This window comes from Leuciscus leuciscus (assembly GCF_965113295.1).
Source record: "Leuciscus leuciscus genome assembly, chromosome: 3".
Lineage (NCBI taxonomy): Eukaryota > Metazoa > Chordata > Actinopteri > Cypriniformes > Leuciscidae > Leuciscus > Leuciscus leuciscus.
The window spans coordinates 40,843,536-40,963,152 of NC_138727.1; the positions used below are offsets into that span (position 1 = coordinate 40,843,536).

The window sequence follows — 119,617 nt, forward strand, 5'->3', positions numbered from 1 at the left end:
TATAACCTAGAAATGCCCGCCCTACATGCTAGGCTGTTCTCAGTCTGATTATGTTATATTAACACGTCTACCCAACTCAGTTCGCTTAGACTGTTGATATGTTTGCAACGCCCTGTGGGCCTATGCAGTTTCAAGGTTGATATATTGCCTTAACTGTATATACGTGTAAGCACCTATCTTTCATAATACCGAGTCGTCCCGCCCCGTTCTGCCGCTTATGCGACTATTCCACTTATACATGAGCCCCGGACTTATACATGAGCCCCGGCAAACTGCCCTTGGGACATTAGAGTTTGGAATCTTAGCACGCACTGCGTTTTACATGAGGTTCCCGTAGCGTAAGCTAAACTTACGCAACACGAGAGTACTCTCGTAAGAGAACGACACTCGGTTACTAACGTAACCTCGGTTCTCTCTAGAGAGGGAACGAGTGTTGCGTAACCTGCCGTGCTTGTGCTGCGTTATGGTTTCGCTTCCAGTCGACTGAAATCATAGTGCAACCTGGGCGATGGGTATTTATAGGCCTAGGCCACACCCATATTGGCGGGCCATGACGTAGCCCGGGGAAAGCTTCCCATTGGTGCTGAAGTCATGGCAGACGCACTGATAGGTTGCAGCAGTTGCCGCAGAGCAGCCAATAGGCCCGCGAGCTGCCTCGCCTAGGTCTGCTTGCTGCAGCAAATGCGTTTTAAATTATCAAAAATTAAGGATAATTTTTTGCTTCAATATTCTTGAGAAAAGGAGTTTTCCCGTAGCGTAAGCTAAACTTACGCAACACTCGTTCCCTCTCTAGAGAGAACCGAGGTTACGTTAGTAACTGAGTGTCGTTATCAATTTCTGCCAACATGACTATTTCTTACTGTTTATTATTCATATTACATGTTCTCTGTATTTTTTATTTTCTCAGACATCTAGAGCCAACCGACAATGCCTTATCTCTTGTTTTATGTTGCATTAGCGGTAAAGTAATTTGATTTTATTGTTACGCTTTAAACTATAAGAAGAAGAATGACAATAAACATAAATATTCATGTAATTTCTAAGCTAAATTTCTAGCACATAGCTAGAATCGAGTATGTCCAGGATTATATCAAAATAGACACAGCAGCTGCGATTCTTTTTTTATTCCTGAGGTTTCAGTAAAGTCAGCATAACAAGAAAGATTCCTCTGGATTCAGCCAGTTGAAGGGGGTATGTAGAATAAGGTACAAAAAAGAAAGAAAAAAACGAATAAAATGGAGATTCTGGAATTTGAGCAGAAGATTTGCATCTGGTTCAGATTAAATGCAGAGACCAATTTTTCAGTTTGTGATTTCTGACTTTAGGGATTCATTTCAGGCTTTTTCTTCTCCTAACGAGCCATAGACAAATGTAGTGGATTGTTCTCATGAAGAATTCATTTATTGGACAGGTTTTGTTAACAAATTTATTATAATGAACTCATTAAATACATTTTGTAATGTTGCCCTGTCCATCATTTCTATGAATAATTTACAAAGCAACAAAAACAAGATTATTTAAATGCAGCGTGAAGACATTTAGCAGTTCTCTGAATCTTAAAAGCCCCAGACACTGTAAAATGAACTTTTCTCTGTGTTTGACATTCAGTATTTGTGAACAATTAGACCCCTAAAGGCCAATTCACACCACACAGATAAACGCCAACAAACACATTTGTTGGGTTTTGTCCCCGTCTGCGTCAGGTCAGGGTTTGTTTTCACCTGACCGCACGTTCAATTAGTGTTTTGACATGTGTCGAAATCCAATGGCCAACGTTTGTGGGATGTTAATTGGCCTTTAAATGCCAGATCCAGTTGTGCTATGGGACCAGTTTACTTGATAATCAATAATCTTTTAACTATCTCTTGAAATATTATTGCACCCTCCAAGTTTAGACAAACAAAATGCACTTGTGGTTGTATTGCGGGGGGTTGTATTGCGGGGGGTATCAAGTCACAATAACATGCTGAATTCTATCCTTGGAATTACAAGAGAAATGGAAATTAAAGTTACATCTGGTCTGGTGAGGGTTTCCATATCATTCCATTTTGATTTTCTCAGTCTCTCTTAGTCGTCTCTCCAGCATCTTGATTTTGTTTTCGATGTGCGTATCTGGCTTTGCAGATGTTGCACCTATTCCTAACAGGACACAAACACACGCCAGGCCTGCTAATCTCATCGCTGTGGTTTCTGCAGAGGCTCCAGTATGACTGAGAATCAATCCAAACATGCCAATGGCAAAGATGACCTTCAGCAGCCACAGAGCCTGCCTCACAGCACCGACAACCAAGCGCAGGATGAAGGATATTATCATATAGGCCACAACAGCCAGAAGGGCCCACTGAGTGACAAAAATCACTCCCTCCGGAGTAACTTTTTGGAAAGGTAGCTTGGCTAGATAGACACATGGAAAAATGTACATGTTAGTATGTGCTTTGGTTCAAATACATTTTAAGTAAAGATTTTTTTTGTAAAATTTTGTCAATTCCTGATGATTCCAAGATTTCCGTAACATACAGGATGACCGTGTTAAGAGCTGATGCCACTGCATCACTTCACACTGCTTTGTAGAAACTGGTACCCATAAATAAAATACAATAGTGTAAATGTTTTTCCAGAAAAAGAACAACTCCACAGAACAGCACAAAGTCATCCAAAAAGCATCATGTAGTAATATCATATACAGGTAGCCCTGGAAAAGTATTTAGACACTACTCTTAGAATTGTATGAATTTCACTGCAGATATGGTTTGATAATTTGCTAATGCAAAGCAAATGACACAAGTTCTGCTTTTCTCAGAACTAACCTCACTTTTCTTAACCACTTTGAACTGGTGTCAAAGTCATTTCACTGATATTTCAGATCACTTCAAGTTCACACAGCTGGTTTATCAAAGTAACCCCAGGTTCTCTTACGAGAGGTCTCTCGTACTGCGTAAGATATCTTACGCTAGGGGAAAATCCTTTTTCCGCGAGATATTGAAGCCAAAAATTATCCTTAATTTTGTAATAATGCAAAACGCGTTGCGGCAGCATGCAGACATAGGCAAGGCAGCTCGCGCGCCTATTGGCTGCTCTGCGGCAACTGCAGCAGCCTATCGAGCGAGGCCTGGCGTGACGCCAGACCCAATCAGGGCACTTCGCGCCCGCTGCGTCACGTCCCGCCGAAATGGGCGTGGTCTAGGCCTATAAATACCGCTCGCAGGCAGCTATTATCTGATTTTTCATCCTTCAAGCGAAGCACACGCATCGCTGGAGCTGGAGAAGAAGCCGCACCGTCTGAAAGAGAGCACCTTCAGCGGGACGAGTCACTGAAGTCGCTGGCCGCGCCGCCTTCCTTGCCTTCCTGCTGCGCTATCCGGCGTTATATCCTTTCTCTGCTACTGAGTTTATGTATGTGTGTGTTAACTCTCATTGCACTAAAAGAGCTAAGACGCCCCTTTTCCTGATCACGCAGCTCTCGCTCTCGCGCTCGCTGACGGCGACTTCCCTCACTGCGAGCTAGTTACTGCCTATGGTGACTCTGAGGACTCACCTGGCATCCTTCTCCGAGACTGCTCCTCCGCCCCCCCCCCCCCCCCAACCCGCAAAGCTTGCCGGTTCGCCCGCTTGCCTTGCCTGCTTGGGGGACGATACCTGTTCTCCCTCTGTTCGAGCCGCGCAAACCGCGCCGCTCACAGGGGAGGCTGGAAGCGGACGGTTGGGGTTAGTTTTCTTTACGTTATAAGAAAGCTACCCTGCCTCTGCGCCCCATTCATGCGTCACTCACCGGCGAAAGGAGAAAGGAGTGTTTTTAGTCCCTCCGAGGATGGACTGACCTTCAATTTCTCATACATTTCCCAGTTCCCTGATCATGCGACTGGAAATATCAATATTGCAGCAAACGAGCTTGTTTTAATACAAGCGCGCCTGCAAGCAAACGCCGAAGAAAACATGTTGACGCTCTTATATGCTCGTGCATCCGAAAGCCTTTGTGTTCCCCCCTCTGGCTCAGTGGCAGAATCATAGGTTTTCCTCACGAGAGACCGGTGTTCGAATCCCGGTCTAGCGACAGTTAAAATTATGCCGCCAATGCTTCGCTCTGTCAGTTCCCTGAAAAGCGACTGCAGATGTGCATTTTGCAGCCAACGAGCACGTTGTACAACCCGCTCGCCTGCACCCAAACACCGTTTCTATGGTTTCCGTGCGTCACTGGCGAAAGGAGAAAAGAGAGTGTTTCTGGTCCCGCTGCGGACGGACCGACCTCCTCTTTCTCGTACATTTCTCATTCCCCTCTGAAGTTCGGGCGACTGGAAATGTCAGTATTGCAGTGAGCAAGCCTGTTGTAATACACGCATGCCTGCAAACAAACGCCAGCACGTTGACGCTCTCTGATAATACTCACGCTAACTGAGTTACAATGTGTCTCCCCCTGTGGCCCAGTGGCAGACTCTCAGGTTTTTGCGCGCGAGAGACCCGCGTTCGATCCCGGGTCTACCGGCAGATAAAATAATGCCGTCAATGCTCGCTCTGTCAGTTCCCTGAAAAGGCGACTGCAGATGTGTATTTTGCAGCCAACGAGCGCGCTGTACAACCCGCTCGCCTGCACCCAAACACCGTTTCTATGGTGTTCCGTGCGTCACTGGCGTAAGAAAAAAAAGGGAGTTTTCTAGTCCCGCTGCGGACGGACCGACCTCCTTTTTCCTATACATTTCCCATTCCCCTCTGAAATTCAGGCGACTGGAAATGTCAATATTGCAGTGAACGAGCCTGTTGTAATGCACGCAGGCCTGCAATAAATGCCAGCATGTTGACGCTCTCTGTTTCTATGGCAACTTCTCGCTCGTTCAGTTCCAGTAAATGTGACTGTTCCAGTGTATTCTGCAGTAAACAAGTCGGCGACGCAGCACGCTTGCCTGCACACAAACGCCGCTTTTACAGCTACCCAGATAAATCCCATAAGTGTGAATTTTCTGGTGTCCCGGCCACGGCCGATGGTGTTTTATGTGTAGAAAGAATGCCCACTGACCAGGGCCCATCTCTACACACAAGCTCAGCCCGTCACACAGGGCTCGCGCACATGAATCGACTCAGATCGATTGCGCTTCAAACATGGTGAATGTGCCCACTACCCAGTGCCCACTAACACCATGTTATGCATGTCTCACGGTTTCTGTAAAAACGAAACCAACGTGCATTCGCTTCACTCAAGCGAACGATGCTTTCGGTGTGATAAATGTGCCCGCTGTCTCGCACCCACATCCACACATAGACATGACAGTTCCTATGGGAACCGCCCAGCCCTCCCCCTCGCGGTTGACCACCGCAGAGGAGTCGAGCGCAGGCAATCTGCCCGCTGTTATCAGCGCGCCCCATGCCTCAAATGTCACGAGCGCGACGCTTGTGTTACAGCACGCCAAAGCTTCTCCATCGCTGAGCGAGCGGAGCGCGCTTCGTATTCAACCCCTAGCTATTCATGCAGACGCATGGGCAAAGCTGCCCGGGGTTTCGAAGTGGGTGCTGGACATTATAAAAAGAGGCTATTCGCTACAGTTTCGCCGACGCCCTCGCCGCTACGCGGCGCGCGTCGAGACCACGGTAAAAGCAGAAGTAGCACATTTACTTCGAGCCGAAGTGGCGAAACTATTGAACAAAGGGGCCATAGAGCCTCTCTCTCAAGTTCAGAGCGAAGGAGGGCTATACAGCAGATACTTCCTGGTACCGAAAAAAGACGGGGGTCTCAGACCCATACTAGATCTGAGGCAACTGAACAGAGTGCTTGTGAAGCGACAGTTCAGGATGCTCACGACCAGACAAATCCTCGTGCAGATTCGCCAAGGAGATTGGTTTGTGTCAATAGATCTGAAAGACGCGTATTTTCAAATACAGATAGCGTCACGTCACAGGCGATATTTGAGATTCGCCTTCGAGGTCCAGGCATATCAGTACACAGTCCTGCCGTTCGGTTTGTCCCTGGCACCCCGTACGTTTACGAAGTGCATGGATGCGGCACTCGCACCCCTCAGAATGAGAGGCATGCGAGTACTGAACTATTTGAACTATTTGGACGATTGGCTGATTCTAGCGCAATCTCGCTCAGTGCTCATAGAACACACAACCGTTTTACTCGATCACCTCGAGAATTTGGGTCTCAGTGTCAATTGGGCGAAGAGCTCTCTGTCACCCAGTCAGAAGATATCTTTCCTGGGCACAGAATTGGACTCGCTGTCCATGATAGCGCGACTATCACCACAGCGCGCGGTAGACATTCAACGCACAGCGAACTCGTTCCGCTGCGGCGCGTCTGTCCCGCTCAAGAAATTTTCAGAAGATTCTGGGTCTCATGGCCTCAGCATCATCAGTGCTCCAGCTGGGCCTGCTCCGCATGCGCCTGCTGCAGTTTTGGCTGAAAGCGCGAGTCCCACGCCGAGCGTGGGCATCCAGTTTGCTTCGACTCAGGGTCAATCAGAAGTGCGTCACAGCTCTGAAACCTTGGAGAGCGAACGACTGGTACCAGTCAGGTGTAAGCCTGGGGACTTCCTCGAGGGTGAAAGTGGTGTCCACGGACGCGTCCACCTCGGGATGGGGAGCGCTGCTCGAGGGCAGACCGTTCTTCGGCCAGTGGTCGGAACGGGAGAAGCTTCTGCACATAAACTGCCTCGAAATGCTGGCAGTAAACAACGCGCTGACGCGTTTTTGTCCCCAAATAAAAGGACGCCACGTCCTGGTCCGTTCGGACAACATGTCTGTGGTGTCCTACATAAATCGCCAGGGCGGCCTCAGGGCCAAGAACCTGTACAGGCTAGCAGAACGCCTCCTGGTATGGGCTCAGCGCAACCTGCGCTCGCTCAGAGCAGCGCACGTGCCAGGGCTCCTGAATATAGGACCAGACAGACTGTCCAGGAACAATGTTCCGGCAGGCGAATGGTCTCTACACCCACAGACAGTCCAACTGCTGTGGAAGAAATTCGGCAGAGCGGAAGTAGACCTGTTTGCGTCTCAAGAAAACGCTCACTGTCCGGAATTTTTCTCCAAGAGCAGGGACGCGCTGGCCCATGTGTGGCCCCGCCGCCCACTCTATGCTTTCCCCCCCCCGTCTCTCTCCTGCCTCAGGTGATAGAGCGGATCAGGGAAGAAGGATGCTCAGTATTGCTGGTAGCACCGTTCTGGGAAAACCAACCTTGGTTCCCAGTCATGATGCAGTTAGCAAGTACTGCCCCGTGGCCAGTACCAGTGAGGAGAGACCTCCTCTCACAGGCCCACGGCTCGATCTGGCATCCTCACCCGGAATTATGGTCCCTTCATGTCTGGGCCATCAACGGGTACATGTTGGACTCCCTAAAGGAGTATTAAACACGATCACGCAGGCTAGAGCTCCGTCTACGAGACGGCTCTACTCCTCGAAATGGTCAGTGTTTTCGGGCTGGTGCACAGCCCGTGGCGTGTCACCCACAGACTGTGGAGTGACGGAGGTGTTTTCCTTCCTACAAGAGCTGTTGGACAAGGGCAGGGCCCCCTCCACGCTCAAAGTTTATGTGGCGGCTATAGCAGCGTTCTCAGGAACAACGCTTGGTCAGTCAATAGGAAGGAACGATTTAGTCATCTGCTTCCTTAGAGGGGCTAAAAGACTGAATCCTCCCAGACCTCCCGCAGTCCCCGTATGGGACCTTTCTACGGTTCTGGAAGCCATGAAAGGTGCGCCATTCGAGCCTTTACAGTCAATTGATTTGAAACATCTGTCTTTCAAGTGTCTCTGTGAGCGCGACGTGCATGGAGTTTGGGCCTAATGACTCGAAAGTTATACTCAAACCTAAGCATGGTTATGTTCCAAAATCCCTCAACACACCGTTTAGGGCGCAGGTTATCTCCCTGTCAGCCCTACCGGTCCCTGATGAGGAAAGAGACGCGGGCCTCCTTTGCCCAGTCAGGGCATTACGAGCTTATGTGTCTCGCTCGTCTGTTTTCAGACAGACGGAGCAGCTCTTTGTTTCGTTTAGCGGGCGTTCTAAGGGACTAGTCGCGTCGAAACAGAGCCTATCCAGATGGATAGTTGATGCTATAGCGCTGGCATACGCCTCCAAGGGCATGCAGTGCCCGTTGGGTGTCAGAGCGCACTCCACGAGAGGCATGGCCTCTTCGTGGGCCTGGTCGAGTGGGATTGCCTTGCAAGATATTTGTACGGCGGCAGGCTGGGCCTCCCCGTCTACATTTATAAGGTTCTACAACCTAGAGGTTCCCGCCCTGCAGGCCAGGCTGCTGTCGGTCTAAGTTAACCAGTATTATCTGACCTGATGCTATCAGCTCAGAATGCTGCGTCTACTGAGCACAGCTCGATGATCGACAGTGAAAAGCAGCAGCACGAGATGTGCCTGGGCAAACTGTGTAAGACCCACATTTCCCCATCAGTTCAGGCCATACCCCGCCCTGTCTGTATGATGAAATTCGCGTCTAATCGACGCTGCCATATGTGGAAGAGTGCGGCTTCGCCCCTCCCTCTTACCGGACTCCCTGTGAGTTCCCTGAGTGATTGTGCACTATATGAACCCCGGGTTTTCGCCCTTGGGTCTTTGGTGTCAGATCTCAGCATGCACGGCGTTTTGCATTGGGTCCCCTAGCGTAAGATATCTTACGCAGTACGAGAGACCTCTCGTAAGAGAACTTACTCGGTTACTAACGTAACCTCGGTTCTCTCTAGAAGAGGGAACGAGTACTGCGTATCTTGCCGTGCATGCACACGCTCTGGTTGCTTCGATGATGAAAAACCAGATAATAGCTGCCTGCGAGCGGTATTTATAGGCCTAGACCACGCCCATTTCGGCGGGACGTGACGCAGCGGGCGCGAAGTGCCCTGATTGGGTCTGGCGTCACGCCAGGCCTTGCTCGATAGGCTGCTGCAGTTGCCGCAGAGCAGCCAATAGGCGCGCGAGCTGCCTCGCCTATGTCTGCATGCTGCCGCAACGCGTTTTGCATTATTACAAAATTAAGGATAATTTTTGGCTTCAATATCTCGCGGAAAAAGGATTTTCCCCTAGCGTAAGATATCTTACGCAGTACTCGTTCCCTCTTCTAGAGAGAACCGAGGTTACGTTAGTAACCGAGTACGTTTTCATCACATCACCTAACCTATATGAAACATCAGGTCTGGTTTGACCACCAGAAGGTTTCCAAATATTACATTGATTTATTTGCTTTTAAAAACTAATACACATATTTTTGTCAAATCCTTCGCTTTCCCCCCCAAATAAAATAAGAATAAATAAATAAATGCATACTTGGTTTCTCATATAGCCAGCATTATTCATTTTACATGCTGTTTATGAACTAGATAGATAGAGATATAGATACCAAAAAGCATTTACAATATGGAAAATTCTGTTATAAAAGACGGATTTTCCACAATATCAGCTCACCTTGAGACACAGATTGACTCTGTTTTCGCCGACTGTAGAGACTAGGCAACTGTGTGCTTCCTCCGACAAACTTGTGATGATGGACCGCACATTTTGCAGGGGACCTGATTGCTTGTCCCATTCGAAAGAGTGACACAATATCAACTGATATGAAACTGAAAGTATAAGTGTTGTAAAATATAAACACCGACCCATTTTAAAAAGGTCACGTTAACTAGTCTACTCTTAGACACCGCTGGCGCAGAATTATTATACGTGAGGAAAATGTTCTTCTCAAACGACGTGTTAAAGAAACAACTGGAAAACAACTGAACTGGCAACACAGTGTCCTACACAGAAAGACTCAAGACGCTGAATTCAGGCGTCTCCGCTTGGGGATTAGTAAATTAAGTTTTGGATGGGCTTTTTCCATATTAGAGTCAGATAAATAGTCTTACAAAAGATGCCAGCTCTATCCATCAATAATAAACTTCAAGTTTACTAAACTAATCCATGAAGCGTTAATTTTCCTCGAGCAAATGCCTGCTTCCTTTTTCCTTTCTGGAAGGAGGAGCAACCCTGCCGCCTACCGATGACTAAAGAGACTGTACGGTTTACATCATCCAGAAAAAAACGACACATAAATTTATCCAATATGAGAATTGTGAAAGACTATTCTTAACTACGATTATAACTCTCACAACCATGTTTAGCCTTTGGGGGAATTTTGAAAATGCCAAAGAAATTATGTATAAATGTACTAACTGAGCAGTGTACGCACGTACACCTTAAAATTGTGAAAAACAAAGAATAGTGTGCACACTATAAGCCAACATCATGACACACATTGGTACTGTCATAGATTTATTTATTATTATTATTTATTAGTAGTTTATTTATTTTTCCTACAAGTACAATACAGCAGATTGAGAGAAAAATACAAATTCACAAAAAATATTAATTAAAAAGGTTTCTGATAAAAGACAGTTTTTTTCTTCTATTATTGTTATTATTAGAACCTTTTTTATTTGTGTGAATGTTCTGCCTTAAACAGCAGATAGACGCATTGTGAAAAAAGGCTCAAAAAGAGCCATGATCATTGTGTCATTTTGAGCATAATCCATGGCTGTCTGACCCCACACATCTCTCTCCTGGAGAAATGGAGAGAAAGAGTAAATCCAAACATTTATCTAGTGTCAGTGTGTTTAATATTAAATTCGTTTTTTTAAATAAACATTTACCATTAACCACCTCATCCTTCTCTAATATTGTCCAATAAGAAAGTAGTTCATACCAGTGGTTTGGCTCCATATTCCAGTAGTCTGACGATCATAGATTTATCTCCCAGATAAACCGCCTCATGCATTACAGTGCGTTCATTATAGTCTTTAGCGTCCATGTCAACTCCTGATAGAAACCAAGCACGCAGCAGAGGGTAATCTCTGTTCTGTACCGCTCTGTTGAGTGAGAGGTTAAACAAAAATAAGCTCATTGAAATTTAGTAAGAAACATGCATTGTGCTGTAAAATGTTGTGTGACATTTATGTGTGAGATACTACATGGTAAATGCTTACTGGATCATTTCCATGGCAATTCTCACAGTCTGTAGTCTAACAGTGACTCCTCCTAAGCTCAGGAGTTTAACAGCATGACACTGCCTAAAAGAAACACCAATACAGCTACAGTGACATGTTTTGAGCTAAGCATGTACAAATGATTAATTTATGCCCCCAATGTTAGTTTGAATTACATTGAGTGAGAATTCAGCCTGAGATAATATAGGATAAATGAGCTGCTGTCAGTAAAGTGCTGCAGGGATGACATGTTTTTGTAGGCCTAGTTCCCTCAACATAAACCCAATAGGATTTTTCTGGTATTGCAGAAAAAAAGCTATGAGAGACTAACAAAAGTCAAGGTTCTTACACGTTTTGCACATCATGATAATGATGAACAAATAACGACACACATGAACACAACTTTTATGAAACTTGAAGTCTAAATACAATCGCCAAAAGTAAAAAGCTAAAGGCAATAAACGAACTACAACACGAACGCATGACTTCAACGTCACCATCATTAAAGATCTGACAACTTTTTCAGTTTTTATTTTAAAAATATTTTCCTAAAATTATATTATATTGCTAAATAATTTGTGTTTTGGCCGACAAGAATACATCACCCCTACAGCAGTCTATAAAGCCAGACAGAGCGAACTCTAAATGGTGATAGATGAAATAAAAGTTGACGTTTTACTAGTCAAAAATGCAGTTCTAGAGTCTACAACCCATTTCGATCACATGTGTACTGTATGTACCTGTTTTTAATGGCCAAGTACATTGGGCAGTTTCCAAAGCGGTCCTTGTGATAAGGAGACATCCCCTTTGACAGCAAGAAATTAATCATCTCTAAATTCCCCAACTCACATGCTGTATGAAGGGGTGTGAATTCGTCATAGGTTTCACAACTGGCATCCATCTTAAGAGGTTTAAAAAATAAATAAATCACTTTGGGTATGAAATAGGTTGGAATTCAAAATATTTGCTGTCCACATTTTTAGTTTAGGAAATGTGAAGTTTAGTAACCTTCTCTAGGAGGACACTTAGTGAGATGAAATCGTTGTTTTCCACAGCTTGGCAAGCAAAAGAAGGAATGATTCTGTCAACGAGCGATTTCCTTATCTGAGAGACAGCAAGGTATAAACTCAAGCCTATAAATATATATTAATAAGTTGCATGTAAAGCCTAACTACATGCTATTACTGAAAAGGTGAAATTGTTCTAAATTTGTTAAAAAATCAAGTCAGGCTGGAATCAAAGCTATAATGTTATATTATAGGTGTCTGCACAGATATTCCTTTCAATAACAGGGGCCGTATTCACAAAAAAATCTTACGGCTAAAATTTGCTCCTACTGAGGAAATTTAGGAGCAACTCTTTAAAAATAGAGCCGTGTTGCTCTTAATTTTATAGGAATCAAAAATTGTCATCTAAGAGTAATTCACTTATTTAATTCATTTATTTAACATTAAAAGTAGCTCCTTAACCTAGAACAGCTTAAAAGTCCCCCTGAAGAGAAACTCAGAAAAGATCCAAAGCATGCCTGCTGTTTTCAATGAGCGTTGCAACTGAGTAAATATATTGGAATATTACACTGACATCGACCTTTTAAAAAGGAATCACATGTATCGCAAAGGTGTTTTCATAGTTTTAAACGGTCAGTCCAGTTTGACTTTCTTTGTCTTATCTTTTGTGCTTCTGTATTTACATCCTGATGATGTTCTATACAGGTACAAAAAAGCGTATATATATATATATATATAAATGGTGATTGCATTTTATATAGTTACATATTTCTATCTTTATTTCTCCTTCCTGCTGTCTGTCAGCTACACTGATGTGTGCAATTTTAAAAAATCACATCATCCATAGCAATGAGGTCAACTCCGCCTCAATCTTATATTAGGAGTTCCTTGGTAAAACTTGCTTTTAAGAGTTTTGTGAATAGGTTTTAAGCTAAAACTCCTAGCCAGGAACTCGTAGGAGGACTCTTAGTGGTACAATACAATTCTTTGTTAATACGGCCCCATATCTGTATAGTCATTGCTAAGTTTCCAAACTATGAAGTAATTGGATACTGTATGCAAGTGAGTCTGTTCATGCCTCTACACTTTTGCCATGTAGCCAATGAAGTTTCAGCACTTTGCCCAGTCTTTGCAAGAACTTTTTGTCTCGGACCACCACTCCATCAATGATGATGGGCCTAAAGATTTGGTCATCCCCCTTAGCTGGTCTCTGCATCACATAAACTATGAGAGGGACGGAAAGGAAGGTGAATTGTTACTTTTAAAATAAAAATAAATAAAAAAATAAAGTTCTAGAAACACGGTCATGCTCACAGGAAACAAAATCAATAATTTCCTTTTTTAATTTTTTTGATCACATCCCTAATTTGTCTTTGATTGGGCAAAACAAGCAAATGTTCCAAAGAGCCAAAGAGTTCCAAAGGGCTCCAAAGAGCATTCTTATGTCACCTACTCGAATCATTACACTCACTATTATTAGATTTGATGGACTACAAATCATGTGACGGTAGAAGTTACAGTACTTGTAAGTTGATGTTCCAATATAAGATACCTTAACGTTACCACCTAACAGCACAACAACATGCTAAGGCAGTGGTCTCAAACTCAGTTCCCGGAGGGCCACTGCCCTGCAGAGTTTAGCTCCAAACCTAATTAAATACACCTGGCCAGGGTTGCTAGAAACTGCTTTTGAGCTGGTAGACGGTGGGCCAAGTCCGTCTATCTCGTTCAGTTTTTGATTTGATAGTTACCCAGCAGCTTTGTGGATCTCTTTTTTTTTTTCTTTTTTTTTTTTTTGCTGTATGAATAATTCACAAAAAGATTACCGATTGTTTCCAATGGCAATTGTTGCACATTAAAGTATAAAAATAGATTTAATTTCGCTAGCTGATCACAAACGTTGGCCAGAGTGAGATCCAGTCAAAGCTTGTGTTGTTACCTTTTTGAATTGATTTGGCCAATCACGTTATTCGTTGAACCGGCGTCATTCTGAAGCCATGAGTCTAAAACCCAACCTGGAGAGACCGGTGTATCTCGGCGAGACAACGTCAAGGTAAGATTTGTTTTACAATGATTTTACACCCCTATATCTTAATGCTTTTCATATAAGTTGTATTTAAAGACTGCAAGGCAAGCTATACTTCGCCGTGAATATATGCGTTGTCGTTGATGAGAACAGTAGCCATGAAAAATTGTTGGTAGTGGTGCAGTAAAGCTATAGGTCTAGGTATATGCAAGCTATACTTAGCCGTGAATATATGCGGTGTCGTTGATGTAACGTTAAGCAATCTGTAACCAACCTAAGCATAACTGTCAATCCTCCCGTTTCCCCCGTGATTCTCCCTATTTAGGCTAATTTCCCGCTGTCTTCCCGTTTAAATATTTTCCCGTAATTAATAATAATAATAATAATCTTTTTATTTATTTTTATATATAGCGCCTTTAAAAGTTGCCCCTCAAAGCGCTTTACAAAGATGTACAGAAAAGATCAGGGCCCGTATTCATAAAGAATCTTAATGCAAAGAGTAGCTCCTCCTAGTGACAAAATTCTAAGAAAATTCGTAGAAATGTGGGCGTTTACTCTTAAAATTAAAGAAAAAAATCCATTAGTTCCAGGATTGAAATAGTAAAAATGAATATTTTACCCAGATATTTATATTTATTCCAAGCACTTCCAGTGGAGGTCACTCAAATGCAATTTACAAACTGGGATAGAATAATATCCAGATTTATTTTGGGAAAGTAAGAGGCCTCGGGTGAAGTATGGAACTCTTCAGTTACCCAAAGAGGAAGGAGGGATGGCATTACCAAAGTTAAGAGACTATTATTATGCGGCACAATTGAAATATGTATTTGGTTGGTGTAATCCAAATTATGAAGGTAAATGGAAAGCGATTGAAATGGGGACAATGAAACAGCCAATTCAAAACTTCCTTGGAGATAAAGACACATATGAACAAAACAAAAGCTGCCTAGATGTAATAACTAAACATACATTTAGTGTATGGTATAGAATACTTAAGAGATATAAACTCCAAAAACAGGCAGCAAAATGAAAATGGATAGCATACGATAATAAATTTATGCCGGCTAAATTAGACTACAATTATAAATACTGGATAACTAGGGGAGTCACAGCATGGTGTGTTTTGGAGAACAATGGGAAGTTGGAGAGTTTCCAAAGTCTGACACGGAAATACCTATTTGACAAACAGGATTTTTTTCGTTATCTTCAAATGAGAGACTATTATAGAAGAGAGATTCAGGTGGATCCCTCCATAGAAGAGAGCGGTGTTGTTCAAATAATGGCAAAAGCTAACAAAGACAGTAGTATTAGGATAATGTCTGCATTATATAAAGAATTAATAAAAAACGATAAACATACAACTCAAAAAGTAAAATTAAAATGGGGAAAAGAATTTAACATAGAAATTGAAGATATGGATTGGCTAGATATGTGGAAATTACATCATACATGGAGGGAGTTTGCCTGGAAAAATCTGATAAGATTTTTTATCACACCCAAATTAAAAAGTAAACAATTACAGAGGCAACAGATATGTTGGAGAGAATGTGGGGAGACAGACGCTGACCATTCACACATTTTCTGGAAATGTCCGAAACTTGTAATGTCATGTGCCAAGTCTTGGGATATACAATTCCTTTGAAACCCGAGGTTTTATATTTGTGTAATTTTTGTGATGGTACTATACATAAATGTGATGAATATTTGGTCAAAATAATGTTGATAGCAGCAAAAAAATCTATCACAAGGAAATGGGGGAAAGCTACGGTGCCATCAAAGGAGCAATGGATAACTACAATTGAGGACTTATTCCTAATGGAGAAAATGACATACAGACTGAGACTACAAGAACCACAATTGGAAAGGAAATGGGAAAAATGGTCACTGTACAAGCAAAGTAATTAACAATGATGTAAAACCCAGTCATGTTAATATTGTTATTGTTCTGGTTAAAAAGTTCAATAAAATATAAGTAAAAAAAAAAATTAAAGAAAAAATCCTAGTAAAGAAAAAAGTAATTCAGAAAGCATCTTAACCCTTAAAAGAGGTCTTAAGGTCAAAATTGTTAGGAGCATGGACGAGGACTTTTAAGAGGCTTAAGAGTTTCTTTAGCAGAGGAGAAAATGGCAGAAAGACGAAGAGGGAGAAGAAATGTGTTGCAGACAATGGATAACAGTGAGTTAATAAGATGCTATAGATTAGATCGTGCAGGGATCATGTTTGTGACTGATCTTATTAGAGACATGCTAACATCTCCGACACAGCACAGAAATGCCATAGCGCCAGAAATGAAAGTAATCACTACATTACGATATTTGGCAACTGGGAAAATTCCATGTTTGATACATTAAAACCAACTTTCAAACCACCACTTAAATAGACATGCCAGCAATCAGTGTAATTGGAAAGAGTGGAACAATTTTTATCATTCTAAGCCAATCAAATACCTTATAGGAAATTAACAGCATGGTAAAAAAAAAAAGGATGTATATACACATAGCCTATATAATGTGTGTGTGTGTGTGTGTGTGTGTGAGAACGGTCAAATAGGAAAAATTACGCATGTAATTTCAAAGTGAAGGCTTAGAATAGACCCTATACTTAAAATCACTTTTTTTTTTTTCTTCTTGGACAACCAACCAATCACAGTCTTCAAAAGATTGTGTCATACATAGCAACGGGGTCAACCCCGCCTCCTCACTAAGATGAAAGTTTTTGGCTTTTCCTTACTCAGAGTTGCTCTCAGATCGGTCCCGAATCGCTTTTAAGCTAAGACTCCTACGTAAAAGTTTTTAAGCTAAATTAAGAGTTTTCTTAGAGGATTCTTAGAATCTTTATGAATACGGGCCCAGGGGCCGTATTCACAAAGAATTTTAAGGCTAAAAGTAGCTCCTAACTGGCGAATTTAGGAGCAACTCCTAAAAATAATGGGCATGTCACTCGTAACTTTAGGACTCCTAATTTTTTTGACTTAAGAGTAATTCACGAAGCATTTTAGCCCTAGAAGTAGCACCTAAGCCTGGGACAGCTTAAAAGAAGTCGAGAGGACTCCTAACTCACTAAGACCTATTCACAAACCGCTTTTTGTGGCATTTCACGTTGCGATGTTTTGAAATGCGTATGCGGCGGCTACAGGAGCTTCCAATCGCGAGGGAACAATTTTGCATTGTAGGCATCAATAACGCCACCAACAACAACCAAAACTAGGCTACTCATTGCATGTAAACTAATTGTAACGTTTCATTGTGAATCAAATTAAAATGTTCTCTTTGCAAACGTAGGCAGAGACATATAGTGACAGATTAATTCAATAATGTTGCAAAGATATTGCATCAATTCAAATGTTTCATTAGGCTACTAGGCTATTTGTTTTGCCTTACTCTTTATTCATTTAGGCTATTTATTCAGTTATTCATCATCTTCCGTCCTTCGCACTACTTGTGTAGTGCACGCATTCTCAGACCTGTCACCTGTCACTCATCATCGTAGGGGAGGTGTTTGGAATCATTCCCGCGTTACAATCATGGTCACTCACTTCAGTCAAGCGTGCGGGAAGGAAGTCGACCGGAAGTTGAAGCCGGCCGCGTGCCACCATCTTGTAGCAGAACTTCACCTGCTGTTAGCATCCCATTGACTCCCATTCATTTTGGCGTCACTTTGACAGCGAATAACTTCACATCTGAGGCGTTTAAAGACTCCATTTGTCCTTTATTTATTTCTAAAGAAACACGACAATGTATAAAATGCTCCATTACCTTGTAGCATATGTTATGGCCCCGTAGAAGCAGTTTTTGTAAAAGTAGGCTAACGATTGCGTCATAACCACGCGACTCTCTGTCGCACCGTAGAGAGATTACCGTATGGACAGGAGGAGAAGCTCGCGGGCAATCGGGGAGACGTGGAGGCACAATGACAAAATAATTAATCAGAATACCTAGCAAAAGTTTATCCTGCTCCTACCTCGTGGACACCTCCTACTCACGCTCTCCGTCTCTGCGAGATTCGGAAGGGAATGTTTCAGATTTCTTATGCCACAGCTACTAGAAGACAGACGGGTTGCTCACGTCACATCTACGTTGTCAAGCTTGGTTTGAGTCTGCGCGTCAGGAACGGAAGTCCTAAAAAAAATCGCTATAAATGGGCTTCACTTGTCTCAATTGAGTTCCAATGAGATGGCTCTGTCCACTTCTTACTGTCTATGGCCGCACAAGCCCTGAAAAGTGAAGCCAAAACGTCTCAATCGCCCCCCGGTGACTGGTCCTAGTATAGGTCATAAGCCCCGACTCCCCGTGTTATTCAACGGGACGTGAGACCAACTAAACAATTAAATTACACTTCAAATATCTTTTTTCCAAAGGTGGTTTCTTTCATTTGCTGTCGTTTTTATCACGCTGATGTAAGTTCAAGTTGGTTTTTAGTTAGTTACGTGATGCGGTGGTGTAACGTCATGATTGACAGCTGTGATTGACAGGTTCTCTGAGCGAAGTAGTCACTGAAGCACCAACGGACATTTTTTTCGGGATCTTCGGAGGACTGAGGAGATTGTATTTACTTTATTTTAACAAGCCTCTTGTCGTACTGCAATCAATTTTTAAAAAAGTGTGCAGAATCCACTCTCCCTGAGTGCATTCTGCGAGAGTGAGGGCGGAGCGTTGATTTCGCGGCTTTACTTCCTGCTCACTACTGCGCAGGTCTGGTCCCGAGATCGCTACTGCGCAGACTCAAGTTCCAATATGTCAGCGCCATATCGGGATGCTGGCGGCTTCAGTTCTCATCAATGGAAGAGAGCGAAGGGTCGTCGTCCATCTTTTTTTACAGTCTATGCGTGCAACGCGTTGGTTTTCATTTATACTTCTGCGTCGTTGTCCGCGTTGACGCGCAATTACACTTGCAAAGGGAGCATGTGAAACCCGAGGGAGGGGTCCTAGCAGACCAATCACAGCGCTTGCGTCCGCGTAGAGTTGACGCGTTGTTACATTTTTGGAGAGGTGCACGTCAGGGTACGCCGAAGGGTACGCGCGCTACACACAGCCTACGACGTAGCTACGGCGTGAGTTCGACGCAGAAGTATAAATTGGGCTTTAGTTTAGGAGTTGTCATTTTTCTTTACTAAGAGTAGGTCTGAAAAGTGTTGTGAATAACTTTTAAGAGAAAACTCCTAGCTAAAATCTTTTAGTGCGATTTAGGAGTACTCCTAGTGGTAAGATAAAATGCTTTGTGAATACGGCCCCAGGGATGCAAACACATGTATGGTCAAAAAAGAGAGAGGTTATCGAAGCCCTCGCCCCGTGGCAAATATCTAGATGCTTACATAATTGTGATGAATTTAATCCTTTGTAAGTTATCATTTTGCAGTGTAAGATTACAGTTAACACCTTTAAATATTACATTGTATTATGTATTTTTTATTCAACTTAGTGAGTGTATCAGCAGCAAAAAGTAATTCTTGAGAAAATCTGCACAGTAATTTTATAAAATCTAAACATGTTAATAAAAACAAATTACTATTAGTACTCTTATAAAATTCAATCAGGCAATCATACATTTCACAATTTTATAGGATATATTTATATATGAATGTCAAGAATTCAGAAGTGTAGGCTATATATTTATATAGCCTACACTACACAGAAATAATATACAATTAAATTATGCTTATTTTAAATGTATTGTGCAGGCTAGGTATAAAAAATATAGGCTTTTAATAATCTTTCAGTGCGCAAAACCATGATAATATGAAACGCTTAAAAACAGAGCGCACAAAGCGCGTATGCGCATCGCGGGTGCAGAATGATGTGCTCAAAGCAACATGGAGTCACAGTGTGCAGAGCTGCACAAGTGCGCATTTAAAAGTTCACATTATAATGTGAATAATATGGTATATTCACATTAGAATGTGAACTTTTAAATGCGCACTTGCGCACATTGGAGAGAGTTTTACCGTGCATCCTGCTGTAACCGGACGAGGCGCGCGCGCTGTTTGAATACTGAATGGAGAATGATTGACAGCCACAGAGGAGGGAAAACGAGTTTCCGTAAACTTTAATTTAATGATGTAAATAGACTTCTGTCCCTCACATTAATATACATCAAGATACAAATTAAAATCCCATATTTTAATACTCTTTGCTTATGTTAGTTCATTATGCATGCACCGAATTATTATTTTGGATTAGCCTAAGCAACGTAACGTTAGACCTAGCTTTACTGCTCCACTACCAACAATTTTTCATGGCTACGGCGAAGTAACGTTATAGCTTGCAGTCTTTAAATGCAACTTATATGAAAAGAATTAAGATATAGGGGTGTATAATCATTGTAAAATGACGTTACCTTGACGTTGTCTTGCCAAGATACACCGATCTCTCCAGGTTGGGTTGTAGACTCATGGCTTCAGAATGACGCCGGTTCAACGAATAACGTGATTGGCCAAATCAATTCAACAAGGTAACAAAATATGCTTTGATTGGATCTCACTCCGGCCAACGGTTGTGATCAGCTAGCGAAATTAAATCTATTTTTATACTTGAATGTGCAACAATTGCCGTTGTAAACAATCGGTAATCTTTTTGTGAATTATTCATACAGCCAAATTTAAAAAAATGAGCCAGACAGCTGCTGGGTAAATATCAACTACGACGAGATAGATGGACTCGGCCCACCGTCTATGGTTGGAGCTGAACTCTGCAGGACAGTGGCCGCAGGAGCTGAGTTTGAGACCACTTCACTGAGTAGGCCTAATGTTTTATCTTGCCTTTCGTTTTATAAAAAATAATTTGCCCTGTGACGAGGAACAAACCTTAAATCTAGTAGAAACTGATGTGTAATATATAGTCAGCCAAAAAAAAAAATGCTTATTTCAGGGAGGTCCGTCACACAGTCTGTTGTTAGCAACGAACGAATTCTGGCTCCTAAGGGGGGAACAGCTCATGAATATTTAATAGACATAGCGCATCTCAGAGCCACGCCCACGCCGAAAAAAACAAACAAACAAAAAAAAAACAATCCAACTTCGTATTGCGTGAAGCCTCCTTGTCATTTCTGACTTAAAAAAAATAAAAAATAAAAAGTCTAAAAGCTGCTATGTGACAGGGTGTACAGCAAACAAGCTAAAACAAAACAGAAATACGTTTTTATAGCTGATGATTCACGTCTTATTGCTTGATGTAGCTTCTAAACATTATTTTTTTTATAAATACATTTATTTATTTACTTTTCCCTTTGACTAATATTTCATGTGCCAAGCTTTTCTTCTGGAAGTTGGCAATTCGACAGATTTAAAATCAGTCTATAACACTCTTATAAAGAATGTGTTAAAAATTACACAACCTGTGTTAAATTTGAACACATTCAAGGGTGAGCTCCAGACCAGGGGCTCGTTCTTCGTACGTTGCTTATTACATCCGAGATCAAATGACACATCCAAGATGATATCATAGTGCTAATCATGATCTGGCTAACTCGGTTCTTCGAACACACTTGCCGGATATGATTAGTATAGCTGGATTGAGTTATCTGAGATAATTGCGCGTTCATGCGCTGGGTTAAAAGGGGATATGTATCGATAGTAGAAACATTGATCAGCAACGCTGCTATTGGCTGTTCAGCGTGGCCAAAGAGCGCCCTCAGTTTTTCTCCTCAGCAGAGCAAGAACTAATAGTCGAAGTTAATTCGGAATTTTAATGTTTAATCAAAACGCCAGGGAACACCTCAAAGTCTACAAAAGCCAGGAGAGAGGGCTGGCAAAAAAGTATCAGACAATTTAAATCTGTTAGATGTGGCCATGTTAGATGTTATCATCACTTAGGCTATTAGCCTATATATTTGTATTTTAATAATTGCATAATTACTTTGTTCATTGTAATGTCCGAGTCACCACACTAGAACATGGGAACAAATAAAAGTGAAGTACAAAAATATTCTACATAATGGTCATTTTTTGTTATATTATAGTCTCTTTTATAAAAGGCACTGTTAAATAAATGGTTGTCTGTTTATAAAAGCAACCAAGAAAAGGGCTGAGAAAAAAGAAAGAAAAGATCTTAGTAGCCTACACTGTAAAATAATTTTTGCTGCATTAAATTAAGGCCGTATAGTCATTTCAACTGTTAAATCTTGAGTAATGATGAATTGCTTTGACTTGTGAGAGTGAAAACTGATAAACTTATGTTAATGTAAAAATATTTTGCCATGAGTTATTGATCACATTTTCCCCGAGTGTAGTTCATTGTAATGACATTGTGTTTTCCTCTTTTGTGCACTTTTACATACACCAACACTTGTATCTGTTCCCAAGAAAGTGGTGGCTGAAATATGTGCAGTAAGTGGACATTTTCTAACTTTCCAAAGGAAAGAAAGTATAAGACTTTGTAATGTCCATTTGTTTCCATTGCACTGGACAGTGAATAAACCCTCTCAGATAACTGTCATATGGAGGAACTAGCCTACCTGCAAGTGCATAAATAACTTTACTTAATTTATACTTGTATGCTTTATGGCAGCAATATAAGTTGCAGGATTCCACATCTACAGAAAGGCCTACAGAAGAGTCTGCACAGACAGAGGAGACATAGGCCTACAGGTGGGCAGTGTATTCATGGATTTCATCAGGTCCCTTTCCACAGGTGTATTAATCAAGCACAATGCAGTCTGCATTCATAATCTAGGTGCTTGATTTTATACACCTGTGGAAAGGGACCTGATGAAACCCATGAATAGCCAACTTTTCCTTTTTATTTGTTGCATGAGGCATGCGTCTAATATCTCTTGTTGCAGGCATTTGAACACTGCTTTTCTTTACAAAGAACAATTGAAATAAAACTCAAGGAACTAAGCATATTTGCCCTTTATTAAACATTTAATGAAAAGTGTTTTTTTTGTGTGTGTTTTTTTGGCAGTGTTGTGTAATATGGCACATGCAACAATGTCACAGGCCCTGTCAGGTGTGCAACCCCTCAGACTTTTCCGACACTGAAATCTTCCCATTAGTTAGCCAAAGTTCATTTCATTGTGTGCCCTTGTCCTGGCTAGAGCTGCACTGTAACTGGTTTGGGTCAGGGAATGGGGTCATAAAACACCTTTCTGTTCACATAATCCCCTTCATTGAGGCCTTGATGGCAGTCTATGGTACCAATCATGTTAGTGAAGCCTGAGTAACATACTGTAATCGGCATGGTCATGATTGCATGATCTTCATAAAAAATTATGATAGCCTAAAAAAAAAAAAAAATTGCTTTAAAAAAAAACTGCTTTACAACATTGGGTCTTAAGTGGCTTGGAAATGCCACAAAAAAACCTAAAACTGTTTTTTAAACCTAAAAGCGCCAGGTAAACTCCGAATGACACGACAGACAGCACTTTCCATCAATTTCTCCGCATCTCTAATAGTGTAAAGGAAAGAGCCACTCGCAAATAATCTTAGGGCAATGCAAACAGTTTGTGCTGTAGTTAAAGCCTGACTCCGACAAGTCGAAAATAAATGTGCGTTTCCAACAAATTAATAATGTAAACGACAATCTCACGAGTCACGAGAAAAAAAAAATCTCAGAAAGTGCACTATATTGCGCTGCGCTGGACTTCCCGTATCAGCTCCGCTTATGAAGCCGCAGTCTAATCCTGTTTACATGAAATAAGCCTGCTCCCGAGCAGGCTTAAGTTTACGCACCTGTTGCTATGACAGCAAGTCCTGGGGCTCGTTCTTCGTGCGTTGCTTATTACATCCGAGATCAAATGACACATCCAAGATGAGATCATCGTGCTAATCATGATCTGGCTAACTCGATTCTTCGAACACACTTGCCAGATATGATTGGTATCGCTGGATTGAGTTATCTGAGATAATTGCGCGTTCATGCGCTGGTTGAAAAGGGGATATGTATCGATAGTAGAAACATTGATCAGCAACGCTGCTATTGGCTGTTCAGCGTGGCCAAAGAGCGCGCACAGTTTTTCTCCGCAGCAGAGCAAGAGAACTAATAGTCGAAGTTTATTCGGAATTTTAATGTTAAATCAAAACGCCAGGGAACACCTCAAAGCCTGCAAAAGCTAGGAGAGAGGGCTGGCAAAAAGTAGCAGACAATTTAAATCCGTTAGAAGTGGCCATTAGATGTTTTTATCACTTAGCCTATATTTTTGTATTTTAATAATTGCATAATTACTTTGTTCATTGTAATGTCAGAGTCATCACACGAGAACATGGGAACAAACAAAAGTGAAGTACAAAAATATTCTACATAATGGTAATTTTTTATTATATTATAGTCTCTTTTATAAAATATACTGTTAAATAAATGGATGTCTGTTTATAAAAGCAACCAAGAAAAAGGCTGAGAAAAAAAAAAGAAGAAAAGATCTTAGTAGCCTACACTGTAAAATAATTTTTGCTGCATTAAATTAAGGCTGTATAGTCATTTCAACTGTTAAATCTTGAGTAATGATGAATTGCTTTGACTTGTGAAAGTGAAAACTGATAAACTTATGTTAATGTAAAAATATTTTCCCCGAGTGTAGTTCATTGTAATGACATTGTGTTTTCCTCTTTTGTGCACTTTTACATACACCAACACTTGTATCTGTTCCCAAGAAAGTGGTGGCTGAAATATGTGCAGTAAGTGGACATTTTCTAACTTTCCAAAGGAAAGAAAGTATAAGACTTTGTAATGTCCATTTGTTTCCATTGCACTGGACAGTGAATAAACCCTCTCAGATAACTGTCATATGGAGGAACTAGCCTACCTGCAAGTGCATAAATAACTTTACTTAATTTATACTTGTATGCTTTATGGCAGCAATATAAGTTGCAGGATTCCACATCTACAGAAAGGCCTACAGAAGAGTCTGCACAGACAGAGGAGACATAGGCCTACAGGTGGGCATGTTTATCGCCAACTTTTCCTTTTTATTTGTTGCATGAGGCATGTGTCTAATATCTCTTGTTGCAGGCACTTGACCACTGGCTTTTCTTTACAAAGAACAATTGAAATAAAACTCAAGGAACTAAGCATATTTGTCTTTTATTAAACATTTAATGAATAGTGTTTTTTTGTTTTTTTTTTGGCAATGTTGTGTAATATGGCACATGCAACAATGTCACAGGCCCTGTCAGGTGTGCAACCCTCAGACTTTTCAGACACTGAAATCTTCCCTTTAGTTAGCCAAAGTTCATTTCATTGTGTGCCCTTGTCCTGGCTAGAGCTGCATTGTAACTGGTTTGGGTCAGGGAATGGGGTCATAAAACACCTGTCTGCAGGCAGGAACATGTCATAATCACCTATGAAGAAATGCAGTTCTGTTAGGATCAGCATAATACAGCAAGCTTGATATTTAATTGTGGAACTTTCCTTACCACTTTCAAATAATGTGCATAAATGTGAATCTCTGAAAATTCTTAAGTCATGCACAGATCCTGGCCTTTTTGCTTTCACATTTGTGATATGGAAGATTTTAGTCAACTGCCTTTTTTTATTTGATATAATATTACTAATGTGGAATAAGAATCACAGTAACTGGGCTGCACATTTACATTGTGAACCCCCTTTCTGTTCACATAATCCCCTTCATTGAGGCCTTGATGGCAGTCTATGGTCTAGCAGTCTATGGTACCAATCACGTTAGTGAAGAAGCCTGAGTGACATATCTGTAATCGGCATGGTCATGATTGTATGATCTTCATAAAAAATTATGATAGCCAAAAAAAAAAACAAAAAAAAAGCTTTTAAAAAATGCTTTACAACATTGGGTCTTAAAAACCTAAAACTGTTTTTTTTAAACCTAAAAGCGCCAGGTAAACTCCGAATGACACGACAGACAGCACTTTCCAAATTCCATCAAGTTCTCTGCATCTCAATAGTGTAAAGGAAAGAGCCACTCGCAAATAATCTTAGGACAATGCAAACAGTTTGTACTGTAGTTAAAGCCCGACTCCGACTAGTCGAAAATAAATGTGCGTTTCCAACAAATTAATAATGTAAACGACAAAAATAAATCTCATAAATCGACATAAATCTCAGAAAGTGCTGGACTTCCCGTATCAGCTCCGCTTATGAGCCGCGATCTAATCCTGTTTACATGAAATAAGCCTGCTCCCGAGCAGGTTCAAGCTTACGGACCTGTTGCTATGACAGCAAGTCCAGGATGAGCGTCGAAGAACCAAACAATCCAAGATCATGCCAAATCGTCAACAATCAAATCCAGCTAACTGAGTTAGCGACGTACGAAGAACGAGCCCCAGGACGACTAGTTTTGTGTTAATTTGAACTCATTCACAGTGTTAATGCGTTTAACACACTAAATGTGTCAGAAAGTTTACCAAAAAGATGTGTAAACGTGTAACATTTCCAGATTATGTGCTCTCTTTGGCTACACACATTGTGTTAAAAAATCCTAATCCTAAAATCTAAAATCCTAAACAAAACATTAGCATTTGACAAAATAAATATAAAGCCTGTGGTTGATTATCTTATTTATTATAATGAAATATCAACAATTAAATTTAATCCAAAATAGAATAATACAATTTAAAGCAGTCATAAAGGAAATGTCCAAAATAGGACGAAACAGTTATTTTCACAGTCTCATAGGTAACATGACACATAACCCCACCTTCAAAATAATTTAACTTATTTCCAAACATTTTTGGATTGCTGTACATTGGTGGCCAAAAGTTTAGAAAATATTAAGCATTTTAATGTTTTTGAAAGAAGTATCTTATGCTCACCAAATATTTAATTTGATACAAAAATACAGTAAAAACTGTAATATTGTGAAATATTATTACACTGTAAAACAGCTGTTTTCTATTTGAATACATTTTAAAATGTAATTTATTCCTTTGATGACAAATCTGAATTTTCAGCATCATACTTCAAGTCTTCAGTGTCACATGATCCTTCAGAAACCATTCTTATATGATGAATTTGATGCTGAAGAAACATTTCTGATTATTATCAATGTCTGTACTCCTCAATCTTTTCCACAGCATAGGAGTAAAAGTGATCATAAAAACAGTCTTTAAAAAGCCAACCTTTGGGAATAAGCATATTTTGTCCACCTTTGGGAATAAGTAAATGAAGTTGAACCTAAACCAAAATTAACTTCTCCTGTTCAGAACATAGTCTTGTGTAGCCAGACCTATCCCTAGACTCTATTGCAGCTTTTCTTGACCAAGGACTGCCCAAGAGGACATTTGACTGACATGTAACGCAACCATTCACAGTTCGTGTTTAGGGGCGTGACAATATAATGTCCCCACAACAACAGACTAGCATGCATCTAATAAATTATTCATTCATGAATGTTGTAAAAGTAAACTGCAACAACGGAGCCGCGAACTTCACATAGCCTACTTTTGAAAATCCAGCATTTAGTTGATCCTGGTAAGCGCTCATCACAGTTGTAAGCACAACGGCGTTCTTCTTCCACGAGGGGGTTTTGGTGTCACGGCGTTTGTGTCCAGGCAGACCGATGAAGAACACGACACGCACGTCTCCCGAACATCCTGTAGAATTCAACCAATTAGATTTGAAACTCCTGAAGTGTTTCCAGAAAAGTGTGACATATAAATCAGTCCCTTGTTCCCTGGATGCATGCATGTCCACAAACACAAATGTGCTCAGTTCTTCTTCAGAGAAGATCGCAGCTCCAACACTATATACAAATATAAGAGGGAAAGAGAGAGAGGAGAAAGTTACACAAGCATCAAATTGTTTTTAATCTCCATCATACTATAATTCAAAATATATATTTAAAAGTAACACCCTTTTGTCAGCATATTAAGCTGAACTGTAAACAAAATTATGCCAGATTAAATTTTAATACTTACATTTCCTTAATTCTCTCCAAAAATGCTGAGATTCATAGACGTAAATACTGCAATCAAGTATTTAGCCAATTTCAGCTTGTTTGCAGTGAAGGGATAGCTGTTTGAGACAAATACACAGTCAGATACATGCAAGAAATCCCCATGTGATGATATTTTTTTTCCTTCAATAGTTAACCCACCTGTGCGCTGATATGCTGAAATCATATTAGGCACCTTCCTGGTCAGATTGGACTCTTCGGCCTAATAATAGATCAAAATAATGCAAAAATAAGTTGTTTAGAATGCTTGATTTGATATGAATGAATGATTTAGTGAGTTTTACTGCAATGCTTACCTGAATAAATTCAATCTGATGAGACTGAACAAAGAAAATGGTCCATCCTCTGAATTGGTTCATTTGTGTAACGTTAATAAATATTAGACATAGGCCTAATGCAAAAGTCACTTATTTGATATAAAGTTAGCAAATGTAATGTTAACTTATATATTGTATGCTAGCCTGCACAGCACTAGTGGCTCAAGAGCACTTATCCCATATTGCTAATCATTTCAGCACACTTTCAAATCCTCTACGACTACATTTTAGACATAATCAAATCAATAAAGAGTAACGTTAGATCATTTTTAATACACCCTTACAGGTAACTTTTTGTGTATTGTAAATCGAGTACAATATACAGTACAATATAATTTACCATTGCTTGGCGAAATTTTGAGTGCAGAATCCATTAATTTACAGTGCCTTGCGAAAGTATTCGGCCCCCTTGAACTTTTCGACCTTTTGCCACATTTCAGGCTTCAAACATAAAGATATAAAACTGTAATTTTTTGTGAAGAATCAACAACAAGTGGGACACAATCATGAAGTGGAACGAAATTTATTGGATATTTCAAACTTTTTTAACAAATAAAAAACTGAAAAATTGGGCGTGCAAAATTATTCAGCCTCTTTACTTTCAGTGCAGCAAACTCTCTCCAGAAGTTCAGTGAGGATCTCTGAATGATCCAATGTTGACCTAAATGACTAATGATGATAAATAGAATTCACCTGTGTGTAATCAAGTCTCCGTATAAATGCACCTGCTCTGTGATAGTCTCAGAGGTCCGTTTAAAGCACAGAGAGCATCATGAAGAACAAGGAACACACCAGGCAGGTCCGAGATACTGTTGTGGAGAAGTTTAAAGCCGGATTTGGATACAGAAAGATTTCCCAAGCTTTAAACATCCCAAGGAGCACTGTGCAAGCGATAATATTGAAATGGAAGGAGTATCAGACCACTGCAAATCTACCAAGACCCGGCCGTCCCTCTAAACTTTCAGCTCATACAAGGAGAAGACTGATCAGAGATGCAGCCAAGAGGCCCATGATCACTCTGGATGAACTGCAGAGATCTACAGCTGAGGTGGGAGACTCTGTCCATAGGACAACAATCAGTCGTATACTGCACAAATCTGGCCTTTATGGAAGAGTGGCAAGAAGAAAGCCATTTCTTAAAGATATCCATAAAAAGTGTCGTTTAAAGTTTGCCACAAGCCACCTGGGAGACACACCAAACATGTGGAAGAAGGTGCTCTGGTCAGATGAAACCAAAATCGAACTTTTTGGCAACAATGCAAAACGTTATGTTTGGCGTAAAAGCAACATAGCTCATCACCCTGAACACATCATCCCCACTGTCAAACATGGTGGTGGCAGCATCATGGTTTGGGCCTGCTTTTCTTCAGCAGGGACAGGGAAGATGGTTAAAATTGATGGGAAGATGGATGGAGCCAAATACAGGACCATTCTGGAAGAAAACCTGATGGAGTCTGCAAAAGACCTGAGACTGGGACGGAGATTTGTCTTCCAACAAGACAATGATCCAAAACATAAAGCAAAATCTACAATGGAATGGTTCACAAATAAACATATCCAGGTGTTAGAATGGCCAAGTCAGAGTCCAGACCTGAATCCAATCGAGAATCTGTGGAAAGAACTGAAAACTGCTGTTCACAAACGCTCTCCATCCAACCTCACTGAGCTCGAGCTGTTTTGCAAGGAGGAATGGGCAAAAATTTCAGTCTCTCGATGTGCAAAACTGATAGAGACATACCCCAAGCGGCTTACAGCTGTAATCGCAGCAAAAGGTGGCGCTACAAAGTATTAACTTAAGGGGGCTGAATAATTTTGCACGCCCAATTTTTCTGTTTTTTATTTGTTAAAAAAGTTTGAAATATCCAATAAATTTCGTTCCACTTCATGATTGTGTCCCACTTGTTGTTGATTCTTCACAAAAAATTACAGTTTTATATCTTTATGTTTGAAGCCTGAAATGTGGCAAAAGGTCGAAAAGTTCAAGGGGGCCGAATACTTTCGCAAGGCACTGTATAAAGCTCTCTTCATTATCAGGAATTTCGTGTGAAAGTGAAAAAAATTATGTCGATTTTGAATCGGGTTTTCCACGCAAATTCGCAGCATTGATTAACATAAAGTTGCTTGGTTTAGCCGTGCTTCAGCTAACTTAACAATAGGTTACTGTCGTAACCCCGGTTCTCTGAAACATCGAGTGGAGAGATCCACCTATGGGAAGGGCATCCTGTACCTGACCTCTGCAGAAGCATCCAATTGCACCAAGTCTGGCTAACAGTCAGAAGCGCGCAGCCAATGCCAGGTAAGGCCACTCCCCCTTACCTAAGGCATATAGCTGTCAGGTGCGCTCCTCCCCCTCAGTAAGTATATTCGCTTCTCGTGCGGCAAGCGGTGGATCTCTCCACTCGATGTTTCAGAGAACCGGGGTTACGACAGTAACCTATTGTTCTCTTTCATCATCTCGTTTCGAGATCCACCTATGGGAGAGACATGGACAGCTCCCCGATTGCCCAATACACTCACAGTGAGGTTCTGAAGGCCAGAGAAGGACGGTCACCTCAGAGAGGCGTTGCCTGACACGTCCCACAAACATGACCCTGCAAGGGTGACGCCACGCTAAACTGCTGTGGGCAAGCAGGGCATGAAACATGCATGAGACACATACATGATAATGGCCCCCGCACCAGCAATGCACATAGCTAAACCCAAGAAGGAATGCAAATGCTTGGTGACAGGAATGAACACGGCCAGCCGGCCCATTCACTCCTCGTTGGTTAACCCAACGGGGCTGTGGGAAAGGGCTAAGAGGACCATACCCCTAGGACCGTGTGTGCCACCGAGGTTCTGGTGACATCCAACCGGTAGTAACGCTCAAAGGTATGAGGAGAGGCCCAGCTGGCCGCGGAGCAGATGTCCTGCAGTGGCACTCCCCTGAACAAAGCCCAAGAGGCGGCTAAGCCCCTTGTGGAATGAGCTCTGATGCCCCCTGGGGGCTGCACTCCCTTTGCTTCATAAGCCATAGTATAGCGTCCACAAGCCAATGTGAGAGGCATTGCTTTGAAATGGGACTCCCCTTGTGCTGGGGAGCCCTTGAAACAAAGAGCTGGTCGCTCTTGCGGAAAGCACTGGTCCTGGTCATATATGCTTGCAGAGCACGGACGGGACACAGAACATTCAGCCCCTGATCCTCCGGGGAGGCAAAGGGTGGAGGGTGAAAAGCGGATAGCTCCAAAACCTCCGAAGTGAACGCAGGGAAGCATTTCGGCATGAAGGCCGGGTTAGGCTTAAGGGAAACCTTATCTCCACTTAGGGAGAATTTGGCGCACAAGGGGTGAACCGAGAGTGCATGTAGCTCACTGACCCGTTTAGCAGATGCCAAGGCCGAGAGCAAAGCTGTCTTGAGGGACAGCAGCTTAAGGGAAATACTCCCCAGAGGCTCAAAAGGATACAGAGACCGCGCTTCCAGCACCATGGAGAGGTCCCACTCTGGAACAGATCTCCTGATGACCGGCAAAGAGCGGCGTGCACCCTTCATAAAACTGCGGGTAAGAGGGTGCTGCCTGACGGTGGAGTCCTCAAAACCCACATGACAGGCTGAAATCGCAGTCAGGTAGACCTTAATGGTGGAAAAGGACCTGCCTCTTTCCATGAGGTCTTGCAGGAAACACAAAATATCAGGCACCGAGCACTGATAAGATGTGAGACCACGCCCATCACACCACCCTTCGAACACTTGCCACTTACAGCCATATAGGGATCGCGTAGAAACGGCCCTGGCATTCTGATTAGTGGCGATTACACGCGGCGGGAGCCCCAGTGCATTTAGGTTCGTCCTCTCACGGGCCAGGCCCAGAGAGCCACCCTGTCCGGGTGGGAGTGGTAAATCTCCCCTTTGGCTAGGGACAGTATGTCCGTGCGAGGGGGGAGGCGCCATGGCTCGGCGTATAACAGAGGGATTATCTCTGCCAGCCACGGGGCTTTGGGCCACCTGGGTGCTATCAGAATGAGAGACAGGCCGTGCTCTCTCACCCTGGCCAGTGTGAAATTATCAGGCACAAGGGGAGGAAAAGCATACAGCAGCACTTTGGGCCATGGGTGGGCCAGTGCGTCTGCCCCGAGGGGCGCGTCCACGTCCTTCAGCGAGAAGAACATAGGACAATGGTGGTTTTCGCGCGAGGCGAAAAGATCTACGGCTGCCTGTCCGAATCTCATCCATAACATCTCCACTATCTGCGGGTGAAGACGCCAATCCCCGTAGATTGAGTTTCCCCTCGATAGCAGATCCGCGCCTCTGTTCAGAATGCCCGGAACATGAGTCACGCGTAATGACAGAAAAACCCGTCTGCTCCACACCAAAAGCCTGTAAGCTAGAGCGTGGAGTTTCAACGAGCGCATGCCACCCTGACGGTTGATATAAGCCACTGCCGTGGTATTATCGCACTGTACTAGATCGGGATGTCCCTGCAGGCGAGGCAGAAAATGATTCAGAGCTTTCCAAATGGTAAAAGCTCTAAATAGTTAATGTGCGCTGAACGTAGTCTGCTCAGCCACAGACCGTTCACCGTTCTGCCTTCCTGGGTGGTTCCCCAGCCTGTTAAGGACGCATCTGTCGTCAAAACTTTCCGCATCGGAACCGTCCCGAGGGGGGTTCCCCATGCGTAAAAGTTCTCGCTCTCCCAATGGCGCAGGGCCGCCGAGCAGGCGTCACCGTTACCGAGCTGCAGAGATCGCGAATCGGGCTGAAATGTAGTGACAAAACCCATTTCGTGAATGCTCTCATTCTCAGGAGACCCAACGGCACAACTTGGATAGATGAAGCCATGAGACCCTGCAGCCTGAGGCATGTGCGATATTGTACTCTCGCCCCTTCTCTGAACTTAGACAGACAGTCCATCAGCGAGCGAACGCGCTCTTGAGAGAGACGCGCTCGCATGGAGACTGAGTTCAATTCCAAGCCCAGGAAAATGACATTCTGACTGGGGGTCAGATTGTTTTTGCTCGCATTCACCTTGAACCCGAGGGATGTGATGTGCACGAGCACCCGGCCGGTGTCCAGCGACACCTTCTCCTTCGATTTGGCTATGATGAGCCAATCGTCAATGTAAGTCAGAATTCTCAGCCCTGATAGTCTCAGGGGCGCCACGCCCGCCTCCGCACACAGACAGAAAGTTCGGGGACTCAAATTGCGCCTGAACAGAAGAACTGTGAATTCGTAACAAATGACTTGGTAGGCGAAACGAAGATATTTCCTGTGTGGAGGGTAGATGCTTATGTGAAAGAAAGCATCTTTCAGATCGACTGATGTGAACCAGTCGTTCTGCTTTATGGCACGGGCGAGAGAGCCTTGTGTCACATTCTGAAATTGTATTTCCTCAAGTGTTTGTTCAACACTCGAAGGTCCAATATAGGGCGGGGGGCGCCACGCCTTTTGGAATATGAAAATACCAGGAATAAAAACCATGGTTTATCAGATTGGGTGGCACCATCTGAATCGCTCCCTTGTTTAGAAGGAAGGAAATTTCCTCTTTCAGAATGTGTGAGGCGTTTTCTTCTGTGTGAGAAGAGAGAACGGCATTGAAAAGCGGAGGTTTAATTGCAAACTGCAGCCTGTAACCCTGGGTTACGGTACGCAAAACCCACTCGGGCGCTGAAACGGCTTGCCAAGCGGCTTCGTGACTCGCAAGCGCCCCCGCTCGGGCCGGAGCGGGGCTGAATGGGCCCAGCTGGTTCATTTGTGATGCAAAGGCGCCATCTAGTGGGCACACTAGAGGCGACATGCAGGGGTTCGGAGGGATTTCCTCTCTCTGCAGTGAGAAGTTTTCTCTGCGGAGAGAGGTCTTCTCTCCAAAACGAATTCATTTGATTCGTATAACTTTGTGTGTTTTGTGTTGAGCAAACACTGGGGCCGAAGCCTTTATTAACAGAGTGAGGGGAACATAGTGTGGTGTCCACTGTGCTAACTTTCCCTCACAAGGTGCCCCCTGAAAGTGGGGGGAAAACACACATCTCCTGAACACATGAACTGGGCAGTCTCAAGTGCAGGCAGAAAAATAATATCCGCGGAGAGAGATACTCTCTCTGTAACGGATTTATTTAATTCGTTTGTTTAAAAGTGTCATTTAGTTATGTGTGTGTTTTGTGTTGGGGAACACAGAGGCTGAAGCCTTCCACACACAACATCTACTAAAAATACATGGGCTGGGCAGCCGCAACTGAGCTGTGTGAGCCCAGCTGGTTGATTTGTGAGGCAATGGCGCCCTCTTGTGGACGGACTCAGGGCGACATGCATGGGATCAGAGAGATATGCTTTCTATGTTGGCAGATATATAATTCTGCACGAATTAATTTGATTCGTTTGTTAAATGTGTTGTTTAGTAATGTGTGTGTTTTGTGTTGGGAAACACTGGGGCCGAAACCTTTAATAACTGGGTGAGGGGAACCAAGTGCGTGCGGTGTGGTAACACTGCGTATGTACTTTTCCTCACGACAGCCCCCCTGTAACACACACAACGTCCACTAAACAGACGGGCTGGGCAGCCACGAGACGGGATTAACCGACCGTCCGCGGGAGACCCTGTGTCTTTTGGACAGGGCGGGTTCCAGGACCGGGAGAGAATCCGGAGGGCTCGTGACCCATGAACGCGGGCTCGATACTTCCAACGGTCGAACAACAGGCAGGCTGCTTGCGTTCGGGCCTTCCTAGGAAGGCATAAATTGAAAGCCTCAACCCGTAATCGTAACACATCAAGGCCCGTGAGACCGTGTTAACAGTCTAGCGGGACGCTCCAGCCGTGCTTAAGAGCTTCGCAAATGCTGGAAAAAATGGTTTTAAGAGTTGTTTCCTCAGACTGGGCGGTGGTCCCAGCGCTTACCCGTCGTAAATATTCCTATTTCCTGGTCGGTGGCGCTCTGTGGAGCTGGCCACACAATGTTGAGACGAACGGCCGCTCGCTCACAAACTTCCAGGAGGATGGACTGAGGCAAAGCCGCGTGAGCGCTAGCCTAGGGAACGCTAAAAGGACCGCGTCATCCCCGTCGCCGGAACCGGCCGGTTCGTCAACGAAAGTGAGGTTTTCCCGCGAAGATGTCCTCTTCAGGGAATGCAGATTGGGCTAATGTCAGCTCAAATATTTTAGAGAGGTGGCGCTCCGGGAGTCCCCCGGTAGTGCGTCATCATCACCGTGTCCCCCATCCGAGTCAGAAAGGTCGAGCACGGCGCGCTGGGTCGTGCAACTAAAAGCCGGCTTAGTAAAAGCTACATGGGCAGCAATTACAATGACCGCAAATCTCCGGGTTCTCCAAAGCTTCTTGAGCGTGTTAAGCCCAAGCAGACCGCGCAGAACGAGAGGGTCCTTAGCGGCGATGAGAGCACCACACGCCGGCCGGGCAGGCTCGTCGTGATAGGCTGTTCCCCGGAGAAGCGGCGGTTTAGACGGTCACATAGCCATGGGTGGGCCAGCGGTGAAGAACTCGGAAAAATCCGTGGCGGGCAGCCATGTAAGGAGGAGCAGGTGAAGGAAAGCGAGAGCGCGGGCGGCTCCGGATGCAAAAAACACAGCGGATAAGCTGAAGAAACGACTGTCACTCATGTCTGGCGGAGGCCGATCTGGCGATATGTCCTCCTGAAGACTCGAAAGTGAGCAGCGTAACGTTAATCCAACCAAACTGTGTCAGTGCAGAGATCGCGAGAAGCGAATGTCAACTGAGGGGGAGGAGTGCGCCTGACAGCTATATGCCTTAGGTAAGGGGGTATGGCCTTACCTGGCATTGGCTGCGCGCTTCTGTCTGTTAGCCAGACTTGGTGCAATTGGATGCTTCTGCAGAGGTCAGGTACAGGATGCCCTTCCCATAGGTGGATCTCGAAACGAGATGATGAAAGAGAACCTTACATTTATTGACAATGTACGTTTTTTTTTTTTTGCCTGCAAAATCTCGTCGTAACCTAGCTTTTAAACCAGTAGTAAAATAACAGTAGTAAAACATATTGTTTTTGTAAATAAACATAAGTAAATATATGAATTCAAGTAACTTTACAGCTTACCTCAAGAATCTTGCTAGCATCATCTCCACCCTGGTAAAAAAGTGTTTTCACGAACAGTTTTGACGCGAGGGGTAGTCGATAACGAAGTGATATGTTATAAATGTTTTATTTTCAACAATATAGAAGTAAAAACAAAATGGTTTCTGTCATTAACAGACTATTATCTACTACTGAACTGACTGGAACTGGATTCTGTTCACTCAAAGTCACTAACGTTAGACCTTATTGGTTCAACTAGCTAATTTAAATAACGGTGTTATAAAAATGACACATGAAGTGTGTAAGCAGCACATCAGTCTACTCATATTGTGTTAAATGCTTTGAGTAAATTCCAAAGTTGTGTTAATGTTAAACTACACATAGATAGGCTATGTGTAAAATAGGTTATTTTTTTCCCAACACATTTTTAGTTGATATTGACACAAAATGTGTACATTAGAGTGTTACACATATTTGTGTAATTTTTCTACACATTCCTTCTAAGAGTTAATGACACACACTGTAAAATAAAGTGTGCTGTAAGCATAGACAGTATATAAACTGGACACAGCGACCCCATTGGATTCAACGGAGACAAGTGAAGTCAATTAGAAGCTCTCACTTCCTGATGGCTGAGCGTACTGCGCAGACTCAAACTGAGCTTGACGACGTAGATGTGACGTGAGCAACCCGTCTGTCTTCTAGTAGCTGTGCCAAGAGAAATCTGAATCATTCCCTTACGAAACTTGCAGAGACGGAGAGTGTGAGTAGGAGGTGTCATGAGCTAGGAGCAGGAGAAACTTTTGCTAAGTATTCTGATTAATTACTTTGTCATTTTGCCTCCACGTCCCCCCGATTTTCTCCTCCTGTCCATACGGTAATCTCTCTACTGTGTGACAGAGAGTCGCGTGGTTATGACGCAATCGTTAGCCTATTTTTACAAAAATTGCTTCTACGGGGCCATAACGTAAGATACAAGGTAATGGAGCCTTTTATACATTTTCGTGTTTCTTTAGAAATAAATAATGGACAAATGGAGTCTTTAAACACCTCAGATGTAAAGTTATTCGCTGTCAAAGTGACGCCAAAATGAATGGGAGTCAATGGAATGCTAACAGCAGGTGATGGTCCGCTAATCAATGGCGGCGCCCAGGGAAGATTCACTATTTTATGAAACCCTGGCCCCCTGTCTGTAAGCGGTAGACCAATCACAACAGACTGGGCCGTCTGACCAATCAGAGCAGAGTGGGCTGGCGGTAAGGTGGGGTTTCCAGAGAATGTAGACTGAACCATTTTCAGACTCTTTGAGAAATTAGGTGATGTGCAATGTATTATGAGGAAAATTAAGGTGTTTTTTGATCTTGGATGCATTTAAACCTATTAGGAACCTTTAAAATAGCATAATATGGGTACTTTAAACCACTGTGGATTTGTGAAATCCAAATAGTTTAAAATCAATAAGCAAAGCAGTAATAGTTGCTGCATTCACTGTAAAAAAAAATTACATCCCCAAGTCAAAAATTTCTAGTGACTGGTTACATCTAAATTTTTCAATTAGTCTGACGTATTATTTCTCATTGAGCCAATGTTAACAGACTATTGCAACAAGAATTACACTTGGGCCAATTTAAAAATTTAGATGTGACCAGTCACCAGAAGATTTTGACTTGGAGAGGTTAGAATTTTTTTACAGTGTTTAAAATCACAGTGCTGAAATATCATTATTGGGAAAACTATCAATTCTGGTTGATTACATCTGAACTAATTTCAGATGGTGCAGAGATCTCAAATTCTGATTTGGTGTTTCGTAAATGTGTTCATGTTTTTTTTGGGGCTATGGGTCTGGGGTGACGGGATGGGGGGCTTCTATGATATTAGACTGCGTAGAATATAATAAAAGATAATGAATTTCAAACCAGAACCAAACATATTTTTATTCAAAGATCAACAGTCTGTCATTATTCTTTAGTCTGCCATTAAAATCATTCAAATAAAATAAAAAAAACATTAAAAAAAACATTAAAATCATGAACTCAAATGTCATTGTGAAAACAAAAAAAACAATGACTGTTGTAAGTAGCCTAAATCAGACCTTTCAGTATAGCCTAACGCTAATAAGCTTAAACGAAAATAACGAGATAATTGTGTAGTGAAGTATTTTTTTGCAGCGCCGCGAACAATCAATCACAATCAATCACTCCTTTACGCGTGCAGCAGTGACTGTCCTCGCGGCTGCAGCAACTTGCGCTCTAATAATAGTCAAAATAGGCTACAGAATAAGAATATTTCGTTCTGTATTGACAGCTGCAATATTTGAAAATCGATCATATATATATTTGTATTACATTTATATCTGCATTTATGTAAAAACTTAAACTTTCAAACATCAAAATGTCATTTATTAATATGTTTTCATGTCAAAATGACATACAAACATCTTTTCCTATTCTATTTTGCCTGGAAACGCTTCCAACACGCTTGCGTGTCGCGTGAAAAATAGGCGTCGATCGGTTCTATTTCTATGGAACGCCGTTGGGGACAATACCTATTATATGCAACGCGTGAAATTTGGACGCATTAACACGCACAGTTTGTACGCGTCTTTTTGGTCCGTGTAAACGCGAACGTTTTGTACGTCTAAACGTGAAGTTTTTTGTCATGTTATTTAAAGACACGATCGTTTGTATCGCCTTAACGCAACATTTATGGCCTTGTATTTTTTGTTACGTGTTTCTAGACGAACGTTTTCGTCGTGTAAACATGACATTTTTGAACGTGTAATATTTCTGAGTCTTATTTGATGTGCGACATACAAATGTTTCTGTTTTAGTTAAACTGGTGATAATTTAGAGTCAATGATTAAATACATTCAATGACTGCATTAACATTATATTCTTTTGTAACGTTAAAGGAATTTGTCCTGTAGGAAAAGTGAGTGGTCTCTGTGATCCAACGACCATATTTCCCCTCTGGTTAATGCATTCGAGGTGTCTATTTGGACCACTGCAAATAGCCTACTTGTTGGCAGAACTAATTACACTAGGCCAGTCTACCCTATATGTGGAAAAAGTCACCTCTTTAGTCAGCGGTTTCTGTGGCGTAGGGGAGACCGGGGTTCTATTCCCACTGACAGCGCTTTTTTTTATAACTTTACAGTTATTAAACGCATTTGTTTTCAATAAAAATGATTTGACTTAAAATTCATTTTAATTCATAAAAGTTACATTTAGGGTAAGGTTAGGGGTAGCTCTAGTCTTTAATATCTCAATAAGTTGCCATGATTTTAATATTGTTTTATAAATCTAATAATCTACTGTCAGTTATATTGCAGGATGTTTAATGCACAACAATACTGATGAGCAAATAGTAACGTTATCTGTCACTATTTATAAGTAAATAATAGCATCTAAATGTCTACTGAATCCACAACTGTTGCTATTTACACTTGGACTTGGACTGGCTGCCCCACAGTTTACGTGGTCCGCCTGCTGTAGTGATTCTGTAATGTTTATGTGTCGTATGATTGTGTCTGTGTTTAAATGTTGAATAAAGATTTGTAAATTGTCATAGGCTACTGGTGCTTTGTTTTCTGCTTTTGTATTTGCCTTATTGTTATAATATAATTGTTAAATTTGTGATTGTTACAATATATTGTTGTTATTAGATTATTTTTATCTGACATAGGCTATACAGTATACATACAGTAGGCCTAGGCTATGTGTATTAATTATTTCCAGTCAAACTGACATCCCGACTTCAAGGAGCATTCCAGAGTCTCTCATACCAGATTGATGCTGGCCCACTCGGAGATTACTCCAGTCATTTTGAAAAAACAATAGCCACAGTATTTAGTATTTAGCTTTTGCTAACTTTATTATTCACTGTATTTATTAAAGTTGAATGATTTATGGCATTTATTGGCACTATTATGTATAATTATTGACACCCCACCCTGGACCTCACTAATTATTAAACCCTGATATGGCCGTATCCAGTGTTATGTTAACATATGTTATACACAGGGCTTAATTTGAGCCGGAACACGCCGGAACATGTTCCGTCACCTCCGACATTGGATCCGGCACCTTTTTTATTGGATCCGGCACGTACTGTGTCACTAAAATTAATTGCCTAAATGAAAAATAAATAAATAAATACTGTTTGTGTAGTGTTCAATGTTTGTGACACATGACTTGCGCGCTTGTTGTACGAGTTGAGATTGCTGTTAGCCTCGATCGTTTCACGCAGGGGAAAAATGTCAAAAAGACAGGAAAGTTTGCTTAACTTTTTCAAATACGCTGGACAGTCAGATCCCAAACAAGCAAAAATCGTTTCCGCTGATCAAAAAGGAGACCACGGTGGACACAGTAGCCTAGTATCGACATAATATCTCGTTATTTCGACATAATAAGGGGACATTCTAATCTGCATTAAGCCACATTAAGCGTTCTTATAATGGGTTTCTATGGGAGGAAAATGCTTAACGTGTAATTGCGTTCATATTCTGGGCTCATTTGATTTGTTTTTCTGATTTGGGCTTTTCTGATTTTTGTACATAGCATAGCCTATTTGTTAGGATTTTAGTATCATAATGATTAATAAATGCACGCACAATTATCCGTGAACTTGATTTGAACAAATGCCTTTCAACTTGTGTGTGCAAAATTCAGAATTAAATTAATGTGCAGAAATTTGTACAAATAGAAAGTATGTAGGCCTACTATACTGTTTTAGCCATTAAAAAAGCGTATTTAGTTTCATATTTGTTAAAATATTATAATGTTATTTTTTTTTTTCCATTTATGTTGATTTATGAAAAGTGAACAGCACGACCGAGTAAGATGCGCAATATGAGACATGGAGCGGGTCAGACATGATTTTGACCGTTGAAGTTGAAGTTGTTTTGTAGAAAGCCTTTCTTTAAAGTGAATTTCGTTTTGTATAAATTGTATCTTAATTTTAATCAATTTTTCATCAACCAATTGCCTGTATTTAATCAATAGGCCTACGAAACAAATATAACGGAGGCGCCCGCGCGCTCACTATTGCACGTGAACTAGAGCACACCCTAACTTAACGAAACTCAGTGTATGCCTCACACAGACATGACAAATACATCAAATACACAAAGCTTGAAATGTCTTTAAACGAAATAATTCAAAACGAAAAAAGAAAAAGGCTACTCTCTGATTATGTAATCCATTAGGCTTATTATGTGCATTTCTCTCTATAAGCGCGTTCACACGGAGATGGCGATCGTCAACTTCATCTTTGCAGCCGAGTCGACACTTTTAGAGAAAACACTTAAAATCAATACACGCATCACCGGATTTACAGATGCACGCACACATATTATTTCGAAATAACGAGATATTGTGTTGAAATAACATTATTATTAATAATAGCCTACATCTTTTAGAATAGGCCTATTTGATTGAATGCTGAAAGTTGCCCTTGTTCAATTTAATAAAATTAAAACTTTAATTGTGATCATTAACATAACTGAATATTAAATATTTAGTGGCCAAGTTTTGCGCGGCTCTCCGTCAAATCTAGCACCCACTCAGCACATGCGTTAAAAATTCTCTGGCGCTGTCCCTGCAGAGAAGCTACGTAGGCAGTGTAATTTATTTATTTATTTTTTGTTTTGTTTTGTTCCGTTACCTCCAACCCCCGTTTTGAGTCGCCGGATCCACTGCGCTCTGGGACCTCCCACTTTACAAATTAAGCACTGTACATCCTGTTATAAGAGGATGCCAACTGAACGCAGTCTGTAAAAGTTCTTTGACAGTTTAATAAAAAAATTCTAAGAGCCATCGTAGAGAGCAATCCACTTTTCCACGTTACCGGAGACAAAAAAACCTGCATGAGTACAAACGGGATGAGATGCCACAGCATGACACAGCACTGACATCACAGCCAACGTATAAATGCATCATTGACTCTAAAGTTTTACGCTTGCCTACGTACATGCCAACGTAAAATTACGATCTCATTCACGAACAAATGTTACGTGTGACGTTTGCATAGGTATTTGCTTACCTAACAGCACATCTATGGAAGGCCAAAAGAGCCAAAACGTGTGAAACTATGGAAGGCCAAAAGGGCCAAAACGTGTGAAACTGTCGCGTTAACGCGTATTCACGTGTTAACACGCAATTTACGCGTTAACACGTCATTACGCGTTAACGCGGATTTACGTGTTAACGCGTAAATGACGTGTTAACGAGTACCTAAATTTGGGACATTAGCACCACCTACTGGTTTGGTGCTGCTCTTGCTCAAACACAGAGAACCTAAATTAAGCTTGTAAATAGCAGTTTTTAAGGTGAAAATACATGTTCAACAATGACTTTTCAGAATAATTACAGCATATTTTAAATGGGCATATTTAGACAGTTAACTATAACTGTTCAAGCCCTAAAAGTCATGACCATTTTCACAATCACAATAGAAATTGTGTAATATATTTACACATTTCTCCAAACAGTATTTACATGTACACTTATACTGTAGCATATTTCTAAAGTATCTTTTTATAATTGAACCACTATGCATTATTTGTTAGAGAACCCCTTCTGTTAACACCATTAAGCCTTGAATCTGAGAATTTAGAAGAATCTGAGATTTGAGATGCATTGTTTTGCAGTATTTTTCGAAGATAACAAGCTCAATAAAATATAACAAATAATATATATATATATATATATATATATATATATATATATATATATATATATATATATATATATATATATATATATATATATATATATATATATGCTATAAAGGTGGTTATAAATTAGAATGTCTTGGAAAAGTAAATTTTTTCAGGAATTCAACTTAACAGGTGAAACTGTCCATAAGCAAAAGTGGCCCAAACCAAGTATTGAGTACATATGCATTATACTTTTCAGAGAACCAACATTTCTGTATTTAAAATCCTTTTTTTGTTGATTTCATGTAATATTAAAATTTTCTGAGATTTTGAATTTGGGGGTTTCAAAATCTGTAAGCCATAATCATCAAAATTATAACAAATAAAGGCTTGAAATATCTCACTTTGCATGTAAAAAGTGTATATTAGTTTCACCTGTAAAGTTGAATTCCTGAAATAAATGAACTTTTCCACGACATTCTAATTTATTGAGAAGCACCTGTATGTATATGTGTATATATATATATATATATATATATATATATATATATATATATATATATATATATATATATATATATATATATATATATATATATATATATATATGCTATATTACAAAGTTATATTACAACACACACTACACACAAACACAAACACACACACACATGCGTAATAATAATAATCTAAAGTGATTGGCTTGAATTTTTAATAAATGAAATGAAACAGAACTTCTGCTTTTCTTTTTTTACAATGGATATTACATTGTGAAATCATGAATATAGGACCAAAAGTAATAATATATATTTTATTAATACTACACAGAACAAGAGATTAATCTATATTCTCGCCAAAATGTTGGATAGATTTGGAGTGCTAATACACTCGTGATCTATCTATTCAGTTTCCTGGAAGTTACCCTTCCATCAGTGTCGTTGCTCATGATGGCTCATGAGGTATGTTCAGCGTAGTGCTTGAGTCACTCTATCATGAATAATTCAAATAAAATAAAGGTGTTGTGTCACGGTGACACCGCCTGTCGTTACTGTTTGTAATCATTCTCATGACTATTAATTTGGTGACGCACACCTTCGTTTTATTGTATTTATTCATGAGATTGCGAAAAAGCGCTTACCTCATGGATACGATGAGCCTACGTCACCTGGCATCTTCCGTTCGGTGCGCGCCCGTGATGAGAATCATATAGAGAGACGGGAATCCATACATCGTTTTTCCAAATTATATATTACACTTCTTTACAGGTAACTGTGAACAAACTAGCTTTCGGTTATAATAAACACTGTTAAACGGTGGGTTGAAAATAGTTTTTTTTTTTTACTTTATTTAAGTTTGTCATGAGATTGTTGCTTCGCAATTAGCGCGACAGCCTGCCATTATATGCAATACATCAAAAATACCGTTGCATGGAATCCATAAGAGTTGATGTTTCAGAGTTATGCATTTTCTTCGACTCACATATTTGGTCATTTAACCCCCTGTGATATGTCTATTAACAGCGAGTTATAGTACTAGAATAGGCTAGCCTATGTCTTAACACATTTAATCCTTTTTTCACCCAGAGTTTCCCCACATTTGTATGGTATTTACAAGATAATTAAATAATCGATATCAATTATATATAAAAAAATAAATACTTTAAGGCTTTTACTTTTATGGCACAACTAATCAAATAAAATGATGACACAATTACAAAAAATCTAGAAATTGGATGCAGTTATTATAAACTTTATTATAAACTGAATAACACAACAAATAAGTAAAGATAGATAGATAGATAGATAGATAGATAGATAGATAGATAGATAGATAGATAGATAGATACATGGTTTTACTACAGTTCTATTGTATCAATACAGTAAAACCATAGTAACCATCACTGTAGTAACCATGATCTGTTATAAACACGAAGATTGACATTTCGTTAATAAAATAAATAATAACACAATGTTGTAAAAAAATAAACAACTCTAAGTTCTGGCTATTGTCACAACGCGCTGAGTGGAAGACAGACTAGAAAAGGATGATGAAGAAAGTTTCTTTAATACTCAAAATAATTTCCAGAACAGAGAGATACTCACACACATGTAGCCAGGGCCGTTTCTAGGCATAGGCAAACTAGGCAGTTGCTTAGGGCGCAAACAGCCGGGGGGCGCCAGTAAGAGCCCTAGTCACACCAAGAGATTTTTTTCTCACCCAAGCAAGTGGAAGAATTTTTTTTTTACATTTCCAATAACAGACAGTATATTTGCACAAAATTCCTGTGTTTATGACAAAAGGACACCTGCCACTAAATATCTACAGTGGGTAGGTCGTTGGGCGCGAGGTGATTGAAAGTAGCTTTTTTTTACACATTATAATGTATAATGTGCAAAGTGTGTGTTGATATATATACGATATATATCAGTCAGATTCACAAGGCTTAATGTGTTATCAGAAGGGGCTCTCTAACAAATAATGCATAGTAGTTAAATTATAAAAAGATGCTTTAGAAATATGCTACAGTAGGAGTGTAGGCTACATGAAAATACTATTTGAAGGAAATGTGTAATATTATCCTAACACAACTTCTATTGTGATTGTGAAAATGGTCATGACTTTCAGAGGCCAATTTAAAATATGCTGTAATTATATGTAGGCCTAGTTGTAACCTATATTCTGAAAAGTCATTGTTGAACATGTATTTTCACCTTAAAAGCTGCTATTTACAAGCTTAATTTAGGTTCTCTGTGTTTGAGCAAGAGCAGCACCAAACCAGTAGGTGGTGCTAATGTCCCAAATTTAGGTACGCGTTAACACGTCATTTACGCGTTAACACGCAATTTACGCGACAGTTTCACACGTTTTGGCCCTTTTGGCCTTCCATAGTGAAACTGTCGCGTTAACGCGTATTTACGTGTTAACACGCAATTTACGCGTTAACACGTCATTACGCGTTAACGCGTATTTACGTGTTAACGCGTAAATTGCGTGTTAACGCGTAAATGACGTGTTAACGCGTACCTAAATTTGGGACATTAGCACCACCTACTGGTTTGGTGCTGCTCTTGCTCAAACACAGAGAACCTAAATTAAGCTTGTAAATAGCAGTTTTTAAGGTGAAAATACATGTTCAACAATGACTTTTCAGAATAATTACAGCATATTTTAAATGGGCATATTTAGACAGTTAACTATAGCCCTAAAAGTCATGACCATTTTCACAATCACAATAGAAATTGTGTAATATATTTACACATTTCTCCAAACAGTATTTACATGTACACTTATACTGTAGCATATTTCTAAAGTATCTTTTTATAATTGAACCACTATGCATTATTTGTTAGAGAACCCCTTCTGTTAACACCATTAAGCCTTGAATCTGAGAATTTAGAAGAATCTGAGATTTGAGATGCATTGTTTTGCAGTATTTTTCGAAGATAACAAGCTCAATAAAATATAACAAATAATATATATATAAATAAATATATATATATATATATATATATATATATATATATATATATATATATATAAAGGTGGTTATAAATTAGAATGTCTTGGAAAAGTTAATTTTTTCAGGAATTCAACTTAACAGGTGAAACTGTCCATAAGCAAAAGTGGCCCAAACCAAGTATTGAGTACATATGCATTATACTTTTCAGAGAACCAACATTTCTCTATTTAAAATCCTTTTTTTTGTTGATTTCATGTAATATAAAAATTTTCTGAGATTTTGAATTTGGGGGTTTCAAAAGCTGTAAGCCATAATCATCAAAATTATAACAAATAAAGGCTTGAAATATCTCACTTTGCATGTAAAAAGTGTATATTAGTTTCACCTGTAAAGTTGAATTCCTGAAATAAATGAACTTTTCCACGACATTCTAATTTATTGAGAAGCACCTGTATGTATATGTGTATATATATATATATATATATATATATATATATATATATGCTATATTACAAAGTTATATTACAACACACACTACACACAAACACAAACACACACACACATGCGTAATAATAATAATCTAAAGTGATTGGCTTGAATTTTTAATAAATGAAATGAAACAGAACTTCTGCTTTTCTTTTTTTACAATGGATATTACATTGTGAAATCATGAATATAGGACCAAAAGTAATAATATATATTTTATTAATACTACACAGAACAAGAGATTAATCTATATTCTCGCCAAAATGTTGGATAGATTTGGAGTGCTAATACACTCGTGATCTATCTATTCAGTTTCCTGGAAGTTACCCTTCCATCAGTGTCGTTGCTCATGATGGCTCATGAGGTATGGTCAGCGTAGTGCTTGAGTCACTCTATCATGAATAATTCAAATAAAATAAAGGTGTTGTGTCACGGTGACACCGCCTGTCGTTACTGTTTGTAATCATTCTCATGACTATTAATTTGGTGACGCACACCTTCGTTTTATTGTATTTATTCATGAGATTGCGAAAAAGCGCTTACCTCATGGATACGATGAGCCTACGTCACCTGGCATCTTCCGTTCGGTGCGCGCCCGTGATGAGAATCGTATAGAGAGACGGGAATCCATACATCGTTTTTCCAAATTATATATTACACTTCTTTACAGGTAACTGTGAACAAACTAGCTTTCGGTTATAATAAACACTGTTAAACATACGGTGGGTTGAAAATAGTTTTTTTTTAAAAACTTTATTTAAGTTTGTCATGAGATTGTTGCTTCGCAATTAGCGCGACAGCCTGCCATTATATGCAATACATCAAAAATACCGTTGCATGGAATCCATAAGAGTTGATGTTTCAGAGTTATGCATTTTCTTCGACTCACATATTTGGTCATTTAACCCCCTGTGATATGTCTATTAACAGCGAGTTATAGTACTAGAATAGGCTAGCCTATGTCTTAACACATTTAATCATTTTTTCCCCCGGAGTTTCCCCACATTTGTATGGTATTTACAAGATAATTAAATAATCGATATCAATTATATATATAAAAAAATAAATACTTTAAGGCTTTTACTTTTATGGCACAACTAATCAAATAAAATGATGACACAATTACAAAAAATCTAGAAATTGGATGCAGTTATTATAAACTTTATTATAAACTGAATAACACAACAAATAAGTAAAGATAGATAGATAGATAGATAGATAGATAGATAGATAGATAGATAGATAGATAGATAGATAGATAGATACATGGTTTTACTACAGTTCTATTGTATCAATACAGTAAAACCATAGTAACCATCACTGTAGTAACCATGGTTTTACTAAATTATCTAGAATTACATTCAAGCCATTTTGTTACAACAAACATCTACAAAATAACAACAGAAAGAAAAGTTACCATTCTATGATACAGAGTTGATGACAGACAGACATAACTAGGCTACATAGATATCTATCATAGATAGATAGATGAAACCATCACATCAGCATTATTTCCTAAATATATTCCTAACTATATTACACTTATTTTATTCCTAAGTAACTATATTACACTATAATACACTTCTTTTCAGGAGGATTTACGATATATATCAGTCAGATTCACAAGGCTTAATGTGTTATCAGAAGGGGCTCTCTAACAAATAATGCATAGTAGTTAAATTATAAAAAGATGCTTTAGAAATATGCTACAGTAGGAGTGTAGGCTACATGAAAATACTATTTGAAGGAAATGTGTAATATTATCCTAACACAACTTCTATTGTGATTGTGAAAATGGTCATGACTTTCAGAGGCCAATTTAAAATATGCTGTAATTATCTGTAGGCCTAGTTGTAACCTATATTCTGAAAAGTCATTGTTGAACATGTATTTTCACCTTAAAAACTGCTATTTACAAGCTTAATTTAGGTTCTCTGTGTTTGAGCAAGAGCAGCACCAAACCAGTAGGTGGTGCTAATGTTCCAAATTTAGGTACGCGTTAACACGTCATTTACGCGTTAACACGCAATTTACGCGTTAACACGTAAATACGCGTTAACGCGTAATGACGTGTTAACGCGTAAATTGCGTGTTAACACGTAAATACGCGTTAACGCGACAGTTTCACACGTTTTGGCCCTTTTGGCCTTCCATACACATCATCCCTCACGGAAACAAATGTCGTCTGATGTTTATGTATACAGCAACGTGCCATCGCATCACAAATGCAAATGAAATCCTAAATAGAGCAATAACGCTATTGGCTGTTGTGCGGTCAGACGCGACACCCGAACATATACTTCGTATTGACGCGTACAAACTGTGCGTGTTAATGCGTCCAAATTTCACGCGTTGCATATAATAAGTATTGTCCCCAACGGCGTTCCATATATTTCCGCGCGGCTCGAGGCGCGCCTGAGACGCGCGTGTCACGCAGGCAGTGTGCAAGCTCTAACCTGTTAACAGGGGAGCCGAAATAAAAACGGACACGCCACGCAGCCAGTGTGTCGCCGGCCTCAACCTCCGCAGACAGTTTTTAATCTTTATCAGACAATAACTATACTCAAGATTTTGCTTTAGTATAATTTTCGGGACAATTAGGGCCAGATTCGGGATTCGGGACAACAGTTTAGATTTCGGGACTGTCCCGAATTTTTCGGGACGTCTGGTCACCCTAACAGCTGGTGTGTGGGATCGGTATACAGCAAGTCCACCAAAAAAGCAGTCTGGTAAGTTTTGAGATTCAACAAATTTATGTGAAATCACTTCTGTTTTTCTGAGTTATCGTCTTACTTTTATCTGTATAAAGTTATGTAAAATAAAAAGGGTTGTTGAGAAATCCACATAGACCTAATATAATTCGGCAGTGATTTATATTATAATAATATAATAATCCTTTTCTTCAACAGAGTCCAAAATTCAAAGTTTCAATATTCAGTGAAATCACAGAAGCAGTTTACATTTTTAAATGAAAACTGCTTTCTTGACCATCAAAATATAAAATATAATTTGTATTCCAACAAGGCCAGTGTGTAGGCTATAGGATTATCCCTTCTACAAAGCATTCATCCATGTTCATGAGCATGAGCATGAGCATTGCACTGAGCTAAGACTGATGCATGCTGGGATGGGAGGGGTCCTCTAGCCACGCCTCTGACGTGTATCCTGTTGTTTGTTTATGCAGGCTTGCCAGCCTGAATTAGGTTCGTCGTCTGACTGTTATAGCTTGAGGAAAATATAGAAGGAACAGCTGAAGGCTGGAGCACTAATATAGATGGTCCGCATTTCCTCTCCATATTTAGTAGCATATATTTGTTTTGAATAATAAAATGTATAAATTGGTACGTGCCCTTGCATTTATTTAAAAAGACTAATCAAAATTGTTGTTAAATGTATTAGGGTAGCCTACATTATTTAGGCCTATGTGATAAAGTATATATAATTTTTTTTTTCAAAAGCTGTTAGTTTCGATAAGAAAACGAATAGTTTAACCATCTAAACACAAGAAAGGAAAGAGAAAAGGTGAGTTATTAAATATCACATTCCACACATTTAGGGAAAGAAAAGGTTGGGTTCGGTACTCCTACGTTAAATCTAGGGATTATAGGGTATTTCTCAAAGGCAGGCATGAGCATGCTACACTTGCCATAATATTCCTTTTTTTCAGATACTTAAAAACTTACACGCACACATCAATCCTCCCACAAAAGCATCATCCATTACATCTTGACAAAAGAACAGGAATGTGCCCGGAGCGGTTTGTATGCACGACCACAGAGGGGCTGAGTTAAACTCCATTTCCACAGGACACACCTATTACCGACAACATAATTTACAGCCTTGGCACACGGTTAAATCCGACATTTACAACGGAAACGTCCATCATATTGATAACATTGTAAGTACACTTTGATCTTTCTCTATATAGCCTATCATCGTTGTTAAAATGCCAGAAATAATCTAACGCAGGAAACGCGAATGCTTCTCTTATAAAAGTCGTTATTGTTGTTGTGTTTTTGTTTAGTTTTTTTACCAGGCGCCTAAATTGAGGATAGTTTGACAAACATTGTCTTGCAGATAGCAGTTTATGCATTCCCCGCTGCTTTGGGTGGATGTTTGATTCGAAGCATGCATGGTTTCCGATTAAACCAAAATCGTACAATCATAGACAGACAGACACATTTGCGTCTCTTACTTCAGTATGAAGTTACATTAAGTCGTCACCTGAATGTTTAATTAATTGGATTACTCGACATAACTAATTCGTGCATTCGCAAGTAGCGTAAAGATGAAATTGAGGATCTGGCCCAAATTAATCTACCGTGCTTCAGAGATGCAGATCATTAATTAGCTGCCATTTATAAGGGCGTGTCCCAATCGCTGAACAGTGCACTAAAACCTTTTGTACTCTGTCCAGGCTATTTAATTAATGAATACACCGTATTGTAGGCTACCATACTTAAAAGGATAGTTCACCCAAAAATGAGAATTCTGTCACAATTGAATCACCCCCAAGTTGTTCCAAACCTGTATGAATTTCTTTCTTCTGCTGAACACAAAAGAAGATATTTTGAAGAATATGTCGGTAACCGAACAGTTGATGGGCCCCATTGACTTCCATAGTGTTAAATGCTCATCTTGAAATATAAATAACAATTTAAATGTTATTCGTACGTTTACTTTATAAAAAATCATTAAAGATTTAGGCTATACATGTTCTTTGACCTGAAGGTGGACATTTTTTGAAATACTACAAATCTTTTTACTTGCTAGAAATTATGAACCATCAATCAGAGGGCAGAAGGCATGCAGAAGATTGTGTTCAGCAAAGTTTCGATCATGTTGATAATTTAGAGGCCTGCATCAATTATGAATGTGACCTTGGTGAAGTGGAAAGTGAATCCCATTTCCTTTTGTATTGTAGGCCTACACATTATGATGACCTAAGAGAATCTTTGTTTCTGGAAGTTACACGACAAATTTCTGAAATATTTTGGTATGCTGATGATCAAAAATGATTATGCTTATTTAACTATGATGTATTTAAGTTTGCAAAGATAAACAATGAGTCCGCACACCAGAAAATGCTCCTTAGCGATTTTAATGGTTGCTCACCACGTGTAACGTTTCGGGCCCAAGCCCTTCATCAGACACGTTACACGTGGTGAGCAACCATTAAAATCGCTAAGGAGCATTTTCTGGTGTGCAGACTCATTGTTTATCTTTGCAACTACACTGTAAAAAATGATTTTATGTCAAAGTAAATAAAACAGGAAAAATCATGTATCTTTTGCTAAGAATCATTTTGTAAAAATGAAAACTTTAGTATATTAAGTAAATCCTAATTATATACTCATTTTTTACTCGTAAATATTAGACATCCAACAGACAAGTAAAATTGACTTCTGACTCTCTGGGATATTTACATGCATTAATTAAGTACTTGAAGCAAATTTTAAAAAATCAAGTAAAATTTTGTCCTTGAAGAAAGGAATCTGCGCATGCGCGGAAAGGAGAAAACACGCGATGATTGAGGTATTTCCAATCTCCACTCCAAAGGCTCTCGACAGGTAAGCAACAGTAAAAAACTGCATTATATTACGGATTTTTTTATTAATTCAACGATAGTCTTGTCATCACTTCATTCTATACATTTGAAAAGTTGAGTGTTCTTAAGTTTAGAGACGTGCTCCAGAAAAAAAGTTCACGGAGAGGGAGAGGCAGAGAGCACCCTGTTTATTTTCTTTCTTTTACAAAAGCACAATGTTTTATTTCGATTGAAAGTGGAAAAAGTAGACATTTAACAGTTAATTTTTTCATATTTCTTAAGTCTGTAATCTTTATGACCAAAAATGACGGAGTATTTTAAGTCTATTTTGCTGCTATGTGAAAAAAAAAATCGAGCAAAACGCGCGGGCGCGTTTGCCAACCCAAGAGGGTTAATGACGAGTTAGCTTTGTAAGACGTTAGCCATATTTTTTTCTCAGTTTTAAACTTTACGGTTTACACGATTTATCAGTCATTACGCCTAAAAACCATGAATATGTTACTTAAATCATGATCTTTTTGTTTAATATTTGTTATTTTGTGTGCGATTTTCTTTATAGATGACACATTGGCCACGAATTAACAATAGGCCTAAGTGAGAAAGTTCTCGTTCCCTCATCGTGCACAATATAATTCATTCCCTCATTCATTTGCAAAATCGTGCATAGGCCTACTATCTATAAAATGTCGTTGCCTTACTTAAATCAAAACGAATGAAAAATTTGTACTCCCAAATTCCTAATTCGTAGCCATGATATCTGCATGCTGTGTGTCACATGTTAGCATTAATGTGTGTAAATGACTATGAGAGTAAGGTCATGCAGGATGTTTTTAATGATTTGGTATAAATGAAATGAATAATGTGAATGCAAATTAATTAACTTTTAATTTAAAAGTATTTGCTGTTTACTGATTATTGTTTTTTTCTCTCTCTTTTCTTAATTTCAGGATATTTTTCAAATGCATTCAGTCCTTTGTGCCTCTGTTGCTGTAAACCGGTTGAGAGGGACAAAGAGAGAGACCGAACACACTGAATTGTTATTATTGTCATTATAAGTTTCTGTAGATGCTTATTTCTTAATAAATTACTCTTAACTGCACATTGTCACAGTATTATTTTGTCACATTATAAGAGTAACATTTAATTTAATTTAAAATAATTACCAGCACTGCATAAAACAAGTAAAATGTGTTTAAAATATCAAGTGGTTTTACTTAATTATATTAATTATATCAGATTTGTAAGTAACAATTACTCAATATAATTTAACAGGCCAAGTTATATGTACTTATTCACTTTGTGAATTTTATTCGTCTTAGTTAAGTAGATTTACTTAATTTCCATAAATGTGAAATTTACTTGAAAAATATTCGTGCAAAAACTTGCCAAATAAAAATTGAGTAAATTCTACTTATTGTTTTTCTCAGTGTGTGTAGGATTATGGGTTTATATGAGTGGTTATGTGAATAGATGAGAATACACGTGTATACTTGCATGTATTTGAATACATATGTACTATTACTATTATTATTTCTATTACTGTTATTTGGGGAGCAATGTATTCGATGTACTCTGGATCTGTCTATTTTGTATATTTATCTTGTATATTAATCCTCTTACTTATGGTTACTAATGTTGGTGTCTTGTAAGTCCATGCGGGCTGGGCGTAATCATACGCATGACACAATAATAAAGCTTCATTCATTCATATGATACCGTAGGCCCAAAAGCTGTTTTAACCAGTTTAAGACAATATGCTTCTTTCTAGAACTCTGGTTAAAACAATAAGGTTATTGTTTTAATGTAATATGTGTTCAGAATCTATCTGCAATATTAATAGATCATTTCTCAAACAGATGCTGAGTGTTTGGACCTTCCTAGCAGCTGCTATTTGTGCAGGTATGACAACATTTGCTTCTTACACACTAAAATAATCTTACTGAAGATGATTCTGCAAGGACATGTAAATTTAGTTCTTTAGAATCACAGTTGAATCATGTCATGCGTTGACATATAAGACAAAAAAAGCAGTATATACATGATTCTAATTGCCCAGCAGTTCTAAAGAACTCCTACTCGTCTTGTAATTCTAAACAACATCTCTAGAATATGAAACAACAAAACAAAAATTGTCTCCCTCAGTGCCAGTCTCAGCAATATCTCGAAGGGATATAATCCATGGCCGTCAGTTGTTTCTGGATCTTCCTGAAAGGACAGAGAGGTTGGAGTTTACCTCTGCTGATGAGAGAGATCAATTTACTATCTGGGAACATAGAAGCCTCTCTTTCGGGCACAATAAACCCAGTAAAGGCCAAGTGAACAGCGCTAGTAATGGCTGGTCTTTCATAATCAGACAAGTTACGTTTGACGACGAGGGAACCTACACCCTGCGCAATCACTTTGGTTCAACTATCTCCAGTTATACAGTGAAGGTCAACAGTGAGTAGTAATTTAAACCTCTATCTCAAAATAATATCTCTGTGACGGTCCACATATCCTCACTGTTTTTTTTGTTGTTGTTGTTTTTTCAGCCAACAGGGAAATCATTGACCGTATAGCAGGTGAAAAACTGACTATACCACTGCTAGGACTCAAGCAGACTGATGCCACGCTTCGGTTTTACAGCAATTATTCATCTATCATCCTGGTGGAGAATGGAGTTCCAGTGGGCAAGAAATACCCAGACTATATTAACCGGCTTAAAGTGACCAGCGAAATGATCCAGGTTCTCAATGTCAATGTGTCAGATTTGGGCAGATACGAGCTCACCGATAATAAAGGCAGACTTGTCTCAAACAACACAATGGTACTAGTGGGTAAGAAAAGACTTTCTTCAGTATATTTTACATTTTTACACACACACACACACACACACACACACACACACACACACACACACACACACACACACACACACACACACACACACACACACACACACACACACACTTTTTACTTTTACTATTTAAATGGGGACATTGCATAGACTTCCATAGTTTTGCAATTTGCAGCTAGTAATAAATACTATAACTGTACCAGAAAACTTTCTGCATTTTTACCCCAAAAAAAACAAAACTGCATTTACTTTATTTTTATGACGTTTTTACAAATGAGGACGTCCCCAAAAGGATTTATTTTTGTCAGGTTTAGCTCACTTCTGGGTACTTGTGTTAAAGGGGTCCTATTATGCCCTTTTACAAAGCTTTGATTTTGTTTTTGGGGTGTACTATATGCTTTCATGCTTGAAATATATTTTCACATATTTACTCTCCCCAGTCTGGCCCGAACGTCTGCCTTTTAGTTCTAGTTTCGATGAAGCCCCTCCTTTCGAAATATGAAATGTGCTGTGATTGGTTTGCTCGCCCAGTGTGTTGTGATTGTGTCACGCACGGTTGTAGAACACACAATGATGAGGAATAGGTTCAGAAAGGTCTTTAATAATCCACACGAATAAATTGAGATACAGGCAGGCAAACAAACACAACACTGGCAAAATTGACGACTGCACCAAGAACACTGAAAAGACAATAATTGATATACTGATGATGATAAGGGAACACCGCTGAACAGAATGACAACTCGTATTAGTAACCAAGAATGGATCCCAGAATGGATTTCATGCACTGACTTTGCAAGCAGGGATTTCACAGGACATTTCAGAGTGGTATGTTTTTTGTTTAGTTTTTTATACATTTTAGATACGATGTTATATATCATTAATCATGATATTTGTCTGAAAACTATGACAATACAAACAGTAATTGATCACAAAACGCTGGTTAATATTCCTTACAAAAGCTACAGTAAACACTATATAAACACTAATGTTGGCTGGCAGGCGAGCGTAGCAACAACATAAAACTTATCATTGGAATTGTTAATAGAAAACGTAACTACAAATAATAAGACATTCTTACGAGTTGTGATCCATAAACAACAACTTTGTCCCGACAAAGTGGGAACTGATCCATTTCAGGAGAAGCTTTTGTGCATTGCCTGCATTGTGGTTCTGGAAGCTGTTATCCGTAAAATGTACCACACACAGATAAACGTTAGGATTATAATATTTTAGGAACAGTGTTTAAAATAAATTTAAACCACTCTTAAGTTCCGCAGCTTTTGGAAGGTCAAACAAATGAGTTTTAGAAACGGGGTAGAAAAAGCAGTGTCTCTTTAACATAGCGATCATATAGTCTTCTCTAATGCAGCTCAACCAGGCCTCATCCCCTTTTTTTGCGTATTCCGTGGGCGGGGATTACAGTATTTAAATGAGTAACATTGTGACTTCACAAAGCCTTGAAAAAACGTGTTGTAGTCCAAACAAGTCTTTCGCTGTAGTTCAAGTGGATTCTGTTAAATAAAATATCTCCCTTTGGAGTGGACTTTGAGCTTTGTAACCTTGAAAGACCAATTTTATTCTGCACTTATACATTAAATTGACAGTAAAGACATTTATAATGTTGCAAAAGATTTCTAATTCAAATTGAATTCATTCAAATAGAATTAATTGGCTCATGACACAACACACACTCCTCCACAAGTCACCTTTCGGCGTAATCTACTATCACTCTAGTCTTACCCTCCCGCCTATCCTCTTTGGTCTCATCCACACTTCCTCCCCCTAATCAGCTCTTATCACTAGATACTGTACTAACAGTGCAACTGACTCTTTTTCTGCACTCTAATATCTTGTTAAGACAACTTCTGCCCCCTTGCATCCAAGCTAGCCTTTCTTAGCGAGTATCATTCTCAATTCAAGGCTGCAGAGTGGAAGGGGGGCTTATCAAAACATCCCACTTACCGTGGTTTGTATCAGTCCCTCCTCTCTTCCTTATTTGCTAATGTCTGTACTGCTAAATTGACTTACTATCACAACAAAATTAACAATTCTTTTGACTCTCGCACACTTTTCAAAACATTCTCTTCATAATCCTCCTCTTCCCCCTCCTTCATCAGCCGTAACAGCTGATGACTTTGCCACATTCTTCATATATAAAATAACAACCATCAGCGGCCAATTTTCCACACCACAAATCGACATCCCCTCCTTCTCTCTGCTCTAGGAGGCAGAAGTCTCCAAACTTTTCAATCACCCTACTACCTGTCCGCTTAAACCTATACCCACTCATCTCCTTCGAGCCATTTCTTTTTCGAGCCAACCTTTCCCACAACATTTAAGCAGACTCGGATATCCATATGCTTAAGAAACCCACTCTAAATCTAGCACTTCTAGAAAATTACAGACCGCTATCCCTTCTCCCATTCGTTATTAAAACTCTTGAAAAAGTCGTGTTCAACCTTTCTTGCACAGAACAACCTCCTGGACAACTACTGTTGTGGTTTCTCTCTTTTGTGAAGTCACTTTTCAGAGATCTTTGATGCCAGAAATGTTATACTTTATTTTACAACAAAGCCGAGCATCTTCTGCAGAAGATAGCTCCAGATTTTTGCTCAGCTCACAGATATATACCATACATCCTTTTCCAAAGATGGTGACACACCCTATAGATATTTTTGGGTAAAGGTCTTGTACCATGTGACATACTAGAATAGAATTTTCTAATGAAAGCAACATTCCAGGCCTTTCTTCAGGCTTCCAAAAGTCAAACCTAAGTCACATACAGAGGAAATAATAGTGTACAAATATATAGCTAAATTACTTATTTTCTAAATAATAAAATCTTCTACACTACCAGTCTGATTGGAAAATAAGATTCTGACATCAAAGATCTCTGAGAAGTGATTTTGCACAAGAAATAAACTACTGGGTGCCTCAAGGCTCAGTGCTTGGACCTCTTCTCCATCTACATGTCATCACTACGGTCTGTCAATCAGTTTTTCCTATCATTGCTATGCTAAGGACACACAACTCTACCTCTCATTCCAACCAGATGATCCGAAGGTAGATGCTCTTATCTTGGCTTGCCTGACAGACATTTCTTGCTGGATGAAGGACCACCACCTCCAAGTCAACCTTACAAAGACAGAGCTTCTTGTGGTCTCGACCATGGTTTGTCAACCATAACTCCATCCAGGAGAGCCAGGAACCTTAGAGTTGTGATTGACGATCAGTTAAACTTCACAGACCACATTGCTAGAACTGCCCAGTCCTGCAGATTTGACTTATACAACATTAGAAGGATCAGGCCCTTCCTATCAGAACATGCTACACAACTCTTTGTCCAAGCTCTTGTTCTATCCAGACTGGACTATTGTAATGTTCTCTTGGCAGGCCTTCCAGCATCCACTGTCAAACCTCTACAACTGAACCAAAATGCTGCAGTAAGAGAGGTCTTTAATAAGCCGAAAAGAGCGCACGTCACACCTCTCCTCATAAAATTGCACTGGTTGCCAGTTGCCGCTCGCATCAAAATCAAGGCACTGATGTTTGCCTACTGAACAACTACTGGCTCTGCACCCCTATACCTTAACTCATTACTTCAGACCTACGTGCCATCCGAAAACTTGCATTCTACAAGTGAACGGTGCCTTGTGGTGCCATCTCAAAGAGGCACAACAATATTTTCACAGACGTTTACCTTGACTGTTCCAAGCTCGGGTTCAACCTGAGCTGCTGAGTCTTTAGCCATTTTCAAAAACTGCTCTTTTTCTTTTTCCAAAAATAAAAATAAATTTCGCCAACATTTCTACTGTTCTTTATCTAATATATAAAAAAATGTGCTGCGCTAGACTAGTTGGGACTGGTCACGGCATTTGCATTTTGTTGCCCTATGTTGTTGATGTGACTGGTTCTATTGCTCTCTTCATTTGTATGTCGCTTTGGATACAAGCGTCTGCTAAATTATTCAATGTAAATGTAAATAAATACTGTTTAAACCACAACAGTAGTTGTCCAGGAGGTTACTATTTATCAAAGAATACTGAAATAAATCTCGGTTTCCACAAAAATATTGAGGACAACTGTTTTCAACATTTTAAGTTTCTTGAACACCAAATAGGCTTATTAGATGATTAAAAGGTTCGTCGAGACAAACTTTAAGTTGGCTTGAGAAAGCCAGACCAGAAAGTTTGAAGAAGTTTGAAGTTTAAATTAGTTTGAAGGTTAAATTAGTTTAAAGTTATATTATTATTATTTTATGATTATATTGATTATATGATTGATATTGATTAATCATATGATTATATGATTTCTGAAGGATCCTGTGACACTGAAGACTGAAGTACTGATGCTGAAAGTTCAGTTTTATCATCACAGGAAACTTTTTTTGTTTTAAACAGTATATTAGTATAAAAATGTATTCCTGTGTCTGTGTTTTGCAGGATTATTCTAGAGATTTATGATGCATGCATTAGTAACCACTATTATGTTTTTCTTGTCTCATCTCTTCAAATGTTTCATGTAGATAAACATGAACGTAAACCTGGTGAGGGTTTTTTAGCTCTACTGCTGCTTGGCATTCCTACTGGAATCTGCTGCTTCTGCTGCAGAAAAAGAATCTGCAATAGGTGCCGGACCACCAAATCACAAACAGTGGAGTCCAACATCCTTAATACTGTACCAGTGTCCGTACCTTGCAGCAACACAGTGAAATATCCTGTAGGTCCTATAGGTCCTGGAGGCCCTGGCCAGGTAGATTCTGTCTCTCTCCCTGTACTTTCCTGTCCACCCCCCACCCCCTTGTGTTGTAAAATGAAGGCAAAAATGCATTTTTTTTTTTTTTTATAAATAACAAAAAAAATTTTTTTAACAGGATCATGCCAAGCAACATTTATAGATTTTAGTCCCTGTAGCTGCTGTACAGTGTAATGAATATGAATGGTTTTTGGTTTCTGACCAAAGGGCAACATCGCTGATTATCCGCCTCATCCAGGTCAAGGACAGATTCATTATCCTCCACCAACAGAGTGGAGTGGACAACCTGCTATTTCTCCAAACCCTGTGAGTTCACATAGACAGAGATTTACATTTACTTTTATTCATTTAACAGATCCTTTTATCCAAAGGGACAAACAAAGAATGTTACAACACAAGCAGATCATCCTAAGGAAGCAGTAACTTAAAAAAAATGTTATAGCAAAACTTCATTTTACTCGAAGTGCTTGATTAATAATGGAAAAATAATGGAAAAGCAGCTCAGTGGAATGCAAAAATGTGTTCTGTGTGAACAGACCTTTATAAGCTGGTTTAGCTGGTGGACAAGAATAGGCATGCAAACTTAAAGGGATAGTTCACCCAAAAAAGAAAATTAGCCCATGATTCACTCACCCTGAAGCCATCCTAGGTGTATATGACATCCTTCTTTCAGAGTTCTTCTACAATCAGAGTTATATTAAAAAAATGCCCTGGCTCTTCCAAGCTTTATAATGGTATATTTTCTTTGAAGTCCATCAGAGCGTATCCATCCATGATAAAAGTGTTTGAAACGGCTCTGAGGGGGTTAATAAAGGCCTTCTGAAGTGAAGCGATGCGTTCGTGTAAGAAAAATATACATTTTTAAAACTTTATCGACTAAAATAACTAGCTTTCGGCAGATGGCCGTACGCAAGTCGACTTACGCCAAAAGAGAAACCCTTGAACTTGAAAGCTTGGAATTTTTTCCAAAATTATATATAATATAATATAATATAATGTATATTTTTCTTACACGAACGCATCGCTTCACTTCAGAAGGCCTTTATTAACCCCCTCAGAGCCGTTTCAAGCAATTTTATCATGGATGGATACGCTCTGATGGACTTCCAAGAAAATATACCCATTGACTCCCCTTATAAAACTTGGAAGAGCCAGGACAATTTTTTATATAACTCCGATTGTGTTCGTCTGAAAGAAGGATGTCATATACACCTAGAATGGCTTGAGGGTGAGTAAATCATGGGCTAATTTTCATTTTTGGGTGAACTATCCCTTTAATGCCAAAATTCAAGATATGCTGGTACACCTTAAACCAACATGAATTCCATGCTTATTATGCTGGTTTGCATGAGGAACCAGTATACCACACAAAACTTAATGCCAAAATTGATGTACTTCTTTTCCTTGCTGAAAAGAATATACTTATTTATTTATTTATTTATTTTTAAGTGAGGGTTATATGTGCACTCTAAACTGGAAAAAAAACCGTTTTGTGCATGTTCTCTTTTTAAGGGCTTTCCTCCAGCGTATGTGCCTCAAAACCCTGTCTATCCTCCTGACTTTGGACCTGGAGTCCCGCCCGCTCAGCCTCCACAGTGGAATTCCCCTCCCACCCAGTACAACCCATCTGCACCTGTGGTACATCCAACATATGTTGCAATTGTATTTTTTTCATTTTTATTTATCATTTTATCATTTCTGTTTCCTTATTTTTACTAAAAAGTTTGCAAGTGAATATGTAAAAGACAAAAAGCAACAATAATTAGTTAAGCCAGGATTAGGCCATAGTTTAATAAGGACATATAAGTAGCTTTTATAAACGTCCCTTTAAAAAAAAAAAAAAAAAGTATGCACATTAAGTCATTCTTAGTGTGCATGTGCTTGTTTGTGTATATTTTTGAACATGTTTACACTCTGTGTCCTCAGAACTATACACCAGTGATGTACAGCGCTCCTCCTGGGCCTGAAGCCGCAGGGTTGAAGATGAATGAACCGTCTCCCACCGCACCACTGCTCACACCTCAACCTGAGGTAAAGCTTACACTTTTTGTCACAGTCTGCAAAATCATTAAATGGGTAATGATAATTTTATTGTTTTTCCCCCCTACTTGTGAGTAAACATTTTGGTGCAATCTTGCAGTGTTGTTTCTAAGTGTACAATTCTCAAATGTTCCCGAAACTGTCCATTCCTTCAGTAACAGCCTTTTTGTAATGTCTGCATTCATTCTGAGAATTTTTTTAACAAAATGCAGAAAATGTGCCCAAAATTGCTTAAAATGAACCCACTGACTCTCTGTGTCTCACTCTCTTACCCCTCTTTTTCTAGTCTTACCAGTCTGCTATGACCAGCGCTTCCATGGATATCCTTAACTCCGGTGAATCTAGTGTCCAGTTTGACGTTAACAAAGGAAAGTCTTCTGGCGGCAACTTCCTTTAGATACTCCAAAATCCTGAATTATCACTGTAAGAGAAACAAACACTTAGCTGTTGATTAGATTCCTACAAAACTCAAGCTTTTAAAAATAACTTTTTTTTTTGTCCTTTGATATTTTGAAAGGACAGGACATTGTTCTCACTGTGGTTAAATTTCAAATTTTAACTTTTATATTGATGAATACCTCAAACAGATCAGTCAGTGATGGTCATTCTCACTGTAAACAATAATAATAATTTCTGTCTGGGAGAATTAATAGGACTTAAAAACTGCTACTGCTATTTTTTCCTACCTCTTAATGTCACTCTCTTGGTGTTTAGAAGTAGGAAAGAAGCTGTTGAATGATACCAATGATACATATTTTACAGTTAGAAAGCTACCACCAGATTGTCAGCCAAATGTTTTCATATTATATTCATGCTACAGGGACAAAAATATGAGGATTTGCCTTCTAAATGGGCTTCCAACGACACCCATTGCTGAAAGGTGTGCAAATTGAAGCAGCAATGCAATATCCATAGACAAACTGGCAGGCATGTAATGGCCTTTTCTGAAGCTCACTTTCAACGGGACGGTTTACCCAAAAAAATCTAATTCTGTCACCATCTACTCACCCCTCATGTCATTCCAAATCTGTATGACTAGAAAATAAAAGAAGATATTTTGAACATATATATATTTTTAATTTTTTTTGTCTATGTAATGGAAGTTAATGGGCAGTTGGGCATCAATACTATTTGGTTTCTATCATTCTTCAAAATATTTTGGGGTTCCACAGAAGAAAGAACTGCATACAGGTTTGAAATGACATGAGGGAGAGTAAATGATGACATAATTTTCATGTTTTGGGTAAACTATCCCTTGAAGGTGACTCTAAGCTACCATTTTCACTTTACCATCCAACAGTCAGCCTTAAAAAAGCCATGTTCTACACTTTTGTGTAGAACTATATAGAATAAGCCATTAATTTAGTAAGTTTTTGTACAGGTGTCCCTCTATTCTTGACAACATATATTTTCATTCTTATTATTTTTGGCAACTTTTGTTTTGTACATGCTTACCCCTGTCTCTTGAGAGGCATCTAGTATTACAAAAAAAACGGTCTAAGATATGCAATGTTATTTTTACCTGTTTTAAGAGCACATAGACCCCAGGAATTGGCTTCATATGAAACATCATTACAGGAGGTGTGTGTATGTATATATATATATGTGTATGTGTGTATATATATATATATATATATATATATATATACACACACATACATATACATATACACATACATATACATACACACACATTATAAATTTAACGCATGTACACATTACTATTTAATATGCATGCAAGTGAATTCAAATGTATTAATGTACTGTTTTAGTGATTTTTCTCAACTAACACAAATAGCCTCTTTTCTGCATTTGCTTAGGGAATTTTCAAAGTGCTGTTAGCTGGAATTAAACAACAACTGCCTCAAACCAAAAAACATTTATACTTGAGTCTTGAATATATGCATAAAATGTTATAGCGATGTAGTTTTGTATTATAGAGTAAACATTGTACTTGCTCAAATTAAATGGCCTTCATATCACAATGGATATAGAAATATAAAAAGGCCTACCATTGTTCTGAAGTAAAATACTGTTATCAATTTCTGCCAACATGACTGTTTTTCTTACTGTTTATTATTCATATTACATGTTCTCTGTATGTTTTATTTTCTCAGACATCTAGAGCCAACTGGCAATGCCTTATCTCTTGTTATATGTTGCATCATCAGTAAAGTAATTTTATTTTATTGTTACACTTTAAACTATAATAAGAAGAATGACAATAAACATAAATATTCATGTCATTTCTAAGCTAAATTTCTAGCACATAGCTAGAATCGAGTATGTCCAGGATTATATCAAAATAGACACAGCAGCTGCGATTCTTTTTTTTATTCCTGAGGTTTCAGTAAAGTCAGCATAACAAGAAAGATTCCTCTGGATTCAGCCAGTTGAAGGGGGTATGTAGAATAGGGTACAAAAAAGAAAGAAAAAAACGAATAAAATGGAGATTCTGGAATTTGAGCAGAAGATTTGCATCTGGTTCAGATTAAATGCAGAGACCAATTTTTCAGTTTGTGATTTCTGACTTTAGGGATTTAGGCATTTCAGGCTTTTTCTTCTCCTAACGAGCCATAGACAAATGTAGTGGATTGTTCTCATGAAGAATTCATTTATTGGACAGGTTTTGTTAACAAATTTATTATAATGAACTGATTAAATACATTTTGTAATGTTGCCCTGTCCATCATTTCTATGAATAATTTACAAAGCAACAAAAAACAGATTATTTAAATGCAGCGTGAAGACATTTAGCAGTTCTCTGAATCTTAAAAGCCCCAGACACTGTAAAATGAACTTTTCTCTGTGTTTGACATTCAGTATTTGTGAACAATTAGACCCCTAAAGGCCAATTCACACCACACAGATAAACGCAATCGAAATCCAATGGCCAACGTTTGTGGGATGTTAATTGGCCTTTAAATGCCAGATCCAGTTGTGCTATGGGACCAGTTTACTTGATAATCAATAATCTTTTAACTAACTCTTGAAATATTAATGCACCCTCCAAGTTTAGACAAACAAAATGCACTTGTGGTTGTATTGCGGGGGGTATCAAGTCACAATAACATGCTGAATTCTATCCTTGGATTTACAAGAGAAATGGAAATTAAAGTTACATCTGGTCTGGTGAGGCTTTCCATATCATTCCATTTTGCTTTTCTCAGTCTCTCTTAGTCGTCTCTCCAGCATCTTGATTTTGTTTTCGAGGTGCGTATCTGGCTTTGCAGATGTTGCACCTATTCCTAACAGGACACAAACACACACCAGGCCTGCTAATCTCATCGCTGTGGTTTCTGCAGAGGCTCCAGTATGACTGAGAATCAATCCAAACATGCCAATGGCAAAGATGACCTTCAGCAGCCACAGAGCCTGCCTCACAGCACCGACAACCAAGCGCAGGATGAAGGATATTATCATATAGGCCACAACAGCCAGAAGGGCCCACTGAGTGACAAAAATCACTCCCTCCGGAGTAACTTTTTGGAAAGGTAGCTTGGCTAGATAGACACATGGAAAAATGTACATGTTAGTATGTGCTTTGGTTCAAATACATTTTAAGTAAAGATTTTTTTTTTGTAAAATTACCGTCAATTCCTGATGATTCCAAGATTTCCGTAACATACAGGATGACCGTGTTAAGAGCTGATGCCACTGCATCTGATAGCCACTTCACACCGCTTTGTAGAAACTGGTACCCATAAATAAAATACAATAGTGTAAATGTTTTTCCAAAAAAAAAACAACTCCACAGAACAGCACAAAGTCATCCAAAAAGCATCATGTAGTAATATCATATACAGGTAGCCCTGGAAAAGTATTTGGACACTACTCTTAGAATTGTATGAATTTCACTGCATTAGCAAATTATCAAACCATATCTGCAAAGCAAATGACACAAGTTCTGCTTTTCTCAGAACTAACCTCACTTTTCTTAACCACTTTGAACTGGTGTCAAAGTCATTTCACTGATATTTCTGATCACTTCAAGTTCACACAGCTGGTTTATCAAAGTAACCTCAGGTTTTCATCACATTACCTAACCTATATGAAACATCAGGTCTGGTTTGACCACCAGAAGGTTTCCAAATATTACATTGATTTATTTGCTTTTAAAACCTAATACACATATTTTTGTCAAATCCTTCGCCTTAGATCAGGGTTCCTCAAACTCGGTCCTCGGTCCTGGACAACTCTGCTGTCCTACACTGATCAAACACACCTGAGCAATCTAATCAATGTCTTCAGGATCACTAGAAACTCAGAGCTAGGTGAGTTTGATCAGGGTTGGAGCTAAACTGTGCAGGACAGTGGCCCTCCAGGACCGAGTTTGAAGAACCCTGAACTAGATAGATAGAGATATAGATACCAAAAAGCATTTACAATATGGAAAATTCTGTTATAAAAGACGGGTTTTCCACAATATCAGCTCACCTTGAGACACAGATTGACTCTGTTTTCGCCGACTGTAGAGACTAGGCAACTGTGTGCTTCCTCCGACAAACTTGTGATGATGGACCGCACATTTTGCAGGGGACCTGATTGCTTGTCCCATTCGAAAGAGTGACACAATATCAACTGATATGAAACTGAAAGTATAAGTGTTGTAAAATATAAACACCGACCCATTTTAAAAAGGTCACGTTAACTAGTCTACTCTTAGACACCGCTGACGTAGAATTATTATACGTGAGGAAAATGTTCTTCTCAAACGACGTGTTAAAGAAACAACTGGAAAACAACTGAACTGGCAACACAGTGTCCTACACAGAAAGACTCGAGACGCTGAATTCAGGCGTCTCCGCTTGGGGATTAGTAAATTAAGTTTTGGATGGGCTTTTTCCATATTAGAGTCAGATACATAGTCTTACAAAAGATGCCAGCTCTATCCATCAATAATAAACTTGAAGTTTACTAAACTAATCCATGAAGCGTTAATTTTCCTCGAGCAAATGCCTGCTTCCTTTTTCCTTCCTGGAAGGAGGAGCAACCCTGCCGCCTACCGATGACTAAAGAGACTATACGGTTTACATCATCCAGAAAAAAAAAACGACACATAAATTGATCCTATATGAGAATTGTGAAAGACTATTCTTAACTACGATTATAACTCTCACAACCATGTTTAGCCTTTGGGGGAATTTTGAAAATGCCAAAGAAATTATGTATAAATGTACTAACTGAGCAGTGTAGCCTACGTATACCTTAAAATTGTGAAAAACATAAAGAATAGTGTGCACACTATAAGCCAACATCATGACACACATTGGTACTGTCATAGATTTATTTATTATTATTATTTATTAGTAGTTTATTTATTTTTCCTCCTACAAGTACAGCAGATTGAGAGAAAAATACAAATTTACAAAAAAGATTAAATAAAAAGGTTTCTGATAAAAGACAATTTTTTTTCTATTATTGTTATTATTAGAACCTTTTTTATTTGTGTGAATGTTCTGCCTTAAACAGCAGATAGACGCATTGTGAAAAAAGGCTCAAAAAGAGCCATGATCGTTGTGTCATTTTGAGCATAATCCATGGCTGTCTGACCCCACACATCTCTCTCCTGGAGAAATGGAGAGAAAGAGTAAATCCAAACGTTTATCTAGTGTCAGTGTGTTTAATATTAAATCTGTTTTTTTAAATAAACATTTACCATTAACCACCTCATCCTTCTCTAATATTGTCCAATAAGAAAGTAGTTCATACCAGTGGTTTGGCTCCATATTCCAGTAGTCTGCCGATCATAGATTTATCTCCCAGATAAACCGCCACATGCATTACAGTGCGTTCATTATAGTCTTTAGCGTCCATGTCAACTCCTGATAGAAACCAAGCACGCAGCAGAGGGTAATCTCTGTTCTGTACCGCTCTGTTGAGTGAGAGGTTAAACAAAAATAAGCTCATTGAAATTATATTAATAAGAAACATGCATTGTGCTGTAAAATGTTGTGTGACATTTATGTGTGAGATACTACATGGTAAATGCTTACTGGATCATTTCCATGGCAATTCTCACAGTCTGTAGTCTAACAGTGACTCCTCCTAAGCTCAGGAGTTTAACAGCATGACACTGCCTAAAAGAAACACCAATACAGCTACAGTGACATGTTTGAGCTAAGCATGTACAAATGATTAATTTATGCCCCCAATGTTAGTTTGAATTACATTGAGTGAGAATTCAGCCTGAGATAATATAGGATAAATGAGCTGCTGTCAGTAAAGTGCTGCAGGGATGACATGTTTTTGTAGGCCTAGTTCCCTCAACATAAACCCAATAGGATTTTTCTGGTATTGCAGAAAAAAAGCTATGAGAGACTAACAAAAGTCAAGGTTCTTACACGTTTTGCACATCATGATAATGATGAACAAATAACGACACACATGAACACAACTTTTATGAAACTTGAAGTCTAAATACAATCGCCAAAAGTAAAAAGCTAAAGGCAATAAACGAACTTCAACACGAACGCATGACTTCAACGTCACCATCATTAAAGATCTGACAACTTTTTCAGTTTTTATTTAAAAAAATATTTTCCTAAAATTATATTATATTGCTAAATAATTTCTGTGTTTTGGCCAACAAGAATAGATCACCCCTACAGCAGTCTATAAAGCCAGACAGAGCGAACTCTAAATGGTGATAGATGAAATAAAAGTTGACGAAATGTCAGCTTAACTAATCAATGCAGTTCTAGAGTCTACAACCCATTTCGATCACATGTGTACTGTATGTACCTGTTTTTAATGGCCAAGTACATCGGGCAGTTTCCAAAGCGGTCCTTGTGATAAGGAGACATCCCCTTTGACAGCAAGAAATTAATCATCTCTAAATTCCCCAACTCACATGCTGTATGAAGGGGTGTGAATTCGTCATAGGTTTCACAACTGGCATCCATCTTAAGAGGTTTAAAAAATAAATAAATCACTTTGGGTATGAAATAGGTTGGAATTCAAAATATTTGCTGTTCACATTTTTAGTTTAGGAAATGTGAAGTTTAGTAACCTTCTCTAGGAGGACACTTAGTGAGATGAAATCGTTGTTTTCCACAGCTTGGCAAGCAAAAGAAGGAATGATTCTGTCAACGAGCGATTTCCTTATCTGAGAGACAGCAAGGTATAAACTCAAGCCTATAAATATATATTAATAAGTTGCATGTAAAGCCTAACTACATGCTATTACTGAAAAGGTGAAATTTGTTCTAAATTTGTTTGAAAATCAAGTCAGGCTGGAATCAAAGCTATAATGTTATATTGTAGGTGTCTGCACAGATATTCCTTTCAATAACAGTATCGAACAATATTCCTTTTTTTGTATTCACAAAAAAATCTTACGGCTAAAATTTGCTCCTACTGAGGAAATTTAGGAGCAATTCTTTAAAAATAGAGCCGTGTTGCTCCTAATTTTAGGACTCAAAAAATTGTCATCTAAGAGTAATTCACTTATATAATTCATTTTATCTAACGCTAAAAGTAGCTCCTTGACCTTGAACAGCTTAAAAGTCCCCCTGAAGAGAAACTCAGAAAAGATCCAAAGCATGCCTGCTGTTTTCAATGAGCGTTGCAACTGAGTAAATATATTGGAATATTACACTGACATCGACCTTTTAAAAAGGAATCACATGTATCGCAAAGGTGTTTTCATAGTTTTAAACGGTCAGTCCAGTTTGACTTTCTTTGTCTTATCTTTTGTGCTTCTGTATTTACATCCTGATGATGTTCTATACAGGTACAAAAAGCGTATGTGTATATACAGTGGGTACGGAAAGTATTCAGACCCCCTTACATTTTTCACTCTTTGTTATATTGCAGCCATTTGCTAAAATCATTTAAGTTCATTTTTTTCCCCTCATTATTGTACACACAGCACCCCATATTGACAGAAAAACACAGAATTGTTGACATTTTTGCACATTTATTAAAAAAGAAAAACTGAAATATCACATGGTCCTAAGTATTCAGACCCTTTGCTCAGTATTTAGAAGAAGCACCCTTTTGATCTAATACAGCCATGAGTCTTTTTGGGAAAGATGCAACAAGTTTTTCACACCTGGATTTGGGTATCCTCTGCCATTCCTCCTTGCAGATCCTCTCCAGTTCTGTCAGGTTGGTTGGATGGTAAACGTTGGTGGACTGCCATTTTCAGGTCTCTCCAGAGATGCTCAATTGGGTTTAAGTCAGGGCTCTGGCTGGGCCATTCAAGAACAGGCCATTGAAGCCACTCCTTCGTTATTTTAGCTGTGTGCTTAGGGTCATTGCCTTGTTGGAAGGTGAACCTTCGGCCCAGTCTGAGGTCCAGAGCACTCTGGAGAAGGTTTTCGTCCAGGATATCCCTGTACTTGGCCGCATTCATCTTTCCCTCGATTGCAACCAGTCGTCCTGTCCCTGCAGCTGAAAAACACCCCCACAGCATGATGCTGCCACCACCATGCTTCACTGTTGAGACTGTATTGGACAGGTGATGAGCAGTGCCTGGTTTTCTCCACACATACCGCGTAGAATTAAGGCCAAAAAGTTCTATCTTGGTCTCATCAGACCAGAGAATCTTATTTATCACCATCTTGGAGTCCTTCAGGTGTTTTTTTTCTCCATGCAGGCTTTCATGTGTCTTGCACTGAGGAGAGGCTTCCGTCGGGCCACTCTGCCATAAAGCCCCGACTGGTGGATGGCTGCAGTGATGGTTGACTTACTACAACTTTCTCCCATCTCCCGACTGCATCTCTGGAGCTCAGCCACAGTGATCTTTGGGTTCTTCTTTACCTCTCTCACCAAGGCTCTTCTCCCCCGATAGCTCAGTTTGGCCGGACGGCCAGCTCTAGGAAGGGTTCTGGTCTTCCCAAACGTCTACCATTTAAGGATTATGGAGGCCACTGTGCTCTTAGGAACCTTAAGTGCAGCAGAATTTTTTTTGCAAATTCAAAAACGAGCGATGAAGAAGGACACAAAAGTGGATACAGGCGAGACAGAGCACAACGTGTCATATTATTCTGAGAACTACGCCCACTGGAGAGTTAGCTTACAGAAATATAACTGACATTCGGATATTTGACTTACCAGTGACAAAATGTTTACTGCACACTATTTTTAGTGCCTAGGATTGTCAGGATCCCACAATGTATCCATTCTTCCAGCTGATGATTCACGTCTTATTGCTTGACGTAGCTTCTAAACGAAGAATTGATTTTATAAATAAATTTATTTATTTACTTTTCCCTTTGACTAATATTTCGTGTGCCAAGGTTGTCTTCTGGAAGTTGGCAATTCGACAGCTTTAAAATCAGTCTAACAACTCGTAACTATCACATAACGTGATTAATATTCACGAGCAAACCCTTATCATCGTAAGCTAATTATTCTATGGTCTTGTTATGTGACTGACGAATGGCCCTGAACAGAAACGGTCTTGTTTTCTAGCAATTTAGCAAACATTTACATTTAATCATTTAGCAGACGCTTTTTTTAGTGCAATAATATGTAAGTGCTGTGACAAGTCCCAGTTAGTCTAGCACAGCAGGCTAGGCCTTATTTTTATTTATTTATTTTTTATAAATAAACAGAATAGAATAGAATGTGTTAATGGTTCAAGTGTTGACGAACAAGATGCATATTTAGTCATTTCTTGAAAATGGTTCTGCTTGGAGAAGCTGAAATGTTCAGAATTGTAAATTGTAAATAAAATAAAACAACAAAATATTACCTTTAAACTTGAAATGTAACTTTAATAATAAAAAAAAAACCATATTTAGATGTTTATATTGATGATATTAGATAAAAAAATATATACAATTCACTTTCAATTCATTTTCACTTAAAATACAACAACATTTCAGTGCATTGCATTCTTGCACAGCATTACATTGGTTAAGCAAAACCACACATGTATATGAAGTGGATAGGTTAGTTTGAGGACTTCTGATTAAAATCCAGAAATGTGATACATGAGGAGTACAACTGTCATACATGGGGGTACAAATGTCATTCATGGGATGATCAGCATCCTACTCAGGATGTCTTTCACCTAGGGTCTGAGAGAAAGAGAGAGGAGAAAAATCAATACGGTGCATATTAGCAAACCACCTTTAAAACACTTTGAATTTGATCCTAAATGTTCTTAAAATATAACACAACATTCCATAGTGTTTGTAAAAAGTTTGTTTCCATATTAAACTTTTTTTCCTAATGTAATTCTGAATAGAAGTGCAGAAAAGAACACAAGTTTTCATGGTCATTTTGCCAAAACACTATGAAAACCAAACATTTGACATAAAATCCGATCAAGACTAAAGCTTTGTTTTTCTTTGGAATAAATCATCATTAAATCACAAGTTCATATGAATTATAGACAATACAAAATCAATAATATAAAATATTTAAAAATAAATAAATACATATAATAAACCATTTTTTTCTCTTACCACATAGTCCGTAAAGTTCCTCCTCTGATTATACAGTATAGCTGTGAAAGCAGAGGACAGTGCTGTCTGGACAATATTGACCACTGAGATGGTTATCTTCACTCCTGTGCTGAATCTCTGTTTTGAAGAAAGAGAGTACTTACTACAATATACAACTGTTTCATTTTCTTTACATAATATTAAATAATGGAACATAATGAGGGGGTATGAGATACATACAGTGGCATAATACTGTTGGTCACACAACTGGTCTGATCCTATATGGCATTTGGTTGCCGGATTGGAAGCAATGTCAACATAGTATAGGATAAGTGCAATAACTGAGATGATTATGGCCACAACAGAGACTGCCAAGCAAACAGAGACCTAAAGACAAGAGCAACTTTCATTATTTTTGTCTTTTTCATACCTGTAAGTGAATTGGACTTTGGAGACAGAAACTTTTACACATGTGCCTGCTTTTGTGAAGCCTTTGTATTTGATTATTGGTCATGACTGAATTACATTAGAATACACAAACTCTTTATGCTGTATCTAGATTTTGCCCTAACACAGGCTTGTTATAGTCCGTCCTGTTGTAAATTCAAACTCACTGTCTTCATGGTGGCCATTTTTTCCACTGCTATTGCAGCTGTGCCTGAAATGACAAACTGTTTGAAAAAAAAAGGAAAGAATAAAGTTTAGTGATAGGTCCATGGTTGGTGGATATGCAGAATACTGTACATTTCACAGAATACTTTGTCATCGCCTTTAATCCATTATATAACATCCTAGGCTTATTATAGATTTATTAGTGTGATTTACCATAAGGCCACTCCACCATGGCACACCAAAGTTAAGTATCATTGTGATCTCTGTAGAAAGCAGAGGTATAGAATAGGAGATGATCAGCAATCCTATTACTATCTGAGAGACCTATGAAAGACACAAAAAAGCAAGAAAAATGGCTCAGTAAGACATTTGTGCATCTCAAAGTAAAATATATAACTTTATAATTCAGTTGACATGAAATTTCAATCAGTTTGAGCTGCTATTAAGTTAGGGGGGGGGGGGGGGTACTGCTGCTCTCCCTGCTCTTATCCATGCTAGGCTACATGGATGCGCAGGGAGTTCTCGCCCAGAACGGAACCATACCGCCAATCCAAACTGTATGCTAATTATCAATCATATTTGACGGTAGTGGTCCTGACAGAAATTATATTATGTTAGCACATTTTTCACATTTAACCCTCTGGTGCCCTTTAGTCATTTTTGACCAGAAAACTTTACTTCATCAGAACTGTACAAAACTTGGGAAAGGTTTTTGGCACTTGCTATGTGCAAAAAAATAAATAAAAAATAAATAAAAATCATGGACATGATTCGAAAAGGTTAAAGGTATAGTACGCAATTTCGGAGAGGTTTGCAACAGCAAGCTAGCTTTGAAAGCATTAAGCCTTGTTTATACTTTTGCCTGGCTCCGCACCACGAGCTTCCGCTCTACGTAATTGTTCTCTAAACCATCAGGAAGCAGCGGTGAGAAGTAAGGTACACATGTGACGATGTTTGTTTTCTATTACGCTTCACCAAACCCAAGCTACAAAAGAACCAAAGAATCATGTAAAATCCAGTAAACCCTGAGATTATTACGTGACATTAAAACTAAATATATGGATATGAGAACAGATGTATAAAAACTAAATTAAACAACAATATTTTCTAATTTCATCAACCACCATTATTATTTAATTTCATGTATATTTTTATTAAACATGCTTATTTCTGCTATTGAAGGCTCATTATGTAGGAAATGCAGCAATTCATTTGAACAAGCACAAACTGTGTGCTGGTACAGACGTACCTGCTCGGCCAGAAACGGCTCGAAGTCATGCATCTTCGGAAGCGGAGCCGCACGCAAAGTTACAAGTTACAAGTTACAAAAAATGCCGTGCTCACCGCCACGCGAAATGGGGTCTCGCCCACACAGCAATGATGTAATTTTTGACGCGCACCTTCGCGCTCGTGCGGACGTGGCGAGTGTAAACCAAGCTTTAGATTCCACACTGCCTCTCCAAAGCCACGTCTCATCCAAAACACATGAACACACAGCATGGAAATACATAAGTTGACTAGCAGCACATCCTGTCATTCAGACCAAATGCAATGATTGGAAGAACTTTTTTTTTTTGGTCCTTTGATTTCCATATGATATGATTTTTTTATATTCAGATCACTTCTATTACTGATTGCTATCAGGATGTGAAGAGAGTTTCAACCAGTATAACAAATGTAGTTTATCAAACAAAAGCCTACCCTACCTTTAAATGGTCCTCCAAAAAATAGTCACACTTGTGCATTGGAAGTGAATGGGAGATTAATTTTATGTAGTGGAAAAGTTTGGTACTGCACCCAAACAAAATCTTATAAAAGCTCTTTTTTTTTTTGAGAAATCAACCTTAAATTTGGAACACAGTTTGTTTAGATTTATGGCTTTGATTTTCTCACAGTTAAGAGTTTAGAGTAAAACATGTTTGGGAAAATATATATTTCATAAAAACAATTTTGTGCTTTTTTTCACAATAAACTTAAAATTCGAAAGTTAACTTTTTTCAATTCAGCAATAATCTGCCAATTGTCTTCTTTAAAAAGTGACCGGACTTGTACTCTAAAGCATTCAAGAATTATGACAGTTTAAGTTGGAAATTTTCAGGTCTGTGCTCAAACAGTGCATGAATGGATTACACCTAATGCATAAATATAATTCAGTACCATATAATCCCATAAAAATACAAAATATTAAAAACAATATTAAAATGTAGTAAACTATTTCATAGAAATAATAATAATAATTTTTTTTAATTGTCATTTTCGACCACCATACAAGAGCACCAGATTAAGCAATAGGGCATTGTCATAATTATGTTTAGTTAGTTTTGTTTTCATGGACTTTTAGTTTGTATTCATCTGTTGCCTGTTTCCTTTGTTCGGTTTCCTGCCACTCATCAGTTTCCATGGACACTCATTAATCATCACAGCTGTTTGTCATTGTCTCATTATCACTGTGTATTTAAGTTCCTCTGTGTGCTCACTTCAGTGGTCTGGTATTGTTAGTGTATTGCGTGCTACACGCTGTCTTGTTGCTGTTTCTACACTTTGGATAATCTGAGTCTACTTTGAATTTAAATAAAAGTATTGAACTTATATTTGCTCTTCTCTGCCTTTCGTCTTCATCATCGGACTGACAATGCTACAGTTATGAGTTGTCATGCCAAATTGTGAATATAGTCATGTAATCCTTTTAGTTTGTAATACAGAATGGTCTCCAGTGCCTTAGTGCTTTTAAAAATGTACATCATATATCTTAAAATATTAAGGACGCAAAATGTTTTTGTTCATTAAAACTGGAATAGCGTATTGACCAATCAGAAGTCAAGACAGGAATTATCTGTTTTATAATATGCTACATGGACTATTTGTAAAACTATTTGTTTTTTATTTGTATTTTCCTTTAACATAATGATACTTGTATGGTCTATTTATTGGCCTTGTAGCCAAAATAGCTAGTGATTTAAAATGGTAAAAATGGACATTGGGCCAGAACTCCTGACAGCCATACTGGAAATATAGAATTTGTATCAACTCAGAGTTCAATAAAATTCTACTTTAAAGTCTTATGCTTGTGCCCTGTTTGTGTTCTTAATTGCCATGTTCCTTGAATCATGAGCCCCTAGACTAGAGATTTGGAGGACTATAAAGATATTAGGCTATTTAAGATTATATTTTTAGGCAAGGTGCAAACAGCAAGGATACAAAAAGATAAATTGGAAATATCCAAAATTGTGCTCACATTATTTATTTGTTGTTAGCAAATCTATTGGTCTTTCTCCTCTGACAGAATATATATATATATATATATATATATATATATATATATATATATATATATATTGCTTTGTGAAGTTCATTCATGAACTTAAACCCACAATTGACTACAATTTGACTTTTTTCCCCTTTTAAAAAAAAATAAAGTCTATATGCCAGAACACGTCCTGCGAGAATCTGTGCGGAGCCCTTTAAAATTAATGAAGCCATAACACGACGTTCACTCACCCCAAATACTTTGGGCTCCCCCTTCTCGATGCTGTCCCGCAAAGCTTTTTGTTTGTCTTCCAGCTTTTCCTCTACCCGACTTAAGCCAGTATTCACTGACAGGTCCGTCGTCACAGTCAAAGTCATCCTTCGTTTTCAAGTAAGTTAAGTTTTCAACAAGGGATAACAAATATACGACACGTCTTTAAAGTTACAGTTAAGTAATGTCAGGGCCACAAACTCAGAGCGAATGTTCACGCACAGCAGAATTCCACATGAATAAGTGAGATAGGCTGACCTAAAAAGTCTGCAAGGATTCAGCTCGAGTCGATTCTTTGAGCTGTTTGTAGTGTGCTGGCAGGACCCTTTTCTTCTCCTGTTGAGCAATCTCGCCTATAAGTGCGCAATAATTCCTTATAAAAGATCTGCGCTTCTTTTTTTTGTAGAATACAAAAACAAAAAAAGTTTCGACCCTCCCTTGCGTTTTTTTTTAAATGCAAGCATCGCAACGAAAAGGGGTCTGTCCAGCCCCCATCTCCCCATAGGAGCTTTTATTAAGTGTTTTCGATCACTTCATAAACAGCTCTGTTCCTCTCTGTCACGAGCTTACTAGGATTCACAGAAACTACATTCGAGGTGAGTCGGTCGTACATTATTTCAATGGAAATTACATTTGATTAGACAGTTAAGAATAACATATACAAGCATACTAAAGCTACATTTATAGTGTATTTTATGGTGATGTCTGAAACTAAAAAAGTGCACTTGAAGTGTGCAATGGTTTGCAGTGGTTACCATGCCTATTTGTGATTTTATGCTGTACAACTAAATAAATAAATAAATAAATAAATAAAAAGGAAGGAGCTGTTTTGGACATCTGGGCAGTCCAGCCCTCTGAAGGAAATGAATGTAGTGCAGTGAAGGTTTTTTTTTTTTTTTTTTTTTTTAACCCTTAACCTCTTCCTCTGCAGTGCTGTTGAGTAATCAGAATTGTATCAAGCTGTGCTGCTCTTCTCTCCAGCCACATTTTCTGTATTATATCCGCCCACTTCCTCTCCTCACAAAGATGTTTTTCTTCTACAGCATCTGTATTCCTGCAAAACGTTCCTTTAATCCAGGGGGATCAGATCATGTTTGATACTGACTTTCTCACTATTATTTCAGACTGTAGGGAGCCATTATAATCGTTGAACTGAACTTTGAAATGTTGCTCTTTTTCAGTACCTCGGTTGATTTTTAGCTGACTGTTGAAGATGTCAAGCACTCAAACGCAGTCTGCTGACTCGGATCCTCCCAAATTTCACCGTTTGTTCAAGTTTCATGACCCTGAAGTGGTGGCAGTAAGTGGATGTGGGCCAATTTTTTGTCATTAAGGAAAACAGATAATGGTAGCTTGGGATCTTTAGTCATCGTAACAGTTTTCTTTGAGATGTTTTTGTTGTTGAATATTTGTTTGAATTTTTTTCTCTCACCATATGTTTTCCCCTCTCTAGGTTATGGTGATATTACTAGGTTTGTTTCAGCTCCTCCTGACTATACCAACTTACAGCACCAGCATTGATATGAAATATATGTTTGTGTGCCCCCTCTGTATAGGTTCTGTGGTATGTTTATTTTATAACTACGATACAGTTATGCTTTGAATGATTGCCATAGTCTTATGATTTGCCAAAATGAATAAACACAAAATATATAAAATGAGCATACACAAAATAAACATTTACACACACATATAACATTAAGTCCCTTTGACCCTTTTCTTCTGACAGTTGCTTTAATGTGCAATGACAATTTTCTTTGAATTCTGATGTTTTTCTTCTTCTCCAATTAGTCTGTGATTGCTGGATCCTTTGGAATGGCATCTGAAAGAACTCCTAGGAAAGCACTGGTAAATTCAAGTAACTAAAGCTTTTTTGGATGTGAATTATTCCGACATACACATTAATGAGCAATTATGTGGTTTTCTCTCTATAAGCTAAACATCTGTCTGATCTCTGGTATTGCTGGCCTGGTGGGGACACTGATTGGTCTTGTTCTGTATAGTTATGCTGCAAATACCTCTCTAGTCCTCCCTCCTTGCTCACATGATTCTGGTTGTCCAGAAGAGGTTTTTCAAGTAAGTTCAAATTATTGATTGATTATGCCATTAGTCAGTTAAAAATGAATAGCATAATACATTATGTTCTGTGCTGTGACTCACATTATTTTATTCAGCATTAATGGAGAATGTATTTAGGCAAAAAATCGCACATTGTCGAATACTGTTATGTTTTTACTAAATATAAACTTCTCATTTTTACCATAAACTCATAACATTTTCTCTTTTTGTTTTGACAGAGTTTTTACAAAGCGATCTCTGGGCAGCTGTTGTTTTATGATATTGCAGCTTTGGTTCTTCATTGTTTCCTAACATTTTCTGCATTTAAAGGTCTAAGAAAACACTGAGATCATGTTATACACCATATACTTATCTTTGTTCATTTTACGTATGAGCAATTTTAATTAGTAGACTGCTCTAAACATTATCACTGCTATTGTCCTTGTGTGCTTTTTTTTCTTCTTAAAAATGTGAATTTACACTATTGTCATGTACAAAATACAGATTTGGAAGTTGTTGTTTTTTTGTGAAACTGGCGACAGTAGCTTGCTATACACTGTATTTAACCCACTACAGCTCAGAACGTAACTTGAATTGCTTGGCTACCACTTTTTAAGTAAAAATAATGTGTTGCCATTATTACAAACGGCAATGATGGTCTTTTGCTGATGAAACTCTGAAAACTCATAAAATCACAAAAAACGAACAATGGATGTAACCGAATATGCAAAAAATAAAATTAAAATAGTGCAGTTTTACAGTGCCTGTAATTACTAGCAATACAATTATTTTCTACTATGGGTGTCTCTAGTGCTTCTGTATGTAAATATGCGAAACAATTATTTTCTTGCTGCAATATTAAACTTTTATGTATATATATATATATATATATATATATATATATATATATATATATATATATATATATATATATATATATATATATTAAAAAACACTGTTGTCTGTGTGTTGAAATAGTAGGACCAACCCTACTGCCATGTCACATCACATTATGGAACATTCCCGTCACATCGGGGTTTCCCTTTCAGTCAGCTAGGACCACACCATGTAATGTGAAAGATAGGGGAGCATAATGGTATTTTCACGGGAACATGCGAATGCCTTTTAATAGTATACATTATAAAACCTTTATATAGTTATTTAAGCCATACTCTAAAACTGTATGCGATATTCCAGACAAGTAAGGGTAATTGTGTTTTAAGGTATTTTAAACGTATCTCACTTCCCTAGACAAAATCGACAATGGTCTCATCCAAAGATGGCCGCGATATCTGTCAATGAGAAGTGAAACTTTCCCTTAAGAATAGGAATATACACCGTGAATTAACCTTTATTTGCACTGTTTTGCTCGAAATGACATCGATGCTGTTTTACCGGAGACATATTCTTATGTCTTTCTGAGTTGTTATTTCGTCCGACGCCGTTTTGTATTCAATAACAACCCGCCTTGCCCAACAGCTCTCTTTTTAGTGAGCTAGCCGTCCAGCTAACCGCGGGGAGATTCAGTCTCCTGGAATAATTTCGCGAACATAATTCTACTCTGCTGCGCTAAATAACGCGTGACACCTCGTACCGATACTGCCTCGGGCGTGTTTCTCGCAGATAGCGGGTTTTAACGCTGAAGACGCACGCGAGGTAGTGCTAGTTGTCAGTCTCAACGCTTCCGTCTACATCTTGACGTCACTCGCTTCCAATTAAGTTTGATGTTTTTCCATGAGCACCCTGCGGAGAGGACTTTGATTTGCTTGTACCTTGTAAGTATTGAGATATTCTTTAAGATATAACAAGCAGTTAGAGGGTAATCTTGGTTTCAATAGCATAATTCTTCGCTATACTTTAAGTAGTCCACATGCACTGTTTGAATGACAGATGACTGCCATTGGTGGTCCAGATTACCTATCAGTCGTGGTTTCATATCCAAATTACACTTACCAAGTATTCACTGCTAGCATAGGTCAGCTTAAAAGGATCGTTTACCCAAAAATGAAAATTCTGCCAACATTTATGCTACTCGTTGTTCCAAACCTGTATGACTCTTCTGTGGAACACAATATGTCAATGCTATTATATTTTGATCATATATTATGAATATGATGAGTTGGGATGTAATAAGTAAATTATTAGTAACTTACAGCTTAGTAAACTTATTGTTGATTTCCAGCTGTCCTAGCAAATCAATGGAGAAGCTTCAAGACCTCAGCCAGTCCGAGTTGCAGAATTTGCTGGACAACTCGGAGCGGGTGGAGTCTATGGCACTGGAGTCTGATGAGGTAAGATGATGATGGATTTTTGTTACATGAATAGTTCACCCAAAAATGAAAGTTCTGTCATTTTTTACTCACCTTAATGTTGTTCCAAACCCATATCATTTTCCTTCCTCTGTGGAACACAAAAGGAGATGTTAGTAAGGGTGTTCATGCTCCAAAAAAGCCTTAGTCCTTAAGACTCGTGCACCGTATTCCAAGTTTTTTTGTTGTTGGAACAAGTAGTCCAACAGACCAAAGTCTTATCTACTAAAATTCTTCCTGGTCTGCCATACCGCTCAAATCTAAAGTTTGCAGATTAATGTTTGTTTTTCTAATGTTGATCGATTAAAAAAGGCCTTGCATCTTTAACCTCAAACCTACTGTTACACATTAGTATGCATAATATTTGACTATACTTGAACATAAAAGATATGCCAGAGCATTGGCGGAGCAGAATATTTTTTTGTGAATGATTGGTTTCTACTTCCATTATGAATGTGAGGTAAATGTTGTCTTTTCTCATCAGTATTTCGATGACCTATAATTTGCCTTCTAAAATGATTTGATCAAAACAATGTAATTAAGATTAAGTACAGAGACTTTGAACAGTTTCAAATAAAACACTACATTGGATTGATGTTTTTGGCCCTTAGCTATAAAAGTAAATGATCAGTGCTGCATTTCCCAAAAGTATTTTTTACAAGAAAATATTATTTAATTTATTAAATTACATAAATACATTAATGAATAATCATCTGAAGAATACTGTATGTTTTATACACAGCAAAAATAGCCTGTATTTGACCGAAATTCTAAAATTGTCTGCAAGCTGACTATCTAGATAGCATGGCTAATGTTTATATGGCTGCCAACGAATGGGACACCAAACATAATTTCGGTTTTAATAAGGTTTCCCCAATAAATAGTCAAAAATAAACCTGGTGTCCTCCATGATTCCTGTTCTTTCCGACAACAAAGCACTTGAACACGACAAGCTTGTAATCACAGCTTCAAAAGTGGGAAGTAGGAAATTTCAAATAGCACGTGAAGGCAGTGTAAAAAAATCACATTGAATTGTTTCATATCCGCTCATCTCGGTTATCTCATCATTACTTAATAAAGAAATTACCACTTGTCTCCTTCGCACCAACAGCCATCGTTAAGTAAACGTCCCAGTCTTGACAGTCCTGCTGAAGATATATTGTCCTTGTGGACTTCATAATGCCTGCAGCATTGTAGTTTTTGTCATATGTCACTATCTTTCTTCTCTTTCAGATTCAGAACATTCAGCTGGAGAGGGAAATGGCTCTGGCTGCCAACCGCAGTCTGGCCGAGCAAAACCTGGACATGAAGCCCCGTCTCGAAAAAGAGAGAGGGCGACTGGTGGAGAAATACACGGAACTGGAGGAAGTGAGGGAGAAATACAAACAGCACTGTGTCCTGAGAGGTAAGAGGGGTTGCGAAAAGAGGGATTGATTTGGGTTGCGAAAGTAAAGGTTTCAGAGAGACTGTAGGAATGAATGCGGGGTAAATTGATTGTTTTTAGAGCAGGTTTTCTGAAACCAAGAAGGAGAAGCGAGTAGTTTTGCACTGAGCTGAAATTACTCATGTTGGTAATGTGGATTTGTATTTTCCTAATTAAAACAGGAACCATTTGGGATTATCATGGAAAATAAATAAATTGAATATATTATAAACTACATAGCCTTTTTTTTAAATAAAGATACAATTACCAAATCAACCAACATTTTCAGATTTCTTTTTTATATAGTAACATTAATTTTATTCGCAAGACTTGAGTTTTTGTCATGTTTTCATAAATTACTTAATTTTAAATCTTTTTTCTTTCGTTCTGTTTTTGTTATACAAGTTTTTGTTCAGCTGTAACTAAAAAGTGTATATCTTAAAGTCTTAATGTTCTGTCTTTGGCAAGTTTTTAAATGAAAATTAAAACATCAAACAGAGTTTAGTTTAATCGTTCTGAACAAAAACACTTATTTGAAATGACTATTTACCTGTAACAACGTTATTTTATCATTCTATTTAATATTTTCATTTGGCAGTCAACTAATCATGAATTTAAATACTACGGCCAATGCAAATGAGTCGTTGACGCATCCAACGTGAGTGAAATGCCCGTGCTCAGCTGTTAAGTTATCATAGGTAAGTCGCAAGCATTAGCTTTCGGATCTCAGGAGTTTTTCTGAGGATATGTCGTCAACCGTTAAAGTATTAAGAAAATTAATGGCAGGTAATATCGTTGTGTGTTTTTTGAAACCAGCGAAAATTGCAGGTTAGTCTAGAACTGCTACTATTCGGAAAAAAAATTAGGCCCGTAATGTTTTTAAATAATTAAACACCATGTTGTCAAAGTTAGTATTATGGCACTTGCGTGTGTCATTATATTATTGACATTTTCCCCAAATCAAGCTCAATTTGAGTTTTTTTAACAATGAATATCTGAGATATGTATTTTGTCAGTGATTAAAGGGTTAGTTCACCCAAAAATGAAAATTCTGTCAGTAATTACTCACCCTCATGTTGTTCCAATCCCGTAAGACTTTCGTTCATCTTCGGAACACAAATTAAGATATTTTTGATTAAATCTGAGAGCTGGATCACTCCTCCATAGCATAGGCTTCTATGGGATCGAAACTTGCCGGCCCAGAAAGTAAGTAAAGATAATGTTTAAAATAGTCCAAGTGACTACAGTGGCTCAACCATAAGTTTATGAAGCGACGAGAATACTTTTTGTGTGTAAAAAACAAACTTTATTCAACTATTCATTTTCTTGTGTGTGGGCCTCTGAGTGAGTTCACATAATGAAACAGCGCAGCGCTTCTGTGTTGTACGTCAGCACGTAGGCTCACTATTGGCCGACGCTGGTTATGTGTGTGATGCGTGTGAGGTACAACCCAGACGCGCTGCTAAACATTGTTTTTACTCACTTTCTGCCGGCAAGTTTCGATCCCATAGAAGCCTATGGAGAAGTGATCCAGCTCTCAAATTTAATAAAAAATATCTTAATGTGTGTTCCGAAGATGAACGAAAGTCTTACGGGGTTGGAACAACATGAGGGTGAGTAATTACTGACAGAATTTTCATTTTTGGGTGAACTAACCCTTTAACGGCTGCATCCGAGGAAGTAAGTTCAGCCAACTTAAGTTTTGTACGTTTTACAAAGTTTTAACCAACTTACAGGCTACAAAGTTTATTGTAACAATGTGAGCGCTTATTTCATACATTTGGCCAAAATCGTGTGTGAAAATATGATGTGCTATGCACAGGCTGTATTGTTTATGATTAGAGGACAAACACCAGACAGACACTCTTTATCATCTCCTAAAATACATAAAACATTAGCCTTTACAAACATCGTGTTTTTTGAATATGGAAAACGCAGTATTTATTCAAAGAACCAGTTTTTTTATTTACCCTTGCCCTTCAAACAAGCAGAGACGGTCCAAAATGTGTGCAGCACTTCATTCACTATTGAGCCGGGTGGAGCTGCGAGGTTTAGTCACAAGCTCTTAGTATAAAGCTCTATTCAAGTTCTGGTATAAAGTATAGGCAAAAAAAGAAAGAAAGTAAGTAAGATTATGTTATTAACTGCCATTTTTTCCTAATCAAACCATTTTCGGAACTGTAATGTTACAGAAGGAACATTTGAACAGAAACGTTAAAATACTGAGTGAACTGATTGATTTGTTATTTTATTTTTTTAAGCCCTGATGGAAACTAATTTGAATATTCTAAAAGGGAAAGCTTAGGCATTGTGAAAAATAGAACGAGTTCATCTGAATGAACTTTTTGAAGGATTCCATTGTTAGCACTGCTTATTAGCTCAGTGATTAAGTGAAATTAAAATTACAGTGTTCTTTCGACTTTTGTTCATACTACAGTTAAAGTGCACTGGCAGTTTTCACTGTAGTTTTGGGAACCCTGGAACCCTGATCTTTTGAACAGACACAGGGATTCTTACTGGATTTCTAAAAAGAGCTTTTTGTTCAGCCAGAAAATCTGGTATATCGTGTGCATACATACGCCGGTCATTTAGTGCTGTTCTAAGAGCTTGTTTTGTTCAGGCACTCATTCTCCTCCCCCTTTTTTGCATCTGTGACATTACATCACACAGTTGCTATGTGTGGGGCTGGCCTCTTTCTTCTCTGTAGTCTCATTCTTCTTTCTTTCTCTCAGTTCATTCAATACCGCTTTTTCCTTTGTTTAAAACATTTCTAGCCAACTGATTTGTTTGCATAAGTGTTCTCATTTTTCAGTTTCTTACTCTGTTACAAGCCAACCTATTTATGTATCAGTTCTCTCTCACTTCTGTTTCTCTCTCTCTCTCTGTCCCACTTTGCAGACAGTATCATGGGGCAGGTGTCTCCGGAGGGGCTGTTGTCTCGTCTGCAGACAGAGGGCGCCAACACAGAGGCAGAATCAGAGGTTGGTCACCATCTTTTTTATGATCAACTTTTGTCATTTTGATGTTTGCGTTTTCACTGCTGGTGAAACTGCCAGGGTTAAAAATGTGTGGATAAATTATATTTAAATAGGTAAAGTCTGGAAACCTTGATGCACTCATATAGTGTATTTTCATATACACTAACCATTCAAAAGTTTGGAAACACCAGAGTTTTTTTTCTTTTCTTTTTTCTGTTCACCAGTGTAGCATTTAATTTAATCAAGGTATAACCAAAATAGTAATATTGTAAATTATTATAACTAAAATGAATTAGAATATATTATAACAAAAAAGAATAATATAAAAAAAAGAAAAAAAAGCTCATATTGAGATATTTTAAAATTAAATTAAATTTCATGTCATTCATGGCAAAGCCATCAATTCTGCTCCCAGTTGCATAAACATTGCCAATATGTTAAGACTGTGTCTTAAGTACTAGTATGACCAGCTAGTGGTTAGTCAAGATGCAATCAGTCTTACTTTTTAAGTTTCAAATTAGAGCAGTCTACGTTTTTACGTAACTGACTTAAATAAATGTGATTACTAACTTAGCAGTTTATGCAACCGGAAGAAAATCTTGTTAAGCAATCCTTAACATGATTCTTTGAACGGAGATCTTAAATAATACAGTATATATTTTTAATTTAAATAGCATTTCATAATTCATCTAAGGTGAATAAAAGTAGCAATTTCTTTCAAAAATATAAAGTCTTAGTGTTTCCAAACTTTTGTATGTAATGTATATTTGTATTTGAAGTTTTATGAACTACCGACTTCCTGTGAGCATTACATAATGTTATAAAATTTAGATATTGTGTTACCAACCCCACGGTTTGAGGATTTGAAAATCACTCAATCTCTTTCAGGTTCTAGCAGATGAGTTTCTGGAAGGTTCGATATCACTGGACTCCTTCCTCGAACGCTTCCTTTCCCTCCGCTCTCTCGCTCACACAAGACGAGTGCGCATTGAAAAGCTGCAAGAAATTCTCTGCCAAAAAAGCAAAGGGATAGGAGATGCTACAATGACATCACAACCCTGTGCCAATCAGGATGCTGGATCATCATCGCCGTGGCAACCACAGCAGCCTCAGCAGCAGCAGAGCTCCAAAATCAATGCACCCTCCAATGCCTCCAGTTCTGCCCTCCCCTACTCCCCCTACCCCGTTGCTCCCCCCTCAGCCTCCACAGCGGGCACCACTAACCCTAGCACAGCGTTTCAGCCCTACCCCAGCCATGGTGCTCCCTTCCCGCCATCGACAGGCTACTCTGCTCCCAGGCCTGCATTTGGTCCTCCCGCTTGCCCATACCCCACCCAAGCCCCATTTCCTGCCCCACCGTTTGGGCAGTTTGGTCCCACGCCCGCCACTTACCCCACTCCATACCCGTATGGAGGGTACAGCTACCCCACAGGCCCCATTGGGCCATCAACCCAATCACCCACAGCTAGACCGCTTTATAGGCCAGGTTTTGGGGTACCACAGCCATACTCCTGAGCCACTCTGTGTGTGTGTGTGTGTGTGTGTGTGTCTGTCTTTCTCTTTTTCTCATCACTCTCCCTCTCGTCTCTTTCCCTCCTTTCTCCTCCTGCTCTGCCTTTTCCCTACCCTCAGATTTGTGGTTTGAGTACCTCTGTCACATCCTCTTCCTGTCTGAGGCTTATAAAGACACTTGAGATTGAGCGTGTGCTTGTTTCCCCCATGAAACTTCAGGCAGAGACTCTTAAACGGCTCAGTTTCTGTCCATTTTGAAGCATGTTTTCAAATCGGTTTGCAAAAATCTCTGAAATATTGATTATGTTCAATGACAAGATGCTTGTTTTTGTCTTCTGACGACATTGTGTTACAGCTCAGCCTTATTTGGCTCTTCTTTCCAAGCATTTTGTCAACATTCCACTGAGAAAAACACGCCACACTACATGGAAGCGTTACTTTAGCCGTAGTCTTATTCTCTTGTCTATATCAATACTTGTTGACAACGTCAATCCAGAAAGCACAGCACCATTTTACATTCTATCACAGATGAAAACTCCTTAATAAAGCAGAGCTTATTCTTTATCATGAATAAATTGACAACTTCCACGTGTACTGATTTGAAATCCATATCAATGGGTGCAATGCGCCCTGTTACGAGTGCTTAGTGTACTAAAGCACCAATCAATCACTCCCAACCCTCTCGATACCTCTTTTGCTCCCTCTTTTTTCTTTTACACCCTTACACTCCATTTATTTGAAATACCGCTCGACACTGATCGGAAAGAATAGTCTCTAGTGAGGACAGTGTACTCAACAAATTACACTAATGTTAAAGGGAAAGCGGAGAACAAGGGGTATTAATATAGACATATCTATCTGCTATAGCACAGGATTTGGTGGGGCAGGTGAAGCATATCATAGCACAGAGCATATGCAAAGAAAATAGGCGCTACATAACATGCTTACGTTAGTAAATATAGCATTCAGCACCTACCGTTAAGGTAAAGAAAACCTTTTGTGGTAAAACTATGCAGACGGATGCGAGACTGCATATATTACACTTTAAATTTAGACACATTTGAGGCATTTGATGGCCTTGCACAGCCAGCCACCCTGTCTGTTTCAGAGAGGCATATTGCCATCAGAATCACAACGTGGTTCGGACTGGATTCGAATCAAGAGCGTTTACTCTAATTTTGTGGTTTGATTTGAGCCCATCTTCAGATTCTTCCTCATAAACACCCCACTAGCCTCCAAATACAAAAGTGTAGGCCTACCCAACAAAACGGCCCGTGCGTGTCATTATGAGGTGTTATTTAGTTCTGTAAAAGCCCCACCTAACAGGTCCTTGTTGGTCAACTGGAGGACCATGTGAATCACACTAACACTCCACACTTACAGCCCCGAACTCTTTGACAACAGATGCTGGGAGCGGGGCCTTCGAACTGTCCACTTTAGAATAGGTGTGCGGGGTCACTCTTTATTTTTGTACTTTAAAGCAATTCAAAACCTGAGGCATCCTCAATCAAGCCTCGGGTGGCTTTATCTAATTCATGAACTCAGTAATTAAGACTCAGGTTTGTAGCAAAACCCCCCATGTTTAGGTTCCCTCCCCAGTACCTAGAGCGAGGGAGAGGGGTGATACGACACGAGGATGAGAGGGGGAAAAATGGGATGAAAATTTTATTAGCACATTGATTTGCAGCATTAGAGGAAAGATATTCTATTGCATTGGTTGTAATGACTGTAGCCTGTTAAAAGTGTATTTTTATTTTTATTGTCCTTTTTTCGGGTGTGAATATTAAACTCTGAAGTTGATCTGATTTCTGCGTTGATTGGAATTTCTGACTTTTCGTTGTTATTATAGTTGTATAAGTACAAAAGTTTGGGGAAAAGAAATGAACGCTTTCATTCAGTGAGGATGAATTAAAATTCTTAAAAGTTCCACATTTTGAAGGTAAAGACATTATAATGTTACAAAATTAATGTAAGATAAATGCTGCTCTTTTGAAATGTCTATTCTTTTTTCTTTTTTTTTTTTTCTTTTTTTTCAATGAATCCTGAATTTTTTCAATTTTTTCTACAAAAATATTATGCAGCACAACCATTTTCAACATTGATAATAACAAGAAATGTTTCTTGAGCACATATTCATCATATTAGAATGATTTCTGAAGCATCATGTGCCACTGAAGACTGGAGCTATGATGCTGGAAATTCAGCTGTGCATCACAGGAATAAAATACATTTTAAAATAAATTAGAAAACAGAAAAATGTCAGAATATAACATTGTATTTTTGATCAAATAAATGCAGCCTTGATGAACAGACTACCTTAAACCTTACCGACCCCAAACTTACGAACAGATTTTTCTTTTGAGGATTTCAAAGCCAATGTTTTCACAAATTTACAAGACGAGAAACGGGAGCTCATTGACTCACTTTTGAAGGCTGTTTAAATTCCGTTCATATTGAATCATAGACGAGAGTTTCAAGAGGGTGTTGGGGAATTTTTTTGTGTACAGGTACAAAGACCAGTCTTTACGGGCCTCTCTCCGACTGTACGATATGGTAAACCAACCCCGGCGACACCTGAGAAAGATCGAGAGAGTTGAGGGAGGGAGAGAGGCGTCTGGGAAAGATAGTGAATGAAAAGAAGATATGAGTAACAGTAAAATGAAAGGATACATGTGGATATCGGTGGTTTTATAGCCTGACTGACTTGCCACGGCACTCGCTGTTGATTCCTACAAGCACGATTAATCATCTGTGCGAAACTGGCTTGAACATTTTCAGTGTGCCGTACACCACAAGAGACTCATAACAGTTCCTGAATGCAAAAAAGAAAAAGAAAGATTTTCAGTTTTGAATATGCAGATTTTTTTTTTTCCTGTTTTGTTTTACTTCACCAACCATGTCATTTTTAGATGAAAAATGTTCAGCATTTGTAAAACTTTTATTTTTTAAATGTTAGATTTTTTTTTTTTTTTACATTTAATATCAAGTTAGACAATATCACACTACTTATTACCTTTTCTCCTCCCACTTACCCATACTTGCCCTTTTTTCATACTTTTCTTCTTTTTTTTTTTTGTGTATGCCGCTCTCTTTGAAGTGAGGAAGCAGTGCACTGTGCAATCAAACATACTTGAGAATAAAAGACACGCTCTATATGGAGGGAGAGAGAGAGAGAGAGAGAGAGGATGAGGGCGGGGAATGAAGTAGTTCCACACCTCTGCTTATTTCCTTTCACTTAATATTTCTTGTCACTTGCTGCACACATTTGTTCTTGTCAGTCACAGGCAAGGTAAGATCTGATAATATATTGTTAAAAAGCTGGTTAGAAGTCGAGGTGTTTCATAGATGTTTGATGCTCTTTGATGAAGAAAACCTTCAAAACACTGTTGAAGCAGAGATGTGAAGACAGTTGTCAATTAAAAACAATAGCCGTATACTGTAACATATCTAAAATAACATCATAAACAATCTAAAATAAAAGTGAGTCTGGTTTGTGTCAACAAATTGCCATGACAGTGTCATTGTAGTGAATGATAGGTTCTTGTTTATTGTGGCTTAAGTCACCGTATGATTTGAAATCTTTGCCGTAGGCTACTGATAAAAACTCAGGCTAAACATTTAAATATAGTCATGGTTGCTTATTATTTTGCTTTATCTGAACCGGACCCCTAAAAAGAATGAGAAAAATTAAACATAATTGGGCAGAGGCTCAATTCAATCTAACAAAAAGCACCGGTTTCTTGTGTACCAAAGGTCATTCATTTGACCTCTGGGCCTGTTATGAGTTTGAGTGCATAGGGTTTATTTTGTCTAGTTACTTTACTTTGTTTAGTCAAATGAAGTTAAATGAAGCTCTAAATGTTTGACACAACCTTCTGCCAGATGGAAAACTCTCTGCTGATGACTCTTGCGGCGCTCCTGCTCCTCGGTGTCCGTAAGTAAACTGATTATTCCCAAATATACTTCATTGTTGTGTTCTTAAATGATACATGTTACATGATCTGCTCTGCAGAAAATATCCGCTGTCATTTGGAGATGCTGATGTACAGTTAGAGTTTTATCCGTCTGTTTAATATTTTAATATATGGATCAGAAGACAAAACGGACCAAGGGACACTTAGTATTGCAATGACTAGAATAGTCAGATGCTTTCAGTCACAACATTGTGCATTATATAGAAGAACGTTTATAATGCAAAACAGTGTGTTAACATTAGGGCCTGCAAGAATGCATTACAAATTTAGTGCAAGTGTCAATGGTGTCCTCCTGATAAAATACATAATTTCTTGTAGTGTTTTTTTATTATTCATTCAAATTCTTACTCTTGATTCCATATTTACTGGAAATTGATGTCAACGCAAATATTTTAAAATTTTTGCAAGTTATCTAATATGGTGATTTAACTAGTAGGGTAACATTGGTATATGGGTCATCCTCGCAAAAACTCCTCTTACACGTTTCTTTATTATTCCTGAATTGTTTTTTCTTTTTTTCTGCACACTGCACACTGCATACTTCATTCTTGTTTATTGCATAGTAGACCGTGTTACTATTTGTCATATGCATGTCCAGTGGTAATGTTTTTTTAGAAGTTATCCACTTTTTGTAAAGATGTCTTTAAACATTTTTTTTTTACAAAAATTGCCTTCGCCATAAAAATGCCCAAAAACATGGAGCAATTACTTTGCCTACTGTTAAAGAGGTAAATCCCACCAAATTACATTTTTCAGCCCATTGTCTGCTAAATAAATCAATTCTTGTTAAAGTGCAATACACATTAGTTGACCATTTAGTTTAGGAACATAAGAAGACATAAACAAAACCGTCGGAAAAACATTTCAAATGAACAGATGTTGTGCTTAAAGATAAACCATTTATCATATTTAACGCCAGCACTAATAAATGAGCTTTTGATATATTTTTGTTTTCAATCAAAAATAATTTTTTTTTTTTTTTTTATCAACAAGGACACTAAATTATGAATCAGTGAAAAGTGAAAATCATCTTTTTAAAATTGTATGTAGTCAAAATATGTTTATGTGAATAAACATAGGCATTGTACTTTAGATTTCCATATGTTTTAATGTCAATGCATTTTAAAATCAAAATTAGTAATATATATTATTTATTTTAAGTTTTACCAGTCATTTTATGCTTACATTTTATGTTTTTATACAAATACATAAATACAAAAAATCAACTATGTATGTATATATATATATATATATATATATATATATATATATATATATATATATATATATATATATATATACATATACACACATAATTTTGGTGATTTCAAATTGTAGATCCGTTAAGCACCTGATTGTGAATAGCCATCTATGTTAGCAGAGTGCAATAAGGATCAAGCAATCATGCAGTCAAATGTGCAAAGTGTGTGAATGCGAGCACAGTGCAAAAAGTGCAAGAGCGTAATGAGTGCAAATGATCCAGCTATCTGCTCTCTGACCTCAGTAACAAGCCGTTTTTATGCTTGAATAATGCAGAGCATGTCACATTTTTACATACAAAATGGCAAATAAAGTTCTAGAGTTCTTAAAATGTCAAATGTAAGTGAGATGTTATTGAGAGTGGCGAGTTGGAGAATATTGGTAGCACACTGTATTAAAAATACAATATCACAACTAAAACGATGTCTTGCAATGTGATAAAATAAGAGCACAGAGCAGCATATCAACTGCAGTCAAAATGATGTACATATACTGTCAAAGCAAAAATTATTCAGACACCAGATATAATTTTTACTAGCGGGTGCAGGACACTATAGTTCATTTATGTAAGTGGGGATAGCAAAATAAAGTAAACTGTGACATATTATATCCAAAATATCTTCATACAGTGGACTACCAGTAAAATTTATTTACAAAATGTGGGACCAAAAATTATTCAGACACTTTGACCTGACCATGCTTTGCTTAAGTGTTTTTTCTTTAATTGCGAATGCGACCTTTTTACACCACAGGCTGAACAAAATGAAGCATTGCTTGGTAATTGGTTGACCTAAATTGCTATTATCTAATTGTGTACTTAAATTTAACAGCTGACAGCTATTCAACCTAATTCATTTGTGAGACAGTCTAACAGAACGATGGCCAAAACCAGTGAAATAGTTGATACTGATTTGACAACTCTGAGTTCTTGTCATATTTTATTACCATTTTCGAAACTATAGCGAATAAACTGTGATAATGTGAGAAATGTTGAAGGTGTCTGAATACATTTTGGTTTGACTGTATATAAGTAGGTGAATTCTCTGCTGCAGTGTTTTAATTAACTAACGTTTCTTTCATTTGCATTTAACACATACATTTTTAAAATGATTGGAATTGTATTTATTTTCCAAACTACACATTTTATGTGGAGAAGAACAATTCTGGTATTCCAACATTTTCAACATATTCCAACATTGTCATGAAAGTAATTGTGTGTTTTCCCTTTAAAGGAGAAGGAACATCACAGTCTGAAACCCCAAACATAACCAACTCAACCTCCTCAACCCCACATGTCTCAACCCCCAATACTACAATACCCACTGCGGCCCCATGTCCGAAACCCATCCATATCACTCAGTATGTTCTGGCCCGGCTGAGGGTAATGTGGAAGAAGAGTCCGTGCGAGGGTCGGCTGTATCTGTATTTCCCTAATCAGAGTTCAGCCCCTTTGTGCTTTGGCAGCCAAATATCAGAGAGCTGGTCGAGTGAGCTCTGTAAGGACATGAGATGTGGAGACTTCAAGGGCTTTAAGCCCACAAAGAAGGCTAATGGTCGTATGCTCACAAGCAACATGACGTTAATCAATGAAGACTGCACAAGCCTGCAAATCACTTGCGAAGGTACACTGTAAAAAATATGATCAATAAGTTATGACAACATGTGTTTTTACATTGCCTTAACTTATCAAAATAAGTTAAGACATTTGGAACTTTTTTTTAAAAAGGTATATTTAAAAAAAAAAATTAAGTCAGTTTAATGTCATTTAAGTTGAAATGACTTAAACTGCCAAGTTGGTTGTACTTAGAAAAAATTTAAGCAAGGAACTTTTTTTTAGCAGTGTATGTGTGTGCGTTCTTTTTCTTTCCCAGAGAAGAGTTTTACTTTATACATTCTATAACTCTTATGTTGGAATGTTTTTTTTTCTTTTCTTGTCAGGTTTCATCAACAAAATAATTGTTAACGCTATATGCTGTGCATTTTGAATAACGCATCATTTTCTTTTCTTCCCACATTTTCTCAGATACTCTAGGAAGTGAGTTGGCTGCCTATAAAGCAGTAACTGGCATATTAATTTTCTTGATGTTGGGAGTCATTCTGTTTCAGTACGGTCAGCCCACATACAAAGCCATCCGCAAAAGATGTGAGTCAGTGAAGCCAACGAGCGTGTCTTTAATCTCACATTACCTATAAGAAATGTAAATGTTTATATATGCAGGCACATAGCACCATTCAACATTTCTCTGTGTTTGTCCAAAAAACTAAGGTTTCATTGAAAATCTGGGTAACACTTTACAGTAACGTTCCATTTGTTAACTACATGTAGTTAACAACATTAGTTAACTACATTAGTTAACATGAACTAACACTGAAAATACTTCTAAAGCATTTATTTACCTTAGTTAATGTTAATTTTAACATTTACCAATACATAATTTAAATCATTTAATGGTCCTTAGCTTACATTAACAAAGATGTATAAATACTATAACAAATGTGGGCTATTCCTCGATGTTAGTTAAAATTAGTTAATGCATTTACTTATGTTAACTAATGCGACCTTTTTGCAAAGTGTTACCAAAATCTGATTTTTTTAAATTATTTTTTTTCACGATTAATTTTATTTTTTAAACAAGGAAACATGATATTATAATATTTCAGATTCTGCAGTATTTCTAGGTTGCTAATCAAATCTAATCAAATTTGTGAGACTGATCATGTGAACTTTATACGGACAGTCAGATGTTCTTCTTCCATTAAAGCACAAGAACTTTTGTTTGTAGAATTCATGCATTTGGAGTTTATGCAGCTCGAGTGAATGATGTCTTTCACTCAAATTGTTTTGCTTAGAATATAATTTGAAATAGCATTTTCACAATGCTTTTAAGCATTTGAATCCCACTTTATGTAATGCAAAACTGACTAATATCGATGTGGCTCTATTCTTAAAAAAATACTGTTTGACACTGACATTTTCCTGTTGTTTTGCCACTGAATCTTTCTAAAATCCAAAGTGAAATGCTCTGTCTGATTTGACTATTTTTACCTGGTTTGATGCAGTTTCACAAAAACGGGAGACTCGCTGGGTTGGCCCGACTCAGAGTCAGAGTGGTGAGTCATCTCAAACATGAACACATTCATGACTGGGTTGTGAGAAAACATTCAGCATTTTCTCTTTCTTCTTTAAGTGTCCTATCATAGAGGTCAAGGTCCCCCAAACAACAACACACTCAAGAGACAGTCCTTTCCTGGTGAGACTCTCTCTCTCTCTCTCTCTCTCTCTCTCTCTCTTCTATTTTACCATTCTGAACTCTTTCTATTAATCTCTCACTCGCATTCATGTTCATTTACTTAATTACTTAATGATGAATTGAGTATTATGATGTATTGGGATTTTCACTCAAATAGCTTTCATTCAAATCACGTGTGTGCTTTTTTTGGTTGTGAGATTGGATATGTTAGATTAAACTATTATATAACATAACATTTACTCTAAGTATCTAAATCATCATCATATTTGACCTTCTCGACAACAATATAGATCTTTTGGGGAAAAAAAATTAATTAGTAAAAAAACACATTTTTCATAATAAACTACCCTTTTTTTTTACATTTTTTATTTTCAATAAAAAATGTTTTGCTTATTTAATGTTTATGTAATGATTTTTTTTTTAAACAAGTTACCAAATTACCAAGTTTTGTTAATGTTGCAAAATTTTGGTAACAAATTTTTTTTAGAAACCATATAAAATGAGCAGCGCATACAATGTTTAGGTTGTAAACCTCCTGAGGTTGATGATTATTGACCATCTTATGAAAACAAAAATTCTTAAAAGTCAATGCAATTGCAATTCTTCTTCTTTTTTTCCCTGTGCTGTCAGGTTTGGAGAGGCTGACGGTAAACACGAGCAGAGAGCCCTCGTCCAACCGAAACAGTGACTATGACTCGTACGGCTTCAACTGAAGGCTTGTGCTCGCAGAAGTCCTAAGACCCTGAGAAGACCTCTCTCGTCAGTCTCATCTAGAATCAGCAGTCTTGTGTTGTGGGGATTTGGTTGGTTTGAGCTGTCCTGGTCGAGCAAGGTGTAAATATGTTTGAGAAGTTCAGCTGAGAAATCCATCTAGGATAGAATTTAAAAAATAAATAAATTAGTCTCAACGTAACCAGCAAAGTGCTTACTTTGTATTGCATAGCAGGCTTCATTTGATTATTTTTTTGTAATTACCAGATTTTGCTGTATAATGCTTTCTAAATAGCCAGAAACAAAATGGGATTTTTGCTCATGTCCTGAAAGACACTGGCTTTTTTTGTTTATGTGTTGGAGTATGAATAATTTTAAATAAACTGAAAAGAAAATCATTTAGATATTTTGTGGCTTTTGACTTGGGTGCAGAATCAGAATGAAATTGGATATGCTGTAAATAAGTTGAACACTACATGATAAACATTCTAGGATGGTTTTGTTTGAGCTTTGATGAGAAATGTCTTCATCTGAGGTGACATGGAAGTGATGTTAAGGTTGGAAGAGGGAATGTGCTGTTAATGCACAATTTTGCAGCAATGTGGTTTCCTGTCGTAATTCTATTGACTTCCTGTTTGTGTTATTTCTGTCGCTCATGCTCTAAATATACTGTACTCATTCTTTTCACTTGGTTTCTTTGTCTTTCTTTCTTTTTGCCAATTCCTTCTTTTTTCTTTTAATATTTTCTCCTCTCTCTCTCTCTCTCTCTCTCTCTCTCTCTCTCTCTCTCTGACCCAGTTGACTTTTTTTTAATACTGCACTCATAGAGGGTTTAAAATCACAACAGCTTAAAATCTTATGCCTTTCCTGCCTGATAATAACTAAGTGAAACTCTCTTTCTAAGTGTGCCAGTGAGAAAGAAAGTTAAAAAGCTTGGAGGGTTTTTGCCTAAACCTTTCCCCATCTCCCAGTGTGTGTTTACATGCATGCACAGCATTTCAGGATGGTTGTTTCAGCTCTGATCATTACTTTTTGATTGCTTATAGTGGCTACCGCTTTGCAGACAATTTAGTCTCTCTTCATTGTGAGAACAAATACACAGCAGAGGGAACGCAACAGCAGGTTTGGTGGGAGAGAGTGTGTTGTGTGTGTGTGTGTGTGGGTGGATAAGTGTCGTCTCCTCCTCATCCTCAGGTCAGAGTGAAGGATTAAATCTGTAGTTTAAATGAGGCTCCAGCAGAGAACAATGACAGATGACAACAGATTACATGTACAGATTAACAAAGAGACCACACTGGGTAAAATATCTAGTGCATCCATTCGCCATTTCTCTTTCTCTCAACACTTGTGACACTGACACCAAACCTGCTTGTTTCCTGCATTCAGTATATTTTCACATAAATGTTTTGCATTATCCAACATAGTCAAACTGTTAATCCTGACTATTATGGATAATAATCATTCTGGAAGTCAATTATTCCCATCAGAGGTGCGTCCATAGCAACGCTCTGTTTTTCATGGCAACACACCGTTGTTATACTTAGCAGCGTTATCAAGAAATAACAGCAGGGTAATTCTAATGAAGAATGCGGTCTAAGTATAACACACCGATGCCATGAAAAACAGAGCGTTGCTATGGACGCAGAATTCTAACCGTAGAGACGGAACAGACTATTTTCTTTAGCGGAAGCAATACAATCGTTTTTAAATCAATATTTTGTGTCAAATTAATGATTTATTTGGTAGGTAGCCATGTAAGTTAAGTAAGGGATAATGTATAGCGAGGCGGTTGTTATAGCGAATACAACCCTGACAGGCTGATCAGGACCCCGACACGAAGCGGATAATGTAAGGGACACATTATCCCTTACTTAGCAAATACAACCTTTGATTTTAATAATGTATTAGAAAATTAACTAAGATTAATAAATGCTGAAGTAATGTTCATTCTTGTATTGTTCACTAATGAATCTTAGTTAAGTGTTACCAGTTTAATAAATTGTGCAAAAAGCAAATAATAAAAGATTGGCAATTATTGAAAAGTTAAATCATTTGTGCAAATTAATTGAGCTTGATATTTATAAAAGTGAAAATTCAGCAGTTTTGCTTATTTTTAAGATACTAAGAGAGGAGTAATGAAAGGGTTGAGAAAGAGTTAATGATATTCTTAGGATTTTATGTATTTAGATATTCTTAGTGCTTAAGGGAAAGAGAAAGATTAGATGGAAAAAGAGACAGTGGTGTGATTAAATACTTTTATTTTTTTCAGATGCATATAATGCCCTCATTCTTGCTAATAGGATTTTTGTCTTTAATGTCGTCTGCAGCATTTCTCCCTCGTGCATTTATCATTAAGCCGCTGAAATTAAACATTAAAAGCATTGAGATCACATTTCTTTAATGTATGTTCAGAAACTCACCATTTGTGACAACATAAATTCTGCATGTTTAATGTAGAGGACCCGGGGAGAGAGTGAGATTAAGATGAGATAGGAAGTGGGTTTCGTCTTCAGATTTACAAAGGGTTACTTGGAAGGACGTCAACTATCTTTGGCCAGACATATCCAAGAAATAAAGAGAGGAAAAATGGGGGAGGGTGAGAGAAGAGGATTATTTACCATTTAAAATGAATAAATCCGTATTGTGTGAATCCGGCAGACCAGCCAAAGAGGGACAGAGAGAGTGACTGACTGCTAGCAGTGCAGAGCTATAGATGCAAAGAGAAGAAACGACACACTAAAATAAGGAAACAATGATTTTAAAATCATTTGGACAAAATTAAGAAAAAAACTTCCAAAAGATAGATGCAAGCTTTCTGACAGAAGATGGACTGATGAAACTCTGTGACCAAAATCACACATTGGAATGAGCATGTCTGTGCGAGGAGAGTGATATCTTACTATCTGAGAATCTGAAAGGACCATTGAGGCAAGTACAAACTTTTTGGAAGTTTAATAGTGTCGATTGTTTTTGTTTTTTCTTTATATTATCTTATTGTACCTGAAATTAATAAAAATAAAAATAAAGGTTCCAAAAGGGCAGTGATGCCATAGAAGAACCATCTTTGGTTCCCCAAAGATCCTTTTATTGACCAGGAACCATTTTCTTCTAAGTGTAAAGACAATTTTAATAATCTAAACACCCCTATTTCACTATAAAGGAATGGAATGGAAATGTTCCATATATGTTAGAAGTTCATATGGAACATTTATATTAAAATAGATGTCAATCAAACTCAAAACTCAATCAAAAAACTCAATCAAACTAAAAAATAAAGAACCTTTATTTTTAAGTGTGGTTGATCTTTGATGAGTATAATGTGATTTTAATGGATTTCAAAAAAATCATTTATATTAATTTATAATAAATAATTTAACAAAAACAAAATTGCTCAACTATTTAATATTCAGAATAGCCTTTATTGTTTGCTGTGTTACAGGGTGTTATGGATATGATGAGTCTTTCTAGACTCAAATGGAAGTCGTCTACTATGAGACTGGTAATCCTTCACTTATTCATAATCCTCTGTAAGTTTGACTTATTTTTTACACTCCCCCCAAAACACTACATAACACACTTTACTTTATGTCCTTTAGCAGTGACTTTTTTTCTCTCTTTTAAATATTTTGGAGGGAAAAACTAATTATGTAGAGCAATAGGATAAAGAAATTCTTCTGAAGTTTTTTAGACCAAATTGGAATTTAAGTGTGAGACATAATTCTTCAATTATGCCTATTTTTTATTTTATTTTTGTAAATCAAAGTGTTACGTGTTGTGGTTAATCTGGGAGAATATGAGATGCTTAAACAATAAAGCAATTGTTACTAATCTCACAAACTAATAACCCTAATAACTTCCCTATTTCTTCATCAAAAGCCCATTGTCAGACACCAACCACCCCATCGCTTCCAGTCCGGGTCACTGTTCCCTCGCCATGGCAGTCTTTACCCCTCTCTCAAGCGGATCTGGGCCTTCTTTTCACCAACTCCAGCCCCTTCTCTTCCACCCAATCCCTGTTCCTCATGCCTCCATCAGGAACGGCCTCCAAACCTCTTCTCCGTGCTACATTTGGTTCCTACACCATCACACAGGTAACAGTCTTGATTATGGTTAATGACCTGTATCTCAACTTCAAAGATACATAATGTGAAGTTACTTATTCTGTGCTTCCACTTCTTGTCTTCTCAAGGTGATGACTGAAGACATTCCTCCTCTGACTCCATCTCTCACTGCATCGCTCCTTTCTAAAACCATTGTCAAAGAGATTGAGGGTGAAAGAGGAGAGCGGTTTGAGGTGCGAGTGCTGTTCCATATGAGGGGTGATGTTAACAGAGGAACCTGCGTTACTCTCCATGCTTTCAAACAGACCGAAGAACAGAAAGCTTCCTGCATCACTCAGGTACTGCTGGTCAGTGGCACCATTGATGGGTCAGAACAAGAGTTCTATAAAGCAAAGAGTCAAACAAACCTCAGTGTTATGTGATCACTCTAGCTCTTCCACCGTATATTTCTGGTCAAAATAGAATTCAGATGTATATTAAAATATGTTGTAAACAGTACAGCTGTTAGGTGCCTTGGTTGTAGTGAATCGCACAAACAGAAAAAATTCTAGAATAAGTCTTTAATAGATAGCTGTAATTATGAACTCTGGTGAATAAACATTCCACTTCAACATAAATGCTAACAACGCAGAACAAAAAACTGTGAGAACTCAAGTAAAACACAAAGTACACAAAGGAGACTAATAAACAAAAACTGAAACAGGTGCGTAATATAATCAGTAACCAAGGGAACTAACTGTTGAATACAGACGGGCAGGCAGGGCAAACCAAACTAAGGGGCTGTTTACACGACACCTTTTTCAACTAAAACACTTTTTATGCGTTTTGGACGTTCATTTACACGACCACGGCGTTTTGGGTGCCTGAAAACGCAAAGTTTTGAAAACGGGTTTCTAAAGAGCAAGTTTTTGAAAGCGGTCTCCATGTAAACCACAAAAACACGAATCTCTGAAGACGATGACGTCATGCACATGCATATAATCACCATCTAATAGCCTGGCAGCAGAATACAGCGTTTTTAGCCGTTTTCGCGGATCCGTGTGAATGGGGATTGTTTTGACTCTGGTGTTGTCTGTACCCGGAAAACGCAGTACCATTTAAAACGTTGTCGTGTAAATATATTATAAAATATACTTCAAGCATAGAAAATAGATTTCCAAACTTCTTCAATATTATTATTATCATTAATATTTAAGTATTCTTCATTTTCTTCTCAGCCACCTTTTGGGTTGTGTGTGGTCACTCTGACACTTCCAAACGACTGGTTTGAGCCTAATCAGAACATCAAGGCAAACCTGGACCAGATTTTCAAGCAACGCCACCTGAGCAGAAACCGTTCTCGTTCCCGAAACCGTGGGAGAAGGCATCCATACGTACCAGGACGACTCAGGGCCCAGTCTGATAAAATTCAGCTCTACTACTCTTCCTTTGTGTCCAGTCCTAAAGTAGGACCCCCTAGGTGTGCGGAGGAAGTATTACAGCAATCAGACAGGAAGATGTACTTCATTGGTCCTGTGGGACTTGAAGATCAAGAGATCAACAAAACCAAGCAAAGCGCTGCATGTTTAGATAGACAGGCGGAAGAGAAATTTTGGTTGGATTCCAATGTGCTAATTGTCTACAGCAAAGGGCCTGTACGTGCCGGACAACCAATCAGAGTGTCAGTAAACATGAGGGCCAATTTTAGTGGGGAGTCACTGACCATTAGGTAACATTAATTATTACATTACACACAATTGCTCAGCACATTTTATGTAATAATGTATTGTATATTATTGTTTACATATTTTTTTTCACCATCAGACTGAAAATGAAAAAAGGGTTGTTGTCTTTGGAGGTCCATCCCGCCACAAACTCTGACCTGTGGATGGTAAATGTAGAGAGGACATCGGGCTCTAAACATGATGTTATTTCCATCACTAGCCAAAGCACTGGTACTCATCCAGACAGCACTGGGTAAGATGAATAATTACTGACCATAGAATTAATCTGTACAAATCTATTTTACATCAATATAGTAGTGTATAGCATACAATACCATTAGGGTCAGTATTTATTTATTTTTTTTAAAGAAATGAATATTTTTGTTCAACAAGGATTCATTAAAGGGTTAGTTCACCAAAAATGAAAATTCCATCATTAATTACTCAACCTCATGACGTTCCAAACCCGTAAGACTTTCGTTCATCTTCTGAACATAAATTAAAATCTTTTTGATGAAATCTGAGAGATTTCTGTCGCTCAATTGACAGTCTATGCAACTACCACTTTGACGCTTTAAAAAGTTCATAAAGAGATCGTAAAATTAACCCGAGGTTTGGAACATCATGAAGGTGAGTAAATTATGACAGAATTTCCAGTTTGGGGTGAATTTACCCTTTTAACTGATCAAAAGTGACAGTAATGACATTTATAATGTTACAAAAAAATTATATTTCAAATAAATGCTGATTTTTTAAAACTTTCTGTTCATTAAAGATTCTTGGAAAAAAAGATATCACGAAAATATTAAGCAAAACAGCTGTTTTCAACATTGATAATAATAAGAAACGTTTCTTGAGCAGCAACTCAGCATATTATAATGATTTCTAAAGGATCATGTGATGTGGAGTAATTCAGCTTTGCCATCACAGGAATAAATTCAATTCAAATTTTTTTTTTTTATTAAATAGAAAACATATATTTTAAATCACACTAATATAATATTTCACAAATCCACTCATGGGAATTACACTGATTCTAAAAGCTCATCATCCATCTACAAGTCCAACTGTTAAAAGTACAATATTTAGCTCTAATAAAACAGTTTTGTAAGAAAATAACAATAAATGTCCTTATAGTTTTGCTTTTAAACCATCCTCATCATTAATCACAAGCTTAAAACAAAGCTAGTTAAGAATACTCTTCTATCCATCCTTTCATTTTTTTCTCTGCACCTTTTCTTCTGTTACAGCACATCTGCTCTAAGCCAGGTCTCCTGTCTTTCATTTGAGGCTTTACACAGAAACTTCGGCTTAGCGACGACTGTCACTGCTAGCTGGTGGGTGGAGTACTCAACACGCAAGTTTGCAGTTTCACCACACGGGGCAGTCACGAGCTTTTTCTCCTTTATCGACAGAGAAGTGATGGGCATTGCCCCAATCACAGAGGTATATCATAAATCTATTGCTAATTTCCATATGCACGCAATAAATTATCATAGGGATCACCACCAGATTAAGAATTCTCGATGTCTTCAGTTTAATATTCTACACCTTTCCCCATTATATCAACTTGTCTGAGTCTATTTTACGATCTCTTTGTGAATCTTTTGAATAGACCAAATTCAGAGCAGCGCCATGATAGGTATGAAAGCGAGGCTGTGAGGGATAGACTTGCCGTGTTTTCAAAGCTCCTAGATCACTTATAATTTTCCACAGTTCATGTAGTCTGGGATTTATTGTCTAGCCTACTTACATTTCTCAGAAATATATTTTTGCAGTGTTTCATCAGCAGAACAATCCAAAAAACTACAGTGGCCCAGTAGTACACAACACAACGAACTTTAAAAAGCAAACATAAAGCAAACATAAATTCACAACACAATGGAAAGAGTAGGCTACAACACAACGGATATGCTCCCGACCACTAGAGGGCTCTCTGAGCGCGATAAAGTTAGTTATCCTTGCCATTGTTCTATAGAGTCGGTGGTTTTAACATATCAATTCCACGATTAGTTTTAACAGTATGTAACTATTGTATATCGACATAAAATATTACTTCAAAATCACCTACATGAATTATAGCGCGTATTTATACTCGATAATGCTGCCTTTGACGCGCTACCACAGCGCATGATCCCTTAAAGCAGCACTCAGTAGCTTCGGGACTTCTTCGCTGTATTCTCGCTTTTTGCTCGCAGGTTTCTCTCTAGAGCTCCCCCCACAGCTTCGGAATAGATAGACACTGTCGTAAAAACTCGTTGTTGATTCTCAGACAACAGAGGCTATAGATCAACGACATCAAAGCAGATGGGACGTTCTTTAAAACGTCTTCTTCATTCGGGTTCGGACAGCGTGAGGGAGCGCAATAATGACAGCATTTTAGCAGATTTCTTTTGGCCATAAAGCAATTGTTTACATCGCGAGACCTGATATCACGCGAGACTTCCTGACGCAGCGGCCGGCGGCCCGCCGGCTCAAAGTTGCAAGTGCGTATTTTCCGCTCACGGGCACCAGGGGGGTGCGAAACGACCACCATTCAACCCGAAATAAGTAATATAACCATTCCAATGACTCCGAAGCTGTTCAGTTAAGGTAAAAAAAGTTACTTAGTTCACCTTTAAGGGAACGTCTGGCAATTCCACCAAGTGGTCAAAACGTATAATTTATTATAAGATAAATAAAAATAAAAACCATTTGGTGACTTGCAGAATTACAGGAATGTATTGGCACAATTTCACCTGTAATAAGTCAGTCTAGGAACCTACCACAAGCTTTGGGACATGAAAATAAAAACCTTTAGGTGAATTACAGTAGGCCTAATGTTTTTATAAAAAACAAATTGTGTACTGTGCATACAGGGAGCTATTGGCACAATTTCACAATTTTGTCTGGTTAATAGGAACTACAACCTTTGAAACGTAAAAAAAAAAAAAAACCTTTTACAGATATTTCCTAAAAAAATATTGTTTACTGTAAATACATGAAGAGTTATTGGAAAAAAAGTCAGTCTACTACCAATACAGTCAAGCTTTGGATTTTGAACATGTCTGTTTCTGAATGTTAAAAGTAATTTTAATTAATACAAATGATACATTTTAACAACTTGGAAGAATTGGCAGACGCACCGCGTCAAAGCATGCACGTAGATGATTTTAAATTAATAAATGTAAATATACAATGGCTACATACTGTTAAAACTAAGTGTGGTGTTGATAAATTTTTTTTAGATTGCTGACTCTGATAGAACAGTGGCATGGAAAACTAACTTTATCGCGCTCCGAGAGCCCTCTAGTGGTCGGGAGCATTTCCGTTGTGTTGCGGCTTTATTTCATTGTGTTGTGAACTTATGTTTGCTTTTTAAATTTCGTTGTGTTGTGCACTATGGGGCCACCGTAAAAAAACACATTAAATAACAGTAAAACCCACTGAAGAGAGATGTACATCTATCCCTCGACAGCCTTAACTTTCATTCCAGTTAAAAATCAAAGAATGCGCTGCTCTTAACTGACCTCAGAATGTCACGCCTGACCAATCAGAATCAAGCATTTCAGAGAGCCTTGTAATAATGTTTGAAATTCAAAGTAATATGTGTAAAGAAGGTCCGGAAAAAACATGGTGTTTTACTGAGATCCAGTTGTTTTTATTTGCAGAGCAACACAATTATCAACACAGCCATCCTGACAAGTCAGCCTGTGTCACTTCCTGTCATCGTCCTAGCGGTGGGTCAAGATGGCAAAGTATCAGATGTGACCACAGCGGTGAAGTGTCATTCAGCCAATGAAGACATCGTCAAGGTATATAAAGATTTCGGAGGAGGTCTGGTCTAATGCATAAAATATATAAACTCATCTCATGGCTCTTTTCAGGTTTCTCATGATTGCTCTGTGCTTTTTGTGGATGGGAGTGAATCAGGAAGGGGCAGCATCTGTGTGGAGCTGGAGTTTTCTTTGGGAACATTCAGTGGCTCTTTGTGCTTGGCTGTGTGGGCTCCAGTAGTTCCACTACGTGTGTCACTCTCTGACTCTGTCCTGAGTCCCATCAATGGCTGGAATTACTACAGTGAGAGCGGGTATGCAATATTAGGTTACACTTTACAATAAGGTCCTATTCGTTAACAATATTTAATGAATTTCCTTGTGAAAAAAACAATGACACTTTAGCATACTTTTAAAAATAGTACTTATTACGGAAATAATTTACTTTGCAAAACAAATGTAATATTTTCAGACACTTAATTGCATGTTAGGAATACTTCATCCAAAAATGAAAGTTCTCTCATTTACTAACCCCCATGTTGTTCCAAGACTTTGGTTAATCTTCAAAACGTAAATTAAGATATTTTTTATTAATTTTATTTTTTAATGTCCCTCCATTAATGGAATAGTTTACTTAAAATTTTTAATTCTGTCATCATTTACTCACCCTCAGGTTGTTTCAAACCTGTATACATTTATTTCTTCTGCTGAACACAAAGAAAGATATTTTGAAGAATGTCGGTAACCAGACAGTTGACTTCCATAGTAGAAAAAAAAATACTATGGAAGTCAATGGGGTCCATCCACTGTTTGGTTTCTGACATTCTTCAAAATATCTTCCTTTGAAACTTTGAAGATCTAGAAAACTCAATAATGAATCCTTATGAATTGGTCTGTTTAATCCAAGTCTTAAGAAGAGATATGATCACTTCATATGATGAACAGATTAATTCGGATTAATTTTACAACAGGAGGGTGAGTAAATAAATTAAAAAAATGTGGGTGAGCTAACGGGAAACAGGCATGAAAATGTATTCTCTTTACGTACACTTAAGTGGTTTTTTATTTCATTAATATTATATTAACTAAAGTTAACAAATGGAACCTTATTGTAAAACGTAATACAATATTCTTCTGCAAACCTTTCAAATAGTGTAAGGTAATGGCATTGATCATAAGGAAATTGAAATGTCTATTTTTTAGGTGTGAACCAGTTTATCAGAGGTCCGCCATACGGATTTTGGCACAATTCAGCGCCCATTCAGCAGCTAAAGGAGGCCAACCAACCTACATGCTCGGATCACCGGATTGGTTTGTGGATGTGACCGAGCTTGTCCAAGACTGGCTGAGGATAGAAAACCCATATATTGCAGCTCTTGATAAACAAAGAAATCTAATTGGCTTGAAGCCTGGAATTACATCATTATATGTTGGTATCTGAATGGTGTCAGAATGTTTGATGTTGCATTGTACATTAAGAACCTAAAGGGATAGTGCACCCAACAAATGTAAATTCTGTCATAATTTATGTCATTCCAAACCTGTATGACTGTCCAATGTGACACTCAAAAGAAAAACAGTTTTTTGGCCATACAATGAAAGTCAGTGGGGTCCAGTGTTGTTATGGACCCCATTGACTTTTATTGTCTCGACCAAAACTTAGTCTTCAGTATCTTCTTTTGTGTTCTGCAGAAGAAATAATGTCCTACGGGTTGGAAACAACATGAAAGTGAGTAAATGATGACAGGATTTTTATTTGTTGGTGAACCATCCCTTTACATATGGACCTGTCTTGGTTCCTAATTTTCTCCCCTAATGCTTCTCACATCTCTGTTTTTCAAGGTGATATCAAATCAGTGGGATGGAGTGCTTGGAAGAACTAATGTCATTGTAACCTCTGAACCTGTCACTCCTGGTGACCTCTCTGTTCAGTTGGTGGGAGGGCTTGGGCTGTCAGTTAATTCCAGCCCATCTCATCCGTCTATTGTCACAGCAACAGTGAATGCTCACAACACACTGTACAACCATGGGCAAGTAAGTATAGGTAGTAGCCTACTAACATTTTAATGCTATTAATTCTACCAACTTGGTTCTATTTCTAATTTTTTCTGCTCGTTTTTTATTAGGAAGCATCTGTCAGTGTTTGGATCCAGTTTGATGATGACACAGCCCTATCGGTATCTGCCTTTAGTGGGATTCCCTTTGCTCTTCGGCTCTCCTCTTTGGCTGAGTCTGTGGTCGCTGTGACACCTGCTCCATCACAGCGCATCTTGGCACAAGGTGATGGCGGAGGGCCTCTTGTGAAAGCCGAGCTCCTGGTTTCCACCTGTGAACCAGCGTCTAACCATGTTGAAATGGAAGCAAAAGGAAGTGAAGCAAAAAGATTGGCTAAAGGCTCTGGCTGGATAAGGGTGAACCTGAACACAGACTTTTGGCCAATGGGAAGTGAGGAAAACAACTTTGAGATGCACGATGTGACTGATATGCTTATCGACTCCAACAAGGATCTGTATGATAACTTTGAAGACCAGCAAATTATGGTCAATTCTACAAGTGAATATGATGTTGGTAATGACATATTTAAAAGTAATGACTTGGAGCATGCGGTTTTGATCCCCAACCATGAAGAGAGTGTTGTGTATTTATCTCCTGGGGTGGAAAAAGAGAGGAAGGAGGTTAAAACTGCTGATAGACAAGTAGAGATTGGCATTGGAGCTGTCCTTTCTCTCCTTTGTCTTTCCTCCCTCCTTTTCCTGGTCAACTGCCTGCCATGTGCACTGAGAGAACAGAGGAACAGAGGAAGACGAGAGGGAAATGTAAAAGACACTGTGGAGGAGGATGAGGAAACTGAAGAACAAGATGAGAAAAGGGTAGAGGGAAAACAGTGTAGTGAAGTGGTATTGGGAAATGATGACAGAAGGGAAAGGAAATGACTTTTTGACTTTCAAAATATCTTACACTGCCTATTACCTTGTACATATCCTGAGTAAGTCTTTACACTCACATATAGTATGGCCGTGTCATGCCATTTTAGCTGCCGAGATGTGTGGTAATGTAAATTATATATTATTACTTCAATTGTTTGCTATTATTGTTGTTTCTGTTTTTTCTTTCAAATACATTAATACAAGAAGATACAATATATTGTGTTAATATTGCCATAATAATGCATTAGAGAAAACATATGAATACACCGAAACTTTTTTATGATCTGAATCAAACTTAGGCTGCTTGAAAGGTTTTTAGACTTTTTTTTTTACTCTGCTCAAATATTAAATAAAGATGATTTTTTTTTTTTCATTAAATGTTCATGTTCTTTTGCTAAAACAATGAGTTGGCAGTTTTGAGTCCTACAGATACAATATCTAGGAATTTATTATTACCATAAGCCTGATGTGATTCTTATTTTATTCATATTATCATGGTAGGTGGTGGAGTTAATTTACAACTAACTTAGAAACGTATTTATACAACGATAACTCATATTTGGCATAAATGGCCATGCAAACACTGTTGAATAAATCAACTATGTATGTCAAACCGAACGACTACGTAACTAATCTTCAGCCTTAAATCATTGTTTGCATGGATTCGACCATTACAAAATAACATTGATTTCATATGACACCTATATGTATAATAACATCAGAGCAGATTGCACCACTCCCTGGTGGTCTAGTGGTTAGGATTCGGCGCTCTCACCGCCGCGGCCCGGGTTCGATTCCCGGTCAGGGAACAAATGTTTTGGCCGTCCAAATAAATTTCATGCAACAAGTGTGTTAAATGATTTGCGCATCTGAACCTTTTATAATATATGATCTGAACAGATACACATATCAGAGTGTTTCCCGATGTATATTAATGCATTTGCTGTTTTGTCAAAAACAACTTTTAAATGCATTCTAATTCTAACTCACAAATTGACCGACGAAAATCTTAAAAAAGTCACCAAATCCTGTAAACCCGTAATGTTGAAGTGTGAATAAACAGAACCCATGTGCGGCAGAATGAGTCACTAAGATTCATTATCACTGAACACACCAAATGAACTCAACAGCAGAGTGGCGCAGCGGAAGCGTGCTGGGCCCATAACCCAGAGGTCGATGGATCGAAACCATCCTCTGCTAAATGTTTTCCACAACTAACTTCTTTTCCAGAGAGAGACTAGTTTAGAGACTAGATATTCGTTCATTCTGAGCTTCAGTTTCTTTTCTTTTTCCAATTTCCTATTACCGGTATATAAATATTTATAATGGTTTCAAATAACGTATGGTTCTCTGCAGAGTTTTTATCAGATAAACTATCTGCTACTTGACATGTGGTTCTCTGCAAAGTTTTTATCAGATAAACTATCGTCTACTTACTCTAATGGTTTCAAATGACGTGTGGCTCTCTGCAGAGTTTTTTTTTTTATCAGATAAACTATCGTCTGTGTTAAATATAATCTTGGTTTTATGTACAGGCAAGTTATATAGATCATTTCAACATTTTCTACAACGCGTTGGAGTGGAGATTTGGATAATCCAGATGTTGGAAAATACGAACCCTACCTTTTCGTTTAGATCCGCTTTTGGAGTTCAGATTGTGATGGAATAATTATCTGAAACAAACAAACAAAAATATTCGCGCCCAACGTGGGGCTCGAACCCACGACCCTGAGATTAAGAGTCTCATGCTCTACCGACTGAGCTAGCCGGGCTGCTATATTCATAATATTGATTAAAATATTCGATACAAATAACAAATTGGAAACACTAAACTGCATTATTAATCGATCATTTAATTATATTCAATTACAACTCTTAAATTATTTAAAATAGCAGACTTATTTGGACTGCCAAACCCGCTAATACAGCGCGGATAATGACAAAAAGAAAACCCAGATGGGCGCTCTTATATTATAGTGCTCGTGCACCACCTGCTGTTCGCTGTCAGTATTACAATTCACGGACATTCAACATTAGAACCAATAGAAGTTGCTAACGTAAGCGTAAATAAGTCACTAGTAACACCAACACATCTTAATCTTACTATTAATGTTTCCGTTAATATTTCTTATCTCCTTTAAATTGAGATATTCTTTATTCCAGGAATATTATAATTAGTGATGGGAAACCGAGGCTTTCTGAAGTGTTTGAGTCTTTCAAAAAACGGTTCATTACCCGAAGCTTTTAACACAATGCGCATTAGCGACATCTGGTGGTCAGACTTGTTTTCTCCACCATATTATCTACAAGTCACCGCAGATAAGAGAAAGCACGTGACCAAACAAAGCTTCAGAGGTCCGTGACATACAAGAGTGGAAATCAATCTGGGATCAATACAGTTCTATCTTATCTGATCTAAATTAATTTGTACCAATGAGACCACAACTCGTGCCATGTGTAGCCTGGTCAACAGGTTCACGGGGCGCTGCTAAGTTAGGACAATTAGGGCCCACGCACTATTGGGGCCCCCAGAGATCTATTATATTAGTAGTAACGGGGCCCAACCTCATATTCTTTCATAGGGCCCAAAATTGCTAGCAGCGCCCCATAATTGATAAATGATTTATGTTATAGGGAAGTATAGTGTTACATCATTAAAATAAATAATGCCTCCTCTATAATAATTTCCCTTTTTATGCATCAGGTGGGGTTCGTGAAGCGGCAATTTTTTCAAACCAGCTGTTCCGACCTTCCGATACTGCATGACGTTCGAAACGTCATCAATCACGTGGAATTGTCATTTCGATACAAGCATCGGTACAGTGTGTGAAAACTGCGTCGAAGCATCGGAGCCCCAACCGTCCTATCACTAATTATAATGATTCCTTTGACATTCAAAAAAAACCACTGGATTCATAAGAATGCATAAGTTGGAAGCCCTGCATTGTCATCAGACATGTTTAATTATATCCGACTCCTCCACAGGAGGCCGACTGCTGATGTGTCTTGAGGTTGCAGATCCAGGCGAATCGTTTCCCGCAGCGGGAACAGATGAAGGGTTTCTCCCCTGTGTGAACTCTTTGGTGTTTCTTCAGGTTGCCTGCCTCTGTGAACAGCTTCCCACACGTATCACACCTAAAAGGCCTCTCCCCTGTGTGCACTCGCTGGTGTGCCACGACATTGGACAGCCCAGGGAAACCCTTTCCACAGTACTTACAAACGTAACTTTTCCGCCTACCTTTGTCCATGTGCTTTGGTAGTTGCAGCCCAGCAAAAGAAGGCCCAGGCTGAGTTAAGTTGGACCTCATTTGGGGAATCACAGTGAAATATGAGGGGTTTGTTGTACTTGCGGTCTCTGTCTGAATCGTTTCGGCTCTACTGACGTGGCCTGATGCTTCAGTTTGGCTTTGTCTCAAAATGGCAGCTTGATTCCATCTTTCATCTTCTCTTGTAGTTCCCTCTGCTGCACCTGCATTTCTAACAGCATGTGTTTGGGTAGATGGCGCTCCATCCCGTCCACCTTTGGAGCTTCTAACAGATGATACAGTGTCTGACTGAACCAGCATACAGTCTTGATCCTGGTCCGACTCTGTATATGAGCAGGATGGATGTGTGGGCCAGTGTGTAAAGCTGGTTTTATGCTCTGCAGGTCTCTCATACAAGCAGCCTTTTCCTGACGTTTCAGTGGCTGTCTTTTCATGGTTCTTGGGTGAAGTTCTGCTTTTCACCATTCCCTTGTGTACGTGCCCTGAATCTGTGAGAGCTGAAGTTTCTCCTGTTGTTAGACCCTTGCTAGGTTGAACAACAAACTTGTGGTACCTGTGCTGTTGAGAACTACTTGGGCTGGACTCCACAGTACCTGAATGTAAATATGTTCATATATTGTAAGAGCATTTTTAATTTGCAAATATTCTTAGCTCTAAAGTCAAACTTTTTTTAATCTACAGTATTTAGTAAAATTGTTTAAAAAGTGTATATAAAGTGTAAATCAATATGCATTGATAGGTTAAACCTTCATCTGATTACTTCTATGTATGTATGTATGTTTATATGCATGTATGTCTGTATCTTGTTGATGCCGTGTTTACTTTATTATCTGCCCGTATAGCGACCTTGAGCTTAGGATAGGCGCTTGATAATTAAAACATATTATTATTATTTACTCACCCTGTATGTTTATCTGCAGTCCAGTGGATGGAGAAAAGTCAGTTTTCTGGCTTCCATCATCATTCAAATGGGAAAATTCCACTTCTATAGGCTGGAAACAATAAAAAACTACATTCAATTTTTCACACACTCACCTAAAGTGTCTACATTTTTTTCTAATTTTTTTTTTGCATTTTAAAAGAACAGTAAATAAACAAACCTTCTCTGTTCCAGGTGCAACAGTGCTTTTGGCTGGTGAGGTAGAAAGTCTCCCACTACAAATGTCTGTATTTGACTCTGCTGACCCAGAGGAAAAGAGAATGAATGTAAATTTTTTTGTAACAAGATTCCAGACCAAAAGTATGTAGGCTAAATGTTAAAGGATTAGTTCACCCAAAAAAGAAAATTTCCTCTTCATACCAAATGTCTTGTTTATATATATAGTAGTAGCCGCCAAAAAGTTTTTTTTAATGACCCTACAAGTTTGATTAAACCATAAAAATATGAGGAATATATATATATATAAAAAATAATTATATATATATATATATATATATATATATATATATATATATATATTATTATTATTTTTAAATATGAGGGAAGAACAAAACACTAAACTTATTATAAATTAAATTATTTTAGTCAGGCAAACTACAGCAACAGGTTTTACTCTGCGGCATCTTATAGTCCTACTGTGTGTTTGTTTTGTTTTTTTTACCCAACAGAAAAACATGCATTGACTGCAAAATTATAAATATTTAGTTGGTTCTCTCTTGCTTTTGCATGGGTTCATAATTTCTTTGTATAACAGCCTGGCCAAAAATTATATATTATACCATTCAATTAAGCAGCAATTCAATGACTGCTTTTTGGCCCTTTACTCACCATCCTGCACAATTATGGCTTGTGTCTGGCTTCTTTCCCACTGGTCATTTAGATCCTCCTTTATCACTATTGTTTCAGGTTCTCCATCTTCCACCTGTCCTTGCTGCTGAACACATGAAACAAGGTTTTGTTACAACATGACCCTGGCTGGCACATGCAACATAAAGGTCGTGTATACATGTATAAAGCTTTCACCGTCTAAATTATCTAGGACTTTCTTGTATATAAGGAGTTGTGAGGGTGTGTTAATGTTCCTAATTAAAAATTATAAACAGCTTTTCCTTAATTAAAAAACAAAAGTGGGAAAGTATTTATGCCACTGTTGATCAACCAGAGTATGATTTATTAGTAGTATTTAATGATGGTTGTGTCCTCCAGTGTGGTGCGTGGAAGTAATCATTCCATCTTTTCATTAATTAAATTTCAGTTTTGTAAAAGGAAAAAACTGAAATTATTAATGCACAGAGCTTCTGAATATTATTTAAATGTTTTCCCTGACCTAAACCTCCCTGCCTACAGTCATTAGTTTTTATAACACAAATATGAGACAGGCATTGGTCTCAAAAACATACAAAGTGTTTTGTTGTCCTTCAAAAAACAAACACAAAATGAGTGCAGAAATGTTTATTTACACATGTCAAACAATTTTAATATACCCTCAAAACAATTTTTGGGAATCATTTCGACTAAGTCTCTTCACTTTTTCTACAGAACACCACAGCACAGAGCTTTACTCTGAAATTGTTAATTATATAAAAACACTTTGACTCACATCGCTATTGATCAAAAACAATGTAAATCATGTAAGGGCTCGACATTAACGCTTGTCCGGAACAAGTGGATTTTTTTGAAGGGGGCAAATGAAAGAGAATTTTACTTGCCCGACAGGACACGTAGCTTTTAAACATAAAACGTCAATAAAAAAAAACTAAAAAAAAAAAAAAAAAAAAAAAAAACGATGGAATCACCTAAACGCGAGAATTATTCTGATTTTATTTCATTTAGTGTAAAAGGCAATTGATGATGGATAATAACTAATATGTAACGTACGTACTATAATGCACTAACGGGACCAAGGTTCTCGAGGAAAAAGAAACTCAGTTAACATACAGCCGTAAAACTTCAAAATATGAGTTTTTATATTTATAACATATGATACAGTTAAGCCACATCACATGACCAAGAGTGCAATTTTCCTGGACACCATCATACAACAGTTCAATAAACAAGTGGTTTATATTAAGTCACTTACATTTTAGATGCAATATTGACTGTTTTTGTTTTGTTTTGGCAGCGAAAATATTTCCAAACAAAGATCACAGCAGAACCATAGCGCATCTCACAGCAACACTCAGCCGTGCTTTCATTACTGAATCAGTGGTTTGAATGAATCTGTTGAGTCAGATTCAATGACCCATTCATAAACAACAGCCTTATTATTGAATGAATAAGACGTTTGAATGAATGACTCAATGACTTGTTCATTAAAGAGGTCACCTGCCGGTTTCTTATTATACCTGTTTCTAACATTTCTTATTTGTATATTCAAAATATTTTTAAAACAATTTCTTAACATTATTTAATGCAGTTGTAATGTTTTGCAGGTGTAAATGATTTAATTTGATTGGTACTATTGTGCAGTATTATTCAAATTACATTTATTGATCAAATTTAAGAATTTTAAACGAAAGATGAAGGGGTCCTAGCTTATCATTTAATAAGATTAAGGGGAAAAAAGGCCTTTATAAAGGTAAAAAAAATAATATCAGAAATGCGCAGATTTAAATGTCAAAGCTGATAGAACACTGATGAGAATATTGCTTCAGAATAAATTATATGTACACCACAAAAATCAATTTTTTTTCCAGACGAGCAACTTTTTTACTCAGACAAGTGAATGACTGATTAACTTGTCTGAAGGACAAGCACATGAAAAGGCATAATGTCGAGCCCTAATTGCATATCATTTAAATGAAAGTCTTTATCCAGAAAAGATATGATAGTGGTATAATACACACTCAATAGTCACTGATCTTTTCAGTAATCTAGTGATCATTTATTGACTCCTAGAGAAAGCAGTTCTTCTGCAGTAAACATATCAGGATGGTTCTTCTGCTGGTGGTTTTTGAGGTTCCGTATCCAGGCAAATGTCTGCCCACACTGGTTACAACTATATGGTCGTTCTCCTGTGTGGACTTTTTGGTGCTTTCTCAGGTTTCCCGCCTCTGAGAATAACTTCCCACAGGTGTTACATTTGAACGGCTTCTCACCCGTGTGAATCCGCTGGTGGATCACCACCTTTTTGGGGCGGTTGAAAACTTTGCCACAGTATGTGCACGCAAAAAGTTTTTCACGAGGAACTCTGTCATTTCTAGTCCGACCAACTCTCTGTTGGCTAAAATTGACATCTCTGAAATTGTGGTAGCTGTCCGTGCCCTGTATTTTTGAAGATGTCGATGCCACTGCTGCAAAGCCACTTGACCCCAGAGGCGGATTGGAGGAAGGCAAGAGGACCATGCTATCCTGATGTTCCACCCTCCCGTATTGTGGATAAACACGTGGAGCCTGGCTTTTCCCTCGTGTTACTTTCCTAGCCCACACAGAAATCTCTTCCCCCTCCTCCGCAGAGTCAACCTCTATGATCTCTGAACGCCGTACAGAGGCAGTGGATTGGCTCTCAGTCAATCTTGCATTGTTCATGTACACGCAAGATCGCTGCCGCAAGTCTGCATTGTCATTCCCTTGCATTAAATAATCCCTCATAGGACTGGATTTTCCATTCAAATCACACTTTGCTTCAGCATGTAATTCTATGGGCTCTTGTGAAATCCCCTTAACACTCTCAAACTCTGGCTCAGATTTTAGCGCAGTGTCAGATCCACTGACCTCCAAAGTCGGTAGCTGCATCCCAGAGACTTGACCATCATCTTTCACCATCTGAACATCTCTAAAACCAGCTTCTCCAGTCTGTGGTGGAGTATTTGTAACTTCTGAAAGAAGAGAAACACTGTTAAGTCAAGCTTTAAGATGGGTATTATTGTTGGTTACTCAACCTCGTTTATACTAGGAGGCTTATGTTCTTCCATCCACTCACCACCATCTCTGATGAACAATCTCTGCTGTGTTTGGTCCTCCTCAAACATCTCATCCTTTATCAGCACGGTGTTTACTTCTGATATTACGGCATCTCCTGTCTTTTGAAATAAGATGAAATGTTTAATAAATCTGTATATGTATTATACACTTATAGGTATACATGTAGTGTAGCTAAATATCTATCATTTGTCTATATAACAGTTTATCTATCGTTTATTTGTCTATGATAGACTATCTATTTGCTGTACAATTTGTGCTCATTATTAAATGTCACAATAAAAAGGTGCTAAATTAGTTATTGCGGTTATCATAAAGAGATAGCTTACCTACCATACTGTTACTTTCATTTCCAGCCGGCTGAGGAGTCGAGTCTGTCCCTCCACCTCTCCACAGTCCCGTGTTAAACTGAGCTCCATACAGGACGTCTGAATGTATGAAAACCGGAGAAACAACACAACACAGTGTACACTAACCACATAAGGCTTGATAGTTTATTTGGTGTGACAAATACACTAAGTTAGACAGTAGAATAGCATGTGAGGCTTTATGGCAACACACCGTTAGACTGGTTCCTGTATTTCTCAGACAAAGCGGTGTTCACTTGAACTCGGTTAGTGCGATTCAGTGAACTCATCCTTCTCTCTGCAAACCCTCGTGCCATCTTAAGCTCCAGTACGTGAAGTTTTCTCTTCAGCGCTTTGTTTTCACGCTGACATTGAGTCATCTGTAAGTTTATAATCGCGTAGTCGTCGTCAACGAGTTTACATATCTCAGCCACCGCAGCATTAGCCAGCACCTCCATAATGGAAGCTAACTGCGTGTGGAAAGCGATGCGATTCGACATGGTAAACGATTAAGCGTCTTACAGCTCGTTTCAATAAACGTTCAGTGTTTTGGGGAGCTGAATAAAAATGATTTTAAAAAATACGAAATTTAAAGAAAAATCTTCAAAACATCGTGAGAATAACAATCAGTTGCTCGGGTTTGACATCGTTCAGCACTTCCGGTCAGTAGTGATGACGTAAACGCCATAAAGACTGTTTTACAGCGCACACCAAATGTCGACACTGCTTAATACATGTATGGGACATTCCACCAGAAACGTACATTTCCACTTATAAAAAATCTTGGGGGAAAAAATATCTTATTCTTAAATCTGAACGTTGAGTCATATGTTAAACTATGAGAAACACATCATGCCATCTCAGCATGTTTTTATGATTGAATAAAATACATTTTTATAGGCATTTCACCCCTAAAATGTCAGGCCCTGCACAGACAAATTTGTATTATGTTAGAATGGTTTCCTAATTAATTTCTTTGATACAAATAGCATTTTCTTATTGGTCACATGTCCCTGATTGTATCTAACATGGTTTTGTAATTCCTTTAAGAAATATAAGTAACTTTTCGGTCAACTGTAAATCACAGAATACCCACCAGGCACTCATATAGTTGTAAAATAACTACCTATATATAAATACATAGGAGATGAGTATTGTATAAATTGTATAAATAGGTTGTATAAATTGTATAAATAGCCTACATAGGAGAGTATAATAAGGACCTAATTCATTAGAATATATTTACAGTGTAAAGTCCATTTTCAAATAACGTTTTACTATGGCATGCGTTAAATACATATTATATGCAATAAAAGTAATACAAAAATAACAATAACATTCATTGTTAAGGCCGTGTGACCGACAGGGCCTGACGGTCGGCCATTTTAAACTGCCATTACTCAGCCTACTAGCATGCTAGCATAAAAACTGTTAACATGCAAGCAAGGAATTTCAGTAACCTTTTTAGACATGTTTTGGATTTAAAACATTTTCATTATTTTCTGTGATGTTTTACCGTGACAGGGCCTGACCCTTTAGCTCGTCTTCCTAAAAAAACATACACATACACCCTTAAAGGCATATTAAACATGGGCACGGTTGTAAAATAGAATTTATTTATAGAATTTATATATAATTTCATGTCTCTGATCAATTGATGTGAATGATAACAGCTTAAACTTGTTATTGATAGAGTTTTTTTTCTTCTTCTAAATAACAGTTTTTAGCATAACAAAACTATGAAAGCTGTAGATCCAATTTGGCTGAGGACAAGGACATGGACAGGATGAATAATGACAGAACCTAATGAATGACATATTCCTTTACAGAACAACTCACAGAAATCAACCATCAGCCACTTTTAGACATTTTTGGATGAAATACTTTTTATTCACTGTAACAATTCAAGGACAGCTAATGTACGTTTCTGGTAGAATGTCCCCCATAGTCTTAATACATTTGCTGAATTAATAAAACTGATAATTTTTTGGCTGCTCTGTCAGTTATGGTTTGGTTATTTTTGGCTAAACAGCTTTTAACCCTCAATTTCTGGATACGACTTTTATGGAGCGGATCAAATTGACCCACATTGGATTCAATACGATTCTCCAAAAATCACAATATGAAAAACAAAGAATCAGGTACAAACTGTACACTTTTGATATCAACACTATCAGACTTATAAAAATGTTTTAACCACTTTCAATAATATGCCAAGTAAGCTCACAACATCACAAATGAACAATTTGATATCGGTTTCATGGTTGTTAAGAAATTAAATAAATAGAAATTAGCTTATTTGTATATGTGTATCTTTTTCCATTACTAAAAATTTGTGGGAAAAGCTAATCTTTTACCTTCACAGTGTAATAAGAAACAAACATAACACAATTTTAACTCCATGCTGTAAGGGCTCTTCAACTCCGATCCTGGTGGGGTCAGTATTCTGCAGACTTTAGTGCCAACCCCAATTTAACTTATCTATAATTTGTAAGTAATTCTGAACCCTGTGATATTAGTTTTATCGAGTGTTTCGTTTGGGATTTGTTAGAGTTAAACTCAGCAAGACACTACTATATTCCACAACACAGTGTATCCTGACTTTGCATGGATGTTCATGACCCCAAATGAGAAAAAGTCACACAATTTCAAGGGGAAAATAAATCATAGGTTAAATATTATTTTAGATAGATTGAAAATAAAAAATATAGCTAATTTCTACCATCTGTGTCAAAGTTTTTTTTTT

At 38.2% G+C, this 119,617-nt stretch overlaps 10 protein-coding genes, 2 long non-coding RNA genes and 1 pseudogene across 20 annotated transcripts; 6 read left to right on the forward strand and 7 right to left on the reverse strand.

Annotated features, from left to right (window-relative positions):
* Nucleotides 1-1,379: 1,379 nt before the first annotated feature.
* Nucleotides 1,380-9,946, reverse strand: LOC309495256 (voltage-gated monoatomic cation channel TMEM109-like; annotated as a pseudogene). Its single transcript, XR_014211767.1, has 3 exons — nucleotides 9,390-9,946; nucleotides 2,481-2,574; nucleotides 1,380-2,395 (listed from the first exon to the last, which is right to left on the reverse strand). The product of XR_014211767.1 is annotated as a voltage-gated monoatomic cation channel TMEM109-like (transcript).
* Nucleotides 9,947-10,217: 271 nt separating this feature from the next.
* LOC309495243 (L-asparaginase-like) lies at nucleotides 10,218-20,878 on the reverse strand. Of its 2 annotated transcripts, none has more exons than XM_082164916.1 (7): nucleotides 20,775-20,878; nucleotides 13,028-13,173; nucleotides 11,951-12,046; nucleotides 11,683-11,843; nucleotides 10,943-11,026; nucleotides 10,663-10,825; nucleotides 10,218-10,519 (listed from the first exon to the last, which is right to left on the reverse strand). In XM_082164916.1, the coding sequence occupies exons 2-7, from the start codon at nucleotides 13,163-13,165 to the stop codon at nucleotides 10,415-10,417; spliced, it is 747 nt and encodes a 248-aa protein (XP_082021042.1). In that variant the 5' UTR covers nucleotides 13,166-13,173; nucleotides 20,775-20,878; the 3' UTR covers nucleotides 10,218-10,414. The 2 variants fall into 2 exon arrangements, with proteins under 2 accessions (XP_082021042.1, XP_082021043.1); XM_082164917.1 differs by lacking the exon at nucleotides 20,775-20,878 and adding an exon at nucleotides 13,889-14,026.
* Nucleotides 19,566-20,081, forward strand: LOC309495280. Its single transcript, XR_014204600.1, has 2 exons — nucleotides 19,566-19,841; nucleotides 19,907-20,081. It is a non-coding gene; the product is annotated as an uncharacterized lncRNA (long non-coding RNA).
* Nucleotides 20,879-26,510: 5,632 nt separating the features above from the next.
* Nucleotides 26,511-28,218, reverse strand: LOC309495275. The gene is made up of 4 exons (XR_014204596.1): nucleotides 28,129-28,218; nucleotides 27,974-28,034; nucleotides 27,795-27,891; nucleotides 26,511-27,619 (listed from the first exon to the last, which is right to left on the reverse strand). It is a non-coding gene; the product is annotated as an uncharacterized lncRNA (long non-coding RNA).
* A 21,747-nt stretch (nucleotides 28,219-49,965) lies between these two features.
* LOC309495225 (uncharacterized protein) lies at nucleotides 49,966-64,184 on the forward strand. 3 transcript variants are annotated; one of them, XM_082164894.1, is made up of 9 exons: nucleotides 49,966-50,105; nucleotides 54,169-54,211; nucleotides 54,455-54,751; nucleotides 54,844-55,128; nucleotides 59,677-59,903; nucleotides 60,114-60,212; nucleotides 61,419-61,544; nucleotides 61,833-61,937; nucleotides 62,233-64,184. In XM_082164894.1, the coding sequence occupies exons 1-9, from the start codon at nucleotides 50,094-50,096 to the stop codon at nucleotides 62,341-62,343; spliced, it is 1,305 nt and encodes a 434-aa protein (XP_082021020.1). In that variant the 5' UTR covers nucleotides 49,966-50,093; the 3' UTR covers nucleotides 62,344-64,184. The 3 variants fall into 3 exon arrangements, with proteins under 3 accessions (XP_082021020.1, XP_082021021.1, XP_082021019.1); XM_082164895.1 differs by lacking the exon at nucleotides 49,966-50,105 and adding an exon at nucleotides 50,179-50,286; XM_082164893.1 differs by lacking the exon at nucleotides 49,966-50,105 and adding an exon at nucleotides 50,424-50,662.
* A 352-nt stretch (nucleotides 64,185-64,536) lies between these two features.
* On the reverse strand, nucleotides 64,537-66,938 carry LOC309495255 (voltage-gated monoatomic cation channel TMEM109-like). The gene is made up of 3 exons (XM_082164932.1): nucleotides 66,384-66,938; nucleotides 65,538-65,640; nucleotides 64,537-65,449 (listed from the first exon to the last, which is right to left on the reverse strand). Exons 1-3 carry the CDS (start codon nucleotides 66,576-66,578, stop codon nucleotides 65,094-65,096), a joined length of 654 nt encoding a protein of 217 aa, XP_082021058.1. The 5' UTR covers nucleotides 66,579-66,938; the 3' UTR covers nucleotides 64,537-65,093.
* Nucleotides 66,939-67,193: 255 nt separating this feature from the next.
* LOC309495262 (L-asparaginase-like) lies at nucleotides 67,194-71,531 on the reverse strand. Its single transcript, XM_082164938.1, has 5 exons — nucleotides 68,959-71,531; nucleotides 68,691-68,851; nucleotides 67,943-68,026; nucleotides 67,659-67,821; nucleotides 67,194-67,515 (listed from the first exon to the last, which is right to left on the reverse strand). Exons 2-5 carry the CDS (start codon nucleotides 68,849-68,851, stop codon nucleotides 67,411-67,413), a joined length of 513 nt encoding a protein of 170 aa, XP_082021064.1. The 5' UTR covers nucleotides 68,959-71,531; the 3' UTR covers nucleotides 67,194-67,410.
* A 114-nt stretch (nucleotides 71,532-71,645) lies between these two features.
* tmem176 (transmembrane protein 176) lies at nucleotides 71,646-76,834 on the reverse strand. The gene is made up of 6 exons (XM_082164935.1): nucleotides 76,457-76,834; nucleotides 73,172-73,282; nucleotides 72,961-73,017; nucleotides 72,587-72,733; nucleotides 72,368-72,484; nucleotides 71,646-71,977 (listed from the first exon to the last, which is right to left on the reverse strand). The coding sequence occupies exons 1-6, from the start codon at nucleotides 76,580-76,582 to the stop codon at nucleotides 71,951-71,953; spliced, it is 585 nt and encodes a 194-aa protein (XP_082021061.1). The 5' UTR covers nucleotides 76,583-76,834; the 3' UTR covers nucleotides 71,646-71,950.
* Nucleotides 76,835-76,913: 79 nt separating this feature from the next.
* LOC309495263 (uncharacterized protein) lies at nucleotides 76,914-79,423 on the forward strand. Its single transcript, XM_082164939.1, has 6 exons — nucleotides 76,914-77,071; nucleotides 77,657-77,775; nucleotides 77,929-78,039; nucleotides 78,267-78,323; nucleotides 78,411-78,551; nucleotides 78,773-79,423. The coding sequence occupies exons 2-6, from the start codon at nucleotides 77,689-77,691 to the stop codon at nucleotides 78,878-78,880; spliced, it is 504 nt and encodes a 167-aa protein (XP_082021065.1). The 5' UTR covers nucleotides 76,914-77,071; nucleotides 77,657-77,688; the 3' UTR covers nucleotides 78,881-79,423.
* A 115-nt stretch (nucleotides 79,424-79,538) lies between these two features.
* On the forward strand, nucleotides 79,539-88,560 carry vps37c (VPS37C subunit of ESCRT-I). The gene is made up of 5 exons (XM_082164910.1): nucleotides 79,539-80,308; nucleotides 80,716-80,824; nucleotides 82,076-82,247; nucleotides 85,164-85,246; nucleotides 86,132-88,560. The coding sequence occupies exons 2-5, from the start codon at nucleotides 80,732-80,734 to the stop codon at nucleotides 86,756-86,758; spliced, it is 975 nt and encodes a 324-aa protein (XP_082021036.1). The 5' UTR covers nucleotides 79,539-80,308; nucleotides 80,716-80,731; the 3' UTR covers nucleotides 86,759-88,560.
* Nucleotides 88,561-88,810: 250 nt separating this feature from the next.
* On the forward strand, nucleotides 88,811-96,349 carry cd5 (CD5 molecule). The gene is made up of 7 exons (XM_082164915.1): nucleotides 88,811-90,044; nucleotides 90,638-90,689; nucleotides 93,222-93,611; nucleotides 94,013-94,132; nucleotides 95,050-95,100; nucleotides 95,178-95,240; nucleotides 95,871-96,349. Exons 2-7 carry the CDS (start codon nucleotides 90,638-90,640, stop codon nucleotides 95,951-95,953), a joined length of 759 nt encoding a protein of 252 aa, XP_082021041.1. The 5' UTR covers nucleotides 88,811-90,044; the 3' UTR covers nucleotides 95,954-96,349.
* A 3,017-nt stretch (nucleotides 96,350-99,366) lies between these two features.
* tmem132a (transmembrane protein 132A) lies at nucleotides 99,367-109,055 on the forward strand. 2 transcript variants are annotated; one of them, XM_082164827.1, is made up of 11 exons: nucleotides 99,367-99,478; nucleotides 99,828-100,042; nucleotides 100,141-100,350; nucleotides 101,230-101,720; nucleotides 101,816-101,968; nucleotides 102,966-103,161; nucleotides 105,366-105,509; nucleotides 105,582-105,784; nucleotides 106,674-106,899; nucleotides 107,313-107,504; nucleotides 107,597-109,055. In XM_082164827.1, the coding sequence occupies exons 1-11, from the start codon at nucleotides 99,397-99,399 to the stop codon at nucleotides 108,401-108,403; spliced, it is 2,919 nt and encodes a 972-aa protein (XP_082020953.1). In that variant the 5' UTR covers nucleotides 99,367-99,396; the 3' UTR covers nucleotides 108,404-109,055. The 2 variants fall into 2 exon arrangements, with proteins under 2 accessions (XP_082020953.1, XP_082020954.1); XM_082164828.1 differs by having other exon boundaries at nucleotides 99,389-99,450.
* A 2,284-nt stretch (nucleotides 109,056-111,339) lies between these two features.
* On the reverse strand, nucleotides 111,340-118,430 carry LOC309495212 (uncharacterized protein). Of its 4 annotated transcripts, none has more exons than XM_082164863.1 (8): nucleotides 117,086-118,430; nucleotides 116,858-116,952; nucleotides 116,526-116,625; nucleotides 116,318-116,421; nucleotides 113,432-113,534; nucleotides 112,764-112,840; nucleotides 112,565-112,655; nucleotides 111,340-112,256 (listed from the first exon to the last, which is right to left on the reverse strand). In XM_082164863.1, the coding sequence occupies exons 1-8, from the start codon at nucleotides 117,369-117,371 to the stop codon at nucleotides 111,358-111,360; spliced, it is 1,755 nt and encodes a 584-aa protein (XP_082020989.1). In that variant the 5' UTR covers nucleotides 117,372-118,430; the 3' UTR covers nucleotides 111,340-111,357. The 4 variants fall into 4 exon arrangements, with proteins under 4 accessions (XP_082020989.1, XP_082020987.1, XP_082020988.1 ...); XM_082164861.1 differs by having other exon boundaries at nucleotides 112,764-112,843; nucleotides 117,086-118,429; XM_082164862.1 differs by having other exon boundaries at nucleotides 113,432-113,537; nucleotides 117,086-118,429.
* Between the last annotated feature and the right edge of the window lie 1,187 nt (nucleotides 118,431-119,617).

What these genes read in the sequence shown, in the direction of transcription:
- vps37c (XM_082164910.1), top strand. Translation starts at nt 80,732, where the DNA reads ATGGAGAAGCTTCAAGACCTCAGCCAGTCCGAGTTGCAGAATTTGCTG. An exon ending in TGGCACTGGAGTCTGATGAG is followed by an intron (nt 80,825 to 82,075) that starts GTAAGATGATGA and finishes CTTCTCTTTCAG; the next exon opens with ATTCAGAACATTCAGCTGGA. An exon ending in ACACAGAGGCAGAATCAGAG is followed by an intron (nt 85,247 to 86,131) that starts GTTGGTCACCAT and finishes AATCTCTTTCAG; the next exon opens with GTTCTAGCAGATGAGTTTCT.
- LOC309495243 (XM_082164916.1), bottom strand. Translation starts at nt 13,165, where the DNA reads ATGCAGAGACCAGCTAAGGGGGATGACCAAATCTTTAGGCCCATCATC. An exon ending in TACTTGGCCATTAAAAACAG is followed by an intron (nt 11,027 to 11,682) that starts GTACATACAGTA and finishes TGTTTCTTTTAG; the next exon opens with GCAGTGTCATGCTGTTAAAC. An exon ending in ATTGCCATGGAAATGATCCA is followed by an intron (nt 10,826 to 10,942) that starts GTAAGCATTTAC and finishes CTCACTCAACAG; the next exon opens with AGCGGTACAGAACAGAGATT.
- LOC309495212 (XM_082164860.1), bottom strand. Translation starts at nt 117,371, where the DNA reads ATGTCGAATCGCATCGCTTTCCACACGCAGTTAGCTTCCATTATGGAG. An exon ending in ATACAGGAACCAGTCTAACG is followed by an intron (nt 116,953 to 117,085) that starts GTGTGTTGCCAT and finishes TCATACATTCAG; the next exon opens with ACGTCCTGTATGGAGCTCAG. An exon ending in TGCAGCTACCGACTTTGGAG is followed by an intron (nt 113,538 to 116,317) that starts GTCAGTGGATCT and finishes TCATGTGTTCAG; the next exon opens with CAGCAAGGACAGGTGGAAGA.
- tmem132a (XM_082164827.1), top strand. Translation starts at nt 99,397, where the DNA reads ATGGATATGATGAGTCTTTCTAGACTCAAATGGAAGTCGTCTACTATG. An exon ending in AAGCTTCCTGCATCACTCAG is followed by an intron (nt 100,351 to 101,229) that starts GTACTGCTGGTC and finishes TTTTCTTCTCAG; the next exon opens with CCACCTTTTGGGTTGTGTGT. An exon ending in CCAATGAAGACATCGTCAAG is followed by an intron (nt 105,510 to 105,581) that starts GTATATAAAGAT and finishes GGCTCTTTTCAG; the next exon opens with GTTTCTCATGATTGCTCTGT.
- cd5 (XM_082164915.1), top strand. Translation starts at nt 90,638, where the DNA reads ATGGAAAACTCTCTGCTGATGACTCTTGCGGCGCTCCTGCTCCTCGGT. An exon ending in GCTCCTGCTCCTCGGTGTCC is followed by an intron (nt 90,690 to 93,221) that starts GTAAGTAAACTG and finishes TTCCCTTTAAAG; the next exon opens with GAGAAGGAACATCACAGTCT. An exon ending in CCCGACTCAGAGTCAGAGTG is followed by an intron (nt 95,101 to 95,177) that starts GTGAGTCATCTC and finishes TTCTTCTTTAAG; the next exon opens with TGTCCTATCATAGAGGTCAA.
- LOC309495255 (XM_082164932.1), bottom strand. Translation starts at nt 66,578, where the DNA reads ATGGGTCGGTGTTTATATTTTACAACACTTATACTTTCAGTTTCATAT. An exon ending in GAGTCAATCTGTGTCTCAAG is followed by an intron (nt 65,641 to 66,383) that starts GTGAGCTGATAT and finishes TATGGGTACCAG; the next exon opens with TTTCTACAAAGCGGTGTGAA. An exon ending in GGAATCATCAGGAATTGACG is followed by an intron (nt 65,450 to 65,537) that starts GTAATTTTACAA and finishes GTGTCTATCTAG; the next exon opens with CCAAGCTACCTTTCCAAAAA.
- LOC309495225 (XM_082164893.1), top strand. Translation starts at nt 50,528, where the DNA reads ATGCACGACCACAGAGGGGCTGAGTTAAACTCCATTTCCACAGGACAC. An exon ending in CAACACAATGGTACTAGTGG is followed by an intron (nt 55,129 to 59,676) that starts GTAAGAAAAGAC and finishes TGTTTCATGTAG; the next exon opens with ATAAACATGAACGTAAACCT. An exon ending in CTGCTATTTCTCCAAACCCT is followed by an intron (nt 60,213 to 61,418) that starts GTGAGTTCACAT and finishes TCTCTTTTTAAG; the next exon opens with GGCTTTCCTCCAGCGTATGT.
- LOC309495262 (XM_082164938.1), bottom strand. Translation starts at nt 68,851, where the DNA reads ATGGATGCCAGTTGTGAAACCTATGACGAATTCACACCCCTTCATACA. An exon ending in ATTGCCATGGAAATGATCCA is followed by an intron (nt 67,822 to 67,942) that starts GTAAGCATTTAC and finishes CTCACTCAACAG; the next exon opens with AGCGGTACAGAACAGAGATT. An exon ending in AATATGGAGCCAAACCACTG is followed by an intron (nt 67,516 to 67,658) that starts GTATGAACTACT and finishes CCATTTCTCCAG; the next exon opens with GAGAGAGATGTGTGGGGTCA.
- tmem176 (XM_082164935.1), bottom strand. Translation starts at nt 76,582, where the DNA reads ATGACTTTGACTGTGACGACGGACCTGTCAGTGAATACTGGCTTAAGT. An exon ending in AAATGGCCACCATGAAGACA is followed by an intron (nt 72,734 to 72,960) that starts GTGAGTTTGAAT and finishes TCTTGTCTTTAG; the next exon opens with GTCTCTGTTTGCTTGGCAGT. An exon ending in GGAACTTTACGGACTATGTG is followed by an intron (nt 71,978 to 72,367) that starts GTAAGAGAAAAA and finishes TCTTTCTCTCAG; the next exon opens with ACCCTAGGTGAAAGACATCC.
- LOC309495263 (XM_082164939.1), top strand. Translation starts at nt 77,689, where the DNA reads ATGTCAAGCACTCAAACGCAGTCTGCTGACTCGGATCCTCCCAAATTT. An exon ending in CCCTCTGTATAGGTTCTGTG is followed by an intron (nt 78,040 to 78,266) that starts GTATGTTTATTT and finishes TTCTCCAATTAG; the next exon opens with TCTGTGATTGCTGGATCCTT. An exon ending in GTCCAGAAGAGGTTTTTCAA is followed by an intron (nt 78,552 to 78,772) that starts GTAAGTTCAAAT and finishes TTGTTTTGACAG; the next exon opens with AGTTTTTACAAAGCGATCTC.